At 38.9% G+C, this 144,179-nt stretch overlaps 1 long non-coding RNA gene across 6 annotated transcripts; it reads right to left on the reverse strand.

Annotated features, from left to right (window-relative positions):
• Positions 1 to 47,728: 47,728 nt before the first annotated feature.
• On the reverse strand, positions 47,729 to 118,230 carry LOC134809006 (uncharacterized). Of its 6 annotated transcripts, XR_010153468.1 has the most exons (8): positions 116,471 to 118,230; positions 113,568 to 113,700; positions 98,149 to 98,262; positions 90,625 to 91,467; positions 89,409 to 90,149; positions 64,453 to 64,586; positions 48,519 to 48,549; positions 47,729 to 48,405 (listed from the first exon to the last, which is right to left on the reverse strand). It is a non-coding gene; the product is annotated as an uncharacterized LOC134809006 (long non-coding RNA). The 6 variants fall into 6 exon arrangements; XR_010153467.1 differs by having other exon boundaries at positions 47,729 to 48,549; XR_010153470.1 differs by lacking the exon at positions 64,453 to 64,586 and having other exon boundaries at positions 116,471 to 118,229.
• Between the last annotated feature and the right edge of the window lie 25,949 nt (positions 118,231 to 144,179).

Consider the following 144,179-nt stretch of genomic DNA (forward strand, 5'->3'; position numbering starts at 1 on the left):
CAAAAAATTATAGACAAATCTTCCTTTATTCATTCACTTTACAGCTACTGACTGAGCATGCTCAATGTGCCAGGCACTGTATTAGGTGCTGAGGATATAGCGGTGAATAAGATAGACATACATACTACTTATATTTCCAGAGAATCTGCCCATCTGAACAAGGTCACCTAGGTAAGTAACTTCACCCAAGCTATCCAAGTGACAGCTCTATGCTTTTTGAAGGGTTTCTCCCACAAGGTTTTTAATAATAAATTCATGGGTGCTATTATCTGAACAAACTATCCACCCCAAAAGTTGACTAAAACAGAAGAGGCAAGCCTCTTTTAACTGACCCTGAACTCCAAAGTCAGGCAAAATAATTGTCAGATGATCTGACAGGCTGCATAGATGAATCACTTACTTTGACTCAGCCTACTGAGTCATTTTTACTGTAATAAGGCATTCTATAATGTCATATTTCTTAGTTTACTCAGGCTTTATAATAATAATGCTATTTTTCCCATTTTAATTGTTTGAGGACACAGCATTGAGTCAAATTCTCCTCAAAAAGAACTTAGTCACCTACAGCAACTTCTTCAATTTTTCCAGGTTGTAGGTTACTCCATAATATCTCTGTTCTAACTCCTTTTTTCCTTTTCTCCTTATTTATCTTAAATATAAACACATAAACATTCCTTACAAGATATTCTTTAATTTCCTCTTCCTTTTCTTCACTTTTCTTTTGGACAACTTCTACCACACCTATAGTTTCAACAACCACCGCTCAGAGATGACCCTTTCTTTGGTATCCCTTGCTCTAGCTCTTTCTCCTGGGAATGGTTGTGGTTGCTGCAGAAGCAGCTTGAGTCAGCCTGAACCTGAACTGTCATCTAGCAGCCTGGAGCTGAGGAGGTGATGCAGCCCTGGGAGGTTAAGCCTTTGCATGTCTTAATGGACACACATCAAGGTCAAGCATACTGCAAACAAGAGTTAGTAAGAAACCAAGATGACCCGGCAAGACAAATGACTCAATGAGCTGACAGATGGGCTAGGAATGGTCAGAAACTGGAGGCAAAAACTGGAATTAGGGATGAATTCCAATGACAAATTCCAATTGTCAACTTCCCTTTCAGTTTCTTTCCCTTCCCAAACAATTCAGTTCTAAAGCCATTTGTGGGAGCATAGCCATACAGTATTTGCTGAAAGTAGGAGGCAGCCATGGTGACCTTGAGCAGACTATCAGAGCTCACCCAGGGTGAGGAGGGGATGCACCTAGAGGAGGAGGTTTCTGTGAGTATCAGAACCTGAGTAGGGTAGGGAGGAAGACCACGTGATGGGGAGGTGGGATGAGGAAGGCATCTAGACTAGAGGGAGACCTAGAATGAGATTTCAAAGCTCAAGCAAGGCGAGCAGGGCATCAATAAAAAAAGGCAGACTGGCAGAGATGTTGGGGCCAAGGAGGATAAGGAGGGTGTCTATGCAGGGTGTCCCAGTGTGGGAAGTCAGAGCTTGAGCCAGGTGGAGAGGGCATCCATGGGGGGATTGCACGTATAGCATGACATCGGTTACTGGAGCCCATGGAAATATAAAGCAGGACTTCCACAGAGAGGAAATGCCTAACACGCAGTGTTGGAGCCCAAGTAAGCTAGGAAAACATCCATGCAAGGGAAGGAGTAATGGTTGAGATGGGAGATTAATGATATTCAAGAAAGCTGATCAAATAAGTAAGTGCACACAGAAATATCTGTGTAAACTCATAATTTTCATTATCTAGATATATATCAAAAATGAATATAAATGTGTATATGCATGTATAAATGTGAACATGTGGATATAAGTATGTGTGTACATCACCTACCTCTGTCCACCCCAAAGGACTGGGAGCAGCAATACCCCAATAGCAGTGAGTACTCCTAGTAATCAGATCTTGGCTTCTGGATACTGTCCTCCACTAAAAGGGATAAAGGCTCAAAGAAGAAATGGCTGATTATAGGATTAGGCAGGAATATTATAAGCAAAATAAGCAAGGAAGTAATCGAAGAATGATAGGGACAGGTCTGAAAATACAAAAAGCAATTTAAAGAAAGACTGACCAAATAGGTGACAATTTGAGCATCAACATAAATAATAATAGTAATAGATTATTATAATCCATTAAATAAAAATTGAAAACCATTAAGCCATAGTGATATAAATAAACAATTTAAAGATTGGTTAGAAAAGGGATATTTACATAGTTTCAAAATACCTTCCCACAGAAAACTTACTAATTGCAAAGAGAAAAAGAGTAAGTTTACAGTAAAGAAGATTGACAGACACCACCTAAATTGAGTAATCAAAATGATTAGTTATAGGACAAATGGCCATGATATGCCAAGTGATAGAATGCAGTGAGAAGAACACAGCATTACTTCTGCAATTAGTCTTTATTTTTCAGAAGACAAGTAAAAGTTATGTATATTTATCATGTACAACATGATGTTCTGATATATGCATACATTGCGGAATGCCTAAATCAAGCGATTTAACATATGCATTACTTCATATACTTATTAATTTTGAGACAAGAACACTTAAAATCTACTCATAGCCATTTTCAAGTATACGATGCATTGTTATTAAGTATAGTCACCATGATGTATAATAAATCTCCTGAACTTATTCCTCCTATCCAACTGAAATGTTGTGTCCTTTGACCAACATCTCTCCAATCTCTCCACCCCACCTCACCCCCAGCCTCTGGTAACAAAGGTAGATTGGTCTTGGGTCCAATCCTAGGGTCTTGGGTCCAAGGATCTTGGTTACCAAAATCCTTCAAGACATATCAACCTACTGGGCAATTTGATGCAGCCTGGACTCTACCAGGAAATTACAGCAAGGCTCCATCACTTTGGATAATCTAAAAAGCACAGTTCAATTTCTATGTAGGCTCAGGGGATACAACTACATCACAAACAAATAGAATGAGGTACAGGCAAAAGCTATAAAATTTCCTGAAAATGATCCTTACGCCTAAGCTCTCACAGAAGTGTATTTGTGTATTTTCATTGTCAGTCAACTTGATAAACTCAGTGATCGACCTTCACTACACTACCTTCCATCCTTTGAATTCAAGTTCTGGGTTCTAAGCCTGACTCTATTTTTAATTACCAAGTCATTTAATGTTTCCAAGACTCCATTTCTTCAAGTATATTATGAATAGCTTGTACTGGAAGGTCTCTACAGAAACTTTCAGCTTGTCTACAGTGGAACAGAGGAACTTCTATGATTCATATATGTATATATATATAGAGAGAGAGAGAGAAATGTATATATAAAGTGTATATATAGAAATGTGTATATAGATAAAGTATACATATATATACACTTTAAGTTCTCAGATACATGTGCAAAACATGCAGGTTTGTTACATAGGTATACAGGTGCCATGGTGGTTAGTTGCACCCGTCAACCCATCATCTACATTAGGTATTTCTCCTAATGCGATCCCTCTCCCAGCCCCTCACCTCCTGCCAGGCCCCAGTGTGTGATGTTCCCCTCCCTGTGTCCATGTGTTCTCATTGTTCAACTCCCACTTATGAGTGAGAACATGCGGTGTTTGGTTTTCTCTTCCTGTGTTAGCTTGCTGAGAATGATGGTTTCCAGCTTCATCCATTTCCCTACAAAGGACATGAACTCATCCTTTTTATGGCTGCATAGTATTCCATGGTGTATATGTACCACATTTTCTTTATCTAGTCTATCATTGATGGACATTTGGGTTGGTTCCAAGTCTTTGCTATTGAGAATAGTGCTGCAATAAACATACGTGTGCATGTGTCTTTAAAGTTGAATAATTTATAATCCTTTGGGTATATACCCAGTAATGGGATTGCTGGGTCAAATGGTATTTCTGGTTCTAGATCCTTGAGGAATCACCATACTGCCTTCCCCAATGGTTAAACTAATTTACACTCCTACCAACAGTGTAAAAGCATCCATATTTCTCCACATCCTCTCCAGCACCTGTTGTTTCCTGACTTTTTAATGATTGCCATTCTAACTGGCATGAGATGGTATCTCACTGTGGTTTTGATTTGTATTTCTCTATTAACCAGTGATGAGGAGCTTCTTTTCATGTTCGTAGGCTGCATAAATATCTTCTTTTGAGAAGTGTCTGTTCATATGCTTTGCCCGCTTTTTGATGGGGTTGTTTTTTCTTATAAATTTAAGTTCCTTGTAGATTCTGGATATTAGCCCTTTGTCAGATGGATAGATTGCAAAAAATTTTCTCCAGTTCTGTAGGTTGCCTGTTCACTCTGATGATAGTTTCTTTTGCTGTGCAGAAGCTCTTTAGTTTAATTATATCCCATTTGTCTATTTTGGTTTTTGTTGCCATTGCTTTCAGCATTTTAGTCATGAAATCTTTGCCCATGTCTATGTCCTGAATGGTATTGCCTAGGTTTTCTTCTAGGGTTTTTATCGTTTTAGGTTTTACATTTAAGTCTTTAATCCATCTCAAGTTCACTTTTGTATAAGGTGTAAGGAAGGGGTCCAGTTTCAGTTTTCTGCATATGGCCAGCCAGTTTTTCCAACACCATTTATTAAATAGGAAATCCTTTCCCCATTTCTTGTTTTTGTCAGGTTTGCTATGACTTCGTTTCTAATTTGCCCCACAAGGATTCACAGAAATAGTTGTCACACAAACTCTTTTTAGTTATGAGGAGGAATCAATTCTACCTTACATCTTTACTCATAGAGTCATAGCATCTTGGAGTCAGTGGATTTATGTAATAATTGGAAGAACAAGGGTGAGACAAGATTAAGTTCACAATAAGAGTTAGAGTTAGATAAAAACTAAAGAGATAGGTAGAGTGAAAGCACTGACCATTTTAGGGTATGGGACACTTAGAAGTGCTCTCAAACTGAAGAGAAGATGGCATTGAAGAAGGATGGGAAATAATTGTTGCTCAAAACCAATGAGGGAAGCGATAGGGTTTACTATGGGAAGAGCAGAGCAATTTCTTATACTCTTAGGAACAGTACCTCATTACTCCTCATCTCAAGCCTGGGTGGCAGATACTGTTACTGCCCCCATTTCACAGAGAAGAAAACTTGGGCACAGAACAAGTAAATAACCTGCCTGAAGTCACACACTAACAGGTTGAAGAGTTGAGATGCTCAGTCTGACTACAGAGCCCCTGCTCTTGACCACTCTCCTTCCTCTAAGAAAGGAAAGAAAGATGAAGAAAGTATATTTAATTTCAGAAATGAACAAGGATAATACTGAACAAATGCTCTTCTGATGGCCTTGATGTTCTGAGTCAAGAAGGAAACACCATCTGCTAAGCTGAAGGTCAAGGATGAGGCTAGGGATTCATTAAAAAAAGAGTGGTTTACAAAAGCCTTTTAAGACTGGAAAAGGGACCCTGCTACGGATGAATAAAAGAATTGCTAAGCATCATCGGTGGCCTGAGTGAGTTTGGAACATTTGCACTAGTAATGACACCATCAGCATGGTTATGCAACTTTCTTGAGCACTTCTCAGAAACCCAGAAGCAGAAATCAAGAAAACAGATCGTTGATCTACAGCTGGGGGCCTGGAAACAGGGTGATATGGACAGTGAGTGTCTTAAGGGAATTGAGGATGTTGGTTGAGAATAGTTGAAGTAATTGATCATTGGGTCCAGGCCAAATTGGAAAGGAAGCAAAGCTAATGAATATCTGTGGAGTCAAATCATAAGAATGAAAGATACTTCCTTTCAGTGTATAAAAACTTTTGGAATTTATTGTAACAATTTTATTTTAAATATTTAATTATATGAAGCAAGAATAAGCTACCTTACATTTTATTCTTTAATTGAAAACTACATATATCTACTAATTACTAAGTACACCGAATCAAGAGTCAAGAGTTAGAACTAGTCCCAGATCTGTACTAGTGAACTATGTAACCAACTAAGTCACTCAGCCACTTTGTGCCTCAGTTTTACCTCTGTTAAAAAAAAAAGAAATGAAGAAAGAAAAAGGAAAAGGAAAATTTGATTTAATAATCTAATATTCTATGCTTCATTTCTTCCTTTCATTCCATGACAAAAATAAATTGCTGAAATCTCCAAGCTAGTTATCTAACTTCAACATAACTGAAACTTTCTTTCCTGAATATGTGTTAAATATAATGTTTTTAAACCAAAAAGCTGCACATCCTTCAATATCAACGTCATAGTTTCAATAGCCAAACAGCAAAATAATGTACAAAATACAACAGAGCCATTAGCTACTCAACACCTCCATCTTCAGGGTCTCAATAAATCTTAAAATAGGATGATGACCCACATAGTACACATAATAACTTTTAAGACAACGCTGTCTCAAAGTAGACTAAGTTAGGAATTATGTTGGCACCATGCCAAATGAGTCTTCATTTTTCAATGATTTGATTTCAATTATTTTTCTTTCTTTTAATATCCTCTTCACTCCTTTATGTCATATATTTTTTATCCTCTAGAACTGTAGACATTTACTAATCAATATTTGCCAAATATTTTCTGAATTCAGAATTATTTTAAGTTTGGAATTCATTGATTCCTTGAAGCTAGTGCTCCTTGAGTCTAGAGCTTCCTGGTCCATGCTGGACTCAAAGAAGGAGAAATACATTCCTGGAAGTACATTTAAGGGCCCTTCACCATCCCTCATGGCTATGTGGATGGTGCCTGGTGTTACTGATGGAGCATGTGCTCTGGACTGAGGAAGATCTGACTCCAAATCTTAGTTTAGTTGCTTATGAGCTTTGGTGAGACCTGAGACAACTTTTCCTACATGGCAGAGCTTCAGTTTTCTTATTCATTTAAGCTAAGAGGAGTTTGCCTCCTTACAGTGTTGTCATAAGGACTAAAATACATAACGTCTACTAAATGCCAAAAAATAAATATTTTTCCCTCCCCAATCCTTCATAAAAGAGGCAGTAGAATGTTATCTCTATAAGCATGAAGATTTACACACAAGGGGCTGACAGATTTCTTAAAGCATGTGCCGGGAACACAAACACGCAAAGCTTCCACATACACAGTGCTGCTCCCCTAGTGGACTGTCTATGGAAGTACTTCACAATTACGCAACGGTTTAAAAAGTTAGAAGCAAAATAGATTTTATAATGAGAAAAGAAGCATCTCTATGAGGAAATGATCCTAAATTGATTTATTTAATCAACAAGTGTTTACACAGTACCAGAAACTGCACTTAGCATTTAGGATATAAGACATAGTTCTGCTCTCAAAGAGATCTCAAGAAAATTGTTTCAGCATTCTCATTTATAGAGGCGTGTTTCCAGAGTCTCAACTTCAGAACTCAAGTTATAGCGACTTTAGGATTCAGATGTGTTTAGAATGCAGTTATGTGGGAAGATTAGGTGGTCCCAGCAGAAGTCTATTTATATTAGGAAATCAAGGTGCCTTCTGGAGGGAAAATACTCATCCTGCGTTTGGACCAAATTGGATCCAGGGACACTGATTCAGAGCTGGGGGAGGTGTGATTATGAATGTATAGTTGAGTTTATCCTCTGTCCCCAAAGCATACAAACTAAAAAGGAGGCTATAAGAAAAGAGCAATTAGTAAGTAGATAGGCTATTTCACTGAGCTTTCATTGGGATATTTTGAGGGAAAGTTGGCACCATTGAAGTCAACAGTTTTGAGGGAAAAAAAAGTCTCTTTAATTCCTCATATAAATGAAGATTCAGCACCTAGTTCAGCTTTTACCACATAGTAAGTGCTCCATAAATACATGTGAATGTATAAATATTGAGTTCCTTTCTTTATGTGTTATCAACTCTAGAAAAAATAAATAAGACACATCTTTGTGGGACTAATTACAATTAGCGCTGCAAAAAAAAAAAAAAAAGTATATGCCAATCGTTCTAGAATCACAAAGCCAAAAGAAATGTGTTTATCTGGTGAGGTTACTGTGATACCAAGAGACGAATTTATAGCTGATCAACAAAAGGTGAGAAGATCAGATGGGCAGAGGGGATGCCAGGTAAGGGAAGAACATAAGCAAAAGCCTTGAAAATTTTGATGAATTAGGAGCCGTAACACCTCACAATGGATGCTGAGGATTGAGGTTTCCTTCTTTATTGGTGAAAAAAACAGGAAAAACAGTGGAAATGAAAACTCACTTTTTGATGTTTTCTCCCACTGTTCTGACATAGTTCATGTCCCTCCATTACTATCTATTCTGAATTTTCATGTTCTAAGCTTACTAAGAACCACACAGCCCTCTGTAAATATGAGTTATGTACAATGAACTAAATCAGTGCCTCAATTCTCTTTTCTTTGGAAAAGGTTTTTTCCAAGAAGGCATCTTTATCCCTCAGGAAAGTAAATCCTTGCTGAGCCCACTTTGCAGCTTTTCCAGGTAAACCTCTACAAATGGGTAGATCAGAGTCACCTGTTTCCTTATACAGTCAGGTCCTAGTAATGTTGTCAAGCACCCTAACTAAAAGACCAAAGAGAATTGGAGGAAAAAGAAGAGAAAGATAGGGAGGAAGAGAGAGTGGGGGAGAGAGACACAGGAAGATGATGAGAGAAAGATTAAAAAAGAAAATGTCAAAAGGAGAATGAAAGGAAGAGCAAGGAAAAAAAGGAGGAAGAAAGCACACTAGAAGAGACAGAGGAAAAGAAAACAAGTGAAACAGAGTGACACAGAAAGGTGGAAAAAAGGGAGAGAGGGATAAAAGAGAGAAATAGAGGAAGAAAAGATAAGAAGATAGAAGAAAGAGAGGCAGGAAAAGAGAGATATGGGGAAGAGAAAGGTGGAAAAGAAGAAAGAGAAGGAGAGAGGATAAGTGAAAAAAGAGAAAGGGGAGTAGAGTTGGCCTGATGACGACTAGTCTATCCACCTTTGGAATAAATACATACGTTTCTTTATATAAGATTTGTGTGAGCAAGTTTAGTTTAATACAATTTAAATGACTTTGGGATTCATTTGCTAAGAAAATTAAATGCCTATCTAATATTATATACTCATTTTGTTCATTATATTTTAGTAAACTTTAAATCTAAAATCTCATTCTTAATTCTAACATATTTCACTTTTGGTAATGCATGCTAACCTTTCCCTGCCTTGTATTTTCTATTTATGCTCTTTTTTAAGAGAACTACTCCTAGATTTTTATTTGAAAGAATTTCACGGAAAAGATTTTTGTCTGCTATTAATTTTGGCATAGGCTTTTTCTTCCTGTATCTTGTTTTAACAACTGTATTAAGATGGTCTACATGCTAACATGGCTGGCCTTTTTTTGTATGTGTGGTATTCATTATTAACTAATTACTATCAGCCAACAATTTAAAGAAATAATAGTGAAGTAGCATCTCATTGTAAAACATATAGATTTATTAAACTAATAAATAGGAACATTCTCCAAAGATAATTAATGTAAAATCTAGGACATTCTGCTGCATTTCACTTAAAATCTACCTCAGAGGTAAAGCACTTCACTTGTAAGCATCTATAAACTAAAACTAGAGAATTTGTTAAACATTACAAGCTATTAAAAAGATTCTTAATTCACAGTAACTCCATCCAATTTAGTAAAAAAACTCAAATGTTCAGTCCTATTACCAAGTAATCATCAATAAAAAAGATTGCCCCCCAAAAATTATTAATTTTTACAATTTGTAAGATTTTATAATTTATAATAAATTTTACTAATTTATTATTAAAAAATTATTTGTAATAATTCAAAACAATTTGCCTTTCTACTCTATTTCAAAAGAATTTAGGGTTTAAAATGGAACCCTGGTTAAATATATATATAAGAAAATCATATATAAATAAGATTGGTTGTCAATTGGTTGAAAGAATTATATATATATAGACACACACATACATATATCACTTTAAGTCTCATTATTTGCATCAAATTAGTATTTTCTTCAAAAAAACAAAATAATTATAACTCTTGGACTTTAATTTTTAATTTTTGATTTTTTAACATGAAAAATATTTATTGGTGTTATGAAATTCTATCTCAAACAATGGAGAAAATTATGACAACCAAACATCAGCAATGTCAAAGACAACACTGGCAAGCTCACAAAGAAATCTTGAAATTCACTTCTCTTTTCAAAGAGTTTTTTCCCCCCCAAAAGACACTGACTGGTTTCCATAAGCATTCATATCAACATCATTTAGCCAGCTGGCCATTGCATAATTTTGACTTCTATATTAGAATCTGGTGCCAGTGAATATCTAGATTACATTATCCTATTTCCCTTTGGAGTACACAAAAAAAACAAGTATTTTTCCAAAGATGTCTTCATCTTTTTGATTAATATTTTGCCATACTTTACAAAATTCCAAATGCTTTAGTCTTTATATAATCAAAACTTACAATGAGACTCCTGGACTGAAACCAGTTCTCATTGAACCCAGGTGATTCCAGAAAGGCTTTCAACAAACCCTTTCAATAGGTGCCTCAAAGAGCTATTGTCATCATGATTCAATACTAATATACCTAGGACTAAAATTTGTGGATTAGATGGTAACTCTAAGTTTAATATTTAGAGGCAAAGCCAAATTGTTTTCTAAGGTGACTGGACTTTGTGCAATAGAGTCCTAGCAATGTTACGAGTACGCCTAAGTTAAAGTCAGTAGAGAACACTCCCGCCAGCAATGTATCAGGGTTCTAGTTTCTTCATGTTCTTGCCAACACTTGTTATTTTCTCTTTTTTATTATAGCCTCTAAAGTGAGTGTGAAGTGGCACCTCATTGTAGTTTAAATTTGCATTTCCCTAATGACTAATGATGTGGAGTATCTTTTTATGTGCTTATTAGCCATTCACATATATCATCTCTAAAGAAATATCTATTCTAATCCTTTGTCCATTTTTCGAGTTATTTGTCTTTTTGTTATTAAAGTGTAAGAGTTGTTTTTATATTCCGTACACAAGTACCTTATCAGATATATGATTTACAGGTATTTTCTTCAAATCTGTCAGGTTTTTTTTGACTTTCTGTTATTTTTTTTACCTTCAAGAGAATTGTTCATTTAATCTAAGTTTCTAATTTATTGGTATAAAGTTGTTCAAAATTTCTATGAACTCTGTAGTGATTTCATTTCTTTCATGCCTGGTACTGTCAATGAAAACAGGCAAATTCTGTAAAATATCTGAAGAGACTCATTCTGAGCCAAATATTGTTACAGTAGTTAGCTACACAGGCATGAGCAGGGAAGGAGAGGGGTCCCGCACACACATACACACCAGGAGTGTTGGGTGGCCATCAGGTGATGGTCAAGTGGTTGTTAACTGTCTCTCTAAAGTAATAATTAGTCACAGCCCACTCAGGGGAAAGGCAGTCTCCCAATAGATAGGAAAAACCTGAAACTGGTAATTAGCAGCTTCCCTGTAAGATCTCAGGAGTTGGGCATGTGGACTCAAGCATGTGCGTTAAGAGGCAAAATGGCTGAGTTTAACTGTTATGTGACCTCCTAGAAACATCTGGCTGATAAGGGAAGAACGCCTCACGTGAGCAAGCATACAATTCCAGGAAACACACTGCACATGCTCATCTCCCAAGCACTAGCAAGCCACTGTGCATGCAGACAGCCCACCCCAAGGGAAGAATTAGGGGAGAAGGAATGCAAGACCCCTGAAGTATGCCAACATATAAAACCCCAAGTCCAAAGGTCAAGCTGCACACTTGTCTTTCAAGTTACCCACTCAGCCTTCTTCCAAGTCTACTTTCCTTCTTTTGGTTCCTGTTCTAAAGCTTTTTAATAAACTTTCACTCCTGTTCTAAAACTAGCCTCAGTCTCTCCTTCTGCCTTATGCTCCTCGGTAGAATTCTTTCTTCTGAGGAGCCAAGATTTGATGCTGCTGCAGACCCCTATGGATTCACTGCCAGTAACAATATGAGGACCAGTGACCTGTGACACAGCCCCAGGGTGTCCTGAGAACACGTGCCCAAGGTGGTCGGGCTATAGCATGGTTTTACACATTTTGGGGAGACATATGACTTCAATAAATACATGTAAATGTTACATTGATTCAGTCTGGAAAGGCAAGAAAACTAAGTGTGTGGTGTCGGGAGGAGTTTCAGGTCATATGAGGAGTCAAAGATTTTCTGATTGGCAATAGGTTGAAAGAGTTAAGTCATCACCTAAAGACCTAGAATCAAAAGAAGGGAGTGTCTAGGTTAAGATACCAGGTTGTGGAGAACAAGATTCTTATCATGTACATGAAGCTTCCGGGTAGCAGGCTTCAAAGAGAATAGATTGTAAATGTTTCTTATCCGATGTAAAAAGGTACCAGACTCTCAGTTAATTCTTTCCTGTATCAGGAAAAAGAACTGGAAAGGGAAGGGGATTCTCTACAGGATATAGATTTTCCCCACGAGAGACAGCTTTGCAGGCCATTTCGAAATGTGTCAAAGAAATATATTTGGGGGTAAAATACTTCAACTGCTTTCAGAGCCTGCTGTCATTTTGGTATCTTATTGCTACAAAGAGTCTGCTTTGTCAATTGTAAGGTCTCTGTTTTAATATTAATGCTGGTCAGTTGTGCCAAGGGGAGGAGGGTATGTCTGACCAGCACCCTCGACCCCTGCCCCCACCAACCCTGTTTCCCATCATGGCCTAAACTAGATTTACTTTGGAATACCCTTTGCCCAGACTGAGGTCCATCAGTCAGCTTGGGGCTTAGAATTTTATTTTTGTTTTACAGTACTGATCATTTGTGGCAGGTTTTCCTGATTAGCCTTACTATAAGTTTTCAATTTTAATAATCTTTTCAAAGAAATAACTTTTTGGCTTTATTGACTTTCTTTATTGGTTATTTGTTATCAATTTTACTGATTTCTGCCTTTATATTTATTATTTCCTTCTTTCTACTTGCTTTGAGTGTAATTGGCTATTCTTCTAGTTTCCAGTGGAGAAAATTAGATCAATTTAAGAGCTTTTCTCATAAGTGTCTTTTATTTATGTTAAAATATGTAATTGACAAAAGAAAATTGTATTTATTCAAGAATGTACATCATGATTATTTGATATACATATACATCATGTAATGATTACCACAGTCAAATTAACACATCCATCACCACACATAAAAATCTGCTCTCTCATCAAATTTAAGTAAATAATACAGATTATTCACTATATTCACCACGCTGTACATTAGATCCCCAAAACTTATTCATCTTATAACTGAAAGTTTGTACTCCATGACCAACATCTCCTCATTTCCCCCAACCCCTCAGACCCTGACAATCACTATTCTACTCTCTGCTTCTATGAGCTTAACTTTTTTAGATTCCACATATGAGAGAAATCATACAGTATTTGTCTTTCTGTGTCTGGCTTATTTCACTTAGCATAATGTCCTCCAGGTTTATCCAGGTTTCCATGTTTTCACAAAAGGCAAGATTTCCTTATTTTTTAGAGCTGAATAATATTACATTATATAAATGTGTGTATATATATCACATTTATAATTATATATCACATAATATATGTGATATATAATGTAACATTACATTATATATTATATATATTTATACATATATTATATATTACATTATATACTATATATTACATTATAAATATATAAATATTACTTTTATATACATTGTATATTTATATATTATATGTTACATTATGTATAACTATATATTACATTATAAATATTTATAAATATTATTACATTATATATAATTATATATACCATATATTGCATTTATAATGTAATATAGATAATGTATATATAAATATATGTAAACATTATATATATATCACATTTTCTTTATCCATTCATCAATCTTGGCATAACTCTTTTGGATATGACACCAAAAACACAGGCAACGAAAGCAAAAGTAAACAAGCGAGACTACATCAAACTAAAAAGCTTCTGTGCAGCAAAAGAAACAATCAACAGAATGAAAAGGCAGCCTACAGAATGGGAGAACACATTTACAGACTATATATCTGATAAAGTGCTGTTATCCAAAATATATAAGAAACATACACAACTCAGCAAAAACAAATAGCCTGATTTTACAAATGGGGAAAGGACCTGAATAGAGAGTTTTCCAAAGAAGAAATGATAATGGCCAATAGGTATTATATATGAAAAGGTGCTGAACATCACTGATCATCAGGGAAATGCAAATTAAAACCACAATTAGATATTACCTCATGCCTGCTAGGAGGGCTGTTATCAAAAATACAATCGCTAACAAGCGTTGCTTAGAGTGTAGAGAAAAGGGAAACCCCAGTACACTGTTTGGTGGCAATGTAAATTGGTACAACCACTATTTAAAACAGTATAGAATTTCCTCAAAAAATTAAAAATAGAACCCCATATGATCCAGCAATCCCAATTCTGGGTATATATTCAATGGAAATAGAATCAGTATCATGAAGGAACAACTTCTTTTTTTACACAAGAACTTAATGACTAAAATCTCCTAAGTACTACTTTAGCTGCAACCCAAAAATGTTCATGGATTGTGATTTTATTATCATTGATACAAAATATTTTATAATTTTCTGTGTGATTTTTTCTTTGACCCATGAGTTGTTTAAATGTAAGTTGTTTAACTTTTTGATATCTGGGGCTTTTCTAGATGTAATATTTTGGTAGTTTGTAATTTAATTCCATTTTGATCAGGGAACAAATTGTGTAAAATTCAATCTTTTCAAATATTTTTATGATTTATTTATGGTCCATCATATGGTCTATCTTTATATACATTTTATGAGTACTTGAAAAGAATATGGATCTTCAGTTGTTGAGTGCAGTGCTATATAATCAACAATTAAGTTAAAAAAAAAAACTCAGAAAGCCTGAAAGAGAATACTGTATTACTGGAGAAATTGCAAAGATTAATTACATCATAACGGATCTGAAGGATGCACAGGTGGTGATTACCATCACCTCCCTATTCAGTTCACCTAATTTTGCCTGTACAGAAGAGATACGGATCTGGGAAAATGGCAGTGGATTTTCACAAAATTAAGTTAGCAGTGATTCCAAACCCAACTGCTGTTCCAGATATTGTGTCTTTACTGAAGCAAATCAGCACATTCTCTTGTATCCAGCTACTGATCTACAAATATTTTTATCCCTATACTTGTTAGTGAAGACCATTAGAAGTTTCCTTTCAGTTGGCAGGGCTATCAATACACTTTTACATCCTACCTTAGAAGAAACACAGTTGGAAAACTGGTTAATGCGAGATAACAGAGGGTTTGAAAAAAAGATGTCTCCAAATGGACACAGAATGTGCAAATATTTGTGTACCCTGTGAATGTTCACCGAAGAGCAGCCTCAGCAGAGGAGAATCTTAGTATTTAGATGAGCGGGATGACCCATTATGTGGTCTCAGGCAATTTCTTTCCCCAGTCAGCATATGAACAAAGGAATGAAGATTTCACATGAGCTCAACAATATGGACTTGAACTCGCCAAAGCGTATTTAGCTATAACAACTGCAGAAAATGCCAAGCTTGCCAATAGCAGAGACAAACACTGAGTTCCCAGTACATCACCACTCCTCAGGGGAACCAGCCAGCCACCTGGTGGCAGGTTGATTACCTTTGGACCAATTCTATCAAGGAAACGTCAGAACTTTGTTCTCACTGGAATTGTTTCTCTGAATATGAATTTGCCTTTCCAGCCCTCAATGATTTTGCCAGTCCATGGACTTATGGAATACCTTATTTACCATCATCATATTCCACACTGCATTGTTTCTGATCAGGGAACTCATTTCACAGTAAATGAAGTATGCCAATAGGCTCATGCTCATAGAATTCAACATTCCTACTCTTTTCCCCATTACTCTGAAGCTGCTAGCCTGATAGAACCGTGGGATGGTCTTTTGAAGACTTAGTTATGTGGAAGCTAGATGACAGCACTTAGTGTCTCTAGAGTGACATCATTCAGGATGCAGTATTTTCTCTGAATCAGTAAGCACTGTATGGTTCTGTTTCTCCTATAGCCATCGTTCACAAATCCAAAAATCAAGGGATAGAAACAGAAATAAGTTTTCTCACAATTATCTCTATGATCCACTTGCAAAAATGTTTTTCATTTCTGCATCTTTGCTAGTTTAGAGATCTGAGTTCCCAAAAGAGAAGCACTTCTACCAAGTGACACATCAACGATACCGTTAATGTGGGAGCTGAAACTGCCACCTGACAACTCTGGGTTCCTCATGCCAGTAAACAGAATGGAGATAGTTGGAGTGACTTATCCCGGTTTTGCTACTGCACAATGGGAGTAGGAAGAAGAAAAATGGAGAAATTCCTTTGGGGTACATCTTAGTAGTTCCACATCCTATGATTAAAGTCAGTAGAAAACTATAACTCAATGCAGGCAGGGCTACTAATGCCCAGACCTTTCCATTATAAACATTTGAGTCACTTCAACAAATAAAGAACTAAGACAAGCTAAAGTTTATCAACTATTTTTCTTTCTACTTTTCCCCTTTTTCACTTCCCTAATACTGAACATAAGAAGTGTTAACAGAGATTAATTTTAGTATTTAATACAGAGGATATCAAGGTAGAAGTTGACTCAGATATAAGAGGAGTGAACATCATCCAAAGATGGATAAAGTTGGACTTTGTATATACTCTGCTAGGGAAAAGGTTAGCATGCATTTAGTTGTATGAGGAATGACTGCATTATGTTAACTGGAAGAATGATTTTGCTACTGAATTTGTTTGAATGTTAACCATGATGAAAAGGTTTGTATAAATAGCAATTTAATAAGAGGTGGACTAAACTGGATTGTGTTCTTATCAATTTGGTTAAACTGCGAATTTCATTTCCTGGATTTATCTTCCAGTATGGTATGGGAAAGGGAACTTGTATAAGAATTGCGAGGTAGAAATGAAGTAGGAACCATTACTTCTAGAAGTTCATTATACTCAACACAGTGAGGGACGGATGCAGAGGTGCCCAGCTTATAATTCACCCTTATCTGCTCCTCATCCAGTTTCTCCTCCAAACTATTGGCCCCAATAGCAGTCCCAAGCCTAACACCACAGTCTTGGCTGTAGATCTACAGAGACAACCAATGGGCCTCTCCACAAGCTCCCACTTTGAGATCCCACTTTGACAGGTGGATATACGAGATCTTTCAGATTCTCCTTCAGGCTCTGACTTCTCTACCCACTCCAATGTTTCAGAAGGACTAAATGTGTGTAAGTTCTAATTCCTAAAATAAATTTCTTATTCCCATAATATTCACAGTGGTTTGGCTTCCCTGATGAATTCTGACTATGCCCTGATTCTGTTTTTAACTACATGTATTTATATTGGGTGGGAAAGGGACATGTCTTTGTGTTGCTGTAAACTAATTATTTCAGCTTTGTGCTCCATAGCACGTTTTAAAACACTTTAAGACTCATATTTATAAGTTATCACATTTACCACCACTCCTATAAGAAAACATCTCCTCAATTCACAATCTCTTCATCAGAGAGAATGTTTTTTTTTTTTTTGCCCAGTACCACATGCCACTGAATGATTCATATCCAGAATGTCTTATGAGGTAAGTATGGATGTGCTGTTTGATTGACCTGTCATTAAAATTCTGTATTCAGGGGATTAGGTTGATTCACTTGGTTTAAGTCTACACTTATCAGCTCCAATTAGGTGCTTCTCTGAAGGTGCCCCTCTTAAAAGTTTAGAAGTCAATTAACCTTAAGACAGGGATAAATTTTATGAGCATATTATAAGTACCAAAGCCACTATCACCTGAAGAATGAGATAACTGCAATAAATTTATTATGTCTTGTACTTGACATTTTCAAGCACTAAAATCCAAACTCATTTTTGAAGGTCTCTAAATTATTTTATATCAAGTCGGTAACAGGTTTTACGACTTGGAATAAATACTCATTAGTTGTTAGAGTGCTTATCTGGTTTTGTCTCATTTATTTAAAAATAATGTCATGAACCTGAAACCATAAATATTAATAGCTGAAACCGCTGACACAAAATTTATGTTTAAAACAAATAGCTCTTACATGAGTAATAGAAGTTTTTGTGTCCCCACAACTCAATATGCTAAAAGTTTCTTTCTCTTCTTGAGACTTGTAGCAACCATGTGACTTTAAGGAAGTTAAGGTAAGGAAAAAATTGACTTAGTTTTTATCCTTTTGGCATTCAAGAAATTGAGAAACAATGCAGCTAAAAGGTATGAGTGGACAGAAGGTGCCATCTGCTCAGCTACAGACAAGTTGGATTGACTGAAGGGACAATACTTTTCCATTAAAAGCAGACCCAGGCACAACCTCAGTGTGACTAGGGTAAAATTGTCAAATTTCCCCTAAAAAGGGGAAAAAGTCAGAGGGAAATGTGGAGAAGAGGGTCATGGAGAAGCTGAGTTCAGTGGGCATCATTTGAAATATGAGGATGTATTTCCAGGATACAAGATAATTTCCTAGATCGCACTGTAAACTAACTCAAAATAGAGACAAGAAAAGAGGTTGTAGTCTTGAAGGTCAAAAGGAAAACATGATAAAGTGAAAAGTATGATAGATTTAAGTGATTTAGGATTTTATCTTCGAACAAAGATTTTGTCCTTCTCATCTGAAGAGTGGAGAAGAAAGAGGCAAGTATGGATATTTCAGGAAGCCATTCTGGAATGGCCTGGATTGGTCAGAAGGGAAAGAAATTCTTCAACCTGGTTGTTCATTATTTTTGCCTGTGCCCATATTCAAATTTGAGGAGGCTTTTCTGGTTCTAAGCTACACCACAGATCCATCTTGGCTCACAAAGAGTTCTAGCCTGGAATTTTAGTGCATTTCATTTCGTGTGCATTTGTTTGCCATTTGCCATAACTCTGATTAAATTTCATTAGATGGTTAAGGATCTGGTTAGCAGAAATTTCTTAGGGTCCCTGCAGTTGTCAGGACCAATGAGAAGTGTAAGTAAGTGTTGTTAGGTTACCACCGTCAAGAATGTAGGAAGAATCTGCTCAGGGCTTTCTCTTCTATCTCGGTTTCAGTTCAAAGCAGAAGTTGTTACACTGTTCACACAGAAAACATTCAACACACAAGTGGTGAATGATCAGAGAATGACCACAAAAAAAAATGAGATTCAGCCTCAAAAGCACTGCCCATCAAAATGACATAGGTCACTCCGGGACATAAACACTAGCAACTTATAGCCAGGCACAGTGGTGTGTGCCTATAGCCCCAGTTACTCAGGAGTCTGAGATGGAAGGATCTCTTGAGCCCAGGATTTCAAGTCCAACCTGGGCAACATAGCAAAAACCAGTCTCAAAAAATATATTTTTTAATAAAAATAAATAAAACTAGCAACTTCTATATAAATTTTTAGTATTACATTTCTGGAGGGATTGCAGAGATTAATTACATCACAAGGGACTTGAATGATGCACAGGTAGCAATTTAGTAATTTCTATCACATCCCCATTCAACCTGTACAGAAGACAGATGTGTCTTGGAAGATGACAATGGATTTTCATAAACTGAAAAAGGTAGGGTTCCAAATCCAACTACTATTCCAGATATTATTTCTGTACTGAAACAAATCAGCACATCCTATTGTCTTCTGTTTCCTCTGTGCCATCAGTAGATGAGATTATCTACTGACTTGAAGGGTGAAAGTTATGAGGGCATGAAGTATTAAGTACAGGTGAGAAAGTATGAGATATAAGTAGTGGGCATTTGTTCCACTTGAGGGTTTGGATGCAGAAAGTTGCTAAATACGTTTGATCTCACCCTAACCCTAAGAACAAATAATAATCTATAAAATCATAGCTTTCCTTTCTGGCTTTTTAACCTCATCCCACAGCTGAAGATACAAAGAAACCTAAAAGGACTAGATAAGAAAATAAATATCCCTCTCTAGGAGAAAAAATACCTAAAGTTGTTTCAGCCCTTGCTGAGAGGCAGGAAAATGAGGAATATGCCATAGACCTCAAGAAATAAGGAAAAAATCACAATGCTGGTTCACAGTGAACCAACCCTTCTAGGCTAGAATGTGACTTGCTTTGGTCAAGGCCAAGTTAGAAGTGTTATGCCAGCAGAATCTTGAAGAGTGTTTGCACAATGGGGCTTTTCTTTTAAAAACCTTCTGTATTCAAGCCCAGCTACCATTAAATAAGATCCAGAGGCCATATTGAGGAGGCCTGGAAGATGAAACATCATGTGAATATAAAAGCCATATAGAGAGACATATGAAGGCCCCAGAAATAGGAGAGAGGCAGGCTATTTGGGAATTTCCAGCCCAGCCCAGCTACCAGGTGAATTAAGCCACATAAGTGATCTCAATCAATATAATATGGAGCAGAACTGCCTCATCTACCAGAAGCATGACAAATATGTATGTTAAGCCACTGTTTGGGGAGAGTTTGTTACACAGCAATAGATAACTGATAGACCAGCTGAACTTTTAACAAACTTAATTGCACATACAACATGCATGACAAATTAGAATCACAAGAAGACTAGCTACAGAAAAAGTCTGAATCCAGCCACACATTTTATTCCAAGGACACTCACCAAGTGCATAGAAGTGACATGCTGGTGGCTAGAGGCAGGACAGAAGAGCTAAAGGAGTTCTCTCTGAAGTATTTGCTTCCCAGCTGAAGAGCAACAGCAGGGCAGGAAGCCTGAGATTGTAACTATGATGAAGTTTGAACTTTCACTGATTGTGAGGCGGTGACTAGCTAAGGTTTTTCAGGGCAGAAGAGCTATCTTAAAAAAGAAGAAAAAGTCTAACATAAATGACTTAAGATTCTATAGAAAGAAGATAGGGTAATAAGAGTGAAGTAAACCCAGAATATGGCAAAGTATGAAAATAATAAAGATAAGGGTAGAAGTGAACAAAATAGAAGACATAAGAGAAAAAAAATTAACAAAGTCATATGTTGGGTCTTTGAAATGATTAACAGAATTGATAAAGTCCGAGTTATTCTAATTTAGAAGTAGGAGATACTGAGAGAAAAAGAAATAGAAAAAGAGGCTAATACATTCCGCCACTATTGGGAATGAACGAGTGCTTATCACAGCAAATCTTATATACATTAAAACAATAATGGGAGAATATTATAAGCAACTTTATGCCAAAAAGTTTATTGGCATATAGCACTATTTTTCCTCAGGGGTCTAGTGTCTGTCAATGTTTTGTTTTGTTTGGTTTCGTTTTCTGGGCTTGTGAACAAGAGGGTATTAACTATTATTCTGTCCAGAATTGTGTAATGAGAATGGCTTGAAGGCCAGGCTCTAGTCAGTCAGTCCTAGTGAGTTAAAGGAGGAGAGAGAAAAGCAAGGAGAGTAGAGAGCCCTAGGCACACAAAACCGCTATTGATACTCTCCTTTGCTGCCATTCCACCAGGCAGATTTCTGAGTAGTTTCACCCTTAAGTACTTAGGAAGAAGCACCACTGGCAGAAGGCAGCCTTCCCACGCTGCAACTCCATCGTCATTGGGCCATTGGAAGGGGAAGAAATGGAAGTGTGAACATCCAACAACATCTTGGCTTCACTCCAGCTACTTTCAGCTATCTCACCCCAGCAGAGCTTTTGCGCTATTCCGTTATTACCGGTAGGCTGCTGCCAACAATCTCTCTCTGATGAAGAAGTGGGTACTGATTGTCCAAGGAAATGTGGAAGAGGCAAGAGCAGAGCTTCAAAACTTCCCTCCCTCCTCTCACTGCCTCTTGCAGCTTGCCACCTGAGACTGCAGTTCAAGATAGCCTTCGCCCCACCCCCTTACTTTACAGTCTATTCAGGTTGATTTCTCCATCTTGACAGGAACCAAAAACATTTTTAATTCTTTCTGGAAGCCCTGTGGTTTATATCGATATTATTCTTTACCATCATCCAATATTTAATTCCCTCTTGTCAGCTCTCCTCCCACAGTCTCATTCCCATTTTGTTTTGGGCTTCTTTCCCCTAAACCAATCATACTGCTCCCTTCCCTCTAAAGCCTATTTACTGTGTCTTAGAGAACCTCCTCTCCATGTAAAAATATCTCTATTACACCCTCCATCTCTCCCAACTCCTTGCCTTAACTGACTCCTGGGTGCACCCCAAGTACACAGCCTCCACCACAGCCCACTCAGGGGCTGATGCCCATTCTGCCATACATATCAGGCTTAGATTGTGCATCTCTTATTCCTCATCACTCTTCCTGACCAGCCTCCAGCCACCTCTCTCTGATTATTCAAAGACTTTGGCAAACAACACAGTCTTTCCACCCACCTAATGCTATCATCCTCTGTGACTTCAGCATTGTGTGGACAGCCCATTTATTACACTGTCCTTTAAATACCTTCCTCTCCTCAATTCCGATGCCTTCAACTCCATGCCATCTCAGCTATTATTTCAGTTTAAACAGCAACAAAAATCATGTTCATTAATTAAGTGCTTACTATTTGCCTGGAAATACACTTAGTATTTTGTATGACTGCCATATATAACCCTGACAGCATTATTTTACTATGAATTAGGTAGTATTGTTGATTATATTCATTTTCCAAATGAGAAGACTGAAGTTTTGAGAGTTTAGGTAACTTGTCCAAGATCAGTCACACAGTTCACAATTAAAAGAGCAAATATTCTGGAAGATTCAATCAGGAGGGGAAGAAAGAACACTTAAAAATTTCAAAGTCAAAAATATATGAAGTGTTTATATTATCTACACTCTTCTCTCCTCCCTATGGCACTAAAGAAAAAGGTCAAGAATCGATGCACCAATAACAGAATCTTCTGTATCAAAAGCAGCTGCATAAGTGGTTAAGTTGGCAAGAGAAGTGAATCATTTTAAAAAATGATGAAACACAAATCAATCTGTTTTAATCTTTGTTAGAAAAGAAAGATATTTTGCTAGACATTCCTGGTGCTGACACAATTATTACCAGAATATTTATGAAAGTTGAGCGAAATTGGTCCCTAGAGAGTTAAAAACAACTTAACTAATATGCTGAAAAAGAAAATAAATATCTTGCAAATCCTGATTCATGAGAGGAATCTAAAATACCCTACTCTTACTCTTATCTTTATCAAAAATAATGATGTCTAATATTATTCTATGAATTTGATCTTTTATTAGTTGTCAAGCATTACTTAATGACCATGTCTACATAATATTTATACCCAGAGATATGAAGAAATAGAACAAGGAAATCATTAGTATGATTTTATAGTATATATTTTATGTATATGTATATATATAGTAAAAAATACATACATATATATATAGATAAATAAAATCTCCTATTCTGTTTTGGAAAACTCTGACTAATACACAGATCATACATCATATATATTTCTTAAGCTGGGTGGTAAGTACATGGATGTTTGTTTTACCATTATTCTTTGTTATTTCTACATATTAAATATGTATTAAAACCAATTGATTTTAAAGAGCAATACAGGTTTGGCTCTTGTCTCCCAATGGCTTTCGCTGATTCTCAAGCCCCTGAGATGAAATACCATGCTGCAGAGTGGGCAAGAGCCCACTGCAGAACCATCAAGCAAGCAGCCCCTAGGGATAAATTTGGGGGCAGAAAGCAGCAAGCCTCAGTTCAGCGTGGGACCTAAGGCTTGTTTTCCAACACAGTCCATGGAAAGCCCTATCTTTGTGGGTGATGAAGTGATGCTTTGATAGTCAACCTTATCAAATCAGTTCTCAAAGACACAATTTCACAAAGAATAAGCAGATCAAATCCCACTATTGTGACTACATATAAATGTTTACAGAGAAGTATTCACAGGGTTTTTAAATAATATGTCGTTCATTTATTCTGAATCTTATATTGATAGATATTGCCAGAAGATTTCAGTATAGCAGATAAAATACAGCAAATCCTAACTAGCACAGGTTTTAGTGACAAACGGGCCCATTCCATGGACATAGATGACTTCCTCAGGTAATTACATTTTTGTTTTCCTAAGTGTTTACATTTCTTTACTGTGACACCTTCAGATTAGAGATTTTAAAGGCTTTTAAACGGTATAAGCTGCCACCTGGGAGAGTTATTACATAGCACTTCCATGGCATGGAATATTATTTGTTGTAGAAGACGGAGGCTAGTTAGCTGCAGCAGAATGAATATTTTCTTTAAGAACAGTAGTAAAGAACAGTCCGAGGCAGAAGATTGCCACTGTGTTAATGTGGTGTGCATGTTCCTCCCTTCCTACTCTCTCCCCAACTCTCATTCATAGTCTTAGTCTTAATAGCTTATCCCTCCAAAATAGTCCATAAGGTAGAAAAATCGTAATACATGTAACTGGATCTGATTTTTAAAATTTCCCCACTGGGAATAGCTACTGTTAAATCACTCTTAAGCATACAATAATGTCAGAATCCTACCTGGTTATCCATTTAGTAATAATATAGTTAGTTTTGTAGCCTGAGGCAAGTTCTACACTTCTCAAGTAAAAAGATGTTATAATTATCTAGGTAATTTAGACCAAAATTTGTTTTGCTTGAATTAAGCAAGTAAGTCTTATGAAAATAGAATAAGGTTTCAATTAATTACCCAGGTAATTACTAACCTGTACTTACTGTTTTTAATCATTAACGCGTTAACTTTCAGAAGTTCTTGCCTATTTAGCCAATTCATTTTAAAGTCCATGTTCTAGAAGCTGAATAAAAAATGAGAATAGATTGTTATAAAAGTCATTGGTTTGACTTTTTCTAAGCTGGAAACACAGTTCTATATAACTAAGACAAATGGAGTTTATATTTTATTGGCTGGCTAGCAGTACTACTGAATCTTTTTAGATGTTAATCCTAGGCATTGAATATTATTCATAAGTACCTACTTTGCTTTTTTAGACAATTTATCTGGACCTGTTTCTATGGGCCAGCCCAAAAATAACCTCAGGTCTAAAGAGAAATATTTTATATTTTCCTTTTTTTAATTTTTTTATTATTATACTTTAAGTTCTAGGGTACATGTGCACAACGTGCAGGTTTGTTACATATGTATACATGTGCCATCTAGGTTTGCTGCACCCATCAACTCATCATTGGCTATCCCTCCGCCAATCCCCCACCCCCTGACAGGCCCCAGTGTGTGATGTTCCCTGCCCTGTGTCCAAGTGATCTCATTGTTCAATTCCCACCTATGAGTGAGAACATACGGTGTTTGGTTTTCTATCCTTGTGATAGCTTGCTGGGAATGATGGTTTCCAGCTTCATCCATGTCCCTGCAAAGGACATGAACTCATCCTTTTTTATGGCTGCATAGTATTCCATGGTGTGTATGTGCCACATTTTCTTAATCCAGTCTATTATTGGTGGACATTTGGGTAGGTTCCAAGTCTTTGCTGTTGTGAATAGTGCTGCAATAAACATATGTGTGCATGTGTCTTTATAGTAGCATGATTTATAATCCTTTGGGTATACACCCAGTAATGGGATGGCTGGGTCAAATGGTAATTCTAGTTCTAGATTCTTGAGGAATCACCACACTGTCTTCCACAATGGTTGAACTAATTTACACTCCCACCAACAGTGTAAAAGCATTCCTATTTCCCCACATCCTCTCCAGCATCTGTTGTTTTCTGAGTTTTTAATGATTGCCATTCTAACTGGTGTGAGATGGTATCTCACTGTGGTTTTGATTCTCATTTCTGTGATGGCCAGTGATGATGAGCATTTTTTCATGTGTCTGTTGGCTGCATAAATGTCTTCTTTTGAGAAGTGTCTGTTCATATCCTTTGCCCACTTGTTGATGGGGTTGTTTGATTTTTTCTTGTAAATTTGTTTGAGTTCTTTGTAGATTCTGGATATTAGCCCTTTGTCAGATGGGTAGATTGTAAAAATTTTCTCCAATTCTGTAGGTTGTCTGTTCACTCTGATGGTAGTTTCTTCTGCTGTGCAGAAGCTCTTTAGTTTAATTAGATCCCATTTGTCAATTTTGGCTTCTGTTGCCATTACTTTTGGCATTTTAGTCATGAAGTGCCTGCCCATGCCTATGTCCTGAATGGAATTGCCTAGGTTTTCTTCTAGGGTTTTTATGGTTTTAGATCTAACATTTAAGTCTTTAATCCATCTTGAATTAATTTTTGTATAAGGTGTAAGGAAGGGATCCAGTTTCAGCTTTCTACATATGGCTAGCCAGTTTTCCCAGCACCATTTATTAAATAGGGAATCTTTCCTCATTTCTTGTTTTTGTCAGGTTTGTCAAAGATCAGATGGTTGTAGATGTGTGGTATTATTTCCAAGAGCTGTATTCTGTTCCATTGGTCTATATCTCTGTTTTGCTACCAGTACTATGCTGTTTTGGTTACTGTAGCCTTGTAGTAGAGTTTGAAGTCAGGTAGCATGATGTCTCCAGCTTTGTTCTTTTGGCTTAGGATTATCTTGGCAATGTGGTCTCTTTTTTGGTTTCATATGAACTTTAAAGTAGTTTTTTCCAATTCTGTGAAGAAAGTCATTGGTAGCTTGATGGGGATGGCATTGAATCTATAAATTACCTTGGGCAGTATGGCCATTTTCACAATATTGATTCTTCCTATTCATGAGCATGGAATGTTCTTCCATTTGTTTGTGTCCTCTTTCATTTCATTGAGCAGTGGTTCATAGTTCTCCTTGAAGAGGTCCTTCATATCCCTTGTAAGTTGTATTCCTAGGTATTTTATTCTCTTTGAAGCAATAGTGAATGGGAGTTCACTCATGATTTGGCTCTCTGTATGTCTGCCATTGGTGTATAGGAATGCTTGTGATTTTGGCACATTGATTTTGTATCCTGAGACTTTGCCGAAGTTGCTTATCAGCTTAAGGAGATTTTGGGCTGAGACGATGGGGTTTTCTAGATATACAATCATGTCATCTGCAAACAGGGACAATTTGACTTCCTCTTTTCCTAATTGAATATCCTTTATTTCTTTCTCTTGCCTGATTTCCCTGGCCAGAACTTCCAATACTATGTTGAGTAGGAGTGGTGAGAGAGGGCATCCCTGTCTTGTGCCAGTTTTCAAAGGGAATGCTTCCAGTTTTTGCCCATTCAGTATGACATTGTCTGTGGGTTTGTCATAAATAGCTCTTATTATTTTGAGATACCTCCCATCAATACCTAGTTTATTGAGAGTTTTTAGCATGAAGGGCTGTTGAATTTTGTCAAAGGCCTTTTCTGCATCTATTTTGTCTTTGGTTCTGTTTATATGATGGATTACGTTTATTGGTTTGTATATGTTGAACCAGCCTTGCATCCCAGGGATGAAGCCAACTTGATCTTGGTGGATAAGCTTTTTGATGTGCTGCTGGATTTGGTTTGCCAGTATTTTATTGAGGATTTTTGCATCAATATTCATCAGGGATATTGGTCTAAGATTCTCTTTTTTTGTTGTGCCTCTGCCAGGCTTTGGTATCAGGATGATGCTGGCCTCATAAAAGGAATTAGGAGAATTCTCTCTTTTTCTATTGTTTGCAATAGTTTCAGAAGGAACGGTACCAGCCCCTCTTTGTACCTCTGGTAGAATTCGGCTGTGAATCCGTCTGGTCCTGGGCTTTTTTTGGTTGGTAGGCTATTAATTATTGCCTCAATTTCAGAACCTGTTATTGGTCTATACAGGGATTCAACATCTTCCTGGTTTAGTGTTGGGAGGGTGTGTGTGTCCAGGAATTTATCCATTTCTTCTAGATTTTCTAGTTTATTTGTGTAGAGGTGTTTATAGTATTCTCTGATGGTAGTTTGTATTTCTGTGGAATTGGTGGTGATATCCCCTTTATCATTTTTTATTGTGTCTATTTGATTCTTCTCTCTTTTCTTCTTTATTAGTCTTGCTAGCAGTCTATCAATTTTGTTGATCTTTTCAAAAAACCAGCTCCTGGATTCATTGATTTTTTGAAGGGCTTTTTGTGTCTCCATCTCCTTCAGTTCTGCTCTGATCTTAGTTATTTCTTGCCTTCTGCTAGCTTTTGAATGTGTTTGCTCTTGCTTCTCTAGTTCTTTTAATTGTGATGTTAGGGTGTCCATTTTAGATCTTTCCTGCTTTCTCTTGTGGGCATTTAGTGCTGTAAATTTCCCTCTACACACTGCTGTAAGTGTGCCCCAGAGATTCTGGTATGTTGTGTCTTTGTTCTCATTGGTTTCAAAGAACATCTTTATCACTGCCTTCATTTCATTATGTACCCAGTAGTCATTCAGGAGCAGGTTTTTCAGTTTCCATGTAGTTGAGAGGTTTTGAGTGAGTTTCTTAATCCTGAATTCTAGTTTGATTACACTGTGGCCTGAGGGACAGTTTGTTCTAATTTCTGTTCTTTTACATTTGCTGAGGAGTGCTTTGCTTCGAACTATGTGGTCAATTTTGGAATAAGTGTGATGTGGTGCTGAGAACAATGTATATTCTGTTGATTTGGGGTGGAGAGTTCTGTAGATGTCTATTAGATCTGCTTGGTGCAGAGCTGAGTTCAATTCCTGGATATCTTTGTTAACTTTCTGTCTCGTTGATCTGTCTAATGTTGACAGTGGGGTGTTAAAGTCTCCCATTATTATTGTGTGGGAGTCTGAGTCTCTTTGTAGGTCTCTAAGGACTTGCTTTATGAATCTGGGTGCTCCTGTATTGGGTGCATATATATTTAGGATAGTTAGCTCTTCTCATTGAATTGATCCCTTTACCATTATGTAATGGCCTTCTTTGTCTCTTTTGATCTTTGTTGGTTTAAAATCGGTTTTTATCAGAGACTAGGATTGCAACTCCTGCTTTTTTTTTTGCTTTCCATTTGCTTGGTAGATCTTCCTCTATCCCTTTATTTTGAGCCTATGTGTGTCTCTGCATGTGAGATGGGTCTCCTGAATACAGCACACTGATGGGTCTTGAACTCTTTATCCAATTTGGCAGTCTGTGTCTTTTAATTGGAGCATTTAGCCCATTTACATTTAAGGTTAATATTGTTATGTGTGAATTTGATCCTGTCATTATGATGTTAGCTGGTTATTTTGCTCATAAGTTGATGCAATTTCTTCCTAGCATTGATGGTCTTTACAATTTGGCATGTTTTTGCAATGGCTGGTACCAGTTGTTCCTTTCCATGTTTAGTGCTTCCTTCAGGAGCTCTTGGAAGGCAGGCCTGGCAGTGACAAAATCTCTCAGCATTTGTTTGTCTGTAAAGGATATGATTTCTCCTTCACTTATGAAGCTTAGTTTGGCTGGATATGAAATTCTGGTTGAAAATTCTTTTCTTTAAGAATGTTGAATATTGGCCCCCACTCTCTTTTAGCTTGTAGAGTTTCTGCCGAGGGATCTGCTGTTAGTCTGATGGGCTTCCCTTTGTGGGTAACCCGACCTTTCTCTCTGGCTGTCCTTAACATTTTTTCCTTCATTTCAACTTTGGTGAATCTGACAATTATGTGCCTTGGTGTTGCCCTTCTCAAGGAGTATCTTTGTGGTGTTCTCTGTATTTCCTGAATTTGAATGTTGGCCTGCCTCGCTAGGTTGGGGAAGTTCTCCTGGATAATATCCTTAAAGAGTGTTTTCCAACTTGGTTCCATTCTCCTCATCACTTTCAGGTACACCAATCAGATGTAGATTTGGTCTTTTCACATAGTCCCATATTTTTTGGAGGCTTTGTTCATTTCTTTTTACTCTTTTTTCTCTAAACTTCTCTTCTCACTTCATTTCATTCATTTGATCTTCAATCATTGATACCCTTTCTTCCACTTGATCAAATCGGCTACTGAAGCTTGTGCGTGCATCACATAGTTCTCGTGCCATGGCTTTCAGCTCCATCAGGTCATTTAAGGTCTTCTCTACACTGTTTATTCTAGTTAGCCATTTGTCTAATCTTTTTTCAAGGTTTTTAGCTTCTTTGTGATGGGTTCGAACATCCTCCTTTAGCTTGGAGAAGTTTGTTATTACTGATCGTCTGAAGCCTTCTCCTCTCAACTCGTCAAAGTCATTCTCCATCCAGCTTTGCTCCATTGCTGGCGAGGAGCTGCGTTCCTTTGGAGAAGAAGAGGTGCTCTGATTCTTAGAATTTTCAGCTTTTCTGCTCTGGTTTCTCCCCATCTTTGTGGTTTTATCTACCTTTGGTCTTTGATGATGGTGACGTACAGATGGGGTTTTGGTGTGGATGCCCTTTCTGTTTGTTAGTTTTCGTTCTAACAGTCAGGACCCTCAGCTGCAGGTCTGTTGGAGTTTGCTGGAGGTCCACTCCAGAACCCGTTTGCCTGGGTATCACCAGCAGAGGCTGTAGAACAGCAAATATTGCAGAACGGCAAATTTTGCTGCCTGATCCTTCCTCTGGAAGCTTCATCTCAGAGGGGCACCCGGCCGTATGAGGTGTCAGTCGGCCCCTACTGGGAGGTGTCTCCCAGTTAGGCTACTCGGGGGTCGGGGACCCACTTGAAGAGGCAGTCTATCCATTCTCAGATCTCAAACTCCGTGCTGGGAGAACCACTACTCTCTTCAAAGCTGTCGGACAGGGACGTTTAAGTCTGTAGCAGTTTCTGCTGCCTTTTGTTCAGCTATGCCCTGCTCCCAGAGGTGGAGTCTACAGAGGCAGGCAGGCTTCCTTGAGCTGTGGTGGGCTCCACCCAGTTGGAGCTTCCAGGCAGCTTTGTTTACCTACTCAAGCCTCAGCAATGGCAGACACCCCTCCCCCGGCCTCGCTGCCGCCTTGCAGTTTGATCTCAGACTGCTGTGCTAGCAGTGAGTGAGGCTCCATGGGTGTAGGACCCTCCTAGCCAGGCGTGGGATATAATCTCCAGGTGTGCCATTTGCTTAGGCCATTTTTAAAGCGCAATATTAGGGTGGGAGTGTCCAGATTTTCCAGGTACCGTCTGTCATGGCTTACCTTTGCTAGGACAGGGAATTCCCCAACCTCCTGCGCTTCCCAGGTGAGGTGATGCCCCACCCTGCTCCATGGGCTGCACCCACTGTCTGACAAGTCCCAGTGAGATGAACCTGGTACCTCAGTTGGAAATGCAGAAATCACCCGTCTTCTGTGTTGCTCATGCTGGGAGCTGCAGACTGGAGCTGTTCCTATTTGGCCATCTTGGAACCTCCTTATCTTTTCCTTCATTTTCACTAAATGTCCTCAAAGTTATTGAACATGTGCAGTTTACTAACTAGAATCTAGTAAGTACCTAGGTATCTACAGAGAGAAACAGTGTGTACTGAATTTGAATATAAATAATAGCTCAAGAGGGGAAGAATGGGCATGTAAGATTGGTCATTCATCTGACTTCTGCCAATTCCAAACAGCTTCTTGTTCAATTACCATGTTGAAATGAAACAAGTGTCAATGAGCTCTTAGGCCTGGGATAACAAAAGTCTAACATAATTTTAGTCAAATTTATTATAACATATAGGCTATTAAAAGTTATAATGACAACCAGAAATGTCAAGTTGTTAATCTACTCTCTGTTTGTGAGCCATAACAGGATTTTTCATCAGATTACATGAACAGTAATTTCTTTCAAAAATACAAAACAAATCTTTTCAGTGCCATTTCACAACTAAAGCATCTAACTTCCAGCAGACCACCCACAGTCACCCAAGTCACTGTGACTGAACTATCCATGTTACATGCCTTAAAAGTACATTGATTCCATGGCATATGCCATATTGAACTTTCAAAGCAAAGCAATTCCCAATGAATGCTATAAAATGAGTGCACTTAAGTCTCACATTCTTGCAAAATGTTGCCACCTTAATTTAAATGTTATAATACTGAAATAAATATAAACTAATGTCATCCATTAGAGGAGTCCCTTCACTTAACAAATTTTGATCATTCTATATTAAACTTCGGAAGAGAATTCTCAACATATAAAAATACATCATTTTTTGATGATACGCTTGTCATGGGCACTATGTCTGAAAGTTCTTCAGTCACATCTAAATTTTTATCAATACCAAGATAATATAGAATATTGTGTGGTATTATTTATATCTGTGTTCTCTTCAGCTACAATTAAAAAGGACTCCATAAATGCTCCTATGCATACCTTCCACAAACCAAGAAATGGTATTTCTAAAGAGGCTTCTCTCTGTAAGTGCTTGCCTCTGTTAAGACCATTTCTGCTGCACTCAGTAGTTAATCTTATAAATTCACCATCTGCAAATATTTTGATGCTTGGTCAATTTTTTCAGTTAACCCATAATTACATTTTACAGCATCTGCACCTACATTCCAAAGCAAGCCCTACTGAAATTTTAGTTTCTTTATCCAAGCATCAGGTTTTTCTTTTTTATGAATTATCTTATATCAGTCATAGCCCTAGGATGGTTTGTTTCCTAATGACTTTCTTGAGTTGTAGTCTTTCAAAACAGATGTGCTTTCAATATTAAAGGCATGGAATATTTTTCTCTTACATGCATACATACAAAATATTCCATCTTGCTCTCTCCCATTTTTCTTACCCGTGTAGCCTTCTTGGTCTATCTTTTATTGTGCCACTGTTGCTATAGACCAGGATACAAGAAATGTTTCACTTCTTAGTAAATGGTGACCCACGCTCAGTCTCAGTGTGAAGATCATATGAAGAGGCAGAGTCTGGAGTAATTCCAGGATTCACCTCCTGTCAATAATTGTGACCCAAAAATGCGGGTCCATTACTGTCAAATAGCCTGCTGTTTTAAGAGATGCCAGAAACACACACTTGAGGTTAGAAAACACACACATAATTTTTAACATCGGCAAATAATTCAATTTTTCCCAACACTGTACAGCTCAGATAAAACACATTGCTGGCCAGGCATAGTCTACACTGGATTTACCTGAGACTCCAGAAAACACTTTGGTATTTCAGTTGTTGAGATGACCTTACCAAATGCAAAGGTAATTTAAGATACATAAACGTAAGCAATTCCCAAGCAAACATAGGACTCCAGTGGCAGGTAATTAAATTTTGGATTCCTAGGCTCTGCAGAAAAGTACCTGTACTGCTGATTAAATGGCAAAACAACAGACATCTGGCCCATTGTCATGCAAGCTCATTCTGGACAGTACTTAAATGCAAAGATAAAGGAAAAAGCTATTACCATTTTCCCTTCGATCTTTATGCATGGTGAATGGAAAGATAAATAAAAAAAGTTAAGTTACCTTTCTCCCTTCAATCATTACACACAGTAAAGTCTACCATTTTTACCCTTTTATTAATCTTTTTCTGTTTTATAAAATCTGAAAGTGTGTCATTTTGTGGCTTCCCAATATAAAAGTACCAGAATATCTGCAATTTCAGGTAAAAACAAAGAAATATCCTCCTACCCAAAGGAGATAAAGAAGATGATTAACTCACATTTAAATTTAATAATTTACGGCCAGGCGTGGTAGCTTACGCCTGTAATCCTCCCACTTCAGGAGGCCAAGAGGGCAGATCACTTGAGGTCAGGAGCTGGAGACCAGCCTGGCCAGCATGGTGAAACCCCGTCTCTACTAAAAATACAAAAATTATCTGGGCGTGGTAGCAGGTATCTGTAATCCCAGCTACTGGGGAGGCTGAGGCAGGAAAATCACTTGAACCCTGGAGGTGGAGTTTGCAGTGAGCTGAGATCACGCCACTGCACTCCAGCCTGGGCAACAGAGTGACTCTGCTTCAAAAAAAAAAATTAATAATTTAGTCACAAAGCTAAAAACAAATTCTATCCTATCTGAGAAAGCAGCAGAATAAAATAATTTCTGAAAAACTTCCTGGTGACTAATTGTCTACTTTTACATGATTTTGCAGAATAACTACCCTTTTAGGAGTTAATTAACAGTTACTTAATGAAAATTTTATGTTAGCAATTTCGGTTCTAACTTCATAATGATTAAATTTTATTCATCAATGTTGTTTTTTAGTTTTTAGTTATTTTTAGTCTTATAACACATTGATATCACCTCTTTTACCAAATTAACCTTTATGATTCAATGAAAAAATACAAGGTACAAGTCACAGATGGACTGCAATTGGGAAATTTACAGACACTGATGAAAATATTAAAAACCTCTTAATATTGTTTTTTAGGCTAAGGCCCTCCTTAAGTTTTTAACGCTCTTAATTGACTTGCTATCATGGGTCAGACAGACTCAACAAAGTGTGTAAAATTAGTGGTAGTGCATGCAAATTATGTTTTAAAGATGGGGCCAAGGAAGTACAATAATTCAACCAATTCATTCATTGGTATATTACAGCATTAATACTTATTCATCTCACAAATGTTAGTTTGGCACCTACTATGTGTCTGCTAAGCCCACTATACTGGGCACTGGGGATAAAATGATGAACAAGCACCCAGAGAGATTATATAATTACTACTTATTGAGTGCTGTATCATATATAATACTATTATAAGAATATATGTTCATTTGAATTGCAAAACTGAAGCATAGCCTACTATAAATATCCTTGTACCCTTTCTACATTTTCTACTTAAACATTTGGAAGTTTCAAATGTGTAGAAATGATACCTGTTAATAGAATTATGTACATATTAGAGGTAATTTTACATTGTTATATCAAGCATTTGAAAGCCTGGGGATTCATTATTTAATCAAGTGGTTCCAGAGTCAGCTAGCATATTATTAACCAGCTTCTCTACTCTGCCATATGCAAAATACTTGTGTACAGAAAACAAGCACTAAACTTGAAACATCCCTATGAGAAATTTTATTTCCATTAAAAATATGTATCTGTATATGTATATAAACAAACATGCACACACACATCCATTGTATATGTATGTCCTAAATGTACACTGAAGAATCCTAGAAAATGATCAACACAGTAGCAAAATCTCCATTAGTGCAATTAGTTCCCATTAAAATAAGCCAGATTTTCTTGAAGAAATTGCTCATTTCAAGTCTGGGGCAAGAAATGTATAAGAAGCATGTGGACTATCTTGACATATCAGACAGTTAGCTATCAACATGAATCAAGGGCCACCTTGAAGAGGATACTACTGGTCAAAGATGGGATAGTTTCAGGTTCAACAAAAAAAGGAATTGCAGTGGGTTCAAACTTATAAAATATGTCCAAATCCATGAGTCCATAATAGTATTTTTTAAATTTATAAGATGATAGTGAACCAATTTATTTTCTTGAATAATGACTAAAGGGGGGAAGGGGGAGGAAGCCTTGATAAGAGAGCCTTTCTTATATAAATTGAAATACTGAGCAACCAAATGGTTGAGGAGGGGAAGGATTTTTTTATGAAATTATTCCAGTTATGAGATGAAAATGAAATTATAGAATATCTCCATCTGAATTCATAAACTAAGGCATCAACAGCTGCTAACATCAAAGAAAATCAAAAGTAGACATGATGCAGCTCCTGATAAAAATAAAAATAAACCACGACCACCTATAGTCTTGCCAAAGTATTAGGATCTCAGTTTGATCATTTCTCTGTATCCAGCTGCCAATTTGCAGGAAATATAGGCAAAAAAGGAACAAGCTGAACTGTACCATTAGTGTGCAATCAGTAAACTCCAAATGGTGGGAAACTGTAGAGGTCAAACAAAACAGCTCCAGTTCTTCAAAAAATCATTTGTGAGGGAAAGATAGGAATGACAGGGACTAAAAAACACATCAATTTTTTTTATTTGGCAAGACTAAACTATTTTATATAGCAATGCACCTTAGAAGAAAGAACCATAAAGAAACGTAATGAAATGATTACTATAAAAGTCAATGGTTACTTTGGGAGAGGAAAGGAAGCTGTGATTGTGATGTGACACACAGAGGGACTTCTGAGGTGCTGTCAAAGTTCTATTTCTTGACCTGAGTGGTGGTTATAAGAGTCTTCACTCACTCACCTGTACATGTTTTATGGATTTTCTGCATTACCTACTTAGGCATTTCTCACAGTAGACAGCAGAGTACAAGTACCACCAGGTTGATGTACAATTAATCTTGGATTTAAACAGTTCACATTCTGTTCAGTGCTCACTTTCTGAGGATGAGCACCAAGTGAAGTTTTTCATCAAATCAGGCAACTAGGAAATATCTATAAAGAACTAGTGTATTCCAGGCATTATTTTTAGCTTCTTTCTAAATTTACATTAAAATAAAATAAACTATCTTGGCATAACTAAATCATGAGTTCTTGCTTTATTTATTTAATAACTATTGTGTACCCCCTGGGTACTGGGCATTGTGCCAAAAACACAAGGAGGAAGAAGCTAAACATGTTTCCTAACTTCAAGAAGTTCATGTAATCTCCATTCATGAATTGAGTGGTATATTGTAACAGGTTCTTAATGTGCTTGATATATATGATCTCATTTTCATTCACCAGAATCTCCATTTTATACAAAAAGAAACTAAAATGTAAAGAGATTATGTAGAATGCCCTTTTAGGTCAGGCTAATTTCATAATCAGTGTTCTCAAGTGCTTGCCAAAGCTTCTTAAACTGGGATTCTAATTTTCATGGGGATACTTGATGATATGCCAGGGTTACAAAAAAAAAAATCAAAGGATAAATGTGCAGCATTTTCATGGAGTGATAATTGTACTAAATTGTAAATAATTTAAGACATATTTGACACTAACATGTATATATTTCAGAGTGTTACATAAGGCTGAAATACATTTTTAAGATAAAACCTATGATTACAACAGAGTCATTTCACTCTAGAAGGTCAGGGATCAAATCTTTGTTATTCATGGCAAGTGATATGTGCCTATGTCTGTCATTCTCTGTCCCACATTCTTTACTTAGATAACTAAAGTCAATCACCTGTCCCAGGTGACTAGTGTTAATAATCACTAGTCACTGCAAATTTATCCTCATGAGGTCCTTGATGATTTAATTCTCCAGATTGATTTTATTAGTTAGGAGGTCTTAAAAAACGAGTAAGATATCTATACTGGTGAATATTTTCACTGTTCTAACTAATCAAATACTTAAACAGATGTAATGTTAAAATAATGAATTCAAAGTAAGATTGACTTTTGAATGGCATCTGATGGCTTGAAAGTGGTAGAGCTAAACTGACCAAAATAAACTATGATATTGTGGATAATGAATTGACGTTCCGTTCTGCACTCTTCAGAGCCTAGTTGTGAGGCCTTGGATAAATCTAATAGATACATAACCCAAAGCTTTTTATAAGTAGTATTGCAAAATAAGAGCATGAACAATATAAAAGTAAGTACCAAACTCCTTTTGGAAGAAAGAGGCTATAGGCATTTACCTGGTCTGGCTGTATATCCCTCCAGGCATACAGCTACATTTCCGCATGGTTGTGCCAAAGACTGGTGGTGGCTGGGGTGGGGGAATGATTCACACTAACAGAACAGTCATCCAAGGAAAATTCTGTGCCAGGAGTGAGGAAATCATTGACTGGGAAGTGATGCAGGAGATCCAAGAGCCAAAAGAATTTAACTGAGCCAGGGCTCAAACTGGAAAAGCAGACAAAAAGTTGGAAAAACGGATTGTAGGTCAAAACTGGGTGATCAGAGATGATATCAGGATACAAGAAAGCTAAGACCAGTAGAGAAACCGTATTTCCCAGCAGAACCATGCCAAACAATAGGCAAGGAAACCTAGTATCTTAAAAAAAAAAAAGTTGTTATATAATCCATCTTTTATTTGAACCCTAAAAGTAGCCCTAAATTTTTAACAAGCATGGCTAATGGAAAAAAAAATTGTCTTTTTAGGGAGTCAAAAAGGAGTCAAGTTTAGTATGGTAGTGGTAGATGAAAACAGAACCTTGAAGATCAATATTTGTCATATGATAAATTACCCTCTGTCCCACTGTCTTAGTCCATTTTCTTTTGCTATAACAGAATACGATAGACTGGGTAATTTATAAAGAATAGAAGTTTATTTGGCTCATGGTTCTAGAGGCTGGGAAGTGCAAAAGCATGGTGCCAATAGCAAGGCCACCTGGCAAAGGCCTTATGCTGCATGATCTCATGAAGGAAGTCATCTCATGGCAAGAGAACACAGGAGACGGAGAGAAAGAAATGGGGCCAAACTTCAGCCTTTTATCAAGACCACTCCCAAAATAAATAACCCATTCTCCCAGCAATGGCATTAAACCATTCATGAGAGCAGAATCCTCATAATCTCATCACCTCTTAAAGACTCCACCTCTCAATACTATTACACTGGCAACTAAATTTCAGCATGATTTTTGGAGGTGACATTCCAACTGTAGCACCCACATGGTTCTATAAATCAAGGAAAAAATAAGGTATACTGTTTAGCATTAAATAAATACCTCAAAATACAATAAAATTAAAAACAGTCACTTCTCTTTGAGAAAGTAAGGTTGGTTGGTTGGTTGGTTGGTTGGTTGGTTGGTTGGTTCGTTGGTTGGTTGATTGGTTGGTTGGTTGGTTTTGGTTTCCCAGTCTTACCACTGTGCCTAACACATAGTGGACCCTCAATACGCATTTGACAAATAAATGAAGGACGGTTTTGTGTCTGGACAATATAAGATTTCTTTGTCATGATTCCTCAGTGAAATTCCAATCTCTTTCTTGCCTTAGATTTTTTCAAAACTATATTATTAGTAAATTTTTTACTCTGAAATTTCTGTATAAAAATAGCCAGAGCAGAAGGTTTGAATTCCATTAAATATGTTTCTAAAATGGTTAGATTTTTTTTAAGTTTTACATGGATAATTCTTTAGATTTCAAACTTTAGAGATGTTTATTCCAGTTTCAAAACACACATCTGCAGTGTTTGCAGTTGGACAGAGATTACTGCTTTAAAATCTCTCATTCTGTTGTTTCTTACCCTAAAGTTAACCAGAAGCAGAATCACTTGTACAAATAACACTGACAGTGGTACAATGGTGATTAGAAAGCTGCTGGTTTGTAATATACAGTGTGTTTCAGTACTTTCATAGTCAGTGAACACATAAAATGAAAATGATTCCACATTTGGCTAGATGAGTTGTCTGTGTTTAATAGATTACAATAACATGGGAGGGCAATATCAGGATAAACTAAGTGACATATGAAAGGCCTGCATTTGTTCATCAACTCATTTTATGACCAATGTAGATCTTGCAGGAAAAAACTACTCTGCAGTGAAAACTAGTTAGAGATATTTCTTTCAAGAAGCCAAGGGTTAACATAACTGAATTCTTACTCTTTTAATCTACTTTCCTGCAGATCTTCCTGAAAACTACCTCATTTAAAAAAAAATCACTTATAATAAGGAGAAAAATATTCCACTGTGGGAGGTTTAGATCTGGAAAGAGGTAGAAAACAAGTTATTTTCATGGCATAGAGTTTATATGTTTAAGAAACAATAAATTCTAAGAATACTTGTGGAGAAACATATTATTTACAGCCCTCAATCAGAAATCAACGTGTGGGGAACCTTCACTTCCAGCCAAAATGGATTAAGAAAGACTGGTTTACAGCCCCACCTTAAACAACTAGAAGACCAAACAAAACATATGAAAAAAACAGTGGTTTTCAGACATTGAACAACAGGCAGCATGAGACTTGACCCCTGCAAAAATGGAAACAAATGGGGTGAATTCTACTTACTGCCTAGATGAATTCCCATGCTGCAGCAGAGATGGTGTGACCCTAACAGAGACTGACGGTATTGCTGGGTTGAAGAGACAGAGTTCACAGTATAGGGAAGCCAAGGAAGCTAGAATGTGTGGGAAAGAATACTAAAGAGGAGGGAGCTGCACGGAGAGCATGTAGAGGGGTCCCCTCCAATCTTGACCGCTGCACTATGACTATCTAGTCATGGCTAAGAGAAAAATGCCCCAGGCCAAGCAAAAAATTAGTAAACCAAACAATTTCCTGACCTTACACAAGGCTAGGAATGTTTTGTTTTCCCACCAGTCAGAATGGAAAGATGTCCCAATACCCAGGGCTTTGGGTAGAGTCCTCAGAAGGGTATCGCCAAATTAGCCCTAGACTAAATATTGCACTCAATTTGCCCAATAAAACTTAAAAGCAAGCCTCAGAAGGATCAAACTGATTTCATGTAACTTAACTGCGCACTAGAGCAAAGCCCAAAAACATTTAAAGGAATATGACAAAAATCTAGCATGCAACAACATAAAATAAAAGTCTGGCACCCAATCAAAAACTCCCAGTAATGTATGATCAACAACCAAGAGAAGAATCAAACAATAGAAACTAATTTAGAAATTATAAAATGATGAAATTAGTAGAAAAAAACTAAAAATAACTATTAAACTACTAGCTATTAAAGCTATGATGTATATATTCAAGAGGGAGAGGAAAACGTGAACATGAGGTAGATAAAAATGAGAGCATTTTTTAAAGATCCAAATGAGACTTCTAGAGATGAAAAACACAATATGTGGGGGAGGGAGTCAACATGTTTCAAGTAAAATTGTTGTGGGGCAAAATCCACAAAAACTTGGTGTCACACATTAACCAGTGGGGTCATTTATGTAGATAGCAGCTCTCAGGACTCTCTATCAAATGAGACAATTGTCTTCATTGTAGTAGAATTGTTTCCCAAACTTTCTTAGGGCACATTCTCTTCTTTCTTCTTTTTTATTTTTTTCTTTCTTTTTTTTTTTTTTTTTTTTTTTTTTTTTTTTTGACGGAGTCTTGCTGTGTCCTCCAGGCTGGAGTGCAGTGGCGCTATCTCGGCTCACTACAAGCTCCGCCTCCCGGGTTCACGCCGTTCTCCTGCCTCAGCCTCCCCCCGAGTAGCTGGGACTCAGGCACCCGCCACCACGCCCGGCTAATTTTTTGTATTTTTTAGTAGAGACGGGGTTTCACCGTGTTTGCCAGGATGGTCTCAATCTCCTGACCTCGTGATCCGCCCGCCTCGGCCTCCCAAAGTGCTGGGATTACAGGCTTGAGCCACCACGTCTTAGGGCACGTTCTCAAGAGCAAGAAGCCAGATGAAGCTTCTTTCATCTTAAGAGAGCTAATCATATTTGCCATCAAAAAGCATGATCTCCTCTATTCCTGTAGGTTTCAGGAGCTATTCTAGAAGGACTGGTAGAGGAGACACAAACTAATCAAATATTTTCCCATGTACAATGAGGTCAGCTGTGGCCTTGTATCTACCAAGATGTTTTGCAGTCCGTATCCTGCTTAGGTTCTCTGTGGAATATGCCAATGATGGCTACTTCCTTCTTAAAACTCTCCCCATCCTCAGCTTTTCACCACCATTTCTCTTTCTGTTTCCTCCTTTCCTAACCCCTCCCTCTCCGTCTTCTTTGCTGATGCTCAAGAAGATTATTAAAGCTAAGAACATTTAATTTTCAGAGCTTCTATCAATCTGTTCCAGAATCAGACATTTTTATAAAATTTTTAAGAATTTATAAAAGTAATATATGTTCCCTGAACTTTGAAATACAGGTAAGGGAACATTGAGTTGAGGGATACATGTAGGGGAGGTTTAAAGGGATACAGGCATTCCTCAAAGATATTTCACGTTTGGTTCCAGACCACCCTAATAAAACTACTATCACAATAAAGCAAATCACAAGGAATTTTTACTTTCCCAGTGCGTATAAAAGTTATGTTTATACTATACTGTGGTTTCTTCATTGTGTAATAGCATTAAATTAATATCTAAGAATGTATATCTTAATTTTAAAATACTTCATTGCTAAAAAATGCTAGTGACCACCTGAGCTTTTAGCAAGTCATAATCACCTCTTGTGTTTCCTGCAGAGTGACAGCATTATTATACTCAGCCTGGGAGACCCTAAATGAGAGGCAATGTTCCTGTGAGAAAAGTAGGTTTCTGTTAAAACAAGAAATAGAGGTAGGATACTGTAAAGATGTTCAAGACAGAGCTGAGATTCTATGAAAAAAAGGTAGTTCTAAAAGACACAATGGAAAAAGTTGCCAGAGATGGAAGCAAATAAATATGCATTGGGAGCAGAAGGCACACAGTGGTATTCTGATGAACATTAACACTTCAGAGACAACTGTATTGGCTTGAATTGAGGGTCTTGGCACAAGAGAAGAATGATGGCATGGTAGCACTAACTTCAAGGCTCTGGTTAGAATTCTGACAAATGACAGCCATCTGCAACCCTATTGAGCCCATAACCTACAGAGCAGTGCCTGAGCAAAGTTGTATTCAAATAGCATATGCCCAAGAGATTAGAAAATAGTTTAAAGAAATTCCATTATTTACTTACATCTCCTGAAGGACATTAAAAGAATCTGATACATAATGCACAGCAACACTTCTCATATCCCTTTCTTCGTGGTCCTCTGATCATTTCACATATGTCTTACACATGAGGAAAAAAGGCTCAAAACTATTAAATGAGGGAAGGAGCCAGGCTTTGGGGCAGAGAATTCCAGGCTTGAGTTGGATAGCTAGCATTTGATTTCTGGCCTGCCAGTTACAAACTGGAACAAGTCAGCTAAGTACTCTGAGCCCCATTTCCTAGAAGAGAGGGCAATATCTCCCTCACAGATCTGTTGTTAGGATTACATTTTTAATTGAGACAGATGTCAGGCAATCATCTCAGGAAAATACCAGCAAATATCACGTTGGAGCAGGCTGGAAGGCATAGGCCTCAGGGTCAGTGGAGTCTCAAGTTCTCCTTTCTTGCAGCCTCATGTGACACTCGTGGACTGGCACAGAACTAGATGTACCCTAGAGCTATGCTCATGCTATGGGACCCCACCCATGTCTCTCCTTTTATGGGACAAACATAAGCATATCCTTAATAGGGAAAATGAACACCAAGGCTCTGGCAGCAGGCAGGATGAGCATAGGTGCCAGCTGGTTGGAAGCTTGTGAGAAAACAGTGGCTGCCCAGAACACTTGGAAACCTGGGAGGACTGTGTATTAGTCCATTCTTTCACTGCTATAAATATGCTACCTGAAACTGGGTAATTTATAAAGAAAGGATGCTTAATTGAGTCACAGTTTTGCTGGCTAGGGAGGCCTCAGGAAACTTACAATCATGGCAGAAGGTGAAGGGGAAGCAAGGCATGTCTTACATGGCAGCAGAAGAGAGAGAGAGAGAGCACATACAGGGGAAAGTGACACTTTTAAGCCATCAGATATCATGAGAACTCCCTCACTATCATGAGAAGAGCATGGGGAACCACCCCCATGATCCAATCACCTCCCACCAGGCCACTCCCTCAACAGATGGGGATTACAACTTGAGATGAGGTTTGGGTGGAGACACAGAGCCAAACCACATCAGACTGCTTGCTAAGGGAAGTTGAACTCAGAAACAGCCACTGTCACTGAGGGAAGAGGGAGCTCCTGGCCCAACTAATTCAAATCACGTAGCTCTAAATCAATCTCTAATGCAACTCACGAGACTAATCGTATGGCTTGTCTCTACAACAGGATATAGGTAAAGACTTTAAAAACCATGTGTACTCTACAAATGTTTGTAAAGTCATCATTCATGAATTATATTGACTTTCTTCTACATTTAAAACTGGTACTTGGAACTAGCCACTAAAGATACAAAAAATAAATGAGGTTTGGAGATAAACATACCTTGTTACTTCCAAACTCTACTCTATACTCTCGGACTTAGAAGCTTAATAATATCAAGCTTATATCAGTTACTGTTAACCTTTTTGGTTCATTAACTTCTTTGAGAAAAATGCAAGCTATTCACTCTCAACTCTAGAAAAACTGATATATATGTGTGCAAATCCAAAAATTGCATATAATTTCAAGGGATTCCAAGTAGACCCCAAGTTAAAATCCTGTGAAATAGATTACTAGCTCCCTTCTGCTGTGAGAAAAATGAGTCTTAAAGGAGTCAATGAATTTTCTTAAGGTAGGGAAATGATTAACAGAAATGCAAACCCAGATCCTCTGAATCCAAATGCAATGCTTTTCCTTTGATCTACACAGTTATCTCAGTTGTCCACAAACATACATTCACCTGTAGCTTGGGCTCTGATGCCTCACTTCTCAGGGTGTTTAAGAAAGGTGGGAGTGACTTATAGGCATCCACATTGCCCTTTTCACTTTCTATGATGGTACAATTAGACAAATTCTTGCCATTGGTCTATTTCTCCTAAAAATATTTAAGTTTCTTCTATGTGCTTCGCACTGTAAGCTTAAGGGATAAGGAGGTGAAATATGTATGGCCACTGCAAGCATAAAGCTTATAATCTAGTTTGCTACCTCTCCTCTGAAAAGCAGAAAACCTTTGCAATGGTCATTTGTATACAGTCTAAATATTATAAGATATGTATAAAATATTCACCACCACTTTTAATACTCAAATATATATGTGCATGCATGTATATGTCTGTAAGTGCATTTATATAAGATATATAACCAGCTTTGAGTTGGTTCATTGGCATATATACTTTTTTTCCCCTCATTTTGTTTTTATTATAGCATGTTTGCTTAATTTACAGCATGCAGAAAATAAGCTGGGTCTTGTTTTGATACAAACATTGATGTTTTAAACGTTGCACACAATATTTGTTACAAAGAACATATAAAATATCTTTTTAGAAGCCTCTATAAGAAAGAAAATACAAAGTTTAACCCCACAACTTTCCTCTTTGCTAGAACTGCAAACTACTGCTACAGTTTTAAATAGACTTTTTGTTGTTTAAACTATACATCCAGGAAAATCTTAAAAAATTAAAGAAACGTGCATATAAATGATTGCATAGCAGAACATTAACATTAACTGCAAACAGTAAAGAAATGAAAGTCAGAAATACTATCAAATATACAAAGGTTCTAGAATCAATCCTTTAAACACATTCCACAAACAGTATTTAAAATCCATCGTTGTATTATTTACAGGCAAAGCCTAGATTACTAAAACCAAAATTGAAAAAAGTAATCCTCTAAAAGGAATCGTTTCCCATAATTCTTACTTATATCTGTAAGCAAGCAATCTGAGATATTTAAAGATGCTAGCTTTTTATTCTGAAATGAAATTGGACATGTCAAGCCACTTTTGTCCCCAAAACGATCTTTCAGAGAAATACTAGAAATTATAAATGGTTAAGGGTATTACTTCATTTTTAGTCAGGTACTACACTGATAATCAAAAGCTCAGAAGATGTGACTCTTGCTTAAAACTGACTAATCCTTTTTCCCAAATTATCTTAAATTTAATGGCACCACAGAATCACCTAGAATGAGTGTTGTCTTTCAACTTGCCTTGTATTGAATAAACTGAGGTGTGAAAAGCAGGCCTCCCTCATAAAAAGTCAGGCAAATTTTGATACAAATGCACGAGCCAAGTGCTGTAAGCATCAAAATTTCAGTTCTTTTACACTACATTGGCATATATACTTTATCTTAAAGGAGATTGTTGATAATTAATGGCAACATGTGATTGGTGATTTATAAGTTGGTTAGATAGTTTTTTAACTCTCAAAAAGTAAACTACAGTTGACCCTTGAAGAATGCAGAAGTTAAGGGCATCAACCCCCATGCAGTCAAAAATCCACGTATAACTTTTGACTTCCCAAAAGTGTAACTACCAATAGCCTACTGTTGACCAGAAGCCTTCCCAATAACATAAACAGTCAATTAACACATATTTTGTATATTATATACTGTATTAGTTTCACACTGCTGATAAAGACATACCTGAGACTGGGAAGAAAAAGAGATTTAATTGGACTTACAGTTCCACATGGCTGGAGAGGCCTCAGAATCATGGCGGGAGGTTAAGGCACTTCTTACATCGTGGCAGAAAAAGAAAATGAGGAAGAAGCAAAAGTGGAAACCCCTGATAAACCCATCAGATCTCATGAGACTTATTCACTATCATGAGAATAGCAGGGGAAAGACTGGCCCCCATGATTCAATTGCCTCTCCCTGGGTCCCTCCCACAACACATGGGAATTCTAGGAGACACAATTCAAGTTGAGATGAGGATACAGCCAAACCACATCATTCCGCCCCTGGCCCCTCCAAGTCTCATGTCCTCATATTTCAAAACCAATTATGCCTTCCCAACAGACCCCAAAGTCTTAACTCATTTCAGCATTAACCCAAAAGTCCACAATCCAAAGTCTCATCTGAGACAAGGCAAGTCCCTTCCACCTATGAGCCTGTAAAATCAAAAGCAAGCTAGTTACTTCCTAGATACAATGGGGGGTACAGACATTGGGTAAATACAGCAGTTCCAAATGGGAGAAATTGGCCAAACTAAAGGGGTTACAGGGCCCATGCAAGTCCAAAACCCAGCGAGGCAGTCAAATTTTAAAGCTCCAAAATGATCTCCTTTGACTCCAGGTCTCACATCCAGGTCATGCTGATGCAATAGGTGGGTTCCCATGGTCTTAGGCATCTCCACCCCTGTGGCTTTGTGGGGTACAGCCTCCCTCCCAGGTGCTTTCACAGGCTGGCATTGAGTATCTTCAGCTTTTCCAGGCACACAGTGCACACAGCGCAAGCTGTCATTGGATCTACTATTCTGGGGTCTGGAGGATGGTGGGCCTCTTCTCACAGCTCCACTAGGGAGTGCCCCAGTAGGGATTCTGTATGGGGGCTCTGACCCCACATTTCCTTTCTGCACTGCCCTAGCAGAGGTTCTTCATGAGGGCCCCACCCCTGAAGCAAACTTTTGCCTGGGCACCCAGGCATTTCCATACATCTTCTGAAATCTAAGCAGAGGTTCCCAAACATCAGTTCTTGACTTCTGTGCACCCGCAGGCTCAACACCACATGGAAGCTGTCAAGGTTTGCGCCTTCTACCCTCTGAAGCCACAGTCCAATCTGTACATCAGCCCCTTTCAGCATGGCTGGAGGAGCTGAAGCACAGAGCATCAAGTCCCTAGGCTGCACACAGCACAGGGACCCTGGGCCCAGCCCATGAAACCACTTTTTCCTCCTGGGCCTCAAGGCCCATAATGGGAGGGGCTCCCATGAAGGTCTCTGACACCACCTGGAGACATTTTCCCCATGGTCTTGGAGATTAACATTAGGCTCCTTGCTTCTTATGCAAATTTCTGCAGCCAGCTTGAATTTCTCCTCAAAAAATGGGTTTTTCTTTTCTACTGCATCATCAGGCTGCAAATTTTCTGTAATTTTATGCTCTGTTTCCCTTTTAAAATGTAATTCTTTTAACAGTACCCAAGTCACCTCTTGAATGCTTTTCCACTTAGAAATGTCTTCCACCGGATACCCTAAATCATCTTTCTCAAGTTCAAAGTTCCACAAATTTCTAGGGCAGGGCAAAATTCCACCAGTCTCTTTGCTAAAACATAACAAGAGTCACCTTTACTCCAGTTCTCAACAAGTTCCTCATCTCCATCTGAGACCACCTCAGCCTGGACCTTATTTTTCATATCACTATCAGCATTTTTGTCAAAGCCATTCAACAAATCTCTAGAAGTTCCAAACTTTCCCACATTTTCCTGTCTTCTTCTGAGCCCTCCAAACTCTTCCAACCTCTGCCTGTTACCCAGTTGAAAAGTTGCTTCCACATTTTCAGATATCTTTTCAGCAATGCCCCACTCTACTGGTACCTATTTACTGTATTAGTCCATTTTCACACTGCTGATAAAGACATACCCAAGACTGGGAAGAAAAAGAGGTTTAATTGCACTTACAGTTCCACATGGCTGGGGAGGCCTCAGAATCATGGTGGGAAGTGAAAGGTACGTCTTACATCACAGCAGCAGGAGAAAATGAGGAAGAAGCAAAGTGGAAACTCATGATAAACCCACCAGATCTCATGAGACTTATTCACTATCAGGAGAATAGCAGGGAAAAGCTGGCCCCCTGATTCAATTACCTCCCCTTGGGTCCCTCCCACAACAGGTGGGAATTCTGGGAGATACAATTCAAGTTGAAATTTGAATGGGGACACAGCCAAACCATAACATATATGTATTATATACTGTATGCTTAGAATAAAACAAGTAGAGAAAAGAAAATGTTATTAAGAAAATCATAAGGAAGAGAAAATATATTTACTGTTCATTAAGTGGACGTGAATCATCATAAAGGTCTTCATCCTTGTCATTTTTACATTGTATAGGCTGAGGAGAAGGAGGAAAAGGAAGGATTGGTCTTGCTGTCTCAGAGGTGGCAGAGGCAGAAGAAAATCCACATATAGGTTGACCCACACAGTTCAAACCTCTGTTGTTCAAGAATCAACTGTAATTGGATTGACCTTATTGAAAGAACAATTTAAAAGAGATTTTGAACAACTTGTCCTTCATGATTCCAGACTCTCTACAAATTTGTTATTCAATAACTCTGATATTATGGTCACACTATTCAAAAATATTGATTTTCGGGGTGCTGCAGGAGGAAAAGAGCATGTTAAGAAAAAGTTGGGGGAATAATAGCATTACATGGCCCCATGGAAACCTTTCAGAAATTAAATAAGCCATGTTAACTCAATATATTCAGTTTCATCTTGAATTGGTCAGTTTAGATAGGTTGCTACAGTAACAAATAATTCCAAGATTTCAGGGATGTAAAAAACAGAAGTGTATTTCTTGCTCAAGCAGAGTCATCACTGGCCCAGGATGCTCTCCAGGGCAGCTGTCCTCCATATGTTGGCTGGGCATTCTCAGCTGCTTCAGTTTAATGGCATCTCCGTCTCAACACGTACCTTCATCACTGCCAAAGCCAAAGAAAGAGAGTATGGAGAAATACACTTGACTCTTAAATGTTTCCACCCAGATGTCCCTTCTCCTCCTGTTTCACTGGCAACATGGGTCACATGGCCATACCTAGCTTCAGTGGAGCAGAGAACTGTCCCTCCTGTAAGATCAGAAGGAGAGGGTAAGAATCAGATGCCGTAACGTCTAACATGGGTGTCTTCAAACTTCATATCAACAACATGACTCAACAAATAGTTTTCAATGTGGAAAGTTTTGACTGAAGTTATTTTTCTTTGTTTTAAGAAAACAAGATGCTATATCAGCTTTTTTTCATTGTAACTTTTAGTAACATATTAAGTAATTGTCCATCATAGGAATCCAATATTTTAGCTATTTCAAATGTTTTCATTAGATTAAATCTAGACTAGAGAAGCAACCACCTCACATTCATTCTAAAATAAAACAGACAAAACACAATATATACTCAAAGTCACAACCTAGTAGTCACATTTGAGTATCAGTCCTATCTGGTTTCCAGCTCTGATTTCACTTGCCCTAGCCAAGTGATTGAATTAACCCTTGGGGGCTGCTAGTTCAGAAAACCAGGGACAATATGTCTCAAAGTTTGGCCTGATAAGCAAATTAAATAATAAAAATGAAAATGTGTTAAGTCTATAAATCAGAATGAAAATGAATATGTTGTTGAAAATACATATAATTTGAAGGTAAGACTTGGTTAAAAAATCTGCCCTAAAATTGAAATTCCAGCTATTAATCAAAACATATGATTAGCTCTTATCGTAATATCCCATGATATGGAAAAGAGATTTGGCAGAGTTTTTTTATCATGTTTAATTATTGCTTATTTTATAGTTTTATAAGCAACTGGAAATATCTATTTGAGTTCTTAAATAACCCTAATGAGTAGCATTTATGCAATCTCTTCCATGAGATCACTGTCATTGTTGGCTCCCAGGAAAAATCATGAGGTGGTCCAAAGTGAAAAAGTACTCAAATTAAACCCATCTGCAGATACTAACATAATAGAGCTAACTTGGATGTAAAAGGGAAAAACAATCAGGGTTTTACGTAATAAATCTTGTTCCAGAAATAGGAAGGGCATGTATTCAAGTTAACTGAACTATCTGGCTTTGCATTTAATGTCCACACTATGTGAATTGTCTAGTTATATTAAAATCTCATTCTAAAACTAAATATTGGTCTAATGTTGCTATTTTTTCATAACAGATTCAAGCAAAAAGAGAGGAACAGGAGAAGGAGGAAGAGAAAGAGAGGATGAGGGAAAGGAAAGAGGATGTAAAGAAGAAAGAGCAGAAGAGAAAGAAGTAAAAATGATTTGAAATGTGGTGCGTGAATCAGTTTGACAGGTAAACTCCCATTTGAAGTTTATATATTTGTAATCTCATGATTAGAAATGCACAGAAATGTCTTTCCTGAGAAATAAAATTGAAAGTGTTTTCTTCTCAGAAACATTTACAACTACAACCTAACTTACTATTACAAACTAACACAACAAGCCAAAGAAAAAAGATCAGGCCAACAAACAACCCTATATAACTCCTTGGAATAATGTTTGCTAATTTTATTTAAGCTAAGAAAGTAATTTCTTTGCACAAAATATCCTCTCTACCTTCCCCCAATTTTTTTCCACTGACGGACAGGACAACGTTCCAAAATAAATTTTCTTTTCTGGTACAGCCCTTCTAGTGCCCTTGCTTCTTAACCAAATGTGTGCTTCTAAACTGTATTTTCATTCAGCTTTATAATAAGAAAATTCATTCTGTATTAATTTTTAAAAAACAAATCTTTAACATTATTATTCAAAGTTTCATTGAAAGACATCATATTAAAAGTTGATTATCTCTCAAGAAGAATAAAAATTTGCAATTTACAAATTCAATGCAATCCCTATCAAAATACCACCATCATTCTTCACAGAAGTATAAAAAAATTCTAAAATTAATATGGAACCAAAAAAGAGCCTGCATAGCCCAAGCAAGACTAAGCAAAAAGAATGAATCTGGAGGCATCACACTACCTGATTTCAAACTATACTATAAGCCATAGTCACCAAAACAGCATGGTACTGGTATAAAAATAGGTACATTGACCAATGGAACAGAATAGAGAACTCATAAATAATCCCAAATACTTACAGCCAACTGATCTTCAACAAAGCAAACAAAAACATAAAGTGGGAAAAGGACACCCTTTTCAACAAATGGTGCTCGGATAATTAGCAAGCCACATGCAAGAAAAAAAAACCGAATCCTCCTCTCTAACCTTATAGAAAAATCAACTCGAGATGGATTAAGGATTTAAACCCAAGACCTGAAAATATAAAAATTCTAGAAGGTAACATTGGAAAAACCCTTCTAGACATTGGCTTAGGCAAGGATTTCATGCCCAAGAACCCAAAAGCAAATGCAATAAAAACAAAGATAAATAGCTGAAACCTAATTAAACTAAAGAGCGTTTGCATGATGAAAGGACCAGTCAGCAGAGTATACAGACAACTCACAGAGTGGGAGAAAATCTTCACAATCTATACATCTGACAAAGGACTAATATCCAGAATCTACAACGAACTCAGACAAATCAGTAAGAAAAAAAACCAAACAATCCCATTGAGAAGAATAAAAATTTAAGAAAAAAAAAGTAACAAATAGTCCAGACTGAACTTGGAATCCTGAAAAAGCAATGGAACATTTCTTAAATATGTTTCTAATTTTGGTCACCAAAATACAACGGCATCTCACTAATGAGGTACATTTTCTCTGTACCCTATATGTGGAAACTCAGTTTTGTGAAATACTTTGACTCATCAATTCTTTTTCCCCTTAGCATTTTTTTGTAAAAGAAAGAAACCCTACACATATCCACATATATACTGAGTAGCCAAAAATTTGATCTGGCTCTGCCAGATAACAGTGTGTTTCCCATTAAAAGAGGTGGCATAAGACAGCAAACATATGGAACATACTAACTGCCTATCACCTAACAATTAAATTAATATAATTTCTCCTATGGATACAAAGGTTTGAGGCAATCTGCAGATCCTGAAATTGAACAGTGTTACCAGCCGGGCTCACCAAACAGTTTTTGCTGGCAAATAAAGCCGTGAAAAATAAACCGTAAGGACAATTTGGAACTTGAACCAGAGATGCAGCCACCCAGTGCCAGAATGGTAGTCCAGCTTGCTACTTAGAGACACACTTCCTAAGAGAGGTATGACAATCCTGGGAAATGAAGCCCTAAAGTTGTCCCATGATGCAGATCATCACTAGACAATGTATTAAAACCTGATCTTTCATGAAATAAATCTGATCATTCATGAAAGATGAAAACACTGCTTACTTTTCACACCACTTTGAACTTAGTGGAAGTTAGAATGATGTAGTTGTTGTCCTATTTGTTTTGAGTATTAAATCTGTTTAGATTGACTATTCTCTTATTTAGGAACAGGGTGGGCCTTACTCAAACATAACAAATATAATTTGTGGTCAGCTGGGAAAATTCCCTCTGCCTCAAAATGATCTTCCCTCTAACATTTTGCTGATTCTACAAACTCCACTACAAGTCGTTGGTTCCTGCTAAGAGAAACCTATGCCCTCAGGATCTCCTTAAATGTCAATTACTGCAACAAGGGTGTCACACTGTGCTCTAATTCTAACTAATTTGGGGTTGATTTGTGAAGGAGCTTTTATTCTTTCCCATAGGGGTTAGCAAACCATGGTCTGTGAGCCAGAGATGTTGGAACACAGCCATGCTCATGCCTTGACTTCAGCCTATGGCTGCTTTTGTGCTGCAACAGCTGAGTGGAGCTGAGTAGTTGAGGCAGAGAAGGCAAGGCCCACAAAACCTAGAAGACTTACACCTGGCCCTTTACAGAAAAAGTGTACCAATTCCTGATACAGAGCACCTAGAGACATGGACAAAATAAAGAGGAAGTGGGGAAAGTGAAGTAAGAATGCTTTACCCTTGGGGGGCACTCTGCTTTTTTTTTTAAACACACCCCCACGTCTGAGCAACATTCTGCTTTTAAGAAAGGATCTTTGCATAACTAATTCTCACAATATAACCTGCAGAGATTGAAATCACAGACTCTGGCACATGTAGGTGCTCAAGAAATATCTGTTGGATGCATACATTCATTCATCCAACAGATAATGTATCAAGACTTATTATATGCAAGGTACTATTATAGGATATGTGAAAAGAGCAGTAAGTCAGGAAAAAGTAAATTCTAGTCCCATAAGCTTTCATTCTAGTGTGGGGAGACAAAAAATGAACATGTAATTATACCAATGATTAATAATATGTTAGTACAAAGAACAGTGGAGAGGTACAATTTTACAGAGGGGTCACAGAAGGTCTCCCTGATTCCAAGACATTTGAGCAGAGACCTGTAGGAAGTGAGAGAAGTTACAGGCTACCTGAGGGAAATGCAAAGGCCCTGAGGTGGTAAGGAGCTTGGTGGGTCCCAAGAAGCCACTGTGGCTGAAATATAGTGAGGGAAGGGTTATGGCAGGTCACAGGTCAGATGGGGAAACAAAGCAGCAGCAGTTAGGGCCCTGAAGGCCACATAAGAAACTTGGAATTTTACTCTGAGCTATTAAAAGTTTTAAGAAAAGGAGGAGACACAACCTCACTTGCATTGAGAATAGTCCCTCTGCCTACTGCGTGGAGCACCGACTGTGAGGCAACCAAGGTAAATATCTTCATAGAGTAGACCAATTGCTGTGAAATCAAACCAACAACAACAAAAAAAAAAAAAAAAACCCACTTCTTCCACATAGTAGGCTCTTTCTCCCTTGGGAAAAACATATTAACAAACTTGTCTGGTTATTAAAGGTAGACCCCACATGGCACCCCACCTTGAACATATCCTAGAAGGCAGAGGTATAAAAAGAGAAGACTTAAATTGGCCTTTACAATAAATTGACAAAAGTATTTTGTATTCCCCACAAGGTAGGGAAGACACAGATCTGGGATACTCTGATGTAGGATAAAGAAGAAGATTCTGGGAGAAAGAAGTAACCTGAGCCACAGAGCTGGGGCAGGGACCTCAGAAGGCACCAGAGGTGGAGCTGGCTAGAGACTTTGAATATAATGATGTTTAATATTCAATTTTAAGCTGTTTACCTCTCTCTGTATTGAAATGTAACAACCCCATGCACACTCTCCATTACCCTCAAACATTTCATGAAAATATGTCTGCTATGCACAGCTATTTGGCGCTAGTGAGGTTTTAGAAAATTTCGAAAGAGGAGCAAGAGAGAAGGAGGCTTCATCGTAACCTGCATCAGGAGAAACCTAAGCTCTCCCATTCTCTCCACCAAGAAAAAAAGTGCTTAAAAATACTGGTAACGACATGCCATTGTGTGGGTTAGGAAATCAAGATAATTCATTTAGAAGTTTTTTAAGGGTCATTCCAGAATGTTAGAGGGTTTGTGGTCCATCATTTTAGGAGCCAAAACTTTGGTTACATATGCAAGTTCAAATTAAGGATATCGAGGCACTAATAAGGTAAGTGGCCTTGCATACAGGTTAGGTGAAAGTCATAAACCTGGTACCCTGGTAAAGCTAGGGCCCAAGCCTAGTCTTCTAATTCCATGTCAAGTCCACTCCACCATGGCTGCCTTGCCAACACAACCTTTCCTAAGCCCAGATGTGTTGATGTGCATTGCGCCAGATTTCTGAAGACTCAAGTCACTTCCTGAGATAAATTACTCATATAGGAAAGCAGACTAGCAGTTATTGTAAACAACTCTAAGACTCTCATCTAAAGAGCGGATATGCCTTCCTAAAGGGCGTGCTCCAAGGCAAATAAATCCTTTGGATCTAAGTCTACCTTTTAGCACACACAAGAACACTTTCAGCTCATTGATCCAGAAGTGATAAAGGAAATGAAAAGTTCAGCCAACCAAAATGGGGTGCTCAAAGGGGTTCTTTTAAGGTCCAGGCTGCACAGGGTAGTTCTGCTTTGTCCCCATCAAAGTTAGCCTCTGCCAAAGAATTGCTCCCGGCTCTGGCCACCACATGTGCCTACAACCCCCAAAGCAGAAAGCCTGGGAGAGAATCACATACTCATAAAGGCCCCATAATTAGGCACATTCACTGGGAATGGTGTTTAAGTTATCAATCATGGGTACAAGAAGAATTAATAAAATTATGTATATTTTTTAAACTTTTTATAGAATTATACATTACTAACATTTCAAATACAAGAATGAAACTGACCAGGTTTTGACTGACTTAATTTTAGGACTTGCATAAGTTACTTAGCCTTTCTGAGGCCATTACCAATAAAATGGAGATCACAATGTCTACTTTATATGACGGTTTTCAGAATTGGAGTTAATGTATATATAGTGTGTAGCACTATGCCTGGCACAGAGATGGGGTTCAATAAGTAATACCCATTATTATTAATTAGTAGTAATAATAATTACTTGAAGTAAGCAGAGCTGATCCCATGCTGAGGCCATGCTGAGAGCCACCCACCTGATTTGTAGAGCATCCTTGAGTACTTGCTGACAACAGTAAAGTTTCAACCTAAGGGTGCTATATACTTCCATAGGTAACTTCTCTTTTTCAGAATACAAAGATCCAAGAGGCACAACGTGGTCAAGATAACAATAGGAATTCAAGTTTCTATAAGCAGCATAAATGCCTCTCAGAACTATAATCTGTTTCTGTCCCCAAACTAAGACATTGTATAGAAATCCTAACCTTGGCTATGGCCAGGAAAACTCATAATCACCAGATATGAAAAATAAAAATGAAATGATAATTTACTTACTTCTTACCGGGACAAACCTTTGCAATCTTTATTTAAATTACTAATATAGACAAAGTCATAAGTGAATGCAGTAAGTAATTCTGGAAATGTTTGGGTCAGGATGGCTAGGCAATAGAAGGCCCTGGGCAACTCAGCCTGAGCCACTATCCTGGGAAATGTTTCAAAAGAAAGGTTAGCACAGAAGACCACACAGATTAGCCAGGGGGGCCTGAGTTCTGGTCTTAACCTCTACCATTTACCAGTCACATAAACATCTGCAAGTCAAATAACTTCTCCAAGCCTCAGTGTTCCTATCTGTAAATGGGGGATAACAACTTACCCACCTGCTTTACTGGAAGATTGAAATAATATACATGAATGTGCTTTATAAACTATGAAGTGCTGTGTGTAAGGTATTAGCATTATTTGTCAGTTCTGCTCCATACACAGTAAAGCAAATAAGTTTTTGGTTTATGAGTATCCAGTAAGCTGACAATTAGATATGAGGGTATTTTCTGGTTTTTTGTTTATTTGTTTCCAGAATTATCTTGTTCCTTCTTTATACAAGTTCCTAAAACAGAGAGTAAATTAGGCATTTGGGACTCCCACAGACCACCAAGTGACTTGAATTCAGTAAGTTTTCACTGCACTCATGATCTCATTACAGACACAAGCTTCGCTATGGGCAAGATGAATAGGGTTCCCTATGCAAAACCTTAAAACTTGGTTAGTCTTTAGCAACCCCTCCTGTCCTCTTCACTCTCTCTCTTTCAGTAATACCCTAAACTTCTCCAGTACTCAGGATTCTCATATTTTTCCCTGGTCACCAACCCTACCAGCAGCCCACTCCAGCCTGGCATCCTGAGGAAGGACCCCCAGTTTGGGCCTTTCTAGTCTCCCATCCTCGCCTCTCATAACAAATTGTACCTGTTCTAAGTTGCATCATTCTTTACAAGACGTACCTTCTGCTGACCTGCTAATGAAAGACAGTGATGTCTCTCCCACATAACGGATTTTCATTTGGGTCTTGTTAGATAATGCTTAGATTTCAAAGGAGACTACAGTGGCAGAAAATTTGAAAACCAACACAAGAGGTATTTTAGGTATTCACACACACACTCATTTATTCACTCATAAAGCATGTATTCAGCACCCACAGTGGATTAAGACTCAGTCGGGGAGAGAGAGGTTACAATGACAATAAATGCAGTGTGTGATAAGGGACTAGGTCAGGCCTAATTTGCCTGGACATAAAAACCAGGGGAAAGGCTGCTCTCGGCCAGAGCCCAGAATCTCTAACTAGGTCAACCCATACCCATTGCATCACACTGCTACCCAGCAACAGACTCTCAACTGCAATAAAGCATTTCTAGTTGCAGTTAAAAATTAATTGAAAATGCAGAAGATATAATTCTTGCCTTCAAAGATATCCCAATCAAATAGGAAAGACAAAAAAATCAGTTCATTATAATACAAGGAGATACAGGCTGATTGTTGATCTAATCAAATACCACTAAAACCAGACAAATATCAGGAATTTAAAAGAATTTTATCCCCTAGCAACAGAATGCAAGTATCATATAACACTAATAGCCCATAATAGTAATGACAGTTAGCTTGTGCCCATCAGGAGCAAAATTCTAAAGATATTCTCCAATTGGAAACTAACAATCAAACCCCTAATCCTGGTCCTGTTCCTTAGAAGCTCACAATCTAGTAGGGGAAACAGATAATATTTATAACAATGTGATAATCCACATGAGAGAACTCTGACAAGCTACTGTAGGAACAAGAGATGGAAACAACCTAAGTGTCTGTTGATGGATAATTGGATAAAGGAACCATGGCTAATATTATTTAGCCTTTTAAAAGAAAGATCTTGTCATTTGCCACAACGTGGATGAACCTGGAGGACATGCTAAGTGAAATAAGCCAGACATAGAAAAACGTTTTTAAAAGTAAAATATACAGAGTTAGAGAGTAAAACAGTGGTGATGGGAGGGGGAATTGAAGAGATGTAGGTCAGAGGATACAAAGTATCATACCAAATAGGTTGAATGAATAACTCTAGAGATCTAATGTGCAACACCAGGAGTATAGGCAATAACATTGGGCTGTATTTGGAATTCTTGCAAAATGAGATTTTTATCTCCTCTTGCCACAAAAACAAACATAATGGATAACAAGATGATGGATATTCACTTCATGATAGTTAATTTACTTCATGATAGTAACCATTTTGCAATCTCTATGCATCGCCTAATATCATGTTGTATACCTTAAATATACACAATAAAATTTATTTAAAAAAATAAAGACTCAGCACCATTTATTAAATAGGGTCTTTATTTTTTTAAATAAATTTTATTGTGTATATTCCCTATTTAATAAATGGTGCTGGGAAAACTGGCTAGCCATATGTAGGAAGCTGAAACTGGATCCCTTCCTTACACCTTATACAAAAATCAATTCAAGATGGATTAAAGATTTAAACATTAGACCTAAAACCATAAAAACCCTAGAAGAAAACCTAGGCATTACCATTCAGGACATAGGCATGGGCAAGGACTTCATGTACAAAACACCAAAAGCAATGGCAACAAAAGACAAAATTGACAAATGGGATCTAATTAAACTAAAGAGCTTCTGCACAGCAAAAGAAACTACCATCAGAGTGGACAGGCAACCTACAAAATGGGAGAAAATTTTCGCAACCTACTCATCTGACAAAGGGCTAATATCCAGAATCTATAATGAACTCAAACAAATTTACAAGAAAAAAACAAACAACCCCATCAAAAAGTGGGCGAAGGACATGAACAGACACTTCTCAAAAGAAGACATTTATGCAGCCAAAAAACACATGAAAAAATGCTCATCATCACTGGCCATCAGAGAAATGCAAATCAAAACCACTATGAGATACCATCTCACACCAGTTAGAATGGCAATCATTAAAAAGTCAGGAAACAACAGGTGCTGGAGAGGATGCGGAGAAATAGGAACACTTTTACACTGTTGGTGGGACTGTAAACTGGTTCAACCATTGTGGAAGTCAGTGTGGAGATTCCTCAGGGATCTAGAACTAGAAATACCATTTGACCCAGCCATCCCATTACTGGGTATATACCCAAATGACTATAAATCATGCTGCTATAAAGACACATGCACACGTATGTTTATTGTGGCATTATTCACAATAGCAAAGACTTGGAACCAACCCAAATGTCCAACAATGATAGACTGGATTAAGAAAATGTGGCACATATACACCATGGAATACTATGCAGCCATAAAAAATGATGAGTTCATGTCCTTTGTAGGGACATGGATGAAATTGGAAACCATCATTCTCAGTAAACTATCGCAAGAACAAAAAACCAAACACCGCATATTCTCACTCATAGGTGGGAATTGAACATTGAGATCACATGGACACAGGAAGGGGAATATCATACTCTGGGGACTGTGGTGGGGTGGGGGGAGGGGGGAGGGATAGCATTGGGAGATATACCTAATGCTAGATGACGAGTTAGTGGGTGCAGCGCACCAGCATGGCACATGCATACATATGTAACTAACCTGCACAAGGTGCACATGTACCCTAAAACTTAAAGTATAATAAAAAAAAAGATCATGATGAATAAGCTCCAGATTCTAAAAAATAAAAAAATAAAAAAATAAAGACTCAGGGAGAAGATGGCCACCTACAAGCCAAGGAAAGAGCCTCAGAAAAAAAACAACCACATAATTGTGAGAAAATAAGTTTCTGTTGTAGAAGCCATAGTGGTAATTTGTTATGGCAACCCCTGCAAACTAATACGGTAAGTAAAATCCAAATTTTTTACTATGTCTTACAAAACCCTATGATTATGTCCTGCCCAAATTTCTCTTCTTCTTTAAATGCCAGCCATTATGGCCTTCTAGACATTCCTTGATGATAGGATTGTTCTGATGTTTCCGAGTTTTTATACTCATTGTTCTCAGTGTCTGACATGATAGTTCTATTTTTGTTTTCTTAGAAATCTCAATACTGTTTTTCACAATGACTCCACCAATCTACATTCCCACCAACAGTGTACAGGGCTCCTTTGTCTCCACGCCCTCACCAACATTTGTTATCTTTTGACTTTTTGATAATAGCAATCCAACAGATGTGAGGTGACATCTTTGATTTTGATTTGCATTTCCCTGATGATTAATGATGTTGAGCACCCTTTCATCTGTTGGACATTTTTAATCTTCCTTGGAGAAATGTCTACTAGGGTCCTTTGCCAATTTAATTAGGTTATTTGTTTTTATACTGTTGAGTTGTATGTGTTCTTTATAATTTTTGGATATTAACCACCCATCAGATAAATGGTTTGCAAATTTTTTTTCCCATTGAGAATTGGGGGGGAAAAGCTACTTTTTTATTTTGCTGATTATTTTCTTTGCAGTGCTTTCCTGTGTCTTTACATGGTCTTCCCTCTGTACCCATCTGTGTCCTAACTCTCCTTACGAGGACACCAGTCATATTGGATTAGAGTCCACACTAATGACTTCATTTTATTATATTTACCACTTTTAAGAATGTGTTTCCAAGTGCAGTCACATTCTGAGGTACTGGGTTTCAGGACTTCAACATAAGGATTTGGTAGGGACACAATGGAGTCCATAACACTTACAAAAATAAAGCCGTTAAGAGGATTTAAGCAAGAAAATGACATAATCCAATATGTATTTTAAGAGTAGTATGGCAGAAAAAAATAGAGAAGAGGAAAAGTGGTGATGGGAAGATTAGCTTGGAGATTATTTCAGTAATCTAGACCAAAAGAGACATTCTTAACCTGGAACCCACAGGTAGGTTAGGACATGCTGTATTTATAGAATCACATGAGGATGCATATGTACCCATAATGTAATTTAGTCTGAAAGCCCCATCATATCCAAGAAGCACAGTGCAATAGCCAAAATAAATAAAAACTAATTAACAAATCCCATGGTTTACTCATATTACTCAAAGGAATTCCAACAGAAAACGCATGAAATCACTTGCCAAAATCTTTTGTTCTCCTGCTCACTTGCTCTTTTCCTAGGGGTATTTCAGCATCTCTCTCCTCAAAACCTTCAAAGACAAATATTCCTCCATCACTCCTCCACTGCCTTCTTCTTCCATCAGAAGAAGAGCCCTTTCTTTTCTCTCTGAGAACTTTACCAGGTACATCAAATTTGCTTCTCTTCTGCAAAAAGAAATATTTGGAGAGAGAAAAAGATTGCTTCACATAAACTGAGGACTCTATTTATTAGGCAGAGAAGCTGTGGGGAAAATCTCTGAACATCCCCACATTAATCATTTTTGTCCAAGTTCATGCATTCTTTCTTCTTAAAGAGTCTTGATTTTTTTTCAGGTTCTCAAAGTGTTTAGTAAATATGTTTGATGGGTAGTAAATAACTGTCAAAAGAAAAAGAATGTGGTCGGGGGAGATGGGGAGAGATTGTGATTGTCTAGGAACTGAGCAAGGCCATCCACCATTCTGTAACATTTAGACTGGTCCTAAATAGACCACCACACCTATGGCTATGCATCCTGCCCATATTGCATTCCAAAGCCAACTGTGCACTGATGAGACTTCAAACAAAGCTAATACAGTGACAGGGTATTGCCTCAAAGGACAAGGCTCTTATAAATAAATATATTTTGCTTTGAACATGATTCACTAAGAAACTTTGAGTAAACTGCTGATTTGGGTCATCCAATCTAGTACTAAGTGATCTTTTCATTCCACTCAAGTAAGAAGTTAATGAAGATATGTAAATGATGATTCTCTCAGACCACAAATCTACTGTGTATAGACCATTATGAGATGTTGTGGTAAGAAAGGCTACAAGAGAGGGAAATAATACATGCCTTAACCTCACCTTGTTTTCCCAGCTAATTTCTTCCCAGCCACCTAACCGAGGGCTTATTTCTTTGTAAGCCCTCACTCCAGGCTTAGCCAAATGGCTAATCTCTTGTGCACAGTAGCTTGTCAGTTCTCTCATTTCAATTACTACATTGTTATAAATATTATCTGTTTCCCTTACTAGATAGTGAACTTCTACGGAGCAGGACCAGGATTTTGTTTGTTTGTTTGTTTGTTTGTTTGTTTGCTGAGTACCTAGCAATTCAATACTTCAGATATTTACAAAGTATGTAAATACTCACTGATAAGCCTGACTTCAAATTTTACTTATAAATTTCTTTTATACTACCCTGCATCTTAGAATAAAAAGATCTAAGTACGTTGGCAATGATTTGGAATCTGGGAAGTTTTTCAGAGCAGCTAATTCTAAACAGGAAGAGGGGGTATCCTCAGCTCAACCCTGCCTAAGGATTAAGTAGCTGAGTCCATTTTCTTGGAAAGCATTAGGGGTCAGAGGCAGGAAGTTGATGGGAGCTGGTAGAGAAATTAAAGAAAGTTTCACCCATTCTTCAGTCATCTATGGAAGCATGTTCTCATACCATTCGACCTTTCAAAGGGAACTTCCCAAACTGCTTCTAATATATCCCATCCAAAGTTTCCCTCTGAATCATTCAAGAGCCATCTAGTTGTGGGTAGAACAACACTAAGTTATTGCAATACTGTTTTTCTTCAGTATCATGAGTATTACCACATCTCAATGAAGCTATTCATGGTTTGAGCCTCCTGAATCAGGTTACATAGAAGTCCAACATGTGAGGCTCATTTCCTGGAAGCAAAAAAATTTAACCCTTCTATGAATCTAACTGCATGAGAACTACCTACTAGGTAGGCTTGTAAAATGCAGATTTTTAAGTTTACCTGATACCTAGGCAATAAAATTCTCTGAGGTTGAGATCTAAAGAGGTCTCCCTTCTTAACAAGATCCTTGGCCGGGTGCGGTGGCTCATGCCTGTAATCCCAGCACTTTGGGAGGTGGAGGTGGGTAGATCACCTAAGGTCAAGATCTTGGAGACCAAGATTTGGAGACCAGCCTGGCCAACATGGTGAAACCTCATCTCTACTAAAAATACAAAAAAAATTAGCTGGGTGTGGTGGCATGCACCTATAGTCCCAGCTACTTGGGGAGGCTGACGCAGGAGAAACGCTTGAACCCAGGAGGCGGAGGTTGCAGTGAGCCAAGATCGAGCCACTGCACTCCAGCCTGGGTGACAGAGGGAGACTCCATCTCAAAAAAAAAAAAAAGATCCTGGGTAATCCCACCCATCTATTTAGACTCAGTTCAGAGATTACATTGTTTTGTGTGTGTGTGTGTGCGCCTCAGCCTCCCGAGCAGATATTGTGTCTTCAAGGAAATCTTTTTGGACCTTCAGCCTGGATTGTGAGCTACCCCGAATGCCTCCTCTCATTGTGATTACATTGTGATTACTCATGTTATCTGTCACCTGTGATACACTGGGTTCCAAGAGGGCAGCAGCTTTGTCTTGTTTACATCTGATCCCCAGGGTTTTGAACAGTGCTGATGAGTTTAATGAATGAATCTTCTGTACTATAAGATGAACAGCCAGAATGCTAGGGTTGAAGCACCCTTCCAGGGCATGCAAGATACTCTGAGGTCTGGCCCCTGTCTACCTCTCCATCTTCTCCCTGCAACTTTCTTCTTCACACTCCTCTGCTTCCTATGCTTTTGCTTGATTTGTTACCTCTTCTGAACTCCTGTCACTTTGTGCCATCTCCTCCATTCACACCATCCCCCATGCACTCCACCTTGCCACTGGATAATTCCTACTCACTCTTTCTAACTTCCCACTCAGCCATCTACTCCTTTTAGGAAGTTTCCCCCACTTGCACTACCCCAGAACATCTTCTCTCCCCTAGGATCAGTAACAGACTATACATATTTTTATCTTTTCTTTTACTAATTACCTCTCTATGTTGGTCTTCTATGAACTATGAACTCCTTGAAGATGCAGACCATATCTTATTCATCTATTCATCTCTAGTTTCTACTCCAGTTCTTGCATAGAGTAGCTGTTCAGAAAGTTACTATTAAAGAATGGATGAATAGACAGGCAAACAGAGCCAAACATTCAGGCACATCTGCAAACCAAAGCAGGAACAAATGCATCTGAACACTGCCCAAACAAGAGTTGAGGGCCTGTATGTATAAGTCAGGCATCTTATCACATTGGCCAGGCAGGGTAAGCCAAAAAGGACTGGCATGTGCATCACTTCAAAACAGGTAGAGGAGAAGCTGAGGATTCTAAGGCTCATTAACTAAATCATAGTGAGAAACTAGATCATAACCCTGGGTATAGGTCAGTGACCAGGCATGGTGGCCAGAGAACATGGAGGGAAGTAAAGAAGGCAGGGAGAGAGGGACCCAAGATCAAACCCACAAGACAATGAGTCAGTCTTTGTGGCTTTTGGGTTAGCAAACCCCCAGCTGCTTTGATGAGACTATCATAGCTTCTTAAAGTGACAATGCTCCCTGGACAGGACCTGTCACTAAGTTTTAGGTTAAAAGAATGAAAATCATGTTGTGTTTTTTACTGAAACTTCCAGCATTTTAGCTTCCTATTGCTGCTTTAACAAATTATCACAAACTTAGTGGCTTAAAACATCACCAGTGTATTATCTCATAATTCTAGAGAAGTCCAAAAATGGGTCTTACAGGGCTAAAGTCAAGGTATCAGCAGGGCTGTGCTCCTCCTGGAGGATTTCAGGGAGAATCTGTTCCTCGCTTCTCCAGCTTCTAGAGCCTGCTTGGGTGCTTTGGTTCATGGCTCCTTCTAGCAATGGCATCATTCTGACCTCTGCTTCCAACATCACATCTCCTTCTCTGACTCGCTGTCACTCTGAGCTACCTGCTTCCCTTTCATAAAAACCCTTGTGTCCCTTTCATAAAAACCCTTGTGATTACATTGGGCCCACCCAGGTAATCCAAGATAATCTCCCATCAGGATCTTAATCACATTTGCAAGGTACCTTTGCCATCTAAGGTAACAGACTCACAGGCTCCAGGATTAGGACATAAACTGATTTTGCAGGCCATTATTCTGTCTATCACACTCAGTCATAGAAAAAAAATTTTTTTTAATTGAATCAAATTTTGATAGAAACAATAAGTATATAATGTTAAACTTTCTATCAGTGACAGGAAATAATATGGCACAAGAATCTGAAAAACAACAAATGAGGAAAGGAAAATTAGAATTGTATTATAATTTATAATTTCCATTGGTTTTCATCAGTTAAAATTCTAATATAAGTATAATACTGTCACTTCTAAAAGATTACAGCTGAGCACTGCTACCTTTGTTTTCACTGGTTATGCATCTTTCCTCTCCAATTCCCTGTCTTTGTGGGCAAGGCTACACGCCTCAAAACTATAGGTGGTTCCATCTGGAATGCTTCACTGCCAGCAGTTCATGTTGCACAGGAATTCAACTGAGAAGCATGAAAAGGAAAAGGGTGAAAAAGAATTCAGTCCAAGATATGAAAAGGAGAAAAGTCGATTTTCTTCAAAGAAAAAAAAATCAGCAATTGCATAAAAAGAAGCTCTACATTTAATTAAAAGTATGAATACCCTAGGATTTTCCATCTATAAATTATTGAAGATAAAAATGAAAAAGATTTTAAATGCCATGTATGACCATGATGAGAGTCCACATTTTCTTTTTTTTTTTTTCTTTCTTTTTTTTTTTTTTTAAATTATACTTTAAGTTTTAGGGTACATGTGCACATTGTGCAGGTTAGTTACATATGTATACATGTGCCATGCTGGTGCGCTGCACCCACTAACTCGTCATCTAGCATTCAGTGTGGCGATTCCTCAGGGATCTAGAACTAGAAATACCATTTGACCCAGCCATCCCATTACTGGGTATATACCCAAATGACTATAAATCATGCTGCTATAAAGACACATGCACACGTATGTTTATTGCGGCATTATTCACAATAGCAAAGACTTGGAACCAACCCAAATGTCCAACAATGATAGACTGGATTAAGAAAATGTGGCACATATACACCATGGAATACTATGCAGCCATAAAAAATGATGAGTTCATATCCTTTGTAGGGACATGGATGAAATTGGAAACCATCATTCTCAGTAAACTATCGCAAGAACAAAAAACCAAACACCGCATATTCTCACTCATAGGTGGGAATTGAACAATGAGATCACATGGACACAGGAAGGGGAATATCACACTCTGGGGACTGTGGTGGGGAGGGGGGAGGGGGGAGGGATAGCATTGGGAGATATACCTAATGCTAGAGAGTCCACATTTTCTGACCAGGTTGGACAAAGACAAGTTACAAACTCATGCTTTATATAGCAGCAGATGATGCCAGGAGGGGCCAGTGTTGAGTAAATCGGCCTGACAGGGATAGGGGATTGTCACTAAGAGATATTTAATTTACCCTTCCTTCCAGCCAGGGGAGAAGAAAAATCATTATCAGCAAGCAGCTGGTAACATTGGCAGACTTTCAGCATGGGCTTCTAATTTGTCTATTTTCCTCCTTGATCAAAATGGAAGAGAGAGAAAAAGAAAAGTTCAGAATTCTTTTCAAAGACAATTGATGGTGTATCATTTTTTAAGACAGCTTGGTTTATCTCTACAAAATTGTTCCATTTTAACAGGTCAGGTCACATAATTTTAAAAGTGTCGAGTACTTGGTATTGTTCAAAACAAAAAAGATGTCAGCATGTTTATCAGCACTGGGAATGGATCCCATAGAAAGAGCTAAAAATATAATAGAAGAGGAAATAATAAACTGAGTCCTCAGGAACATGGACAGAAAAAGTCAACAGTACAGAAGGAATGAGGGGGGTGTGTCTTTCTCAGAAACTGGAAGACAGCTGAGGTAAAGCTATGAAACTTAGTGGGGATGGGGACAGGAATCTGAGGAATTTTATCCCTGAGAACCTTGAAGTTTCTCCCATTAAGGACAAGGAATGGAGCAACACGAAACAAAGTGGAAGAGCTTAGAAGGCAATGATGAAGGTTTGGAAGAGTCACTGGGGACAATTAGGAGAGGGAGCTGGCCAGATTTTTGGACCATTTTGAAGACTTACCTGAGACTGGCTACTAGGAGTGTATAGAGGGAAAAAATCCACACAATTATATCAGTTTTCCCAATAGCCTAAAGGTAGAAGTAGAGAAAGTATATAGTGGGATTGATCCATGTTTGAAGATTTGCAGGACTAATGGAGTGATTAAAAAAAAAAAATGGGGCCAAGGCTTCCAGGCTAAACAAGCATTGAAGCTACAGGAGAAGAGAGACTATATGATAGGTGGAGGGAATTAGATAGATTTAAACATGGAAGGGACAGGGCCAAATTGAGTTTTGACTATAATTACTCTGGGTGCAGAATAGAATATGTAACATAAAACGGCTAAGACTGGAGACAGAGAAACCACTAGGCAGCTCTCTCACTAATCCAAGACAAGGATGACAAGTTTCTGAACTGCCAAAGGCAGTGCATTCGATTCCGGTGGCTGCCATAAAAAATTACCACAAACTACGTGGCTCAAAGCAAGGAACATATATTCTCTCACAATCTCACATTTCTAGAAACTAGAAATGAAAATCAAGCTGTTGGCAGAGCCCATACAGGAGAATCTTTCCATGCCTCTTTTGCCTTCTGGAGGCTGTCATCATTCCTTGGCTTCCTTAGTCTGTGCCCACATCACTGCAATCACTGCCTCTGTCTGCACCTCCACATTGCTTTCTCCTCCGTGTGTCTGTATCTTCCCCCCTTCTCTATGCCACAGTTCTCCCTCTGCCTTTCTCTTGTCATTGGATTTAGGGTCTACATAGAAAATCCAGTATAATCTCATCTCAAGATCCTTAACAATGGCATCTGTAAAGACGCTTGTTACATCTAAGGAACACAAGTTCCAGGGATTTGGTGTGGATTTATCTTTTAAGAACTATCACTCGACCCATTATCAGTAATAAACATAAAGAGGGAGAGACAAAAGTCAGAACTATTTGAGACGTATAGCCAGCAGAACTTGATGATTAGTTGGCTGTGGAGAGCAAAGGAGAGAGAGAAGTCAAGAGTAACTTATAACTAAAGTATCTAGATGGTGCCATCTGCTGTGATAGAGAACATGAACAGAGATCCAGTGTAATAAAGAAGATGACGACCTTTTGAACACGTTGAGTTTGAGGTGTACCTGGGACACCTAGATGGAGATGTTCAGCAGATAATGGGACCTATGCATCTGAATATCAGGAGAAAGAACTAGGCTCAGAATAGATATTTGGGAGTTTATGAGCATATAAATGGTAATTTAAAACCTCAGAGAAGATAATATTGCTCAAGAAAATAAATAGGTGGCAAGAATTCCAGAGGACTAAAAGTGGACAAGTGGCAGTTAAGGGACGGACAGAGGAAGACAAGCTCATGAAAGAGATCAAGAGAGTGGTCAAAATTACAAGTTCCAAAATTTAAACAGTAATAAAAAAAATCTACCAACCAAAAAAAGCCCTGGGCCAGATGAATTCACAGGCGAATTCTACCAGACATACCAAGAGCAGTTGGTACCAATCCTACTAAAACTATTCCAAAATATAGAGGAGGAGAGACTCCTCCTCAATTCATTCTATGAAGCCAGCATCACCCTGATACCCAAATCTGGCAAAGACACCGTGAAAACAGAAAGCTATAGGCTAATATCCTTGATGAACATAGACACAAAAATCCTCAACAAAATACCAGCAAACTGGATCCAGTAACACATCAAAAAGTTACTTCACCATGATTAAGTAGGCTTTATTCCTGGGGTTGTAAAAGTTAGTTCACCATACACATATCAATAAATGAGATTCACCACATAACAGAATTAAAAACAAAAACCACATGAACATCTCAATGGATGCAGAAGAAGCTTTTGATAAAATTCAATATCCCTTCATGATAAAAATCCTCAACACTTGGTATCAAAGGAACATACCTCAAAATAATAAGAGCCATCTATGACAAACCCACAGCCAACATCATACTGAACAGGCAGAAGCTGGAAACATTCTCCTTAAGAATTAGAGCAAAACAAGGATGCACACTCTCACCACTCCTATTCAACACAGTATTAGAAGTCCTATCCAGAGAAGTCAGTCAAGAGAAAGAAGAAAAGGCATCCAAATAGGAAAATAAGTCAAATTATCTCTCTTCACTGACAATATGACTCTATATCTAGAAAGCTTTAAAGACTCCACCAAAAGGCTCCTAGACCTGATAAATGAAAAGAAGTCAAATTATCTATCTTCACTGACAATATGATTCTATTTCTAGAAAACCTTAAAGACTCAACCAAAAGGCTCCCAGACATGATAAATTACTTCAGTAAAACTTCATGATACAAAATTAATGTAAAAACTCAGTAGCATTTCTATACACCACTAATGTTAAAGCTGAGAGCCAAATCAAGAACATAATCCCATTTAAAATATCCACGAAAAAATAAATTACCTAGGAATACATCTAACCAAGCGGGTGAAAGATCTCTACAAGGAGAACTACAAAACACTGCTGAAAGAAACCATAGAAGACACAAACAAATGGAAAACTATTTCATACTCATGGATTTGGAAGACTCAATATCGTTAAAATATCCATAATGCCCAAAGCAATCTACAGATTCAATGCTATTCCTATCAAACTACCAATGTCATTTTTCACAGAATTAGAAAAAAACTATTCTAAAATTCATATGGAAACAAAAAAGAGCCCAAGTAGCCAAAGCAATCCTAAACCAAAAAAACAAATCCAGAAGCATCACACTAGCCAACTTTAAACTGTATTATAAGGCTACAGTAACCAAAACAGCATGATACTGGTACTAAAACAGACACATAGACCAATGGAACAAAATAGAAAACCCAGAAATAAAGCTGCACACCTACAATCAACTGATCTTCAACAAAACTGACAAAAATAAGCAATGGGGAAAAAAACTCCCTATTCAATAAATGGTGCTGGATTAACTGGCTATTCACATGCAGCGGAAGAATGAAACTGGATCCCTACCTATCACCAGATATGAAAATTAACTCAAGAAGGATTAAAGACTTAAATGTAAGACCTCAAACTATAAAAATTCTAGAAGAAAACCAATACGATTTTGGACAGTGGCCTTGTCAAAGAATTTATGACTAAGTCCTCAAAAGCAATTGAAACACAAACAAAAATTGACAGTGGGACCTAATTATACTAAAGAGCTTCTGCACAGCAAAAGAAACAATCAATAGAGTAAACAGATAACCTACAGAATGGGAGAAAATATTCGCAAACTGTGCATCCAACAAAGGTCTAATATCTAGACTCTATAAAGAACTTAAATCAACAAGCAAAAAACAAACAACTCCATAAAAACTGGGCAAAGGACATGATCAGACACTTTTCAAAAGAAGACATACAACCAGCCAACAAACATATGAAAAAATGTTCACCATCACTAATTATCAGAGACATGCAAATCAAAACCATGAGATACTATGTTATACCAGTCAGAACAGCTATTATTAAAAAGTCAAAAAAAAACCAGATGTTGGCAAGGCTGTGGAGAAAAGGGAGCACTTATATACTCTTGGTGGGAATGTAAATTAATTCAGCTACTGTAGAAAGCAGTTTAGAGATTTCTCAAAGAACTAAAACTAGAACTACTATTTGACCCAGCAATCCCATTACTGGAGATATACCCAAAGGAAAATAAATCATTCTACCAAAAAGACACATGCATTCATATGCTCATTGCAGCACTATTCACAATAGCAAAGATATGGAATCAACCTAAGTGCCTATCGGTGGTGGATTAGATAAAGAAAATGTGGCACATGTATACCATGGAATACTCCACAGCCATAAAATAAAATGAAATCATATCCTTTGCAGCAACATAGATGCAGCTGGAAGCCATTATCCTAAGTGAATTAAGACAGAACAGAAAACCAAAGACCACATTTTCTCACTCATAAGTGGGAGCTAAACATTAAGTACTCATACACACAAGATGGGAACAATTGACACTGGGGCCTGCAAGACGAAGGTGAGAGAGGGAGACAAGGTTGAAAAACTATTAGGTTCTATGCTCACTACCTGGTGACAGGGTCACTCATACCCCAAACCTCAGCATCAAGCTACAGAGCCTTGTAACAAACCTGCACATGTACCCCCTGAATCTAGAATAAAAGTTGAAATTTTTTTTAAAAGGAAGGAATGGTCAAACAGTTACAAATAATTCCAAGAGGATGTGATGTCCAGAAGCAAGAGTCATTTTTAGAAGTGGGTAACCATGAGCAATGTTATAGAGCACAGAGGACAAGTGAGATAAGTAAAGTATTGAAGCAGATGATAGAGTTGGAGGGGTACCAGGGGGGTACCCATAAGAAAAGCAGTCCAGATAAAAAGAAAGCACATGCAAAGGCCATGAACATTTCAGGCATGCCCAAAGAACAGCAAGAAGGCCAATGTGGTTGGAACACAGCAAGCAAGGGAAGTAAGAAAGGAGTTGAGAAGTTACAGAAGTCCTGATAGTATAAGACCTTTCCAGCCATTTTCAGAACTATAGCTTTTATTTTGAGTGAGAATGGGACTCTCTCAGAGGGTTTTCTGCAGAGGAATGACATAATCTGATTCTTTTTTAACAGGATCACTCCAACAATTGTGAAAACAAGAGATGAAACTCAAAAGATATGTTGGAGACAGACTGTATGTGGGAGGATGTACATAGGGAGATTAGTTAGGAAGGAAGTGATTGCAACAATCTCAGCAAGAGATGATGGCAGCTTAGACCAAGGTGCTAGCTATGAAGGTGAGAAGAGATGTGATTATGGATATATTTGAAGGTGGGCCCCACAAAATAGCTGAAGGATTAGACACAGAGTGAGAAAAAGATGAGTCAAGGATAATCCCAAAGATCTTGACCTAGGATACTAGAAGACTAGAGTCACCATGAGGGAGAAACACACCTTCTATGTACAAACAGTAGGCTCGCTATACAAGTGAAACTTCAAGGTAAATATCTAGTCCTTTATTCCAACCAGATCACCTACCCTATACCCCTTCTGTGTAATAATTTTGCTGCAGTCACTATATATGATGTTTCAAGAGACATATCAAGTACTATGGCATTAAAGTTCAACATGAAAAAGCAAAAAAAAAAAAAAATGAAGCTGCTCTCTTCAATAAATGTTGAAGAGAGATTGCAAAGGACTGGTAAAGAAAACCATTCACTGGCCAGGTGCAGTGGCTCACATCTAAAATCTCAACACTTGTCAGGGCCAAGGCAGAGGAGTGCTTGCGGCCAGGAGTTTGAGACCAGCCTGGACAACATACCAAGACCACTGTCTCTACAAAAAATATTAAAAATATTAAAAATTAAGAATAAATTTTATTAATTAAGTTGCTTTTTAATTAACAGGTGTGGTGGCATGTACCTGTAGTCCTAGCAACCGGGGAGCCTGATACAGAAGAATAGTTTGAACCCAGTAACTTGAGGCTGCAGTGAGCCATCCAGGATCATACCGATGCACTCCAGCCTAGGAAACAGAGCAAGACCCTGACTCTAAAAAATAAATAAATAAATAAATAAAACTCACTTGATTGACTTACAGTATGTTTCATTGCATACCACAAACTTGAAAATGCACCGATGTTCCTCCCATAATATACCAGAAAACCTGGTGATTCACTCTTTAGCAAGAAAGATCCTGGAAAACTTTGATTAAATTGAACCCACCAGTACAACATCATTACTGAAAAATTCATACTTAAGGGGAAAGAAAAATAAGGGTGTTCTTCATGAGAAAAATGTGTCAACTACACATTCTCAATATCCCCCCTACATTAAAGAATCATGACCTATAAACGTTGTGAAATGATACTAGTAAATTGAATAGGTTTTCTTCCCAAAATCTTTGGGTGTTGTTTGAGACATTTAAAGGGTCAGAGCTTGGTAACAACTGAATACTGTGTGGAAATGATTGAGGATGTATTCTACCTTTAGAACCTCTCAGTCACTCAGGAAATTCTCAATTATGGGAATAGGCTATTGCATATGCAAATTGTATTCAATCTGAAATTTATTAGTGTTGCTCCAACATCTTCTATTCAAAAGCAGCCAGATTCTCTCCCATGGGCATATGACTTCCACTGAACCCAAGAGGAATTATGCCAATCTGAGAAGAGTGCAATGGATCCTTCAGAATTTTGGAGCAGAACTAACATTTTGCAGCTGAAAATAGGCATGAGCATACCACAATGCTTTCACCTAGAAACATGTTGTAACAGGAACTTAGATTCCCAGGTCAGCCCACAAACATTTATTTAATCCATCCTTTTCCTACAACACTCTGTAAACAGTACTGCAGGACCTATCAACATGAGAACCTTGCTTCCATTGATTTAACGAGAGAGTATTTTTGGAACATGGTTACGCACCATGCTTGTACTGGAGTTACAGAGTTGTGGAACACAGAGAACAGAGTCCTCGTCCTCAAGGAGCTCACGGGGATTGGCTCAGACAAGGAGAACATTAAATCCAGCAGAGAGCAGTCGGTGTCATGACAGAAACACGGGCTAGGTGTTGAGGAGGCACAGGCAGCAGTGAGGGGAGGGGGATATCTAGTGCGACACCTGAAGGAAGAACGGGTCTTGAAGGCAGATAAAATGGCTGTGCAAAGCACATTGCAAAGCACACTCAAAACTAAAGCTTATGTCATACAAACACATCTCTCTGACAGTTATTACTCTGTATAGCCCACATGATCTGTAGCCCACCAGGCTGTGAGCTTCCAGTAGGGGATCTACCAGCTTGGGGCAAGACCTTTGGCAGAAGAGAAAGTATTAAGGAGAGTGAAGAGCCAGAGAAAGTGCCATGGGGCATAGGGTAAAGCACGGGAAGGCTAAGAGAAGAAAGCAACATCTCTAGGATACAGGAATGAGACACTTTGGGGGAGGGAGTCCCATAGATCAATCTTTATGAAGAATCTATCCAATTCTAATGCTATGCAAGTTCTGGAGATATAAGGATCCATAAAATATGTTCCCCAGCATCAACGTATGAGAAAAATAAAATATGTTACTCAACATCTTGAGGTCTGCCAGGGGCACCAAGTGCAGTAACATGTTGTAAAATGGTGAATATAATAGTATCTAAGCTCAGATGATCATTATAAGGAAACCATCTCTGCTTCCCATCCCTAACAACCATTTTCAAGAAACAGATGCTGCTACAATCAGCTAAGTTCAATGATACTTATTAGATGACAATAGTAAAAATAACCATAATTGCCGTTATTATTATTATATTACAAATACTTACTGCGTCCAAGATATAGTGTTAAAACCTTGATAGACATTCATGTCAGTTAATGCTCACAGTCAGGATGTAGGTATGGTGATGAGCTCCATTTTACAGGTGAGAGAGGTTCAGTTTTCAAGAGTCATACTCTTAACCACTACTCTGTACCCACTACCATATAAGGGAAGCATGAGAGTGTAGTGTGCCTATTTTTAAATTACTGTTCTCAAGTTAGGGACTCCTGTATGGTGCTATATTCATTTCTGGATTTTTTTAAAGGTGTGGCAGGGAAAAAAACAGGGGAAAGAAGAAGAGGTGTATTTCTTTCCATTGTTAAGAAAAATAAGCAAATGGAAGGAAGGAAGGAAGGGACGGAGGGAGGGAGGGAGGGAGGGAGGGAGGGAAGATGATTTTATTTCAGGGACATATTTTGGTGTAGTTCCAACCCAATTTTTTACACTTTCTATATTGACTTTATCTTATATTGAGGATTGATCTTCAATTGAGACTTGATATTAAAAAAAAATTATCAAAGAATGCCCTCTGCACACACTGGCAAGAGAGCAAATCAACCCCAAAGCTAGCAGAAAACAAGAAATAACTGAAATCAGAGTTGAACTGAAAGAGATTGAGATACCAAAAACCATTCAAAATATCAATGAATCCAGGAGCTGGGTTTTTGAAAAAAATTAACAAAATAGATAGATCACTAGCTAGAGACTCTTAAAACTTCCTGGACCCAGTGAGTTCTTCTAAGCCTTCAGAAATCAGTCATTCCTCTGCTATTTATACTGTTCCAGAGTTACAGAAAATGAGAGAAATTTTATCAATTTATTTATGAAGCTAGCTCATTCCTGATGGAGAAAAAATCCTAACAAATATAGCACACAAAAATATAGCAGTAGAAAAAGAAAACTCTTTAAAATATTAGCCAACTAAATTCTTTAGTACATTTAAAGAATAATAGACCACAACCAAGTAACAGTATTATTGTGTGGGAGTCTAACTCTCTTCATGGTCTCTAAGAACTTGTTTTGTGAATCTGGGTCTTCTTGATTGTTTGTTTGAACCCTTTACCATTATATAATGCCCTTTGTCTTTTTTATCTTTGTTGGCTTAAAGCCTCTTTTGTTTGAAATTAGGATTGTAACGACTGCTTTTTTCTGTTTTTCATTTGCTTTGTAGATTTTTCTCCATCCCTTAATTTTGACCTATGGTTGTCATTGCATGTGAGATGTGTCTCTTAGAGATAGCATATCATTAGATCTTGTCTTTTATCCAGTTTGCCACTCCATGCCTTTGAATTGGGGCATTTCGTCCATTTACAGTCAAGGTTAATATTGATGTTTGTGGATTTGATCCTGTCATCATGATGTTAGCTGGACACTATGCAGACTTATTTGTGTGGTTGATTTTATAGTGTCACTGATCTCTGTACTTAAGTGTGTTTTTGTAGTGGCTGGTAACAATCTTCCCTTTCCATATTTAGTGCTTCCTTCAGGAGCTCTTGTAAAGCAGGTCTGGTGGTAACAAATTCCTTCCACATTTGCTTGTCTGAAAAGGATCTTATTTCTCCTTTGCTTATGAAGCTTTGTTGGGCTGGATACGAAATTTGGCATTCAACTGCTCAAGGAAATAAAAGAGGACACAAACAAATGGAAGAACATTCCATGCTCATGAATAGGAAGAATCAATATCATGAAAATGGCCATACTGCCCAAGGTAATTTATAGATTCGAAGCCACCCCCATCAAGATACCAATGACTTTCTTCACAGAATTGGAAAAAACTACTTTAAAGTTCATATGGAAACAAAAAGATTCTGTATAGCCAAGACAATCCTAAGTAAACAGATCAAAGCTGGAGGCATCACACTACCTGACTTCAAACTACACAGCAAGGCTACAGTAACCAAAACAGCATGGTACTGGTACCAAAACAGAGATATAGACCAATGGAACAGAACAGAGCCCTCAGAATTAATACCACACAACTACAACTATCTGATCTTTGACAAATCTGACAAAAACAAGCAATGGGGAAATGATTCCTTATTTAATAAATGGTGCTGGGAAAACTGGCTAGCCATATGTAGAAAGCTGAAACTGGATCCCTTCCTTACACCTTATACAAAAATTAATTCAAGATGGATTAAAGACTTAAATGTTAGACCTAAAACCATAAAAACTCTAGAAGAAAACCTAGGCAATACCATTCAGGACATAGGCATGGGCAAGAACTTCATGACTAAAACACCAAAAGCAATGGCAACAAAAGCCAAAATAGACAAATGGGATCTAATTAAACTAAAGAGCTTCTGCACAGCAAAAGAAACTATCATCAGAGTGAACAGGCAACCTACAGAATGGGAGAAAATTTTTGCAATCTACCCATCTGACAAAGGGCTAATATCCAGAATCTACAAAGAATTCAAACAAATTTACAAGAAAAAATCAAACAACCCCATCAAAAAGTGGGCAAAGGATATGAATAGACACTTTTCAAAATAAGACATTTATGCAGCCAACAGACACGTGAAAAAATGCTCATTATCACTGGCCATCAGAGAAATGCAAATCAAAACCACAGTGAGATACCATCTCACACCAGTTAGAATGGTGATCATTAAAAAGTCAGGAAACAACAGGTGCTGGAGAGGATGTGGAGAAATAGGAACGCTTTTACACTGTTGGTGGAAGTGTAAACTAGTTCAACCATTGTGGAAGACAGTGTGGCGATTCCTCAAGGATCTAGAACTAGAAATACCATTTGACCCAGCCATCCCATTAGTGGGTATACACCCAAAGGATTATAAGTCATGCTGCTATAAAGACACATGCACACATATGTTTACTGAGGCACTATTCACAGTAGCAAAGACTTGGAACCAACCCAAATGTCCATCAGTGATAGACTGGATTAAGAAAATGTGGCACATATACACTATGGAATACTATGCAGCCATAAAAAAGGATGAGTTCATGTCTTTTGTAGGGACATGGATGAAGCTGGAAACCATCATTCTGAGCAAACTATTGCAAAGACAGAAAACCAAACACCGCATGTTCTCACTCATAGGTGGGAATTGAACAATGAGAACACTTGGACACAGGGTGGGGAACATCACACACCAGGACCTGTTGTGGAGTCGGGTGAAGTGGGGAGGGATAACATTAGGAGAAATACCTAATGTAAATGATGAGTTAATGGGTGCAGCACACCAACATGGCGCATGTATACATATGTAACAAACCTGCATGTTCTGCACATGTACCCTAGAACTTAAAGTATAATTTAAAAAAAAAAAGAAAGAAAAAAAATTGGGGGTTGTAATTTCTTTTCTTTAAGAATGTTGAAAATTGGCCCCCAATCTCTTCTGGCTTGTAGGGTTTCTGCGGAGAGGTTCGCTGTTAAGTCTGATGGGCTTCCCTTTGTAGGTGATCTGGCCTTTCTCTCTAACTGCCTTTAACATTTTTTCTTTCATTTCAACCCTGGAGAATCTCATACTTATGTGTCTTTGGGATAATCTTCTTGTGAACTATCTTACTGTGGTTCTCTGCATTTCCTGAATCTGAATGTTGGCCTCTCTAGCTAGGTTGGGAAAGTTCTCATGGATGATACTCTGAAATATATTTTCGAAGTTGCTTCTATTCTCCCCATCTCTTTCAGGGACAACAATGCATCATAAATTTGGTCTTTTACAGAATTCCATATTTCTTGAAGGTTTTATTTATTCCTTTTCATTCTTTTTTCTCTATTCTTCTCTGACTACCTTATTTCAGAAAGCCAGTCTTCAAGCTCTGAGATTCTTTCCTCAGCATGATCCATTCTATTTAAATTTGTGATTACATTATGAAATTTTTATAGTGTGTTTTTCAGATCTATCAGGTTGGTTACATTCTTTTCTATACCAGCTATTTTGTCTGTCAGCTCCTGTATTGTTTTATTGTGATTCTTAGCTTCCTTGGATTAGGTTTCAGCATACTCCTACATCTCAATGATCTTTGTTCCTATTTATATTCTGAATTCTATTTCTATCATTCAGCCATCTCAACCTGTTTCAGAATACTTGCTGGAGAGCTAGTGAGGTCGTTTGAAAGAAAGAAGGCAGTCTGGCTTTTTTAATTGTCAGAATTCTTGTGCTGGTTCTTTTTCATCTTTGTGGACTGATGTTCCTTCAGTCTTTGAAGTTGCTGTCCTTTGGATGGTTTTTTTTTTTTTTCATTATGTTTGATGATCTTGAGGGTTTGACTATGGTATAAGGTGGGTTCAGTAAACTAGGTTCATTTCTGGAAGATTTTAGGGGGCCCAGGCTCAGCTCCCAACTCCTGGACTGCATGCTCTAACTCTGGGGGACTGGTATCGGGCCCCAGCTTTTGTCTCTGGCTCCCTGAAATTAGATCTGTCCTCATTTGCACATGCTAGCAGCAGCAATAGCAGCACAGTGGGATTCAGGCTTGTTGACCACAGCAGGGTGCTAGTGGGTGCCAGCCTTTGTGTGGGTGATCACAGATACAACAGAGGCAGCACAGCTTGCAGGGTTGCAGGGGGCCCCCGACAAGTGACTGTGGGAGTGGTCACACTGGTGGTGGTGTTAGCTCAGGGGTGGGTTGCTGGCAAGTGCAGGCCTGTGTGTGCCCTCTATGCATGTTCATGCTGGCAAGTGTGGTCACTCAGGGCACGGCAGGGTCTCCTGTTCTCCTTGCCTAGTTTGAATAGCTGTTCCAACTCTTTTTTCTATTTTATTTTAAGTTCCAGGATACATGTGCAGGATGTGCATGTTTATTACGTAGGTAAACATGTGCCATGGTGGTTTGCTGCACCTGTCAACCCATCACCTATTTTTCCTGATGTTCTCCCTCCCCACACACACCTCTGCCACAACAGGCCCCAGTGTGTGTTTTTCCCCTCCCTGTGTCTATGTGTTCTTATTGTTCAGCTCCCACTTATAAGTGACAACATGCAGCGTTTGGTTTTCTGTTCTTGCATTAGTTTGCTGAGAATAATGGCCTCCAGCTCCATCCATGTCCCTGCAAAGGACATGATCTCTTTCCTTTTTATTGTTTCACAGTATTCCATAGTGTATATGTACCTCACTTTGTTTATCCAGCCTATCATTTTTGGGCATATGAGTTGATTCCATGTTTTTGCTATTGTGAATAGTGCTGCAATGAACACATGCATGCATATATCTTTATAATAGAATGATTTATATTCCTTTGGATATATACCCAGTAATGGGATTGCTGGGGGAAAACAGTATTTCTGGTTCTAGGTCTTTGAGAAATAACCACACTGTCTTCCACAATGGTTGAACTAATTTACATTCCCACCAACAGTGTAAAAGCATTCCTATTTCTCCACAGCCTTGTCAGCATCTGTTGTTTCTTGACTTTTTAATAATTGCCATTAATGGGTGCAGCACACCAACATGGCACATGTATACATATGTAACAAACCTGCACATTGTGCACATGTACCCTAAAACTTAAAGTATAATAATAATAATAAATAATAATAATAATAATTGCCATTCTGACTAGCATGAGATGGTATCTCATTGTGGTTTTGATTTGCATTTCTGTAATTATCAGTGATGTTAGTTTTTTTTTCATGTTTTTTGGGCACATAAATGTCTTCTTTTGAGAAGTGTTGTTCATGTCCTTTGCCCACTTTTTAATGGGGTTGTTTGGTTTTTTTCTTGTAAGTTTGTTTAAGTTCCTTTTAGATTCTGTATATTGGACCTTTGTCAGATGGACAGATTGCAAAAATTTTCTCCCATTCTGTAGGTTGTCTGTTCACTCTTATGAGTTTTTATATATATACATATATGTGTATATATATGTATATATGTGTATATATGTATATATATACATATATATATATTTTTTTTTTTTTTTTTTTTTTGCTGTGCAGAGGCTCTGTAGTTTAATTAGATTCCATGTTTCCATTTTTGCTTTTGTGGCCATTGCTTTTCACGTTTTCGTCATGAAATCCTTGCCCATGCCTATGTCCTGAATGGTATTGCCTAGATTTTCTTCCAGGGTTTCTACAGTTTGGGGTTTTACCTTTAAGTTTTTATTCTATCTTGAGTTAACCTTTGTATAAGGTATATGGAAGGGATCCAGTTTCAATTTTCTGCATATAGCTAGCCAGTTCTCCCAGTACCATTTATTAAATAGGGAATGCTTTCCCCATTGCTTGCTTTTTCAGGTTTATCAAAGATCAGATGGTTGTAGATGTGTGGTCTTATTTCTGAGTTCTCTATTCTGCTCCATTGATCTACATGTCTGTTTTTGTACCAGTACCATGCTGTTTTGGTTACTGTAGCCTTGTAGTATAGTATGAAGTCAGGTAGCATGATGCCTCCAGCTTTGATCTGTTTACTTAGGATTGTCTTGGCTATACAGAATCTTTCTGGTTCTATATGAATTTTAAAGTAGGCTTTTCTAATTCTGTGAAGAATGTCAGTGGTAGTTTAATGGGAATAGCATTGAATCTATAAATTACTTTGGGTAGTATGGCCATTTTCATAATATTGATTCTTCCTATCCATAGGCATGGAATGATTTTCCATTTGTTTGTGTCCTCTCTTATTTCCTTGAGCAGTGGTTTGTAGTTCTCCCTGAAGAAGTCCTTCACTTTCCTCATTAGCTGTATTCCTAGATATTTTATTCTCTTTGTAGCAAATGTGAATGGGAGTTCATTCATGATTTGGCTGTCTGCTTGTCTATTGCTGGTGTACGGGAATGCTTGTGACTTTTGCAGATTATTTTGTATCCTGAGACTTTGCTGAAGTTGCTTATCAGCTTAAGAAGCTTTGGGGCTGAGTTGATGGAGTTTTCTAGATATAAGATCATGTCATCTGTAAACGGATACAGTTTGATTTCCTCTCTTCCTATTTGAATACCTTTATTTCATTCTCTTGCCTGATTGCCCTTGCCAGAACTTCTAATACTATGTTGAATAGGAGTGGTAAGAGAGGATATCCTTGTTTTGTGCCTGTTTTCAAGGGGAATGCTTCCGGCTTTTGCCCATTCCGTATGATATTGGCTGTGTGTTTGTCATAAATGGCTCTTACTATTTTGAAGTATGTTCCATCAATACCTAGTTTATTGAGAGTTTTTAACGTGAAGGTATGTTGAATTTTATTAAAGGCCTTTTCTTTGTCTATTGAGATAATCATGTGGTTTTCATCTTTAGTTCTGTTTATGTGATGAGTTACATTTATTGATTTGCATATGTTGAACGAGGCTTGCAACCCAGGAATGAGCCAGCTTGATCATAGTGGATAAGCTTTTTGATGTGCTGCTGAATTCAGTTTGCCAGTATTTTATTGAGGATTTCTGTATCAATGTTCATTAGAGATATTGGCCGGAAGTTTTCTTTTTCTGTTTTATCTCTGACAGGTTTTGGTGTCAGGATGATGCTGGCCTCATAGAATGAGTAAGAGAGGAGTCTTTCCTCCTCAGTTGTTTGGAATAGATTAAGAGGAAATGGTCCCAGCTCTTCTTTGTACCTCTGTTAGAATTCAGCTGTAAATCCATCTGGTTTGGGGCTTTTTTTGGTTGGTAGGCTATTTATTACTGCCTCAATTTTAGAACTTGTTTTTGGTCTCTTCAGGGATTCAACTTCTTCCTGGTTCAGTCTTAGAGGGTGTATGTGTCCAGGAATTTATTCATTTCTTCTAGATTTTCTAGTTTATTTGCATACATGTGTTCATAGTATCCTCTGATGGTTGTTTGTATTTCTGTGCAGTCAGTAGTGATATCCCATTTACCATTTTTGTTGTGTCTATTTGATTCTTCTCTCTTTTCTTCTTTATTAGTCTAGCTAGTGGTGTATTTTATTAATTTTTTCCACAACCTGTATTTATTGATTTTTTGAAGGGTTTTTCATGTCTCTATCTCCTTCAGTTCCATGCTTATCTTGGTTATTTCTTGTCTTCTGCTAGCTTTAGGGTTTGTTTGCTCTTGGTTCTCTAGTTCTTTTGGTTGTCATGTTAGAATGTCAATTTGAGATCTTTCTAGCTTTTTGATGTGGGAGTTTAGTGCTATAGGTTTCCCTCTTAACACTGCTTTAGCTGCGTCCCAGAGATTCTGGTACATTGTCTCTTTGTTCTCCTTGGTTTCAAAGAACTTGATTTCTGCCTTAATTTCATTATTTACCCAGAAGTGATTCAGGATCAGGTTGTTCAATTTCCCTACAGTTGTGTGGTTATAAATGAGTTTCTTAATCTTTAGTTCTAATTTGATTGTGAGAGACTGTTATTTCAGTTTTGCATTTGCTGAGGATTGTTTTACTTCAAATTATGTGACTGATTTTAGAGTAAGTGCCATGTGGCACTGAGAAGAATGTATATTATGTCATTTTGGGGTGTAGAGTCCTGTAGATATCTATCAGGTCCACTTGATCCAGAGCTGAGTTCAAGTCCTGAATATCTTTATTAATTTTTTGTCTTGATGATCTGTCTGATGTGGACAGTGGGGTGTTAAAGTCTCCCACTATTATTGTGTGGGAGTCTAAGTCTCTTTGGAGGTCTCTAAAAACTTGTTTTATAAATCTGGGTGCTCCTGTATTGGGTGCATATATATTTAGGACAGTTAGCTCTTCTTGTTGAATTGAACACTTCACCATTGTGCTATGCTCTTTTTCGTCTTTTTTGATCTTTGTTGGCTTAAAGCCTGCTTTGTTATAAACTAGGATTGCAACCTCTGCTTTTTTCTGTTTTCCATTTGCTTAATAAATTTTCCTCCCTCCCTTTATTTTGAGCCTATGTGTGTCTTTGCACATGAGATGGGTCTCTTGAATATAACACATCGATGGGTCTTGACTCTTTATCCAGCTTGCCATTCTGTGTCTTTTAATTGGGCATTTAACCCATTTACATTTAAGGTTAATATTGTTATGTGTGAATTTGATCCTGTCATTATGATGCTAGCTGGTTATTTTTCAGACTTATTGATGTAGTTGCTTCATAGTGTCATTGGTCTGTGTACATCAGTGTGTTTTTGTAGTGGCTGGTAATGATTTTTCCTTTCCATATTTAGTGCTTCCTTCAGGAGCTCTTGCAAGGCAAGCCTGGTGATGATAAATTACCTGAGCATCTGCTTGTCTGAAAAGGATTTTATTACTCCTTCACTTATGAAGCTTAGTTTTGCCAGATATGAAATTCTGGGTTGGAAATTCTTTAAGAATGTTGAATATGGGCCCCCACTCTCTTCTGGCATATAGGGTTTCTGCTGAGAGATCCGCTGTTAGTCTGATGAGTTTCCCTTTGTAGGCAACCTGGCCTTTCTTTCTGGCTGCCCTTAACACTTTTTCTTTCATTTTGACCTTGGAGAATCTGATGATTATGCATCTTGGGGTTGATCTTCTCAGGGAGTATCTTACTGGGGTTCTCTGGATTTCCTGAATTTGAATGTTGGCCTGTCTTGCTGGGTTGTGGAAGTTCTCCTGGATGATATCCTGAAGTATGTTTTCCAACTTGGTTTCACTTTCCCCATCTCTTTCAGGTACCCCAATCACTTAGAGGTTCAGTCTTTTTACATAATCCCATAGTTCTCAGAGGTTTTGTTCATTTCTTTTCATTCTTTTTTCTCTAATCTTGTCTACCTGTCTTATTTCAGCAAAACAGTCTTCAAGCTCTGAAATTCTTTCCTCCTCTTGGTCTATTTGGCTATTGATATTTGTGGTTGCATTGTGAAGTTCTCATGTTGTGTTTTTCAGCTCATTTATGTTCCTCTCTAAACTAGTTATTCTGATTAACAGCTACTGTAGTGTTTTATCTTGGTTCTTAGCTTCTTTGCATTGGGTTAGAACATGATCCTTTAGCTCAGTAAAGTTCATTACTACCCATCTTCTGAAGCCTACTTCCATCAGTTCATCCATCTCAGCCTCAGCCCAGTTCTGTGCCCTTGCAGGAGAGGTGTTCCGATCATTTGGAGGAGAAGAGGCATTTTGGCTTTTTGAGTTTTCAGTGTTTTCTCATTGATTCTTTATCATCTTCGTGACTTTATCTACCTTCAATCTTTGAGGCTGCCGACCTTTGGATGGGGTTTTTGTGGGGACTTTTTTGTCGATTGTTGTTGTTGTTGCTTTCTGTTTGTTTTTCTTTTAACAGCCAGCCCCCTCTTCCACAGGGCTGCTGCAGTTTTCTGGGGGTCCACTCCATACCCTATTTGCCTGGCTCCCTCCTGCAGCTGGACGTGTCACCAGTGGAGGCTGCAGAACAGCAAAGATGGCTGCCTGCTCCTCCCTCTGGGAGCTCTGTCCCAGAGACAGACCTGACGCCAGCAGGAACTCTCCTGTATAAAGTGTCTGGCAACCTCTGTTGGGAAATCTTACCCAGCCAGCAGGCACAGGATCAGGGACCCTCTTAACAAAGCACTCTGGCTGCCCCTTGGTAGAGGAGGTGCACTGCACTGGGGGCAATCTTGCTTATCAGGACTTCCCAGATTCCTCAGAGCCAGAAGGGGAAAAGACTAAGTTCACTGATCCACAGAGACCACGGGCACCCCTCACCCCAGGGACTCCATCCCAGGCATATCAGAGTTCTGTCTGTAAACCCCTAGGCTGGAGTTGCTGAAATTCCCACAGGGAGGCCCCACTCAATGAGGAGAGATGGGTCCAACTTCGGCCTAAACAGGCAGCCTGGCCATGATCTGCCACAGTCGCTGTGCTGTGCTGTGCTGTGGGGAATGCTTCCTGGGTCCAAACCACTCAGTCTCCCCGCACCAGCAGGGGAAAACGGCAAACTGGAGCTGCAGTGATGGCTGCCACTCCTCCCCTGAAAAACTCAGTGGTCTTAGGCAGCAGGTAGCCACAGTGATGGCGGCTGTCCCATCCTCCCAGGAACTCAGTAGTCTTAGGCAATCTCCAGTGGATTGGCCAAATAGGGTCTGCATAGCTCTGTGCTTGGAACCCAAGGTGCTGGTGGTGTGGGCTCATGAGGGTATCTCCTGATCTGCAGGTTGCACAGATCCATGGAAAATTTGCCCATTTCCTGGGCAGGTAGCACAATCACTCACTGCCTCCCTTGGCTGGGGATGGGAGCTCCCCTTGCCTCTTACAGATCCTGGGTGGGCTGTCAGAGCAACCTGCTTTTCCTGGCTCTCTGTGGGTCATGCCAGCCACCTAGTCATTCCCAATGAGAGAACCTGGATACCTCAGTTGCCGGTACAGGATTCACTCACCGTTTTCATTCTTCTCAGAACCGCAGCTCTGTTCCAAATCTTTCCAAAAGCCTCGCTCAAAAATGCCTACCAACTTTCTCTGTAACAAACTCTTAATTTGAGCACGAGATAAAGGCCTTTCCTCTCATTCTAACTTGATGCAAAGAGAATGAAGAAATTAGAAAGATAAAAATATCTGTAAACTATACTGTGATTCTGAATTATATTGAGTCAAATGCTTTAAGACTGCTTACTAGAGTCTCAGTTTGCTCAATTTACTTAATGTTTAGAAAGCTTTATACAGTAAGGAGTATAATTTTGTCTCATTTATTACTGATTAGATATGGTTATTTCCATCTGATACTGGAAAACTGGCAACACAGAAATGCTGAATTCCAGGTACTTGTCAACCAGTAAGCGTGAAACCTGGATTTGTTTTTTATTATATGTATGCCATGGACAAGTTACTCCCTTAAAAACCTCAAGTTTTTCATTTGTAAAATGGGCATAGTGGCTCCTACCTTGCAAGCTGTCTGTGAGGCTTGGAGATGGGGTATATAAGGTGCTACTCTACTTCTTCATACTCTCCTTCATCTGTTTTTTCTCCCTTATTCCTTTCCATTGTCAAGGGGCTAACCCTCTTCTCTCTATTGTAGAATAAGAATGATATTTTATTATTTCAATGTTCATTCCCATTTGACAATGACAGCAATCTATTTTAGCAATATCAGCTATACCAGTTCTACATCCACTCTCTTTCCTATCCCTCAGCTTGTAGGAGTTAACTAGCTTCCCTTCAAAGACAATAGATTCTAACACTAAAACAAAATGATTCCACCCCGGTAGAAACTCTCATGAAGAAAAAATTAAAGAACTTTCCAAAAAGTGTAAAAGATAGCAGCAGCTGCTCTCTTACATAATGATACAATATTCTTGTGAAAAACTTGGGTGAGAGTCCAGGAAATGTCTAGAGTGACTGTCTTTCTGAAGTAAACATCTGTGTTGATGGGAAATTGAGACATAAACACACATTCAGAATTCAAACACAATTCCCAAGTGTCACATTAGAATTCCACTGGTTTTTATGGAAAAAAAAATAGATCTCCTAAGCTTTGTAAAATTTCATGTAACAGCAGCCAAAGTCAACCACACAGGATTTTCATCTGTGTGTTTCGGGAAACAATTGGAAAAATTCAAACTGATTTTTTAATGGCTTTTGAATAACTTGGGCATCTTCAACAGTGCCTACATCAGATCTATGGTCCTTCTGTGCAACTGACACCAGCCATGGTATTTGTCCATAATGATGGTTTCCTTTCTAGTCTAGTCATTGATTTTTCCATTCTACAAAACACTTAGTCATGAATGTTGTGTTTATATGCTCTGTTACAGAAACATCCCGTACACCAGAAGCAGCAAAGGCTGTCACTCATGTGCCACTACTTTGAAAAAATCCACATTTCTTCCTCCCATTCCCATTCTCCCATCCAAGGATAGGTCACAGTGGAAAGATTACTTCACTGGTCTTATAAAATACACTAGAGCAATCCCACTTCCTAAAGGAACCACACCCTTATAATCAGAAAAAGAGAATACTGAGCCAACACAAAAATAAAAAGATAGCTTATGTGAAGCCATCCCGTCTCCTTCAGAATGTCTGTCCCCTTCGGGCAGGAAACATTTCTCCTCAGTGTTCGTTATGGTACCAAGTATAACTTTATAGACAAGTGAACTCACAAAAGAAATTAATGATAAAACCTAAAAGGCTTTTCCTAACATTTGCTTTCCTTTGTTTATTTTTAGTATCTTTCTGTAAAATCACATCTTAAAAAAAGAAAGGGATAAAGGATCAAGGAAAGATGAAGGAGAGGATATGAAGAAGTAGAGTAGCATTTTATATACCCCATCTTCAAGCCTTACAGACAGCTTGCAAGATAGGAGCTACTATGCCCATTTTACAAATGAAAAGCTTAAGGTTTTTAAGGGGGTAACTTGTCCATGGCATACATATACTAATAAGCAAAGCCAGGTTTCAAACTCACTGGCTGACAAATACCTAGAATTCAGTATTTCTATATTTCCAGGTAAATGCAGAGCTCTTGACAATCATTTGAGCTAATAGTCAAGCTTAGAGAAAAAAAAAAAACTACTATGATAGAATCATTTTATTCTTGAAATCTGATAAAACTGGTATAGACTAAAGGTCATCTTGGCCATAAATCAATCTTATGAAAGTGTCTACAAAATGCCTAGTTTTAAGCAACGTAACTTCCTGATGAGTCCTCTGTAATAAAGTAGCTGCAAAATGTTTATATAATGAGGCAACTTGTTTTATGAGATTACTACCCACAGACTGGTCAGGAGTTGAGGTCTTGTATTACTTTTCTATGATGAGTAACAATTACCACAAATTTAGCAGCTTTAAAAAATCCAACTTATGGGAGTTGAACAATGAGAACATGTGGACACAGGGAGGGGAACATCAGACACCGGGGCCTGTCGGGGATGGGGGTCAAGGGGAGGGAGAGCATTAGGACAAATACCTAATGCATGTGGGGCTTAAAACCTAGATGATAAGTACAGCAAACCACCATGGCAATATATACCTATGTAACAAACCTGCACGTTCTGCACATGTATCCCAGAACTTAAAGTAACATTTTTTAAAAATCCCACTTATTAGTGCATAGTTTTGTAGGCCATAAGTCCAGCATGACATGGCTAGGTTCTCTTTAGCATCTGGAAGGCAATGAGTGTGTACCCACTGACTGAATACTTACTTTTCATGTATGCTATTGTTTCTCTCCCTCCTTGACCCTAAGGATCATTACTGTCTTGATTTCTGAAACCATTGATTAAGCGTGACTATTTTGATTCAACATATCATGTATACTATTTTCAATTTATGTCACTTTCTACCAGAATTCTAGGATTATCCCCAAGATTTCCCTCTTCTTCCTCTGGTGTACATGCTCCACCTAATCCCCCAGATTGGGAGTTTGATGGATTTGCCCCCCAGGATTAGGTCACGTTATATGGCAGAGTTAACTTTAGAAAGGGAGATTATCCAGGTGGTCCTGACCTAATTGCATGACCCTTTTAAAGGCAGAGTCTTCTCTGGCTGGCAGTAACTACTAAAAAAATGGGGACCTCAGTACTACAAATGCAAAGGATTGAATTCTGCCAATAACAAAAATGAGCTTGGAACTGGACTTTTCCTTCAGAAAAAAAACTTTCCTTCAGGGAAAAATTCAGCCAGGCTGACACCTTGATTTCAGCCTCATAAAATGCTAAATAAAGGGGATTCCATGATAATCAAGACAAGGACTCTGTCCTCATGGAGCTTAAAAACCTATCAAGGAATAGCCAGGTGTGGTGGTGTGCATCTGTAATCCCAGATACTTGGGAGGCTGAGGCAGGAGAATCTCTTGAACCCAGGAGGCGGAGGTTGCAGTGAGCTGAGATCGTGCCCCTGCACTCCAGCCTGGGGGACAGAGTGAGACTCCATTTCATCTCAGATGAGCCTGGGCAACACAGCAAGACTCCACTCCATCCCATCTCAGCTGTCTATGCTCTCAAAGCACTTCTGAATAACACCAAAGTAATCCATATCACATTGTCCCAAAATTGCTTATTCATACATTCATCTCCTCACTGTTTTGAGCTTCTTGAGGAGAGACACCATGCATGCACTTGGCACATGGTAGGAGGCAACAACAATATTCACTGAACGAACTGAATGAATAAATACTGATGCCTTAAGAGGCAATGAATTCCTGCCTTACAAATATTTAAACAAAGACTAGACAATCATTTAGTGGGAGATGCAGAGAGAATTGAAGCATCTGATTACTGGACCTGATTACTGAGTAGGATCCTCCAAACCTGAGTTTCCTTGGGACTAGATGAAGAAAGCTGGGAAATGAAAAGTCACAGAGAAGAGAAAGTGCTATGTTCGAGGAATAGCAAGTGGCTCTTTTGCTTGGACAAGAGAGGACAGGATGGAGATAGGATTCCAGCAAGAAAGAGGTGACACACCCAAGAAAGTAAAGGGAAATTATTGAATAAATCTGTTCTTTAAGAGGAATGGGCAAAGTAAAGTATCCACCCTGGGATGCCAAAGCCAACAGAGATGAGCAACAGCATGTGGCTATTTCCACCTATGGATCTGAAGGGGCAAAAGAAGTGGAGTTACCAGAACCCTGTGAAAGAGGGGTTGCTTGATGTGAGTCATGGCCTGGGTAGAGAAACAAGACTTGGTTACTGCCAGAATCAAGGACTGCCAGGAAGAGAGGGGAGGAATAAGTATCCAGACATCCACCTCCCTCTGTCAGTGGCCAAACCCAGTGAAGAGCCAGAGAGTGAGGAAGCCCCAGTGAGGCATGTAGAAGCCAGGCCCCCAAATCCCACAGCAGGGCAGAGAATGCACCTGAAGGGTCCAACAGAGTGTAAGCAGCACAGATGGGGAAAGGGAAGCAGAGCCCGACTATACCAGGTCTCGAGGGGCAGGTGAGGGGCTTGAGCACCATTCAGTGAGCCCTCAGTAGCCTCTGCAGAGTTTGAGGCATGACCCAGGCTCTTCCTGAGGATGACTAATTTAGTGGCTGTCATCAGAATGAACTCTGAATGAGAAGAGACAATAGAAGGCAGGGAAACAATCAAAGAAACCACCAAAATGGTTGACGCGGAAGGTGAGGTGCCTAAAGGAAGGGATGAGCTCGTCATTGCTCTCAGCCACTCACAGGCTCCTCCTGCCCCAGCAGCTTGTTGCTTACCTTCCAGGTGAGCAGGGCACAAAGTCCTGGGGGTGGAGAAGCAAGCTTTTCTCTACACCGGGAAAACACGTCTGTTGTTTAACTTTTTAGGCTCCCACTGATGTTCACTTCACCTCCTTTCCTCTGTGGCTGAAATTACACTGAGCATTGCCAGCAGAAAGGAGCAGCGGAGGCTGAAGGTCACATCTGGAGCAGAGGGCAGTCACTGAGTTGCTTAGCACAAGAAGCCGCTAAATGGATAGAGACCCACAGGGAGAAAGCTCTGCTTGATTATCAGTAGCCACTTCCTAAAGATTCTGATGTCCTGATGCTTTTCTACCCTCCTCTTCCTCACAGTGACCAAACCATCCTTCCTACGTTGCCCCTTCCAAAAACTGTCTTCCTTGGGCCTCATGTCAACGGATTTCCTTGGGACTCATTTTCAGGCTTTAAATCCAAAGTCAATCTGACAACTTTATGGGCAACTAGACCAGCACAGAGATGACCAGAAGATTAATATTGTTCCGTGAAGCTTTCTGCTTCTGCACGAGTACATCCAGACTTTCTTCTTCCATTACCATTGCTCTTGTCTCCATGGAAGCTACATCACACAAAGTGGGCACAGGCATCAGTGGACAGAGCCAGAGTGACTGCCTGGTAGTGCCCTTCATCAGGTAGATAGGAAATAGCTCCAGCTGTATTTCTTGTTTTCTGTTCAGAATAATAGTCTTTGGTTGTATTGGTATTATTATTGAAAGTTTCCTGAAAAAGAAAAAGCAGTTGCTGTTTGAGTTCTCAGCTGTTTTCTGATACACTATGCAACAAGGCCTCATTTGATTGGGATTTACATCTTATTTTCTTCACTGCTTCATGAAAAGCTTAGCACCAGTAAGAGGATTATTTACAACATGATATTGCTGAGGCCTGGAGAGACTTTAAAGATTTGTCTCTGAACAAACTCCTTGCCAGGCTTTTCAAGATCAAGGTGCAGAGGGAAAGAGCGTCCAAAAAAAGCAAAAGGCTGAATTACCACACACTTAGAAGTTCTTCCCATACTTGTGGCATTACCATTTATCATCAGCAACATGAATCAACAAATCTCGATAAATAAGTTTCTATTTCAGATTAAAGGGTGAAATGATACAAAACAGCAACACCAAGCATGTCACACACACACAAACACACACACACACACACTCTCTCTCTCTCCCCCTCCCTCTCTCTCTCTCCCTCTAACCTGTTCTAAAGCAGTCCTCCTCCCATGATTGGAAGCCACATTCCAACTGGAGTTCTTACAACAAATAAAGTGTTTACTAGAATCTTCCCCACTAGCCCCACATCTGCCAGTCTGTCCACTTCCAAGGACAACAAGAACACCAGTCAACCAACCCATGGGCTTTTGCTTAGACTCAGGGCTGTGGTGGAGACAATCAGACACCCCTCAATGGAAAATAGCAAGGCCAGTTGAAGGCCAAAGTGGCAAGAAACCACTTGGAAACCATGTGTGTGTGCCCTGAAACAGTAAATAACATTGTGTGAATTCAGTCATTCATTCTGTTTATGAAGTCGGCACACAATTATTTATCTTACTACAGATGTGTTTTTTTGTGACGTGTTTTTAAAAAAGAATTTTGATGACAGAATAAAAAACCACTTTCTTTAACCCTCCCAATTTTTGTTCCTAAATCTGTTTTCTGTACTAAGAACTGCACAAATGATTTGCATTGTTATTCTGATGTAATCTAAATCTCTTTTCTATAACTAGACTGGTTTCTTGTCTTTCAAATAGACACATGACAGCTGCTTTCCCAATAGAGCCCTGTGCAAAAAGGGGAGGTGCAACCCAAAGAGGGCTGGCAGCTGGAATTTCCCCAGTGTGGGTAGGAGACCTGGCAAGCTACGGGCAGATGGAGAGGACTACGTGGACAGACAGGACCCATGCGTTGCTGTGGCCATCGCTCATGCAGCTGCTCTTCCTTCTATCTTCTGAAGGCTGGCTCTTGGCTGCTGGCTTCACTTTCAGAAAGAACCCCACTTTTGCAAGCCTCGAGGATCAGCTTCTACTCTTGAATCCTATTTTCTTGAGCAAAAAAAGAAATGAATCAGTATTAGAAAGCTCTGAGAACAGGGAAAAGTGAGTAAACAAACTTATTTTTTCCTCTGAATGGAACATAAGTTCTTCATGGGCAGAAGCATAGTATAGATGGTTCGTTGTAAACTATTGATATAATATTAAAATCACCCAGTTAGGGGCGTAAAGGGCTTCTTTTTAAATCAAACTCTCCCAGAACTGGGGAGGAGGAGAATACCAGGGTCTGGACTTTTTTGTTTTTTCAAGAAAATATTGTTTTGGGTTTTTTATTTTTGTCAAAAATGTCATTTTTCTGACTGTGAAATAAAAAAGGTCTATTTTTTTCAGCCTACATTAAGCAGTTCAGCTTATGAATGTGGATGGCCTCTGGTGTTGTCATTAGAATGAGTTGTTTACTGTACAGTACTCAAAGACAATATTCTCAAACCATTATAAGCAGGATTTTTTCATTCTTCATTCAAGTAAACATGTATCAACTAGCTTCTATGGGTCTGGTATGGGCAAGGGATATTCTTTGAGAATCATTTTCCAGGTAGAAGTTTATAATGAACCCCTACTTTTACCTCACCAATTAGTAATGGCACGTGCTTGAAAAGCAGCTGTCCAGGATCTCACCTACGTGATCTGCACATTCAGAACGGGGAGCACTAACTGGCATTAATGTACATAGGAGAAAACATATAGCACAGCACTTACACACACTGACTCTGAAGCTAGCTGTCTGGGTTCAGTTCCCACCTCTGCCACTTGCTAGATCAATTAGAAAAACAATTTCTCATTCAAGTAATAATACAAACAATTTAGATAAGGACTCAGCACATAGTAAGGTACTCTACTAAGTGTTAGTTATTATTAAGAGCCTGGTTTAACGGGGCTCTAAGCCACCACCCAGAGAAATCACTGAGAACCCAAGTCCCAGCCTTCCTCCTACTGAAGAGTCATTCCCTCCACTCCCCACCAGCCCTGCTGACGCTGCCTGTCTTGCTAGTGATGCCACCCTAATAACATGAATGCCTTCACCACTGCCTTCTCCAGCCTCTCAATGTTGCCCTCTCAGTCTCCCGAGTTGATCCTGTGGCTCTCTCAAATAGAAGGGAGGATTCTCTTTCCATCATTGTTGTAACTTTTTACCAGACCTTTAAGTGTGACTGTGATCTCTCCATTTTTTAATAAATCTCCCATAAAGGGTAGCTTACTCTTTTAGTTTCCTTCAGAACTATCTTCCAAATAACTCAAGAAAAGCAACTCCCTCAGCAAAGTCAGAAAATATTTGAATGGCAGCTTAAATAACCTGCTCAACAAGTCTCTTCCCACTGATTATGCTACTGTTCCACCGAGGTAGTTAGGCATCTTGATCTCGCCCTATACGTGAGTATCATTATACTTTTTGTACAGTAGTACCCTCTTATCTGTAGTTTCACCTTCCAGTTACCTGTGATCCAAAGATAGATGGCTATAGGCAAACCTCACTTTATTTTGCTTCATAGATACTGCATTATTTTTTTACAAATTGAAGGTTTGCAGCAACCCTGTGTTGAGCAGTCTATCGGCACCAATTTTCCAACAGCATGTGCTCACTTCATGTCTGTCAGCACTTTTTAAGAATAAGCTTTTTTTTTTTTTTTTTTTTTTTGCGATGGAGTCTCACTCTTGTCTTCCAGGCTGGAATGCAGTGGTGCGATCTGGGCTCACTGCAACCTCTGCCTCCCAGGTTCAAGTGATTCTCTCACCTCAGCCTCCCAAGTAGCTGGGATTACAGGTGTGCACCACCACACCTGGCTAATTTTCATATTTTTAGTACAGCCAGGGTTTCACCATGTTGGCCAGGCTGGTCTTGAACTCCTGACCTCAGGTGATCCACCCGTCTCAGCCTCCCAAAGTGCTAGGATTATAGGCATGAGCTACCACGCCCAGCCAAGAATAAGCTATTTATTATTTAAGATATGTATGTTGTTTTTCTAGACAATAAGCTACAGTGTCGTGTAAACATAACTTTTGTATGCACTGGGAAACCAAAAAAAAAAAAAGTGTAACTCACTTTACTGAGATATTTGTTTTATTATAATTGTCTAGAACCAAACCTATAATATCTCCAAATATGCCTGTACAGAAAATAAGATTTTAAAAGACAGAGATCACATTCACATAACTCTTAATATAGTATGTTGTTATAATTGTTCTATTCTAGTATTAGTTATTGTTGTTAGTCTCTTGATGTACCTAATTTACATGTTAAACTTTATCATAGGTATGTATGTATAGAAGAAAATAGTATATATAGAACTCAGTACTATCCTTAGTTTTAGACATCTGGTGAGGGTCTTGGAAGTGGATCCCCAAAGATAAAGAGAGACTATTTTATATCCCCACACATACCTCACATCAACACACACAAGCATACACATGCACACACACACACACAGCCTTGCATAACACCTTACTGGAGAATTTTAGTCTCCTTATCTTGAGGATCAATCAAAAATTCCAAATTTTCTTTACCATATTTTCAGGACACCTATCAAATTCTCATGCAAAAAGAGCTCTGAAGTCTGTTAGCCCCTGTCTGGGACTACATATAAGACTTCCTTAATCCTGTGTTTTTCCTGATGTTTACCTGTTAGCATTTCTTAAATGGTGATCAGGAAACATTGACATCAAAATCACCTGAGCAGTCTTGTTAAACATTTATATCAGCTGGGTCAGAATCTCTGAGACCCTAATTAGGATGGCTATTATGAAAAAGTCAAAAAATAACAAATGCTGGCAGGGATGCAGACAAAAGGGAACTCTTCTACACTGTTGGAAATGTAAACTAATACAGCTGATTAGGAAAATAGTACAGAGGTTCCTCAAAAACCTACACAGAACTACCGTATGATGTAGCAACCCCTCTACTGGGAACTTATCCAAAGGAAAGGAAATCAGTATATTACAGAGACATTTGTACTCCCATGTTTATTGCAGTACTATTCATAATAACTAAGATGTAGAATCAACCTAGGTGTCCAACAACAGATGAATGGAGAAAGAAAATGTATCCATTGTGTATATATCCATGTGTGTATACATACACAATGGAATACTATTCAGCCATAAAAAAGGATGAAATCCTGTCACTCACAATAACATGGATGGAACTGGAGGACATTATGTTAAGTAAAATAAGCCAGGAACAGAAAGTTAAACATCACATGTTCTCACTCATCTGTAGAAACAAAGAAAAAGTTGATCTCATAGAAGTAAGAAGAAAAACAGGATACTAGAGGCTGGGAAGGGTAGGGGGAAGGGGGGAATAGGGAGAAATTTGTTAAAGGATACAAAACTTCAGCTAGAAAGAAGTACATTCTAGTGTTCTACACCACTAGGATGACAATAGTTAACAATAATATGTTATGTAGTTTCAAATAGCTAGAAGAAGGATATTGAACACTCCCAACACAAAGAAATGATAAATGTTTAAAATGATGGATATGCTAAGTACCCTGATGTGACCACTGTACATTATATGTATCAAAACATTGCTACGTACCCCATGAATATGTACAAATATTATTTATCAATTTTTTAAAAAATTAAATAAATATTTTTTAAAAAACAAAACAGAAAAGAATCCCTGGGCATAACAGTCAACATTTTCAATTTTTATAAGATCTACCTTAATATACTCTGAAGTTTGAAAACTACTGTTCTACATCATTTTGAAATATATATTGTTTTGAAACAAACATTAACTGCATTAACAAGCATTATGTGTCTATCTGATCACTTAAATTATTGGAAGCAATTACAGTGATATTGAACATAAAATCCTGTATGCCATCCTTTATTATTTAAAATATGCTCCATCACTAAGGTGAAGAATGTCTGCAAGGCAGGAAAACCTCTGGTCTCTGGAACCAATGAGAACAAGTCAAAGAATTGGTACAAATATACAATTGAAGCCCCTAATAGCAAGTCCAAACAGCCTCTTAGTTAAGTACATGAGCATTGCAGTCAGCAAGACCTGGATTCAGTTCCCAGTATGGCCAGTAACTCCTTGTGTGACCTTCAATTTTCTTAACAAGTCTGTGCCTCATTTTTCTTACCTGTAAGATTTAGGTACTAATAGAAAACATCATAGATTTATTGTAGGAATGAATCAAGCAAATGTAGGCAAGGTATTCAGTACAGTACACAGTAAGCCCAGTAAGTCATTATTTCTGATAAAAAGTACCCCCAGTGGGTTCCAAATAAACCAAACAGCTCTCATCTAAATAAAATCTTCAAGACTGTTAGTGAGCTGCTGGCCTGATGCCACTTTGCCGTCTTTCCAAGTACCTGGATACCTTGATAGTGTGATCTTCAAATCACGACAGAGCAAAGCAACATGAGTCCAAACAGCATTCTACCAGACAACTCCAGCCCTAGAGAAGAGTCAAGAAAAGGAGGGCAAAATCCAAAGAATAAACCATCTTCAAAGGTGGGACAGATTCACTCAATAGATATTCACAGAGCACCTGTACCAAGCGCTATGTGGTGCTGGGAATGCAGCTCAGAACAGACTCTGTTCCCTTGTGGAGCTTATACCCCAGTGCAGGGAAGCAGATAATAAACAAGTAAATTAGCAAAATATAAAATATACAATATTGTCTGATGGTGAAATGTGCTATAGAGAAATAGAAAACAAGGTTGGGGGAAAAAGAGAGCCAGGGTGAATAATAATCAAGATAAAGCAGAAAAATCTATTACAAAAGATAAGGGAGGAGGAATTGCTTTTCCCTAATCTCTGTCATCCACTCAATACAGCACTTCAGACATCAGATTTGTGGGGGTTTTCCACACATGACAAGCAAGCAATTCTATAGCAGACACCAGCTGAGTATCCTCTAATTCAATTCAATCCTGACCCTGTCCACCTATAGATAGCGTCAGATCCTACAGGTTGAAGGCTCAGTACCACAAGACAGCCCCTCACTTCAGATACCAGTGGTAAGTAGTAGATTGTCACTATGTCTGACTGACTGGGTATAAACCAGGGTTCCCACAACCCGTTCCTTGGGTGCAATTGATTTGCTAGAGTGGCTCACATAACTCAGGAAAACACTTTATTTGCCCATTTATTGTAAAGATGCACAGGGCAAGGTATGGATCAAGTGGCATACCACCCTCCAGGAACCCCCACAAGTTGATCTATTAGGAAGCTCCCCAAACCCAGTCCTTTGGGCTTTTATGGAGGCTTCATTACATAGGCATGACTGGTTAAATCATTGGCTATTGGTGATCAGTTCAACCTTTAGCCCCTCTACCATACCAGGGGGTTGAGAGTAAGGGTTGAAAGTCCCAACCCTCTAATCATGCTTTGGTCTTTCTGGGTGACCAGCCCCATCCTGAGGCTACCTAGGGGCCCCCAGCTACCTCATTAGCAAACAAAAGACACATAGAGTGGTCAGGCATAGTGGCTTACTCCTGTAATCCCAACGCTTTGGGAGGCCGAAGCAGGAGAACCGCTTGAGCTCAGAAGTTTGAGACCAGCCTAGACAACATGGTGAAACCCCATCTCTACAAAAAATACAAAAATTAGCCGGGTGTGGTGGCATATGCCTGTAGTCCCAGCTACTCTGGAGGCTAAGGTGGGAGGATTGCTTGAGCCTGGAAGGCAGTGGTTGCAGTGAGCCAAGATCGCACCCCTGCACTCCAGCCTCCGTGACAGAGCCAGATCCTGTCTCAAAAAAACAAAAACAAAACAAAAAAAAAGACACCCAGACTCAGAACTTTTTAATTTCTCTGCCTTTTCAGTCATTCTACTGGTGTTATCCAGCACTCACTGTGCCCAGAGGTCTCTGTGGAAGAAGCAACTGGAAGGACCCCGGCCCCTCCAGGAGTTTACAGGCAGACCCAGAAAGAAGGTTCAACCCTTTAGAGTGAAAGCAAGCAAAGGAATGAGCTTGCTCTGGGGTGTAACCAACAAGTGCAAGAGGGGACTAAGGGCTTCAAGTGATCCTGTTTGGAGCTAAATTTTATTTTCATTATGAAGGCCCTTTGGAAGGAGTGAGGACAGAGATATCTGCGAGTCAGTCTGTGCAGCTCCTCGCTGCTGGGATAAGTTCTGGGTGAGACTGTGCTCTGGCGGCACAAAACAAGACCCCAAAGAAGGGCCACAGTATGAGCCCCACTGGCAGCTGCTTGCCACAGGGAAGCCAGTCACAGACAAGGTTATTAAAGCCCACACCTCCACTGCTGGATCCCATTTTTAAGATTGAAAAAAGAGAAAATTAGTGCCAATTTACAGGTCAGAGCTACCGAAAACTCAAATCATAATTAAGAAAGGGAAAATTATATTTACCGGGAAAAACAAATTGCCACAGAGGGAGTGCTGGAACAAGTACTAGGAACACACAGTGCCCATTTCATTCTTTTCTCCGGTCAGTTTAAGGGTGTTTTAAAAGCAAAGAGGCAGCAGATAGAGAGGAAGCTGAGGGAACAGTGCAAACACACAGAGGAACAAAACTGGAGGGGGGGCCTCATGATCCTGAGCCAGACGTGGTCCAAATGGAATGCAGATCTGATCATGCTGCTCCTCTGTTTAAAACCCTGCAGAGGCCACCCACTCTGCTTTAAATAAAGCCCAAATTCCTTCACGTGGTCCACAAAGACAGGCAGAATCTGGTTCCTTGCCTGGCTGTATCTCACCGTTTGCCAGAAAGGGATATACTGGTTGGTTTAAGCCAGGCAGGATCCACCGCTGGAGCCAGACGTGGTATCCAGTCCATGCCAGATGCATAGCTGAGCAAAGCAGAACCCAACCTTAAAGACAAAAACTCAAGTCTGTTAAAGAAATTAAGAAATAGACACCAAGGAAGCAATCAACAAATACCCATTTTAAAGGTAAATCAACTTTCCAAAGCAGTGTTCAAGTTTCTCCACTATGTAAAAAAGTATTCCATCACTCCTGCATTGCTTAGAGAAGCTGTGATTCTTAGACTCAGACAGAACTGTGGAGATAGAGCCGAGTCTAACTCCCTCTTGTTACAGCAATTAAGGCATAGAAAAGTGAAGTAATCACCCCAGGATACATATCAGTTAGTGCCCTTGAAAAGAATAATACCCAATTGTTTTTATTTCTGAGCTAACACGCTCCTTCTAGTATGTCATTACTAAACAACCAGGACAGAATCAAACCATAGGATTCATCTATTGTTATTCTAAAACATACAGTTTATTGGCAGACAGAGTATGTTTGTTGGGTTTGTAAGGAAGGGAGTAGGTAGAAAAGAATGAAAGAATGGAAAAAAAGAGCAGTTTTAATATCATTTTAACTTTGTTTTAATTCATAAACTTTCCTTTTTGTATTTTATTTTATATGTTTATTTTAGATTCAGGAGTTAGAGCTGCAGGTTACATGCATATATTATGTAATACTGAGATTTGTGTTTCAATTGAATCTGTCACCCAAATAGTGAACATAGTACCTGATAGGTAATTTTTCAACCCTTAGCCTCCTCCCTCTCTCAGTATTTGGTTTTCTGTTCCTGTTAATTCACTTAGGATAATGGCCTCCAGTTGCATCCATGTTGCTGCAAAAGACATGATTTCATACTTTTTTATGGCTGCATAGTATTCCATGGTGTATATGGACCACATTTTCTTTATCCAATCCACCATTGATTGGGCACCTAGGTGGAGTCCATTTCTGTGCTATTGTAAATTCACAGAACTTTCTAATGCATTTACTAACACTAAAAGCAACAGCTTTTCTTACAGTTGAGAAAATGTGACATCCAGAACTTTGATAATAAGAATCCATATAGTAACAATAATTGGGCTTGTAAGTCCTGGTTCCTGGGCTGAAGACCATTTGGGGAAAAGAGAAGTTGTTGACTCTGCCCTCAGCACTGGTGTGCTTGGGATCTTCTAGGGAATCCTCATTTGGAATGGCTTTGAGGAAGCACTCTTCAGGGTACAGACAGTAAACACTCATGTTGGTCAATTTTCTTCAATCTTTTTTTTTTTTTAATTTTACTTTAAGTTCCAGGATACAAGTGCAGAATGTGTAGATTTGTTACATAGGTATACGTGTGCCACGGTGGTTTTATACACCTATCAACCCATCATCTAGATTTTAAGCCTCCACATGCATTAGCTATTTATCCTAATGCTCTCCCTCCCCTCGCCCCCGACCCCCCAACTGGCCCCAGTGTGTGTTATTCCCCTCCCTATGTCCATGTGTTCTCATTGCTGAACTCCCACTTATGAGTAAGAACATGCGGTGTTTGGTTTTCTTTTCCTGTATTAGTTTGCTGAGGATGATGGCTTCCAGCTTCATCCATGTCCCTGCAAAGGACATGATCTCATTCTTTTTTATGGCTGCGTAGTATTCCATGGTGTATATGTACCACATTTTCTTTATCCAGTCTATCATTGATGGGCATTTGGGTTGGTTCCATGTCTTTACTACTGTAAATAGTGCAGCAATAAACATACATATGCACGTGTCTTTATAGTAGAATGATTTATATTCCTTTGGGTATATACCCAGTAATGGGATTACCGGGTCAAATGGTATTTCTGATTCTAGACCCTTGAGGAATCACCACACTATCATCCTCAATGGTTGAACTAATTTACATTCCCACCATATGTTGGTCAATTTTTTAAAATCACAGAGCATAATGTCTTCATCTATGTGGTCATATATGGCAGTATTTCCTTCTTTTTTCAATGCTGAGTAATATTGTATTTATGGTTGTCACTTGGTATCTACCCCAGATTGGATCTGAGAGCCCCGAGGATGCCAAAATCCAAGGTTGTACAAGACCCTTATATAAAATGGCATAGTATTTGCATATAACCTAAATACATCTTCCAGTATACTTTAAATCATCTCTAGATTACTTTTAATAGCTAACACAAGGTAAATGCTAGGTAAATAGTTGTTATACTGTATTATTTTTTATTTGTATTATTTTTATTTTGGGGGAATTTTTTATATACTACATTTTTCATCTGTGATTGCTTGAACCTGTGGATACAGAGAGCTAGCTGTATATACCACATTTTCTTTATCCATTCATTCATTGATGGGCAGTTAGTTTGTTTCCACCTTTTAGCTGTTGTGAATAGTGCTGCAACAAATACGAGAGTGCAAATATCTCTCTGAGATCCTGATTTCAACTCTTTTGGATAAATACTCAGAAGTAGGATTGCTGAATCATATAGCAGTTCTATTAAAGGACAAATGCGGCATGATTCCACTCATATGAGGTATCTAAAATAGTCAAACTCAGAAGCAGAGAATAGAATGGTGGTTATCAGAGGTTGGGGAGAAGGGGAAATGGGGAGTTGCTAGTCAACAGGCATGAAGTTTCAGCTGTGCAGCATGAAGAAGCTCTAGAGATCCACAGTACAACATTGTGCCTATGGTTAACGGTCCTGTATTACACACTTTAAAATGTGTTCCAAGGACAGATCTCATGTTAAGTGTTCCTATCATAACTTTTTTTTTTTTTTTTTTGGTAAATCATAAAGCAACATGGGCTCTAGGGCCTGTGAACTCTCAGCCAGGTCACAAAACTGCATTTCATATTCAGGGCCGAACAGCTAGTAAGAGCCAGTTATGGGCGTGGGAAGAATGAATCAAAAATTGGCAAATCTTCCCAGTGGCCTGGCAAATCTATCCACTAGAAGTCACACCTCCTCCAGGTGAGGAGGGGCCAGTTCAAAGGCAAACAGCTCACTCAGAGGGAGTTTGTCTTAAGCCGTTATTTACTTTAGTATCTCAGCAGGAATTAGTTTAGGTGAAGTGTGGCTCGCCTTGCTGCCCTGCCCAGATTCCTCCCTCTGGCCTTCCTCTCCTGCAGGCCTTCTTTTACCCTCTGGCCCAAATTCTCTTCCTAATATAAGTTGAATTGTGTGATTCTTCTGCTTAAAACAAACACTTTGACAAATTTAAATGTTTGTAGAATAAATCCCCCCTTGTTAACACCCATTAACACCCAATAAACCCCCCCCCCTTGTTAACCCATTAACCTTTGTTTGAGGTCCAGATCCCCTACCCATAATTCATCCTGTGCTCTCATCCACCAAACCACAGAGGCTACCTCCCAGGTCACCTTCACTTTCACGCCTACCTACTCTTATTCTGGCTGTTTTCTCCACTGAGAGTCCTTCCCTGCCTTAACTGTAGAACAAAGCTTGACCAATTTTTAAGGCCCAGGTAAACATTATCCCTCCTCTCAATTTTCCTCCATAGTTTTCCTTTTCACATCCCATACCTCCCCATCCAAATATAACATTATGTTTCAGTCATTTCTTTCCTTTTGGTTTCCTACAAGGCAAGAACTGTATTTTACCCACCATTGGGTTGCAAGCCATTGTGCAGACCAGATGCCCAACTAATGTCCATTGAGTTGGATTGAATTATTTAATATCTGTCTTGCTTCAAGCCAGATTCAAATCACACCTTCTTTCAGAAGTCACCCTAAACTATCCTAACTGTAGCCTCAGCCAATGTCTTCAATCAGTCTGATTCCTCCCTCTCTTAACTCCAAATCTACAAGTGCAGCTCCAGATCCAAATCCCAGGACCCAGTATGAACTGAGTCACCCAGACCAAGTAATTCCAGCCCACATTCCAGAGCTCAGCATCAAGTCACCCTTGCCAATCTCACATTTACTTATTAACTTATTTAAAAAACATCTGAAAGCCTACTTTGCACCAGACCCTATATCAGGCACAAAAGAAATAAGGATAAGGAAGTTAAGAGCCCTGCCCTCAGGGAGCCCACAGTCTAGTTGAGGAAGGTAAGAGGTAAACAACAACTCTGTTGCAAATCCTTTATCATATCTTGTTTAATTCGCAGTCTCTCTGCTCCATTTCTTGTTCTTGGGATTCTTTTTGCCTTGATTCCTGTTTCAGAAACTCCAACTTTCTTTTCAGACAAATCTTGCAATCTCACTACCAGGACAAAAGACCTGTCTCCAGATTTTTCTTCAGTACAACCAGACTTCCTACAAACTACTCTTTATGGAGTAAGGAAAAGCCAATTTCTTCACAGGATTTTTTATTTCAGGACTCTCCAGCATGTCTCTGAAGTCTGGAATCTAATATGAATTACCCAGTGTTCTTTAACTTTAACATACATAAGATTCTCTAAAATCCTATTTAAAATGGATGTCCTCAGAGTCTATTCCCAGATATTCTAGTAATCTGTATTTATTACAAGCCTTCCAGGTGATTTTGAAGCATGTGGTCCAGGAAGTTTGCAAAACACCATCTTAAGATCCACAGGTGCACTGAGTCTTGGAAAAATCTACACTGTATCTTACCCTTCCCCACCACTACCACCATAGACTTGGACCCTAAAAACCTTCAATGGCTGGGCTAATCCTCCAAGTCTCCTGCCAAAGGAAGTGTAATTTAGACAGTGAGGACCTACTGTGCATGACTGCCTCAACTTTTGAATATTACCATTCCCAAACTCCCCACCATTGGTCACTGTCCTGGTGCTTTATCTTGACCTTTTTGCCAGTTACTTGCTAGGGCTCTGATCTATTTCCATTACCACTGAGACACCATGTTTTGCAAACTAATATCTAAAATTCTGTTATTCTTTCATCCCCCTGTCCACCGTCCCTACCTAGATAGGTTTTGTTCCTGTTCCAGCCCTTCCCAACTACCCATTCAAGTGTAAATTATCAACCGTGTCTGCTCAAATCCTCAAAAATCCCAGCCCATGGTCATATTTTATTCATCTGAAATACTACAGCACCAATACTATGTCACTCATTGACACTTGTTATACTTTGTCCTGTTACCTATATCCTATCTCTCCAGCTAGACTGTAAATTAGTATTTGTAGATTAAATAATCATAAATTCCCTAGCTGGGAGGATTAAAAAAAAAAAAAAAAAACAAGAAATTTATGATAACGGTAAAGGTCTAGAGGAACTAGTGTTGCCAGAAAGGTCAGGCTTAGAGGAGATACTAGAGTTTGTATTGAGTCCTCAGAAGAAAGGGTATTTTAACCATCATGATAATATTTCCCATTTATCGAGGGCCAATTATTGGCCAGGCTATGCCTGCTATATTACCTGTCTTTCCTCTAATACTCATAACCATCCTTTGAAGAAACTGAGGTTCAAGGAAGTCCTCATATTTCCGAAGTTGATACAGCCAAAAAATGAAAGTGCTGAGATAATAACTCAGCCCATGTTCTTACTGCATGGTCCAAAGTACCATGGTCTTTTCACTACACTACAAATCAAGGAAACAAGTATCACCAGCTCCTCAATTTTGCCAGAGCTTCCTCATCCCTAAAAAGCTCTCATGTCACTTGGAAGTTTCCAACAAGTTCAAAAATGTACAAGAAAGAAAAAGCATTTTCCTAGAATAATTAGGGAATAACATGCAGTTAGGTGTACAAAGCAAGAAGGGAAGTTTTTCTGCCCAACAACAGTGTTTATTCCTCTGCTCAACTTTGTGGTACTAAACACAAAGCAAAACAAACTCTGGACATTTTAATGTTGTTTTCTTATTGGAGAATCTGACTTCTACTTCATAGGACAGGAAAACAGACCACTGAGCAGACTGAAGCATGGGGGCTCCTTCTAATAAGACTTTATGGCTGAGCTGAGCTTCTGTAGGTTCTGTATCAGCCTAAAAGATCCCTTGGCCCCTCTCCTAATTGAAGAGGCTGCTCCCAGCATGAACACTGGATAAGCTGCCCATGGCTTGGAGCCATGCTAGGCAGAACACCCTCATGGCTTCCAGGCAGCTTCATTGGATGCCAAGAATTAATTAATTGATGCCAATGGGGTTATTATACAGGCTTGGGACTAGAGCATCATAAAGACAGGAAGCAGATGCAGCAGAGCCACAGACCTCACACTCCCTGGCACTCCAGCTGCTGTCTGGAGTATTGGTGAGTGCATTGGGTTTGGAGTCAAAAGCTCAAGTCTGGGTCTATGGGGACTTTGCATCTTGCTAACCTTTCTGAGTCTAATTCCTTATCTGTAAATGAGAAGAATAATCCCTGCACTACTCACTGAACATGGCTTAATGAGGCTCAAATGAGGTATTTGTATGTGAAAGCTCTATAAAGACTATAAATGTTCCCTTGACGGCTCCTATAGCAATCTCTGCTTCCCTAACAAGCATTTATCATATTTTACAGTTATTACTTTTTTGTCTGTCTTTATCTTCTAGGCTATACATACCATAAAGACAGAGACTAGATCAATATTTCTCACCACTGTCTCCCAGTATCTACGAGATTACTGGGCACTTGGTTGATGCTCAGTAAATATTTGCAAGATTAATGAATGGATGAATGAATGTAGTCCTCTACAATATTCATTTCTTTTGTGAAAATCTCATGTCATGGTAAGAACAAACCCCATGTCATTATCACTGTCTTAATTTATCTCAGTTACTTCCAACTTTATTTCACTTTATAACTAAAGCCATTCATCAGACACAGCTGTGGTACTCAAGAAGTATATAATCCACAGGGAATAAGTCATGTACAAATAAAAAATGAAATAGTAGCAAACAGAGTAAATGCCATTTCTAACAGATTCCTCTTTTTATTTCAACTTTTTTCAAAGACAATTTCTGGGGTAATTGCCAACATCCTAAAACTGTAAGTTTCCATATTTATAGGCCATGGACCTAGTATAACCAGGTAGACTATTTTAAATATAAATTCAATCATGTAGGAATTCCAGAGTTTTCTTTGTGGAGGAATGACTTCCTCAAAGCTCTGAGAACCAGAAGTAGACAATATGTGAGGTAATTAGACAGTATGTCGAGACCAGAAGTGTGGGGGTGGGGGGTGTTGAGGTTGCTTCTATAGATTCCAGTGAAACATTTTGTGGAAATAAAGAGTCAGACTCAAACTTAAAGGTAGGCTCTATCATTTACTAAGATTTTCATGCAATGAGAAGAATTGGAAAGCAAACACACAGCAGAAGTTCAATGCCCCAATATTTTTAGTACTTTAAAATTACAAATGTTCTTTTATCTGCTCTTAGGTGGAACAAATATGCAAACTAACCTAATAGCTTGAGCAAGCCACCAAGGGTTTCTTTCAAGGGATATTTTTCTCTGGGTCTACAGGGGAGCTAAGAACAAAGACGTCACGTAACACAGGGAAGCTTGGGAACACTTCTAGCAAGGAAGAGTTGAGTGATGTCTTTACCGCTATGGAGAAGGGTGAACAGGAGAAGGTGAAATGATGAAAACAGCAAGCTGGTTGGTCTAATAGAAAAGCCTTCTCTTTTTGATATGGTAGAAGGAATTGATCAGCTATTGAACCCTGCAGTAGTTAAGTCTGAAAGAGAGATTTTAGAATTCCTTAATCATTTCTAACACCTCATTAAAGACAACAAGCAAATATACGATGAATAAAATTTCCAGTGTATTTATTTATTATCAACAAATAATTGTGAGAATGAAGCTCAGTATTACTTATTTGCTGAAAGTTAATTTTAAGCATTTACCTGGGATAAGTGCCCATGATAGACACTTTGGGGAGTATAACAGAGCCTGAAACTTGTCCCCCAATATCTATTCTCCCCTTTTTCCGCAGCTGAGCACAAGACCACTACAAATAAAGACTGCATTTCCCAACCTCCCCTGAAGCTAGGTATGCACATGTGACTAAGTTCTATCAACAGGATATCAACAGAAGTGTCATATCAGCAACTTCCACAAACTTTCCTTTGGAGAGAGCTGGTCCATATGGTTAGCTCCCTTGTCTCTCCCTCCTTTCTTCTTCCTGAAACAAAGACGCTGCCATCTTGAAGCTAAGGACAACCACACTCTTAGGATGGAGGAGCAGTGAGATTGAAGGAGCCTGCAGCCCCAAGGACTTTTAGAGCAAGAGTCATTATCAGCCTGTCCTGCCTACCTTCCAACTTTTATATGAGAAACAACACACTTCTATCTAGGTGAAACCACTATTATTTTTGGAGGTTTTCTGTTACTGCTGAACCTAAGGTTCATTGATACAGAAAAGACACCATATTCAGAGGAAATAGGAAATAGTACTCAACTTTAAGAAATATCATAAACTTGAGAAGGATATGAGTAGTATACTTTTTACAAAGCAGAAAATTATGAGTTTCACAAGAGAGATTGAACAAAATATCATTGAAGATGGAAAAAATAAAAGGGAAACAAATCACTTCTGTTAGAAGAACATAAGAGAAGGAATCATCGTTCAGGTGATATTTGAGACAGGTCTTCAAAGAAGAATAGAATTGTGACAGATGAAAGTGAGGAGGCATTGAAATAGGAGATGAAAGGCAAGCTAGGCAGAAGGAACAGCATTACAAAGACATGGAAGTGGAAAAGCATGAATTGTGTTCTGGGAATGTTAGATGATTGAGTTTAATAGGAGCACAGGTTGTAGACAGTGATTGTTACTGACACCCAGTGGACCTATTTGTTTATCCTGCTGCATTTTATTTCATGACCTTTGTCACTAGCTGACAGTATATTATTATATTGACTTTATATTGTCTGTTTATTTTCTAGAATTACTAAAAGTTCTCAAACTTTTTGGTCATTATCAAAAATTATTAAAAGCCCCAAAGAGCTTTTGTTTATGTGAGTTATATCTATAAATACTTACTGTACCAGACAGTTAAATTGAGAAAATTTTAAATAGCTAAATATTTATTCATTTTTACAATAAATCCATTACATGTTTAACATATTGTATGGGTCAGAGTTCTCTGGAGAAACAGAACTTATAGTGTGTGGGTGTGTGGGGGTGTGTGTGTGTGTATAAGAGGTGATTTATTATGGGAATTGGCTCACGTGATTATGGAGCCCAACAAGTCCCATCTTATGCCATCTGCAAGCTGGAAAACAAGGGAAGCTGGTGGTATGATTCATTCTAAGTACACGGCCCAAGAACCAAGGGAGTGGAGGGTGTAAGTCCCAAAGTCCCAAGGCCCAGACGTCTGGAGTTCTGATGTCCAAGGGCAGGAGAAAATGGATGCCCCAGCTCCAGAAGGTAAATTTGCCTTTCCTCTGCTCTTTTGTTCTATCTGAGCCCTCAATGGATTGGATGATACCTGCCCACATTTGGTGAGGGCAGATCTTCCTTACTCAGCTCACTGATTCAAATGCCAATCACTTCCAGAAACAACCTCACAGACATGCCCAGAAATAATGCTTTACCAGCTATTTGGATATCCCTTAACCCAGTCAAACTGACACCTAACATTAACCATTACACATATATTCATGGAAAAAACTATCTTTCAAACAAAAAAAAATTACAAGAGTGGCATTGCTTTGCATTTTTGTGATGCTCCTTAATGTCTGGCTTCATAGAAGACAACTGGTTTCCTATGTCTGCTTCTATATTCAGTCTGTTTGTGATATCACATGTCAGGTAGCCTCTGGAAAACTTCACTGTACATACTTTTTTTAATGAGAAAATGACAACATCATAACAAATCATTTTGACTTGGCAGACACCTAACAGGGTCTCAGAGACCCTCAGGGTCCCCCGATTACACTTTGAGAACTGCTGAACTAGAATATAAGCTCAGTAAGGGCAGAGACTATATATCTCTTATATCCCAGCATCTAGACCAGTCTGGCACATAGTAGGCACTCAATAAGTACTCGTTAGTTAAATGTATGAACCTGAGGTTATAGTGTGAAAGATATTGAGTGCCAGGCTAGTAAGTTTGGAATTCACTTAGTAGACACTAGGCAACCAGTAGAGGTTTCTGAGCAAGTAAATGTAACAGTCTGATTAATCTGACCACACCAAGGAGGACGAGCTGGAGAGAAGAACAACTTGGATCAGAGGTGCCAATTAGGATGCTTTTGATGTAGTCCAAGTGAGTAACAGCAAGGTTCTGAAGTGGGATGAAGACTGTGCAAACTGAAAGAGGAGGACAGAAGTGAGAAATTACTGGATACACTGTATTAGCCCTCAACTAGAAATCCATTAATCTATCTAGGCTTGCCTTTAACTGTGTGATCTTGAGCAAGTCAATCAACTCCTTGTTCAATACACTTTCTTCATTAGTAAAATAAAATATTATATTAAACATGGATTGTCACTTTCTCTGCAACTACTCAAAGTAATTTGCAGATAATAGTTATATCACTAAAATATTAATTTTAAATGTCACAAAATCTTAATTTCTTATTGCTAACTTTTCCTGCATTTACTTATGCTAATATTGGTTATTAACCATGCTTTTTAAAAGTAAGATTAGAGAATCAGTATTAAACTTCAATATTAGTTGAAGTGTTTGCTTAGGAGAAAACCATGTATCATTTATTAAGGCCTTTTAACTTACTTAAATCTCAAGCAATTCCTATGATAGAGTTATTTTCCACATTTTCCGATTCGGAAATATTAAGATATGTACTCAAGACTTCATACCTTGTAGTAACAAAAACAGAATTCAAAAAGATATGTATGATTCTAAAACATATAGTCTTCCTGTAACACTACTCCAAAGAAATTGAGAAACCATTCAAATTTGGATATGTTGTTATTAATTTGGACATCTTGATTGATAAGCATAAAATGTAGCACATTTGGAATCAAACTGATTACCACCTTAATTATCTAGAAATATCACAGAAAAGCCAACTCTACAAGGTTCAACATGGCAGGACAATGGCTATATCCAGATAATTAAAATGTATAGGAAACTACGGGAAAAGGCGAAGGAAAGAGTTAAGACCTTTCAGAAACTTGAGGGAAACAGAAAACAAGCAGACAATCATTTCGTCTTATTTTCAAACCTGAGTACACCACTGAGAAAGAAACAGGCTCTGTTCTTCATCATTTCTTTGTTCATTTTTGGCTGAAGTGGATTTAGGTCCATGCTGGGAATAAATAGGATAGGCTCTGAGGTGGTTACCAAATCAGCAATGGCACAAGTAGTACTACTCATGAAAATTATTCCAACTGTCTGACTCAGACGTCAGCTCAGATTTCAACTCCCTGCAGCCATTTGGTTGAAAGGATTTCATAATTTTCAAGGAAGCATTTAAAGTTTGTATTTCATCTCAAGGAAAGTAAAGGAAATATTCGTTCTCTGCCTTGGATCGGAAATGTGCTTGATTTTGTAAAGATTGCATAGAGAGAGAACACTTACTTGTAATCTCTTTAAAATTATTTCTCTTTGCATCCCTTTTCTGCCTAACTTCACAGCAACTGTTTGAAGACCAATGCAGTCACCTTTCCTTACCTACTTCTACAGTAGTATATTCTGAAATTATAACATCAGAGCTAATTATTGTTTTATAGTATACTGAGATACATGTATAAACTCCTGATTATTACTCATCTTTTCAGTAAACTTTGCTTGAGAATCTATGATATACCAAGCATTATGTTAGGCACTAGGGATCCAAAAATGAATAAAACAGGTCCTTACCTTCAAAGTGGTTATGTTTAGTGGGGAGACAGTCAGACAAGTAAGTAGGTATGTCTTTCATTGATGAGTTCATATTAAACAAATATTTTAGCAACTACTATTTTCCAGATGTTCATATCAATGTTGGAGATACAAAGATAAAAATTTACTCCTCAACAGTAAGGTAATACTATCCAGGTAAAGCAAAGAAAAATTCAGAAGGGAAAAAAATATATAGTTTAAAAATCAGAAAGCTATGAGGGTTCTAAAATGAGCCATGTAGAAATGAGATAGACTTTTCCCAGGATAAACCTATACTTTTAGAAATTGGATGAAAGAACATGAAGAAGGTAGTCAGGAGGGCAGAAAAATGGGAAAGGAAAAAGAGAAATGCCGTGGAAGCTCTGCCTGGTGAATTAACAGCCTGAAAATGTTCCTATGTGGCTTTGAGAAAACAAGCCAACTGAGTTTAAAGTGTGCTCCTTTGAGATTTTTCCATGACTTCCATCATGGCTATAGATTAGCAGGTTGTTTATGTGACAATCAAGCCTGGATAATGAGGGTAGGGATGGAGAGAAGTACTGGTTAGTAGCTAAGTGCAAAATTGCCCTAACATAACTATTCCGGTGAAAAATACCAACTGCTTTTTGGACATATCCTTTTACCCTTTTGATTCCAACCCAACACCGTTCTCCACATTTACTAAGCTTTGGAGTTTCTATTGACTTCCAATTATTTCACTTGAGTAATATTCTTAATTAGTACAAGCACAAGTCCTTTATCGTCTCTGAAACACTGCCAAAGTTTACTCTCCCCTCAGCAAGGGAAAACTTAATTAACATTTTGTTAATTTCTAGAATTGTTTCAATTTGCCCTTCTCTGGGGTTTCCACTCGCTCTGAGAAAGGGAAAAAATGTTCATAGATAAAGAACATAGTAGATGAGGCATAAATATTTACATGGAACTAATCCAGTTCTCAAAATGATTTAGAAAACCTAGACTGTTTTCGAAACTATTGTGGCAGGTTGTTTATGAAGTATTAACCCACAAACAACAGGAGAGAGAGAGACATGAGATAGCCTTGCAATCCCTTTGTTTACCCTGTAGCTCCCACCCCCACTTTAAACTAATCCTGGCCTCTCCTGCCCCCAGAAAACCTAGACCATAGTTGAAATGCAAATTGAGGCAAAAGAAGTTAATTTTTAGCTTTTAAGCTTTCAGACATGAAGACTTGGCATAAGCAATACATTTCAAAGACTATTTAACTAGCCATGCCTTCTGTCCCTCCCCATCCCCCAGTGGGAAGAGTAAATAAAACCTTTATGAATTAGAGGAGGTAGCAAGAGTTTGGAGATAAAGCAAAAGATGAGTCCTATTCTTTGCCCACCCCACCCACAGACTTGTGGGATTAAAAGGATGTGGTTCTCCTGTAAGCCTGAGGATACGAGATGGACCTCAGTGAGAGGGCCTTCAGCCCTGCAGTTCTGTCAGCTACAGACAAGAAAGGTAGACTACAGAACAGGAGTGTAAAGAGCCCTGAGTTTCCTCCAAGTCCCTGAGTGGCACAGCACAATGTCTGAAATTCCCATGCCCCAGAGCCAAGGGAGATATAAAAGCTAGCAGAAAAACTATAACTTCAAGGGTCCAACAGTGGGGTCGGCAGACTTCTGAAACAGTCCCAAGATTCCCAGCCCCTGGTGTCAGCCTTTGAGTGTGGGTAGAACTTGTGAATGTGACAAGATTTTACAAGTATGATTAGCTTATCTTACATGGCAAAAGTGAAAGGAATTTGAAGATGTAATTAAGGTGCCTAATCAGTTGACTTTGAGTTAATAAAAAGGGAGATTATCTTGGGAGGTGTGATGTAATCAGATGCGCCCTGAGATTGAAGGTAAGAGAGATTATTCTGCTGGCCTGGAACAAGCCAAAGGTGGTATGTGAGGAAGCCTGTGAGGGCCACAGGAAAGGCTCTGAAGGCCGTCCTAAAGCTGAGAGATGTTCCCAACTGGCTCCTAGCAAGAAGACAAAAAGCCCAGTCACACAACCACAAGGGAATAAATTCTGCCAACAGCCTGAATGAGCGTAGAAGCAGATTCTTCCCCAGAGCTTCTGAGTGAGAACACAGCCTGGCTGACCCCTTGATTTCAGCCTTGTGAGACATTAAGCAGAGGGCTCAGCTCAACAGTGCCCAGAATTCCTACCCATAGAAATTGTGAAATAATATTGGGGTGTTGCTTTAAACCACTAGGTTTGCAGTCACTTACGTAGTAACAGAAAACTAATAAACACATCTAGGAATGAGAATGCAGAGATGGGGTCATGGGACTAAGCACTGGATGGGAAATGGGTAGCTTGAGTGAGACACTCAAGGCTCAGCAAGACAGCACATTCCCAGAAGACAGCAACAGAGACCAAGATGCTTTTGAAGGAGATATGGGAATCTCCCACCTATTTGAGATGGCATTTGCACCCCACCCCAAGCCAAGCTTAGCATCAACCCCAGAAGCAAGAAAATTGAAGACAGCAGTGTTAAAAATCTTAAAGTTAACTAAGTTTAAACCTGAAATATGTGAGAAAAAATGTCAAAAGTGCTTGACACTATTGCTAAGTTGTTGGATTAAGATTTCTGCCTCAGATAGAATAGGGGTTCAGGCTAGACATTTTTAGTTAGAGAGGGAAGGAGAGGTTTCATTTTTACACTGTCAAGTTTATGGTATGTGAAATCCGTCTCCACCCCAACATCTTCTAGCTGAGTCTTGCATCCACTGTCAGGGCCATACTATAGAAACACAGAGCCAAGGGTAAAAGTAATCTCTTCTCTCCAACATTGTTACCCTGAGAGCGTCCATTTAAAATTAACATCAAGAGCAGCCTCAAAAGTAGTCCCAGAGACTTCCAGGGTCAGATGGAAGAATAAAGCCAGAATACAGGCCATTGCCCAGTCAAACCGAACAAAATGAATACCAAATACATGTTAAAAACCAGGCACACTCAAAACAAGGGACACAATTCAAGTCAACATTTAAAACAATGACTAGTCAAAGAGAAATAGAAAGATTCCAGAAATCAAGCTATGTTTCCTCCCACTACACTCTCCTCCTAACCTCGCCAATCCACCAAACCCATTCTCAAGCAATACGTGGGGCAAAAGGTAAGGTGACAAAGTCCTGGGAAAATTCACTAATCTCCTCAATGAAGCAATAAGTAGATGGAAAAGGGAAGTAGCAGCCAGGAAAATACGGTAGATCCCTTGACAAGGGAATCTTCTTCACTGTAGCTCACCATTTATTTTTTCTAGCCAAGAGAAAGTAAGCAAATGCGGATTCTACCCAAAATATATAAATGACATCAAAAAAGCTATAAGAAAGATGAACAATCCAATAGAAAGAGGGGGTAAAATTCATAAACAGATGTTTCCAACAAGAAGAAATAAAACTGCAAATAAAAAATGTAAAAAAGAGGTTCAACCTCATTAGTAACCAGCAAAATGCATCAACAACACAATGAGATTTTATTTGACACCCAAGAGATTGGCAAACATTAAAAGATAGCTCAATAACCAGCATGTGTAAGGATGTGAAGGGCTGGGGGTTCTCATAAACTGCCAGTGGGAGAATAAATTATAACCCCTGGAAAGCAATTCAGCCTTGTTTTGGGTATAGGAGACAACTGATCTCGCATGTTGACATGGTGCTCTGACTCACTTACCGAATAGCCCTAAGGCTGCTAGTTTTGAGTGGGGCCAGAACTAAAGAAGTCTCTGCAGGAGGTCCAAGCTTGGAGGTGCTTCATCCTGCTACCCACTCCTCATGACCAGGAAATCCAGGGGAACTCCATGTGCCTGTGGTAAAGAAAGACATGGCAGGGAGTCTCTGGCAATCCCTAATAAAGGAATCACAGCAAACACCCCTGGGGTTCTCCTCTGCTGATAACTTCAGTTTTACCTTTTAAGAAATAGCTCCCTGCTTGCTACTGGGCATAGTTGAAATAAAATGCTTGAATGAGACTCCAGCTACCCATCATAAACCAGGTGCTATTTGATCCACAGTTTCTGTTATTTATTGTTGCATGACAAATTACCCCAAAACTTGGTGGCTTAAAACAACAAGCCAGATAACAGAGTTCTCTATGTAATAATCAGAAAGGAGTGATGTGCTGAAATGGTGACTTTTAGATCCCCTAATGGTTTTTAAATTACATTTACAGATTTTAATAATTCAACTAGTGAGTACCTGTGCTTCACCTCTCAGATAATTTCCAGATATTTACTGCCTTAAATAGTTGTGTCTATAAAATGTAAGAATGGAGAACCATAGGAATTACAGGAATAGACTGTAGTAAAAAGTAGATCAAGCATTTTCTATATAAATCCTCACTTTCCCAGAATTATGATACTGAGAACATTTTGGAATGCAGTTATTCTGAAATTCATAATGTAAACACAAGTTAGTATTCCTGCTTATTCTCAAGTGAATCTTTACTAGGAAATCAACCTGACAAACTTTGTCTGCAGAGAAAGATGCCAAATGTCTCTAGTTTCTGATAAATACCATTACTCTCTCAGCTGCATCTTTCCTCAGGCAATCACAGAGATAGGTCTCCTGAGAGTGCATTTTAAAGAAAAATAGAATTACAATAACCAGTGCTGAACTAATGACTGATCTTCCATTCCCACAGAGGAGCTATGTGTTCTCTTGTACATCAACATCTGGAGGACACATTCACACTACATCTGTGCAGCCAGACATTGCCAGGCAAGGTGAACAGAAATAAACTAATTTAATCCATCTCTTAGTCTCCCACAACCATGAAAAAAATCCTTAATGAGGAGATTCCAGTTAGGATTTAGAATACTTAACCAAGATTCAAAAATGTTCCCAAATACACTGGTGCACTATAATTTCCAGAATAAGAAGTAGTTCACTGCCATTTTTCCCATCCTGTAAAATCAATATCAACTTTTATTACCCTGTAAGTAAATATTATCCTGTTTTTCAGCTACATCCAACAGAACTTACATACAAACTATTTCAGGTCACTGGCACTGTTTAAATAATCTCTACTTCAAGTCAATGAAAGCAAGGTCAAGGTTTCGGTTTCCTATGGCCCAGGTAGCATCTCTCTGTTCTTTGAGTAATGTCTGGCCCTCCAGAGAGCATCCCATAGGTGCTATCGGAATCAATCTCATTACCTTGCTTGCTTTACTCCTTGCCCCCTTTAAGGACCAGAAACCACAGTGGCTCAGAACCCATTCTTCACCAAGTGACCCACAATTTATCTTCTTATTGTTCAACTTTTCATTTTATTCTTGGCCTAGGTGTGGCTTTCTTGAGCCGTTTCTCTCAGCCCCCTCCTAGCAATATAAAATGGCCATCTCACCTTCAAATTCTCAGATCCCTGCCGTTTCCCTGCTTCGCATAACTATGATAGCACTTACCACCCTGTGTTGTAATTACTGGACTCCTCTCTACATCATAAACTCTTTGGCACACTGTGCCGCACTTAGTAAACCCAGTGTTTAGCATAGTGCCTGACACATGGAAGTTTCCCAATCAATGTTTTTTTAATGAATAACCTGGCTTCTTGGCTATAGCCCTGGATTTTGCTTTTTAAGTCAGCTTCTAACCACGCTTTCTTCTCCTAAGATTGGGGCACACTTTTGCTTAAACACTGGCCTGGGCTTCCCGTAGCAGCCCACCCCAGCTGTAAAGTCTTCTGAAATAAGGTAGTGTGACATTCTGTTGTCCCTCCTGGCCCCAGCCAGCCTTGTATTCCATGCAGTAACCCTCTCCTTTTTCCCAAGTGAGAAATAAGTATGTGTCCTTGGACATAAAGGTAAAGGTAAAAGAACACAGAAGAATCAGTGCCGATCTATTTCTTCTATTAGAAATATAATTCTAAGAAATGCTATCTGATCTGCCAAAGACTACATACACAGTCTAGCACCTGCCAAGTGGTAGGCACTATGCTGTGTTTTATGCACATTGTCTCTCTTGGTCCTGCCAACCCTAGGAGAAAGAGATTACTGTCTCCATTTTACAGACAAAAAAAATTAAGATTCAAAATATACATAACTAAACAAATATGATATAGCTAAGTAAATAGAGGAGTTGGAATTCATACCCAGGTCTGCCTAACTCCAATGCCAATGCTGTTTCCACTATACCATTAACCATACTACATGTTCCTCAAATTAGGCTCTACCACATATACCTAACGAACACACTTGAAAGAATGAAAAACATATCTTCAAAATACAAGACAGCAAGACTAAGAAAAAGGTAAGCCTTGGAAAATGAGGGGAAAAAAATCCTTTGACCAAAGGAATTTGATGACAGTTAAGATAGACATAGCAACGCAAAATGTTGTAACTCTGGTTGAATGATGGTGTAAGTTTTTAATGAATCATAAATTCAAAATAATTAGGAACATCAGACAGCCTTCATAAATAAAAATCTCTGGAATATTTTTAAATTATGTATAATATTATTTAATCAAAGAGAATCCTACATAAAGACTATACTTTCAGGGATCATTTCTATAGTTCATTCAAGAATGCTACACAACAACCAAGAGTTAATTATAAAATTGTAACATTTTTTCCCACTTACTTTTTTCAAGCACACAAACTGTCCTGCATTCGTTTCTGTGAATATTAAATAACCCAGTCCAAAGGTGACTAGCATGCAAATAACTGTGCAACACAAAATGTTCTGCTACAATCAGATAACAGAACAAGATTAATCAGAGAAAGCATTTTGACTTCAGATAATCTTTGAATACTTACCTACAGAAAGTATTTAACTATTTTCCTTGATCAAATGACAGATAGTAACACAAACAAAATTTACATGAGGGGGAAAATTATGTTCGAGAAAGAGTCGGATTTTTAATATATAAATCTGTGCTTCTTAATCTAGCTTCGAGCTACCTATGACTTGCCTCTTCTCCCCAACTCCCCTCCCCAACCACCTGACTACCTTGATTTATTGCAAGCCACTAAAAAAAAAAAAAAGAAAAGAAAAAAGAAAAAAGTCCACTCACTCCAACATTCCAGCTGCAGTGACCTTATTTTGGTTCCTCAAATGTGCCAGTTTTTTCTCAGGTTAAACCCTTCACTCCATCTGCCTCAGTCTCCCCAGCACATCCCCTGCTCAGCTGTCTCCTCATCCAGCCGGTCCCAGCCTAAGAGTGTTACTTCTTGGAGAGGCCTTCCTTGACCACTAATGTCAAGCCCATCTCCCACACTATGCTCTCCTACTGCACCCTCTTCTTTGCCTTCAAAGCATTGGCCACTCTTTACAAAGATATATCCCATATGAGTTTATTTGCTTAACTCACTTCCACACTAGCCCCATGAGGCTAGTAAGTACCTTGCTACTTTGTTCGTCATGTTTATGCAAGATCTAGCACCATGTCTAGCAGTTAGTAGGAGCTCAAAAATATCTGCTAAATGAACCAAAATACATAATGTCCCCCCATCCTTTACCAAGTCAGTCCTCTACCACACTCAATTTTTTAATAAGAAAATCTTTAACATAGAGAAATGAAGATGTACACCACTGTTGGAAGGCTGGGGATCAAAGGTCAGGAATGCCACTTCTGGACAACTCCAAATGCAAGGATTCCAGGGACGTCTGCAACAACAAAATAGGCAAACCCCAGGAAGTCACTAGAGCTGTGTGAGAGCCACTCTACAACCCTGGGTACAATGCTACTTCTTTATTTTCTCTATTTAAACCTGCTTTTTCTCAAGGATAGAAATTTAAGAATTTTTTAAAGAGTTCTTTTAAAAATACGATCGGACTAATAAAGATATTATAAGACAGCAGAAGTTTCTAACATAAGTATGTTCAGAGCCTTGTAGAACTTCAGAGGAAGAAGTAACAGTGTCCCTTAAGAGGAACAGTATCACACTAATAAAAGAGGTGATATCTGTGCTCAACCTTGAAGTATGAATTACAACACAACAGAGAAAAGAAAAAAGACATTCCAGATAGAGGAGGCAGTACATGCAAAGACTCAGAGACATTCCCTCATATAGGGCTCCATCAGGGAAGCACAATCAGTATGACAGGTATGGAATAAGAGATTTATTGTAGAAATTAAACCTAACGGAGTTGTTGGAGAAGCTAGGAATGTAAAAGCCTGGAAGGGGAAGAATGGAGGATCAGGAAAACGTCACTGATCAGAGACAACAAAAATGGAAACTGGTGGAAAAAGCAATGGAAGGTGGTTGTCTCTGTGTCTAGTGGTTGGTCTAAAGTCGCTGTGGGTCATCAGGTGTGGAAGATTTAAAAAAAAATCAGGACACAAATCATGAGACAGCAAGGACAAACCTTAAGGTACAAGACAAAGAAGACCTTTAAAAACAAGTTGGAACATACAAAGACAAAGTGCAACCAGCATCTGTCTCTAACTAATAGTGCAGGTGCTGTGTGGAAGAAGCTGGTATTCTTCACCACAAAACACACTTATTCCTGGCCCAGGGCTCAAAGAAGTTGAAAGAGTGGCAAGAGCTGGAGGAGCTGTGGGTCCAGCAGTTGTCCCACACCTTCCAGGTGAGCCGGCTCTGGGCCTTGCATTGCCCTGCTGAGCATGATGCCTGCTGCTTTGCTTCCACCTCCCAAATCCTGCACAAATGTCTCTTGGAACCAACTCTAATGCAGAACCATACAGACGTTAATTCTGAGATTCATAGTTATAGTTCAGCTAAATTGGCATAGTATAAAACCTACATACTTGGAAGATTGTTCAGGGAAGAGCACATAGCTCCTTTTGTTGGAACGAGAGGAGTAAGTTGGGAGAAGATAGAAGAGGAGGAAAATTAACCTATAAAGAAGGTTGGTAAGATCCAAATTCTAAGATCCCTATTTGTTCCAAAAGGGTTTTAATAGTTATGGCTGAGTAGTAATAAAGCACTGTGGCAGACCAGCTAGATGCTCACGAGTCTCATCACCTCTTCTTGAAAACACGAAAAGACTGTATTTCCTGATGTATAGATTGTGAAGATTTTCTCCCACTCTGTGGGTTGTCTGTTTACTCTGCTGACCGTTCTTTTTGCTGTGCCAAAGCTCTTTAATTTAATTAGGTCCCAGCTATTTATCTTTGTTTTTATTGCATTTGCTTTTGGGTTCTTGGTCATGAAATCCTTGCCTAAGCCAATGTCTAGAAGGGTTTATCCAATGTTATCTTCTAGAATTTTTATATTTCAGGTCTTAGGTTTAAGTCCTTAATTCATCTTGAGGTAAGAGATGAGGATCCAGTTTCACTCTCCTACATGTGGCTAGCCAATTATCCCAGCACCATTTGTTGAAAAGGGTGTCCTTTCCCCACTTTATGTTTTTGTTTGCTTTGTCAAAGATCAGTTGACTGTGAGTGTTTGGGTTTATTTCTGGGTTCTCTATTCTGTGCGATTGGTCTATGTGCCTATTTTTGTACCAGTACCATGCTGCTTTGGTGACTATGGCCTTATAGTATAGTTTGAAATCAGATACCGTGATGCCTCCAGATTTGTTCTTTTTGCTTAGTCTTGCTTTGGCTATGTGGGCTCTTTTTTGGTTCCATATGAATTTTAGAATTGTTTTTTCTAATTTTGTGAAGAATGATGGTGGTATTTTGATAGGGATTGGATTGAATTTGTAGATTGCTTTTGGCAGTATGGTCATTTTCACAATATTGATTCTACCCATCCATGAGCATGGGATGTGTTTCCATTTGTTCATGTCATCTATGATTTCTTTCAGTAGTGTTTTGTAGTTTTCCTTGTAGAAGTCTTTCACCTCCTTGGTTAGGTATATTCCTAAGTATTTTATTTTTATTTTTTATTTTGCAGCTATTGTAAAAGGGGTTGAGTTCTTGATTTGATTCTCCACTTGGTCGCTGTTGGTGTATAGAAGAGCTACTGATTTGTGGCTGGGCGTGGTAGCTCATGCCTGTAATCTCAGCACTTTGGGAGGCTGAGGTGGGTGAATCACTAGGTCAGGAGTTCAAGACCAGGCTGACCAACACGGTGAAACCCCATCTCTACTTAAAAAAAATAAAATTAGCTGGGCGTGGTGGCGCATGCCTGTGATCCCAGCTACTCAGGAGGCTAAGGCAGGAGAATTGCTTGAACTTGGAAGGCAGAGGTTGTAGTGAGCTGAGAGTGCACCACTGTACTCCAGCCTGGGTGACAGGGTGAGACTCTATCTCACAAAAAAAAAAAAAAAAAAAAAGAAGAGCTACTGATTTGTGTACATTAATCTTGTGTCTGGAAACTTTGCTGAATTCTTTTATCAGTTCTAGGAGCTTTCTGGAGGAATCCTTAGGGTTTTCAAGGTAAACAATCATATCATCAGCAAACAGTGACAGTTTGACTTCCTCTTTACCCATTTGGATGGCCCATAATTCTTTCTTTTGTCTGATTGCTCTGGCTAGTACTTCCAGTACTACATTGAAGAGGAGTGGTGAGGGTGGGCATCCTTGTCTTGTTCTAATTCTCAGAAGCAATGCTTTCAACTTTTCCCCACTCGGTATTATGTTGCCTGCGGGTTTGTCATAGATGACTTTTATTACATTAAAGTATGTACCTTGTATGCTGATTTTGCTGAGAGTTTTCATCATAAAGTCATGCTGGATTTTGTCAAATGCTTTTTCTGCATCTATTGAGATGACCATGTGATTTTTGTTTTTAATTCTGTTTATGTAGTGTACCACATTTATTGACTTGTGTAAGTTAAACCATCCCTGCATCCCTGGTATGAAACCCACTTGAACACAGTGGATTATCTTTTTGATATGTTGTTGGATTTGGTTAGCAAGTATTTTAAGGATTTTAGCATCTATGTTCATCAAGGATATTGGTCTGTAACTTTCTTTTTTGGTTATGCCCTTTCCTGGTTTTGGTATTAGGGTGATGCTGGCTTCATAGAATAAATTAAGGAGGGTTCCCTCTTTCCCTATCTTGTAAAATAGTGTCAAAAGGATTGGTACCAATTCTTTTTTGAATGTCTGGTAGAATTCTGCTGTGAATCCATCTAGTCCTGGATTTTTTTTGTTGGTAACTTTTTAATTATCATTTCAATCTCACTGCTTGTTATTGGTTTGTTCAGGGTATCTGATTCTTCCTGATTTAACATAGGAGGATTGTATTTTTCCAGGAATTTATCCATCTCTTCTAGGTTTTCTAGTTTATGTGCATAAAGGTGTTCATAGTGGCCTTGATTGATCTTTTATATTTCTGTGGTGTCAGTTGTAATATCTCCTGTTTCATTTCTTAGTGAGGTTATTTGGATTTTCTCTCTTCTTTTCTTGGTTAATCTTGCCAATAGTCTATCAATTTTATTTATTTTTTTCAAAGAATCAGCTTTTTGTTTCATTTTTTGTTGTTGTTGTTTCAATTTCATTTAGTTTTGCTCTGATCTTGGTTATTTTCTATCTTCTGCTGGGTTTGGGTTTGGTTTGTTCTTGTTTCTCTAGTTCCTTGAGGTGTAACCTTAGAATGTCAGTTTGTGCCTTTTAGTCTTTTTGATGTAGGCATTTAGAGCTATGAACTTTCCTCTTAGCACTGCCTTTGCTATATCCCAGAGGTTTTGATAAGTTGTGTCATTATTGTCATTCAGTTTGAATAATTTTTTAATTTCCATCTTGATTTTGTTTTTGACCCAATGCTTATTCAGGAGCAGGTTACTTAATTTCCACTTATTTGCATCGTTTTGAAGATACCTTTTGGAGTTGATTTCCAGTTGTCTTCCACTGTGGTCTGAGAGGGTGCTTGATATAATTTCAATTTTCTTAAATTTATTGAGGCTCATTTTGTGACCTATCATATGGTCTATCTTGGAGAAAGTTCTATGTGTTGTTGAATACAATGTGTATTCTGCAGTTGTTGGATGAAATGTTCTGTATATATCTGTTAAGTCCATTTCTTCCAAGGTATACTTTAAGTCCATTGTTTCTTTGTTGACTTTCTGTCTTGATGACCTGTCTAGTGCTGTCAGTGGAGTATTGAAGTCCCCCACTATTATTGTGTTGATGTCCATCTCATTCTTAGGTCTATTGGTAATTGTTTTATAAATTTGGGAGCTCCAGTGTTAGGTGCATATATGTTTAGAATTGTGATATTTTCCTGTTGGACAAGGCCATTATATAATATAATTATATAATGTCCCGCTTTACCTGTTTTAACTGTGTTGCTTTAAAGTTTGTTTTGTCTGATATAAGAATAGCTAACCCTGCTCGCTTTTGATGTCCATTTGCATGAAATGCCTTTTTTCACCCCATTACTTTAAGTTTATGTAAGTACTTTTGTGCTAGGTGAGTCTACTGAAGGCAGCAGATAGTTGGTTGGTGAGTTCTTATCCATTCTGTGATTCTGTATCTTTTAAGTGGAGCATTTTTTCCATTTACAACCAATGTTAGTATTGAAATGTGAGGTACCATTTCATTCATCATGCTCTTTGTTGCCTGTGTACTTTGGATTTTTGGTTTTTGCTTTTTAACTTGTATTTTTGTTTTATAGGTCCTGTGTGATTTCTGTTTTAAAGAGGTTCTGTTTTGATGTGTTTTCAGGATTTGTTTCAGAATTTAGAGCTCCTTTAAGCAGTTCTTATAGTGGTGGCTTTGTAATTGTGAATTCTCTCAGCATTTGTTTGTTGAAAAAGACTGTATCTTTCCTTCATATATGATGCTTAGTTTCACTGGATACAAAATTCTTGGCTGATAATTGTTTTGTTTGAGGAGGCTGAAGATAGGGCCCCAATCCCTTCTAGCTTGTAGGGTTTCTGCTGAGAAATCTGTTGTTAATCTGATAGGTTTTCCTTTATAGGTTACCTGGTGCTTCTGTCTCACAGCTCTTAAGATTCTTTCCTTTGGCTTATCTTTAGATAACCTGATCACAATGTGCCTAGGTGAAGATCCTTTTGTGATGAATTTCCCAGGTTTTCTTTGTGCTTCTTGTATTTGGATGTCTAGGTTTCTAGCAAGGCTGGGGAATTTTTCCTCAATTATTCCCCCAAATATGTTTTCCAAGCTTTTAGAATTCTCTTCTGCCTCAGGAACACAAATTATTCTTAGGTTTGGTCATTTAACATAATCCCAGACTTCTTGGAGGTTTTGTTCATATTTTCTTATTCTTTTTTCTTTGTCTTTGTTGGATTGGGTTAATTTGAGGACTTTGTCTTCAAGCTCTGAATTTCTTTCTTCTACTTGTTCAATTCTATTGCTGAGACTTTCCAGAGCATTGTGCATTTCTAAAAGTGTGTTCAGAGTTGCCTGAATTTTTTTTTGTTTTTTTTTTTGAACTATCTATTTCCTTGAATATTTCTCCCTTTACTTCTTGCATCACATTTTGGATTTCCTTGCATTGGGCCCTGCCTTTCTCTGGTTCCTCCCTGATTAGCTTAATAACTAACCTCTTGAATTCTTTTTCAGGTAAATCAGGCATTTCTTCTTGGTTTGGATCCATTGCTGGTGAACTAGTGTGATTTTGGGGGTGTATGGAAAAGGCTTGCTTTGTCATATTACCAGGGTTGGTATTCCAGTTCCTTCTCAATTGGGTATGTTATAAATAAAGTTTTGATGCCACAAAAGAAATAGCCCTTGAATATAAAATTTTCTTTTTAATTCTCAGCAAAACAATGTACTTCTATAGAAGGGTGCACCCTTACAGATGGAGCAATTGGTGAGTGCACACTTGGACAAGGGAAGGGAAGGGGTCCTTATCCCTGATGTACGTGGCACCTGCTGCTGTGTTGTTCCCCTATTGGCTAGGGTTAGACCGCACAGGCTAAACTAATTCTGATTGGCTAATTTAAAGAGAGTGATGGGGTGAGTGGTTTGGTGGGAAAAATGGTTATGGCAGAGCAGGAAATCGGAATGAGTCAGGGTGGAGAATCAGCAGGTAATCAGAATGAGTCAGATGGAGCAGGTAATCAAAAAAGGTTGCTTTATGGGGAAGTTAAGTTTAAAAGTAGAAGGCAAAGAATTGAACAAACTGACATATTGATTCTTTGAAGAGAAATTTAGAACTCATATCTAACAGGTAGGCTCTGTCAGACCTGTCAGGTCTAGGGCTCAAGGCTGTTGTTCAGATTATTTTGTCCCACGGAGTGTTCCCTTGATGTAGTACTCTCCCCTTTTTCCTATGGATGTGGCTTCCTGTGAGCTGAACTGCAGTGATTGTTGTCTCTTTCTGGGTCCTGCCACCCAACAGGTCTGCCCGGCTCCAGGCTGGTACTGAAGGTTGTCTGCAGAGATTCCTGTGATGTGAGCCATCTATGGGTCTCTCAGCCATGGATACCAGTGCCTGTTCCAGTGAAGGTGGCAGGGGGGTCCAATGGACTCCTTGAAGGTTCTTAGCTTTGGCGGTTTAATGTTCTATTTTTGTGCTGGTTAGCCTCCTTCCAGGAGGTGGCACTTTACAGAGAGCATCAGCTGTGGTATTATGGGGAGGAACTGGCAGTGGGTGTGGCCTTAGAACTCCCAAGATTATATGCCCTTTGTCTTCTGCTATCAGGGTGGGTAGGGAAGGACCATCAGGTGGTGGCAGAACTAGGTGTGTCTGAGCACAGACTCTCCTTGGGCGGGTCTTGCTGCGGCTGCTGTGGGGGATGGGGGTGAGATTCCCAGGTCAATGGAGTTGTGTACCTAGGAGGATTATGGTTGTCTCTGCTGAGTCAGGCAGGTTGTCAGGGAAGTAGGGGAAAGCCGGCAGTCACAGGCCTCACCCAGCTCCCATGCAAACCAGAGGGCTGGGTCTCACTCCCACCATGCCCCCTCCCCCAACAGCCTCCAGACCATTTCCAGGTGGAGAGCAATATGGGCTTGAAAACCTGCCTCAGGCTATCCGCCTCCCAGATATGAAAGAAAAGGGCTTGGTTCTTCCCAACCTGTGCAGTCTGCACACCAGATGCACCCTCCCCCAAGTTCTGGCCAGGAGGCTTCTCACCCCATTCAAATTGTTAGAAAGTTCAGCTAGAGATTTGCTTCTTCCTGTGTAGTTTTACCCCCTGCTCCTCTCTGGTTGGATCCCTGTGGTGCCAGACAAGAATGGCCTGCTAGGAGACCCAGCCAGCTCCCAGAGCCTTTCTGCTGCTTCCTCTACCCCTGTATTTCACTCAGCTCTCCGAATTGACTCAGCTCCAGGTAAAGTCGGAGACTTCTCCCACAAACAGACCTTCAGCTTCTCTAGTGGGGGTGTGTGTTCGGGAGAGGAGAGTCTCCCTTTCCCACATCCACAGTTGGGCACTCATAGTTTTGAGGGGTGTCCGGGGTCCTGCAGGATCAGTCCACTTCCTACAGAGGGTCTGTGGATCCTCTCAGGATTGCTGGTTTCTTCTTGCAGTCAATCTGGAGCTAAACTTCACAGTGTGGGCCACCTCCCACTGCTCTGTCCAGAGCGGCAATCTAGTCCTGCCCCCCATCTGCCATGATCTTCCGTCTTGCATCTTTATGCAACTTGCCCACTGTATGCCTTTTAATTGGGGCACTTTACCCAGTTACATTCAAAGTTAATATTGATATGTCTGGATTTGTTTCTGTCATCAGGTTGTTAGCTGGTTGTTATGCAGACTTGTTTGTGTGATTGCATTATAGTGTCACTGGTCTATGTATTTAAGCGTGTTTTTGTAGTGGCCAGTAATGGTCTTTCCTTTCCATGTTTAACACTCACTTCAGAACCTCATATAAGGCAGGTCTGGTGGTAACAAAATCCGTTAGCCTTTGCTTGTCTGAAAAGGATCTTATTTCTCCTTCACTTATGAAGCTTAGTTTGGCTGGATATAAAATTCTGGGCTGGAAATTCTTTTCTTTAAGAATGCCAAATATAGGCCCCTCTTCTCTTCTGGCTTGCAGTGTTTCTGCTGAAAGGTCCACTGTTAGCCTGATGGGGCTCCCTTAACATTTTTAACATTTTCCGTTTAACATTTTTCTTTCATTTCAACATTGAAGGATCTGATGGCTATGTTTCTTGGGGATGGTCTTCTTGTGAAGTACTTCACCAGAGTTCTCTGCATTTCCTGAATTTTAATGTTGGCCTCTCTAGCAAGGTTGGGGAAGTTTTCATGGATGATATCCTGAAATATGGTTTCCAAGTTGCTTGCTTTCTCACCCTGTCTTTCAGACACACCAGTGATTCATAGATTTGGATTCTTTAGATAATCCCAAATTTCTCAGAGATTTTGTTCATTCTTATTTATGTGTGTTTTTTTTTTTTTTTTTTTTTTTTTTTGTCTGACTGAGTTATGTCAGAGAGCAGGTCTTTAAGCTCTGAGATTCTTTCCTCAGCTTGGCCAATTTTATTAATAGTTGCAATTGTATTCTGAAATTCTTGAATTGAGTTTCTCAGTTCTATCAGCTCAGTTTTGTTCTTTCTTAAAACAGCCATTTCATCTTTCATCTCCTGTATCATTTTATTGCGTCTCTTAAGAATCCTTGGATTGGGTTTTGACTTTCTCCTGCATGTTGATGATCTTCATTCCTATCCATATTCTGAATTATATTTCTGTCATTTCAGCCATTTCAGCCTGATTATGAACCATTGTTGGGGAACTAGTGTGGTTGTTTGGAGTAAGAAGACACTCTGGCTTTTTGAGTTGCCAGAGTTCTTGCACTGGTTCTTTCTCATCTGTGTGGGCTGATGTTTCTTCCATCTTTGAAGTTGCCATCCTTTGGATAGGTTTGTGGGGTTTTTGCTTTTATCTTCTTCATTTCTAGCAGATATTTGTTTCTAGCAGATATTTGAAGGCATAGCTCAGCACTCCTGGGCTGCATGCTCTAACCTCGGGGAGCTGGTATCAGGCCCCTGGCATTGTTCTCTGCCCCCTCAAGGCTGGGAACCTGTTTCACTGGAGGGGCTGAGGTGTTCCTGGACTGCTGGTCACAACACTCCAAGCACTTTTTTGAGTGGTGGCAGCTCATGCTAGCAGCAATAGCAATGAAACAGGGTGCATGCTTGTCAGCTGGGGTGGGGCACTGATGGGCTTGGGGCTGCCAACCTCTGTATGGACATTAGCAGCTGTGGCAGTGTTGGCACAGGTGGGAGTTGAAGGGCGGGAACTGCTGGGGTCTGTGTGCACATCAGCACCTGCAGCAGTGTCATCATGGGGCAGGGCAACGGCAATCCTGCAGCATAGTGGTGGAGGGTGGTGGGTGCATTCATACCAGCGGCAATGACACAGTGGGGTGCATGCACACCCACGCACCAGCAGAGAAAGGGAGGTGAGGTCCACCCATGCACACATGCACTGGTAAAGCTATGACGGGGTGGCTGTGGCACAGGGAAGGCTGCAGTAGGGGGAGGGTACAAGCGGGCTGGTGCATGTCAGGAAAGTCCACTCTGCTGGAGCTCTCTGACCGTCAGGCATGTTCTACCAGCACAGGAGCTATGATGTGGCCTCTGAGAGGCACCCCAGGATGCACTGAAAGCAGGTACAGCCAGGCTGGGGCCCCAGGAGAGGCCAGGAGACAGAAAGGCATTCAGGTCAGACTGGCCCTGTCTCACAGGCGAGATCATCCTGTTCTGTTCAGTCCCAACAGTTCTCCTAAGGCTAGAGTCTTGTAGGTGAGCAAAGCAAGCCTTGGGGGATGAGCGTCCCTGGCCATACTTCCCTGCAGAAGTTCCCACACCAAACCCTCTGGACTCCAGACAGACTGGAGCCCTGCCCCTACCACCTCTCTAAGCAGCTCTCCTTGCTAGCTCATGTGTTCCATGTGAGTCATGGGGCTCACCTGCTGCCCAGATTTCAGAGGTCCATGGGGAGGGTGGGTCACTTTTTGTCTGCTCAACTCACCCCTACCCTAGGAGTCGCTCGGGGCCAGGAATGAGTCCTGGTTTACAGTAGCCCCATGCAGGGTTACACCTTCTTCCCCCTTTAGCCCAGTGTCTGTGTCCTGCCTCCATCCACTCTCAATGCCACCCTTCTGAAGATCTGCTTGGACTGCACCAGTCTTCCCTGTGTCCTGGCCTTGGTGGCAGATGTTCCTCCTAGCTGCATCTAGTCAGCCATCTTGCCACAAATCAGTTTTTTTAAGGTTCCTTAAAAATTTCAATTGTGATATTTGATTTAAATTATAATAAACCTATAAATTTTCAATTTGAAGTAATTTATATCTTCAAAGTTTTTGGTACTCCAGTCAAGAAACAATGTATATCTCTTAATTATTTGTCTTTTATTTTTCTCAGAAGAGTTTTCAATATATTTCATGCAAGTTCTATTTATTCATCAAGATATTTTTATGTCTTCTAAAATTATTTCAGTTGGGATGCTTTTTCCTGTTGGATTTTTTACCTATTGATAGATATGTCTAGCTACTGTACTAAACATTTACTTTCTAATCCCAATTATTTACAATCTTGTTTCTCTTGGAATTTCTGGGTGCACAATAATATCCTCTGAATATAATAATATTATCCATTTCAGTATATACATCCCTAATTTCTGTTTCAGGTCTTACTAAATTCACCATAACTTCCAAAACAATGTTAAATTTTAAAATGGTAATTAGTAGGCATCTTTGCTTTATTTATTATTTTAATACGAATGCCTCCAGGAATTCAATGTTAAATAGACATTAATAAGATAAGAAGACATCCCTCAGAGGTTTTAAAATAGCAAAATGATATAGACATGTTTGTGACTATATCACTATTATTTTGAGAAAAAATAAAGGTCTTTGTCTTTGCATGCAGGCTATCCTAGTGAAACAGCATGGGCCTTGGAATCCAATATATGTAAATTTAAGACTGACTCTACCTCTTTGTGGTGGGTGGAATTCTAACATGATCCTCTAGTGACTCACATCCTTGTATAGTCCTGTCCCCTTGAGTGTAGGAGGGACTTAGGGATGTGATAGGATAAACTCTCTTTAATTGGTGTATATTATATACCACATTTGACCTTCAAAAAGAGAAATTATCCTCAGTGGTCCCAACCTAATCAGGTAAACCTTAAAAAGGTGAAGCTTTCCCTGGCAAGAGATTTGAAGCATGAGAGGGATTCAACACAAGGGAGAGTCTCTCTTAATAGCTTTGAAAATGGAGGAAGCCATGTGGCAAGGAATACAGAAGATAGGACTTGAGAGTCGCCCCAGCTGACAGCAAGCTACAACCACGAAGAATTTAATTCATCCAACAACAAGAAGGATATTGGGACCAGATTCTTTTTCAGAGACTCCAGAAAAGAAATGGCAGCCTGGGCAACATCTAGATTTCAGACTTTCAAGAATGTGAACAGAAAAACCACCCTTACCATGACTAAGCCTCTAATTTACAGAACTGTTAGCTAATAAATGGGTGTTATTTTCAGCTGCTAAGTTTGTAGGAACACATTATGCAACAAATAAAATTAATATACAATAGCTGAGTGAACTTGAAGCCACTCCTTAACCTCTCAAAGCTTATATGCCTTCATACGTAAAATGGTCATAGTAGCCACATTGCAAGATTGTGATGGAGGCTAAAAGAGGTAATGTAAGTAAAACATATGCTATGGCTGCTGTGGCATGTTGCATATAGACACTAAATAAAGTCTATATTCTGTTTTTTAATATTTTTTATTATTTAGATAAGTTGCTAACTATATGTACTTTTTTATTATACTTTAAGTTCTGCGGTACATGTGCAGAACGTGCAGGTTTGCTACATAGGTATACACGTGCCATGGTGGTTTGCTGCACCCATCAACCCATCATCTACATTAGGTATTTCTCCTAATGCTATCCCTCCCCTAGCCCCCGAAACCCTGACAAGACCCAGCATGTGATGTACCCCTCCCTATGTCCATGTGTTCTCATTGTTCAACTCCCACTCATGAGTGAGAACATGCGGTGTTTGGTTTTCTGTTCCTGTGTTAGTTTGCTAAGAATGATAGTTTCCAGCTTCATCCATGTCCCTGCAAAGGACAGGAACTCATCATTTTTATGGCTCCATAGTATTCCATGGTGTATATGTGCCACATTTTCTTTATCTAGTCTATCATGGATGGGCATTTGGGTTGGTTCCAACTCTTTGCTATTGTGAACAGTGCTGCAATAAACACATGTGTACATGTGTCTTTATAGTAGAATGATTTATAATCCTTTGGGTATATACCCAGTAATGCAATTGCTGGGTCACATGGGATTTCTGGTTCTAGATCCTTGAGGAATCACCACACTGTCTTCCACAATGGTTGAACGAATTTACACTCCCACCAACAGTGTAAAAGCATTCCTATTTCTCCACATCCTCTCCAGCATCTGTCGCTTCCTGACTTTTTAATGATCGCCATTTTAACAGGCATGAGATGGTATCTTATTGTGGTTTTGATTTGCATTCCTCTAATGACCAGTGATGATGAGCTTTTTTTCATGTTTATTGGTAGCATAAATGTCTTCTTTTGAGAAGTGTTTATTCATATCCTTTTCCCACTTTTTGATGGAGTTGTTTGTTTTTTTCTTGTAAATTTGTTTAAGTTCTTTGTAGATTCTGGATATTAGACCTTTGTCAGATGGATAGATTGCAAAAATTTTCTCCCATTCTGTAGGTTGCCTGTTCACTCTGATGACAGTTTCTTTTGCTGTGTAGAAGCTCTTTAGTTAAATTAGATCCAATTTGTCAATGTTGGCTTTTGTTGCCATTGCTTTCATGACTTAGTCATGAAGTCTTTCCCCATGCCTATGTCCTTAATGGAATTGCCTAGATTTTCTTCTAGGGTTTTTACAGTTTTAGGTCTTATGTTTAAGTCTTTAATCCATCTTGAGTTAATTTTTGTATAAGGTGTAAGGAAGGGATCCAGTTTCAGTTTTCTGCGTATGGCTAGCCAGTTTTCCCAACACCATTTATTAAATAGGGAATCCTTTCCCCATTTCTTGTTTTTGTCAGGTTTGTCAAAGATCAGATGGTTGTAGATGTGTGGAGTTATTTCTGAGGCCTCTGTTCGGTTCCATTGGTCTATATATCTGTTTTGGTACCAGTACCATGCTGTTTGGTTACTGTAGCCTTGTAGTATAGTTTGAAGTTAGGTAGCGTGATGCCGCCAGCTTTGTTCTTTTTGCTTAGGAGTGTCTTGGCTATGCGGGCTCTTTTTGGGTTCCATATGAACTTTAAAGTAGTTTTTTCTAATTCTGTGAAGAAAGTCAATGGTAGCTTGATGGGGATAGCATTGAATCTATAAATTACTTTAGGCAGTATGGCCATATTCACAATATTGATTATTTCTACCTATGAGGATGGGATGTTTTTCCATTTGTGTGCCCTCTTATTTCCTTGAGCAGTGTGGTTTGTAGTTCTCCTTGAAGAGGTCCTGCACATCCCTGTGCATTGTATTCCTAGGTACTTTATTCTCTTTGTAGCAATTGTGAATGGGAATTCACTCATGATTTGGCTCTCTATTATTGGTATATAGGAATGCTTGTGATTTTTGCACATTCATTTTGTATCCTGAGACTTTGCTGAAGTTGCTTATCAGCTTAAGGAGATTTGGGTCTAAGACAACGGGGTTTTCTAAATATACAATCATGTCATCTGCAAAGAGAGACAAGTTGACTTCCTCTCTTCCTATGTGAATACCCTTTATTTCTTTCTCCTGCCTGATTGCCCCAGCCAGAACTTCCCATACTATGTTGAATAGGAGTGGTGAGAGATGGCATCCTTGTGCTGTGCCAGTTTTCAAAGGGAATGCTTCCAGTTTTTGCCCATTCACTGTGATATTGACTGTGGGTTTGTCATAAAGAGCTCTTATTATTTTGAGATACATTCCATCAATACCTAGTTTATTGAGAGTTTCTAGCATGAAGGAGTGTTGAATTTTATCAAAGGCTTTTTTCTGCATCTATTGAGATAATCATGTGGTTTTTGTCATTAGTTCTGTTTATGTGATGGATTATGTTTATTGATTTGCGTATGTTGAACCAGCCTTGCATCCCAGGGATGAAGCCAACTTGATCATGGTGGATAAGCTTTTTGATGTGCTGCTGGATTTGGTTTGCCAGTATTTTATTGAGGATTTTCACATCAATGTTCATCAGGGACATTGGCCTGAAATTTTCTTTTTTTGTTGTGTCTCTGCCAACTTTTGCTATCAGGATGATGCTGGCCTCACAAAATGAGTTAAGGAGGAGTCCCTCCTTTTCTATTGTTTGGAATAGTTTCAGAAGGAATGGTACCATCTCCTCTTTGTACCTCTGGTGAATTTGGCTGTGAATCTGTCTGGTCCTGAACTTTTTTTGGTTGGTAAGCTATTAATTACTGCCTCCATTTCAGAACTTGTTATTGGTCTATTCAGGGGTTTGACTTCTTCCTGGTTTAGACTTGGGAGGGTGTATGTGTCTAGGAATTCATCCATTTCTTCTAGGTTTTCTAGTTTATTTGTGTAGAGGTGTTCATAGTATTCTCTGATGGTTGTTTGTATTTCAGTGGGATCAGTGGTGATATCCCCTTTATCATTTTTTATTGCATCTATTTGATTCTTCTCTCTTCTTTTTTATTAGTCTGGCTAGTGGTCTATCTATTTTGTTGGTCTTGTTAAAAAACCATCTCCTGGATTCATTGCTTTTTGAAGCATTTTTTTGTATGTCTGTCTCCTTCAGTTCTGCTCTGATCTTAGTTATTTCTTGTCTTCTGCTAGCTTTTGAATTTGTTTGCTCTTGCTTCTCTTGTTCTTTTAATTGTGATGTTAGGGTGTCAATTTTAGATCTTTCCTGCTTTCTCTTGTGGGCATTTAGTGCTATAAATTTCCCTCTACACACTGCTTTATCTGTGTCCCAGAGATTCTGGTATGTTGTGTCTTTGTTCTCATTGGTTTCAAAGAAGATCTCTATTTCTGCCTTAATTTTGTTATTTACCCAGTAGTCATTCAGGAGCAGGTTTTTCAGTTTCCATGTAGTTGTGTGGTTTTGAGTGAGTTTCTTAATCCTGAGTTCTAATTTTATTGCACTGTGGTCTGAGAGACAGTTTGTTATGATTTCCATTCTTTTGCATTTGCTGAGGAGTGTTTTACTTCCAATTATGTGGTCAATTTTAGAATAAGTGTGATGTGGTGCTGAGAAGAATGTATATTCTGTTGATTTGGGGTGGAGAATTCTGTGGATGTCTATTAGGTCTGCTCGGTCCAGAGCTGAGTTCAAGTCCTGAATTTCCTTGTTAATTTTCTGTCTCGTTGATCTGTCTAATATTGACAGTGGGGTGTTAAATTCTCCCAGGATTATTGTGTGGGAGTCTAAGTCTCTTTGGAGGTCTCTAAGAACTTGCTTTATGAATCTGGGTGCTCCTGTATTGGGTGCATATATATTTAGGATAGTTAGCTCTTCTTGTTGAATTGATCCCTTTACCATTATGTGATGGCCTTCTTTGTCTCTTTTAATCTTTGTTGGTTTAAAGTCTGTTTTATCAGAGACTAGGATTGCAACCTCTGCTTTTTTTTTTTTTTTTTTTTTGCTTTCCATTTGCTTGGTAGATCTTCCTGCATCCCTTTATTTTGAGCCTATGTGCATCTTTGAACATAAGATGGGTCTCCTGAATACAGCACACGGATGGGTCTTGACTCTTTATCCAATTTGCCAGTCTGCGTCTTTTAATTGGGGCATTTAGCCCATTTACATTTAAGGTTAATATTGTTATGTGTGAATTTGATCCTGTCATTATGATGCTAGCTGGTTACTTTGTCCATTAGTTGATTTAGTTTCTTCATAGTGTCAATGGTCTTTACCATTTGGTGTGTCTTTGCAGTTGTTGGTACCATTTGTTCCCTTCCATGTTTAGTGCTTCCTTCAGGAGCTCTTGGAAGGCAGGCCTGGAGGTGACAAAATCTCTCAGCATTTACTTGTCTGTAAAGGATTTTATTTCTCCTTCACTTATGAAGCTTAGTTTGGCTGGATATGAAATTCTGGATTGAAAATTCTTTTCTTTAAGAATGTTGAATATTGGCCCCCACTCTCTTTTGGCTTGTAGGGTTTCTGCAGAGAGATCTATTATTAGTCTGATGGGCTTACCTTTGTGGGTAACCCAACCTTTCTGTCTGCCCTTAACATTTTTTCCTTCATTTCAACCTTGGTGAATCTGACAATTATGTGTCTTGGCCTTGCTCTTCTCAAGGAGCATCTTTGTGGTGTTCTCTGTATTTCCTGAATTTGAACGTTGCCCTGTCTTTCTAGGTTGGGGACGTTCTCCTGGATAATATCCTAAAGAGTGTTTTCCAATTTGTTTCCATTCTCCCCATCACTTTCATGTACACCAATCAAATGTAGGTTTGGTCTTTTCACATAGTTCCATATTTCTTGAAAGCTTTGTTTGTTCCTTTTCATTCTTTTGTCTCTAATCTTGTCTTCACTCTTTATTTCATTAAGTTGATCTTCAATCTCTGATATCCTTTCTTCCGCTTGATCAATTCGGCCATTGATACTTGTGTATGCTTCATGAAGTTCTCATGCTATGGTTTTCAGCTCCATCAGGTCATTTATTTTCTTCTCTAAGCTGGTTATTCTAGTTAGCAATTTTTCTAAACATTTTTCCACGTTCTTAGCTTCCTTGCTTTGGGTTAGAACATGCTTCTTTAGCTCAGAGGAGTTTGTTATTACCCACCTTCTGAAGCCTATTTCTGTCAATCCATCAAACTCATTCTCCATCCAGTTTTGTTTCCTTGCTGGACAGGAGTTGTGATCCTTTGGAGGAGAAGAGGCATTTCATTTTTGGAATTTTCAGCCTTTTTGTGCTGAACCCGTCTTCATGGATTTATCTACCTTTGGTGTTTGATGTTGGTGACCTTCGGATGGGGTTTCTGAGTGGACTTTTTTTTATTGATGTTGATGCTATTCCTTTCTGTTTGTTAGTTCTTCTAACAGTCAGGCCCATCTGCTGCAGGTCTGCTGGAGTTTGCTGGAGATCCACTCCAAACCCTATTTGCCTGGGTATCAGCAGCAGAGGCTGCAGAATAGCAAAGATTGCTGCCTGTTTTTTCCTCTAGAAGCTTCATCCCAGAGGGGCACCCACCAGATGCCAGCTGGAGCTCACCTGTATGATGTGTCTGTCAGCCTCTGCTAGAAGGTGTCTCCCAGTCAGGAGACACGGGGGGTCAGGGACCCACTTAAGGAGGCAGTCTGACCCGTAGCAGAGCTCGAGTGCTGTGCTGGGAGATCCACTGCACAGAGCTGGCAGGCAGGAACATTTAAGTCTGCTGAAGCTGCGCCAACAGTTGCCTCTTCCTGCAGGTGCTCTGTCCCAGGGAGATGGGAGTTTTATCTATAAGCCTGTGACTGGAGCTGCTGTCTTTCTTTCAGGGATGACCTGCCCAGAGAGAAGGAATCTAGAGAGGCAGTCTGGCTACAGCGGTTTTGTGGTGCTGTGGTGTGCTCCTTTCAGTTCGAACTTCCTGGCTGCTTTGTTTACACTGTGAGGGGAAAACTGCCTACTCAAGCCTTAGTAATGGTGGACGCCCCTCCCTCCACCAAGTTCGAGCATCCCAAGTCGACTTCAGACTGCTATGCTGTCAGCGAGAATTTCAAGCCAGTGGATCTTAGCTTGCTGGGCTCCGTGGGGGTGGGATCTGCTGAGCTAGACCACTCAGCTCCCTGGCTTCAGCACCCCTTTCCAGGGCAGTGAATGGTTCTGTCTCACTGGCATTCCAGGCGCCACTGGGGTATGAAAAAAAACTCTTGCAGCTAAGCTCAGTGTCTGCCCAAACGGCTGCCCAGTTTTGTGCTTGAAACCCAGGTCCCTGGTGGCATGGGCACCCGAGAGAATCTCCTGGTCTGTGGGTTGTGAAGACCACAGGAAAAGTGAGCATCTGGGCTGGGGTGAAACATTCCTCACAGTACAGTCCTCACGGCCTCCCCTGGCTAGGGGAGGAAGTTCCCTGAACCCTTGCACTTCCCAGGTGAGGCAACACCCCACCCTGCTTTGCCTTGCCCTCTGTGGGCTGCACCCACTGTCTAACCAGTCCCAGTGAGATCAGCTGGCTACCTCAGTTGGAAATGCAGATATCACCTGCCTTCTGCATTGATCTTACTGGGAGCTGCAGACTGGAGCTGTTCCTATTCTGCCATCTTGCCAGGTCTCCCAAGTCTGTATTCTTTAATATGAGAATAGTTAACTGGGCACAATGGTTCACACCTGTAATTCCAAGACTTTGGGAGGCCGAGGAGGAAGGATCACTTGAGGCCAGGTGTCACAGACCAGCAACATAGCCAGACCCCATCTCTACAAAAAAAGTTTTTTAAAATTAGCCAGGTGTGGTGGGTGGCATGCACCTGAGTGCTAGCTACTTAAAAGGCTGAGGTAGGAGGATTGCTTGAGCCCAGGAGTTTAAGACCACCATGAGCCATGATCGTGCCATGGCACTCCAGACATGACAAAGCAAAACCCTGTCTCAAAAAAAATTTTTTTTAATTTAAAATTTAAAAAAAGAAAGAATAGCAAAGGTCACCAATGTTGACACTATAAGGATAATCTCCTGGGATGGGACAGAAGTGGTTATTCCATAGTGTCCCAACTCTGTTCCTAAGGATTCAACTTCTTGTGGCAAAGTAATGACCTCCCAGAAATGTCCTAATCCTTGGAAGCTGTGAATGTATTAGGTTACATGGTAAAGGGAAGTTAAGGTTGTAAATGGAATTAAGGTTGCTAATCAGCTGAGTATGATATAGGGAGATCATCCTAGATAACCTGGGTGACTCCAATGCAACCACAAGGGCTTTTATAAGTGGAAATGAGAAGTAAAAGAGCATGCAAGTGACAGTGATGGTAGCATGAGAATGAACCACTCAAATGTTCCTGGCTTTGAAGATAGGAGGGGAAACAAGCCAAGGAATGCCAGCAGCCCCAGAAAGCTGGAACAGGTAAGGAAATTGATTCCCTTCCAGAGCTTCCAGAAATTAATGCATCCCTGCTGACATCTTTATTTTGGCCCAAATAAAATAAAGTCTGACCTTTATTTTAAGTCAAACTAAAATAAAGTTTTAGTTTATTTTAACACCAGACTCTGACCTACACCACACCAGACTCTGACCTACAGAACTGTAACACATTTATGTTGTTTTAAATAGCTAAATTTGTGATTTGTTATAACAGCAACAGAAAACTAATACACTTTCCCTTGTGTTTCTTGTTCATTATCATGTCATGTCCCCTCTGGCCTCTAAGAGCTGATAGCTCCCTCTTTCAACCCCAGACCTAGTATCAATATATCTATGCACTGATACCCAGTAACAAAGCTATGACATGGCTAGAGCACTGAAACAAGACTTGACCAAAATTTGGGGGATGACAGTAGCATTACCTTAGCAGAACACTGTAACTTACAAACTGATTTCTACCTCATCAATTTATTGTGTTAATTAAATGACATAACAGATGTTAAGTGCCACACAGCCTAGCCTAGAGAAAGCAGTCAACAAATATTAGCTGTTATTATTGTGGTGATTGTTGTTTTTTGTAATCCCCTAGTCAAACAGGGAGACTTTGGCTATGAGTGTGTGAGGAAGCTGTAGCAACTGATTGACCATATTAAGATAAACAAGAGACAGGGCTGATTTGGGATGAAGATGGTACAAATAGTGTAATGGGAAAGTGCTGCAACACAACCCATAGCAATAGTGAGTGACAACAGCCTTCATGCAGGCAAAAAGACCAAAGGGTAACAGTGCACAAAATAAAAAGCATGAGTCAACCATTTGTTCACAGATCTTTTCAGTAAGATGTATTTGCATGTAATGGGATATCAAAGAATCATAAGAAAGAAAGACCTAAGGAAGAAGATGCAAAGGAAAATGCTTTGTTAACAGTAACAACAATAATAATAGCTAACACTTATCGAACATTCATTCTGTGCCAGATTGTGTGCTAAGCTCTTTAAAAATAAAAATAACATGAGCTCATTTGAGTCAAGATTATTAAAATCAAGGAAACATTTCAATGGATAACATTCCTCCATGCCCACAGCTCTTGTTGTCAAAGTGTTATTTTAACCCTCTTTTAGGCTAAGCCTGAGTGTGCAGAACCAGAGGCTACTCATGTCTACTAAGAACAAATTTAGACTAGAGTTTATCCCACGTATCATTTTTACCAGTTGTTAAGTGGAGTTGGAAATCCATAATCCTAACAATGTTGCTTAGAAACTACAAATCAGCAAAGAACAACACTCTAAAAGGACATTAGGACCACAACAATTTGACAAGTTCTGCAAAGACATAGTCCAGTGCACTCTGAATAAATGCATTAGGGCTAAAGGGTTCTCAACAATCTCTCTCTAAATGCACTTACCCTCAGCTTCTTTTAGGTGAAGGAATCGTCCCAAAATAATCATCTTCTAAGTGAAATTCACGATGTAAAAAGTCATGAAAAACAAGAATGGCATATAATTATAAGAAAGCTAAGAAAGTCTGAGAACAACCAAAAGGACTATGTTGAATTATGTTTATGACAGAGAAACATAAATGATAAGACAACTTGGAGGCAGAGGGTATAATATATCCATTCATCCATTCCATAGGTAACAGAATAGATACTAAGTGCCAAGCACTACAGGAGATTGTTGTACTTGAGCGAGTTAGAGAAAACACAACACTTTGAGACAAATTAAGAGTCTTTCATTAGCCAGTGACTGGAAGACGGCTAACGCTTAAAATTTTCTCAGCTTCAAGGAAAGGGCTTGATTAACTTTTATACTTTGGTTTAGGAAGCGGGGGGGGGGGGTGTGTCTAGTTAAAACAATTTTACAGAAGTAAAGTAGTCAAAAAGTTAAAAGGATAAATGGTTACAGGAAAGTAAACAGTTCCAGGTGCAGGGGCTTTAAGACTATTCCAAGGTGATAGACCTGGGGCTTTGGGCGTTATCAATCGGACGAATTCTTGGGAACTGTGGATATAGTTTGCCACAGTATCTTATCAGTTAATTGCATTCTTGGATGTGCTGGGAGTCAGCTTGCACAAGTTAAGTCCTTGAGGAAGGGGCTGCCAGTGAAAGAGCCAAGATGGAGTCTGTCTGGCTCTTTTAGCTAAGGGAGAGTCAATTCAGGTGGAGACAAGGCTAGGTGATTAAAGGAAAAGGGAGAGTCTAAAAACAGAGTTAGTAAAAACCAGGTTGGGCATTACATTCCTCACTTGTGTTTTTGGGGAATCAAAATATTGATTTCTTAGTTATAACAAGGGGGTTATATTGAGTCTTAAGATACATAAGTTTGACAGAAGCTATGCATTGTTTTATAAAATTAAGAAATTAATTTAATATATAAGGCTTAAAAATTAAACTTAATAGTATGATGAGAAGAGGTCTAGCTAGCTTAGTGATTAAAGTAGTTAGCCAGGGTTTCTAGTTGAACATGTTTTGATACTAGGGGATGTTATTTTCTCATTTCTGTTGGTGCTTATTTAGATTTTTTTGAACTTTTGGAGTGTATCTTTTATGACTAAGAATGGTGGAGGAACAGTTAAATCAACTTTGTCAGGGGGTTCCTGGAACATAGGGTCACTTAGAGCAGTTAAAGGCTTGATTGGCTTGGGTGGGCTCTATGAGACTAGGATTTTTTTTGGATGGTGAACATAGTCTTAATATCAAATCTTGGGATATAAAATCTTAATCTTTATGACATGCCATAATATTATTGAGTTGAATTAGGGTCATGGGCAGTTATAGTAAGAGGATTACAATTTTTTCTAGTACATAATTTAGGACGAGAAGCACGAGTTATGGAATGAAGATCTGGTTGACCTTTTAGAGTAGGTGGCTAAAGTTACACATGTCTAATCAGGGCAGAAAAACTGATAAGTATCTTGACAGCTAGCATCAGGGTGATTCTTAGGACAGAGGTAAAAGTCAACATTTTGGAGTTCTTTTTCTGCACCTTTGGAGCTTCTACATCTAGTTTGGCTTCTGCAGCGTCTAAATCTTGCTGCAAGGTCGACACTTCTTGCTTTTGGGACTAGCAGATTGTGTTGCTCTTCATGGGTACGGGCTGGCTTTAGGAACAGTACACATAAATTAACTGCAAAGGAGACTGCTTTGGAGGTACTGGCCTTCTAAGTGGTGTTTGCAAATACACGTCTTGTTGTGAAAGAGGTGAGGAGAAAGGAGTAGGAAGGCACACAGGACATAACAGGCAAAAACAAACAAGTGAGGTAGATAAAAAGAATTAATCTAATGGCTTCGCCTGACTTAGGTGCAGTTTTAAAGGAGCTTGTGGAAACAAGGCTAGGTGATTAAAGGGAAAGGGAGAGTCTAAAAACAGATTTAGTAAAAACCAGGTTAGGCATTACAAGATAATGAGAATGCAGTGATATATTAGACACTGTCTCTGCTCTCAAGGAGCTTACACTCTAGTGTGGTAGAGGGGCATAAGATGTGACAAAGGTAAATTGAAGTATTAATCTATTATTTTGCTTCTATAAAATAAAAATAGGGGCTGGGCATGGTGGCTCATGCCTGTAATCCCAACACTTTGGGAGGCCAAGGCAGGCAGATTGCTTGAGCTCAGGAGTTTGAGATCAGCCTAGGCAACATGGCAAAACCCCATCTCTACAAAAATTACAAAAGTTAGCCAGGCATTGTGGCACATGCCTGTAGTCCCAGCTACTGAGGAGGCGGACGTGGGAGGACGGCTTGAGCCCGGGAGGTGAGGGTTGCAGTGAGCCAAGATAACATCACTGCACTCTACCCTGGATGACAGAGCCAGACCCTGTCTCCAAAAAATAAAATAAAATAAAATAAAAATGGGCTTTGTTCTCCATAGGACTTGTCATGTCCAATAGTTCTTCTAAGCAAGACTGTCCAGCATCATGTTATAGACGGAACAAATTCAGCCTTGTTTTATTTCACATGAGCCTGTTCCCCACATCCAGGCAGCTCCAGTCAGAGAAGGGAATTTAACACAAGGGCAGCTCATCTGTAGACTGACTCCAAGAACTGAAGCTAAAGAGATGCATACAAAGAAGATGAGTTTGAAGTAGTGAATTGGCTAATTACCCTGATTGGATCATTAAACAATGTACACATAAAAATATCACATTGTACCCCATAAATATCTATAATTATGTATCAATTAAAAATAAAACATTTTTGAAAGGTGAAAAGAGCAATAAGAAAGTCACGGTTTTAAGGAAACTGAAACAATGAGTAAGTAAAAGCTATGAGTGGATATAAATCTAGCATACAAAGAGAACAAGCCAGATTGGGTAAGAGGAGAAAAAGCAAGAAGACACACCTAAGAACTTTAACATCTGGTCAAGATGGAGTGATAAGGACCAGTTACCCTCTTACCTGAAACAACTGAAAAAAAAAAAAACAGACAAATATATTAAACAATGGTTTTCAAGATACTAGATGCTAGGCAATGAGTGACCATGGTCCCTGAAAGATGAAAAACAAACAAGGTGAGCCCAAAAATTGCCCCTCAGCCTCTGAAGCTAAGAAAGGAGTCACCAGAAATTGTTAGAGGTAACCATGTTAGTCAGAGTTCTCCAGAGAAACAGAACCAATATAACCTGTGTACATACAGCATGAGAGACTTATTAAAGAATTGACTCCTGTGATTGTGGAGGCTTGGTAAACCCAAAATCTGCAGGGTAGGTCAACAGACTGGAGACCCAGGGAAGAGTTGCAATTTGAGTCCCCTTGTTGTCTGCTGGCAGAATTCTTTCTTGCTCAGGGGAGGTCAGTCTTTATTCTATTAAGGACTTTCACTGATTGGCATAGCACTGTCCACATTATGGAAGGTAATCTGCTTTACTCAAATTCTACCCATTTAAATTTTAACCTCATCCAAAAAACACCTTCACAAAAACATCCAGAATAATGTTTGGCCAAATATCTGGGCACCATGGCCCAGCCAATTTGACACGTAAAATTAACCATTACATAACAATACCTGGTGCTTACACAGGTCCAGGAATAGTGTTTGTCTCCACCAGCCAGGCTGGAAAACAATCTCACAATTCATAGGGCATCAGGTAGAGTAGTCAGAAGGTTCTTGCCTCAGGAAGGGGAAAAATTTAGCCCTAAAATGAACTCTACTATGGTCCTACCTAACAAAGTTGAAAAGCAAGACCCACAGGATCAAAATGTTTCCAAGTAACTCAACTACATCCCAGAACAAAGTTTGAGAATATTTATAGGAATACAAAAATAGCACCCAAAAAGCTCAAATTCACAATGTCTGGCATTTAACCAAAAATTACCCAGCATGCAAATGAATTAGAAAATATAACCTAGAAGGAGAAAAACCAATAATCAAAATTGTTTCAGATAAAAATTAAATTATAAAATATTTATTTAAAAAATAGTAATAAATAAGTGCATTTTTAAAGTTTTATAACCATATTCCATATGCCAGAAAAGTAGAGGAAAGACTGAACATATTAAGTGGAGACATGAAAGATTTTTTTTTAAGAAAAACTATGGTGTCTGAGGAAAAAAATACACTGGATGAGATTAATGATAAATTAGACATCCCAGAAGAAAAGATAAATAAACTTGAAGATTGAATTAAAAGGCAAGATCCAATTATATATTGCCTACTAGAAACTCACTTTAAATATAAAGACATGAATAAATTGAAAGTAAAAGAACAGGAGAAACTATCTAACATTAACACTAATCCAAAAAATCTTCAGTGTCTGTATTAACATCAAAGTAGAATTCAGAGCAAATAATGTTACCAAGGACAAAGAAGATCATTTCATCACAATAAATGGGTCATTTCCTCAAAGTACATAATAATCATCAAAGTTTGTGCACCTAATAACAGAACACAGTTCATGAAACAAAACTGAGAGAACTACAAGGAGAAATTTAAAAATCCACAAATTGTAGTCAGATTTCAATATCCCTCTCTCAATAATTGATAAAACAAGTACACAGAAAAATCAGTAACAATATGGAAGACTTAAAGAACACTATTGTGTGTTGAATTGTATCCTCCAAAAAGATATGTTCAAGTCCTAATTCCCAGTACCTGCAAATGTGAGCTTATTTGGAAATATGGTCTTTGCAGATGTAACCAAGTGAAAATGAAGTCATACTGGATTAAGGAGAAGGTTCCTAATACAGCGATTGGTATCCTCATAAGAACAGGGAAATTTAGACATGGATAGGAAGAATGTCATGTGACAACGGAGGCAGAGGTTGGAGTGATACACCTTCAAGCCAAGTATTGCCAACAACCACCAGAAACTAGGATGATGCAAAGAAAGATCCTCCCCTAGAGCCTTCAGAGAGAACACGGTCCTGCCAATGTGTTAATTTTTTATTTCTAGCCTCCAGACCTGTAGGAGAATAAATTTCTGTTCTTTTAAGCCACTCAGTTGGTGGCACTTTGTAATGGTATCTCTAGGAATTAATACAACTCTCAGCCCATTTGTCCCAATTGACATTTATGGAATACCCTACCCAGCAACAGCAGAAAACACTTTTTTTTAAGTGCAAGGTATCAAGATATGACCTACATTCTGGACCATAAAAAAACAAGCTTCAATAAACTTAAAAGGATTCAAGTCATATAAAGTGTGTTTTCTAACCACAAAGGAATTCAGTTATAAATGAAGAACAGAAAGATAGCTGGAAAATCCCCAAATATTTGGAAACTAACACACTTTCAAATAATCAACAAATCAAAGAGACTGAGAGACGATCATTGGAAATCACATATCTGATGAAGGTCTTATATCTGGAATATAGAAAGACCCTCAAAACTCATTAATAAGAACATAAACAGTCTATGAAAATATAGGCAAGATTTTAATAGACACTTCACCAAAGTAAATAGATACACAAATGGAAAATAAGTACATGAAAAGATACTCAATTGCCAGGCATGGTGGCTTATGTCTGTAATCCCAGTACTTTCGGAGGTTAAGGCAGAAGTATCACTTGACACCAGGAGTTCAAGACCAGCCTGGGCAATATAGTGAGACCCTATCTCTACAAAAAAAAATTTTTTTAATTATCTGGGCATGGTGGTGCACACATATAGTCCTTGCTACTTGGGAGTCTGAGGCAGGAGGATAGCTTGAGCCCATGTGTTAGAGGTTGCAGTGAACTACGACTGAACCACTGCACTCCAGCCTGGGTGACAGAGCGAGATCCTGTCTCTACATATAAAAATAAAACTCAACATTATTAGTCATTAGAGAAATGCAAGTTAAAATGACAATTAAATATGACTACACTAGAATATCTAAAAATTAAAAAACTGACCACACCAGGAGATGATAAGAATACAAAATAACTGGAATTCATACACTGCTGGTTGTAAATGATACAACAGCTTTGGAAAACAGTTTGGCATTTTCTCAAAAAGTTAAGTATACACCTACCATACGATCGAGCCGTTCCACTCCAAGTTATTTACCCAAGGTAAATGAAAGCCTATGTCCTGA

The sequence above is a fragment of the Pan troglodytes genome, chromosome 1 (assembly GCF_028858775.2).
Source record: "Pan troglodytes isolate AG18354 chromosome 1, NHGRI_mPanTro3-v2.0_pri, whole genome shotgun sequence".
Classification (NCBI taxonomy): Eukaryota; Metazoa; Chordata; class Mammalia; order Primates; family Hominidae; genus Pan; species Pan troglodytes.